We start from the raw sequence: 144,179 nt of genomic DNA, 5'->3' as shown, positions 1-144,179 counted from the left end.
ACAGCTACTGGCTGTATAAACCTGCAATACAGCCAGTAAAAACATTTACATAAGAAAATATGGAATTTCTGACCATTATTCCGCAATACTCTGCTGCTCATCATAAAACAAACAAACAAACAAACAAACCAGAACCAGAAATTTCCTGAACTGTGTCTTGGTAGCAGCAGCACACCTTCCATCACAAAGTACTAGAAAATCAAAGTTTAGTCAACGTGCTTCCAAAACTCAAGCTTATATAGTACTGTTCACCATATTAAATCCTCTGATGTCCAATTAAACAAATAGTCTATAAATAAGAGGTCATCAAGCACAAAGGGATTACAAGTAAAACACCAATCTACAAATAATTGGTAGCTAACCCTGAAGTCAGCATCAAACATTAATTCCACATGCCCCATGGCATACCTCTTTTGGAACTGACACTTCAAAAGCAATCTCTGATATGATCTCTGTGTGTGTGTGTGTGGCTGGGATTAAGAGTGGGGCAGTAGAGCCTGAAATCCCACCAAGTATGTTCACATCCATGGTCACAAATATATTACATGGTCAGCACAAGAGGAAGAATTTGCAAGTTTCAAGGGCACTTAACTTATAAAGGGCAGTCAGAATCCAAATTATTGCAAAGGCAACCTCTTTCAGACTATGGCTATTAGGAAGAGTGACAGCCTTGAAAACCAGGTGGAGGCATGAAAGGAATCTCCCTCAGTCCCTTGCACAACAGCTGACTTCAATCAGGGGGATCACTGAACCCTCAATTGGAGCATTTGGGGAGGGGATATGGGGGGAGCTGCCACAGGGAGAAGAGGGCAGGGAAGTCAGCTTCCATCCTGTTACATCCTGTGCCGTTTCACATGCTTAACTTCAGATCCAGCCAATATGTTGACACATTTTTCCAAATATGGGAATCTTTTAAAACATGTAACAATAATTACAAAGCATTATAAACTCTACACAGATGTCCTTGAGAAAGTAAAGTGGCAAGTTAGCAGATGTGGCATCATATTAGAGTATCTCTTACCTCTGGTATAGGAATGACCTATGTGTGAATACAGATTACATTTTTACCAGATGGAAACATGCCAAAGGGTGATGAGAATATGACCATGCCCAAGCTACTCATCTGAAATGTAATGCAGGAGGGAAAGGAACACATAGAATGCTCCTCAAAGATGCTATAGAGACAGGTCTTCACATGGTTGAATACTATTTACTCAATGAATATAAGCAATTACATTGCCACCATAACATCTAGGCACCTCCCTGCAATGAGAAAAGGGTGAGACATAAGTCCTATTCATGCATTACACATATGAGGGCTGTGCACGGACCCCCCAATCTACTCTGGATCCTGATCCACAACTTTCAGATCGGGTCCGCTCCACTTTGGGACGGTCCGCCTCCAGTCCGCTCCACTCCGCAGTGGATCCGGAACTCCGCCTTTCCCCCCATAGACTTGCATTGAAAATGAAAAATGCCTATAACATTTTTAGTGTTCAAGTTAGAAACATGAAAATGGCCACCAGGATAGCTTATAAATATATACTTATTCGTGCCAATTTTGAAGGAAATCGGATCATGCCCTGACTTTTGGTGAATTTTTAAAAGATTTTCCCCATTACAGAAATGTATGTATCTCCATCATTTTTCCAGATACACACATCTAACTGCCCACCAGGATAGCTTATAAATACATCCTTATTCATACCAATATTGAAGGAAGTTGGATCATGCCCTGATTTTTGGTGAATTTTCAAAGTTAAACCTAAATCGGAATCTTCCTCTCAGGTAACCATGTCAAAAATGAACACAGGGAACTTCAAGATAGAAAATAATTAAACTGGGTGAGCATACAGCACATAGCTGTTCATGGGATAAACAACTCAGACTTTGCGTTGCCACGCTTGGGTCACAATACTTCTAAAAACTTAATTTCTTTAAGTTTAATTTCTTTCATGCCATCCACTTATTTCAAAGTGCTCTAACGTGTTGGTTTTTCAAGATGCACCCACCCACACCTCCATCACAGTTCACACACTCCAGGGTATGCCCAGCCAATAATTTTAATAACAATAACAATACTAATACTAATCACAACAACAAGAAGAATTCGAACAAAAACACTGTCTGACTTTATTACCAGTAAGGGGAAAGTGGACGTGCCCAGTGGAACAGTGGACTGTGCCACCAGCCACTTGGCCGGTCCTGTCTAGGTACCTGCCTTTGAGAAGCCACAACACACATCATCTCGTGCAAAGCATTGGCTTCCTTCCACAGTTTCCCCTTTGGAGGGTTCTGATGACCCTCAAGGGCACTGGGCACATCCACATGGCGTACAGGACATCATCCATTTGCACCACTGTATTCCAGTTGTTCACCAAGGTGATGGTGGGTACCTTGCAGTGCTGTGTTGCCTATCTGTTATTTTACTTTGTATATTATTTAAGGTTGTGTGTGTGAGTTTGCTGGGGCTAATGCTTCACCAACCCACTACAAACTGAAAAAAGTCTGAGCCAAAGACAAAAAAAGAGAAAAGTATCCCGTTTTGCTTATTCCCCCTCCCCAACATTGGAATTGGAGGATGCTTCACATAGGCTGATCACTTAGCACGATTGGGAGATGATCCTGTCAATCAATGTTAAAAAAATAGGTTCCCCCCTCCCGCTTTACCTATTCAATAAAAATTAATTGCAAGCAAACCACACAATGAAAAATTCTGAAAATCAAAACAAATGACCCGCAATCATCAATGTCTAACCACAGTAATTTTCAGGGTTCCAGCTTTAAAAACAAAGAAGTTATAGGCAATTTTTCACCCAATGCAATCCTAATGGGGGGAAATCCAAAATGATGGGCGGAGCCCTGAAAACACACAGAGCGCTCCGCAAATGAAAGAACCGCTCAGCATCGCTCTGCTGGCCCCCAACCCACTTCGCTCCCTCTTCTACAACCCAAAATGGGGCTGAGCAAAGCCCTAACACATATCCTATATAGCAGTGGTCCCCAACCTTTTTGGCACCAGGGACCGGTTTCGTGGAAGACAATTTTTCCACGGTCCGGGTGTGTGTGTTGAGGGGTTAGGGAGGCGCCAAGGGGTTAGGGAGGTGCCAAGGGGTGGGCCGCCCCTTTCCTTGCCAGCTGCAGCCACCCTCCCTCCCTCTTCCTCCCACCAAGCATTAGCCCAAGCTGCAACCTGCTCCGCGTTCGGAGTGCCGACGGCGCCGTGTGCAAGGCCTGCTCCTGCCTGCAAGTGGTGGCCAGGGTCGCACCCGCCTGGTCCCCAAGAGGGAGGAGCGGAGCTGTGGCAGCCTCCCCACCCCTGCTGCCGTGCCTGGAAGCTGCTCTCCCACAGTGGCTCTGAGAGATGCTGGAGTAGGGGGTGCGGGCTTGGCTTTGCTTCAGCTGGGTGGGCGCCCAGCTGAAGCGAAGCCAGGACACTGGCACGGGCAAGCAGCTTCGGAATGGCGCACCTGGAAGTCGCTCTCCCAGAGCGGCTTCCGGCTGGGCGCGCTGTTCCGAAGCCACCCACCCCCACCCCAGCATCCTAGCTTCACTTTGGCTGGGCAGGTGAGATAGTGCTCCGCATCCAGGTACGCTGGGATGGTGGTGGGTGGTGGATGGGTGAAAGCAGCTCCCGGGACTCAGCGTACAGTGAGTCTGTGGACTGGGGGTTGGGGACCCCTGCCATATAGGGTACTCACATATTGAAAAAGTAGAGGGGGTTATGCTGTTGGTCGTGCCCTGACCCAATGACTCTGCTTTGCGTGTTGACACTTGAGCTCATCATGCATAGATCTTCCTCTTTGGACATCCGTGCTCAATGTGAAGATGCCAGGGAGTTGGCCTAGCCTGGTCAAATGAAGTTGGGGTAGGGCCAGTAGCACAGACATGCTCCTTCTTTGTGTGGGTGCCCTAATATGCATGTAACACATGACTAGGTCTACAGTCACAAGTCAAAGATAGTGCAGTGGGAATTTGCTGCTCCACTGAAAGCAAATTCAGAAATAATGGGCCCTTCACTAAGGAATTGGAGGTGAATTTGCCCTTTCAACATCAATTCCTATAATAAAAATTCTAACCCAGCAGATAAGCAGGATGGCCCAACATTGAGCCAGTGTTCTATAGTGGCTAAGGTGTTGGACTGGGAGTCAGGAGATCCAGCTTCTAGTCCCCACTCGGCCATGGAAACCCACTGGGCACTTTGGGCCAGTCACATACTCTCAGCCCAACCTACCTCATAGTGTTGTTGTTGTGAGGATAACATGGAGAGAGGGAGGATTATGTACGCCACCTTGGGTTGCTTGGAGGAAAAAAGGTGGGATATAAATAAATAAATAAATAAATAAATAAATAAATATTGAAACTATGTTCAATAAGTATTATGCTATTAAGAAAAAGATTTCACAAAAGAAAAGAAATACTAACATGGAAATGTAGCCCCACCCTTTTTAAATGACTTCATTTTAGGATTATTTTTAAAAAGATTTTTTGAAATAGAATTCCTATATCTATCATCCACTCATTCACTGCTCTCTCTCCCTCTCCATGTGTGTGTGTATAATTTGTATAGGCATAAGGAAAAAATGTAAGCAATATACAATGTTCTTGCTCAAGTATTCTAAATAAGAGAGACTATGTGGTAGATAGCCATCCCCAATCTGGTGCCCTCCAGATGTTTTGACCTACAACTCTCATTATCTCCTGACAGCAATGGTCAGGGATGATGTAAATTGTGTCTAAAACATCTGGGAACTACCAGTTTGGGAAGGCTGGGCTAGATCCTTGTTATCAGCAGGGAGCTGGGAAAAGGCCTTTATGACTTAGAATAGCCTTCCCTAACTTGATGTCCTCCAGATGTACACTGTACGCTGAGTTAGCTGTGTTAGTCTATTGCAGCAAAAACATCAAAGAGTCTTGTGACACCTTAAAAACAAACACAATTATTATGGCATAAGTTTTCATGGCCTACAGCTCACTACATCATAGCCACCGAGGGCCTTCTCGGCGGCTGTTCCAGTGCTCTGGAACTCTCTTTCCAGGGAAGCTAGCCTGGCTCCCTTCTGGATGTGCTTTCGGAGGCAGGCAAAACCTTTTTGTTCCGGCAGGCCTTTGGTGATTAATCTGGGCCTCCATCTGTGCTAAGGTCTTTTAAAATTGTCATGTATTTTAAATGTTTTAACGTTTTAATATCGAAATATAATTTAAACTTCTGTATATTTCTATTCATAGGTTTTAAAATGTATATGTTTTAATTTTGTAAGGCTGCCTTGAGGCCCAGTATTGGGAAAAGGTAGGATACAAATAAATATAATAATAAATAATAATTAAGTATTATCATGTAACTTACAATCATATATACACATGATCGGAAGTAGGGGAGAATCTCATTGTTTCCAATGGGGAAAGGATGGAGCCATTTAAAGGATAGACCTTCTCCCAGATATTTTGCCACTGTCAAGATGGTTCTACTAATAATTGGATCATATGACTACCTAGTTTTACTGCTACTTTATCTTCATCTCTAGACCCTGCTTATTTCTGTGGTAATTGGAAGAACATTCCCCATTTTAGAACCATGTGTAAGATATTTTCTTCTGTAGCACTCAGTTGTTACTAAATAAATGCCGAGTAGTTCTTATTGTAGCAGTAGTAGCAGAAGCAGTGTGATGCACCTATTCATAATCAAGTAATAGTTTCAATTTCCCATTGAGTTATGGAATTCCATCCCATTATACACCTTGTTTTGTCTTTTTATTGTATGATAAAAAAGAAAACCTTCAAATAGCCTACAACGGCAGCAGAAGCATCTTCTTGCATTGAAAAGGAAAAACTGGTATAGTAGATTATTCTGCTAATGAATATAAGATATACAGCCAACCCCTCTGGTAATTAGTGTAATATGGTGCCAGATTTAGGAACAAGTCAAGCCATGGCTTAGGGCCTCATATTATGAGGGATCTCTAAATATGTTGGAGATAACGAAGATGTATGATGTTGGAAAGTCTAGTATGACTTACAGAAGAGTTTATTTATTTATTTTGCATTTATATCTCACCTTTGTTTTCCTCCAAGGAACCCAAGGCAGTGTACATAATTCTCCTTCTCTCCATTTTATCCTTACAACAACAACAACCCTGTGTGGTAGGTTGGGCTGAGAGTCTGTGACTTGCCCAAAGTCACCCCGTGGGCTTCCATGACCAAGTGGGGACTAGAACGTGGATCTCCCGACTCCCAGTCCAACACTTTAGTTACTACACCACACTGCCTTTATAGAGCTTTACAGAGCGAAAAGGTGTGGCAATGCAGCATTTAGTATTGGAGGCATTAATTTCAAACTAGAGCCAGTGTAAAAGAAGTTCAAATCAAATTACTTTATTAGTGCTTTTATACACATCTTCAGAGAAGTCTTTTTAACATTCTTTAACTACAAGCACCCCCTAACGCTGGGTGGTATCCTTTCTATTATAACGTAATACAATTTCTTCTCTTTACAAAAGCCTCTGAATTTTGAAATGGTTTAGAGCCTCAGCATTCTTAGGGCTCATCTACACCAAGCAGGATATTCTATGAAAGTGGTATGAAAGCGGTATATAAAAGGCAGGAGCCACACTACTGCTTTATAGCTGTATTGAAGTGCATTGCAGGATCTACACCACTGCTTTATAGTGGTACTGAAGTGCACTGGACAGCTGTTGGGGCCCATGACACATCTACACCAAGCAGGATATAACACTATGAAAGTCATATGAAAGCAGTATACGGTATGTGTCATGGGCCCCAACAGTTGTCAGTGCACTTCAGTACTGCTATAAAGCAGTAATGTGGCTCCAGCCTTTTATATACCACTTTCATACCACTTTCATAATGGAATATCCAGCTTGGTGTAGATGAGCCCTTAATCCAGCCCTGGTGTAATACACTCATGGTGTTATACTTGGTAGAATAATTTGTATTGGTTAGTCTCCAGATATCACTTAAAAACCCATTCTTCAACTGGATAAACTTTTAATTTGACATACCACAATAAAAAGGAATCCTACAGTATTTGTTTCAGCATACTGTTCTCCTTTCGGTATCAATGAAATTAGTGTCCCTGCCCAGATAGACAATAAAAAATAGGCACATTGTGACTGAAACCAGATTCACTTTGGTCATAGCTGAAAGAACTTGCAGCTCTGAGAAATTTGACTATTTGCAAATGATAGGTGAGTTAGACTGAACTGAAAATATCACAGACATACAGTTGCACAAAGTGGAAAGATTTTCTGTGTGAGCTTCAAATAATTCACTATTACAAATGGAGCAAGAGTGATATGCTACCCATTAAAGAGATGCCTAATCTATTGTGTTATCGTAACAAAGATTTCTTCATATTCAGTTTCTATAGATGAAAGTGAGAAACATATTATTGAAAGGAACATATGGGATTTTTGAGCAGTCAAACTAGACAGCACTGGAGTGATACCATTCTATCCATCTACTGATGGAGCAAGTGACAGCAAGTTACGGCAAGTGAATTGCCTCCACAATCTCAAATGTCCAGAGGCACTTTTTTTTAGGAAAGATTTTGCTACATAACGGTCAGATCTAGATGGTGCTTAATAATAAGTTTTGTGTATGCACAAAGAATAAGTGGCTGGCTGCAACTACTTGAAAGTGACACCAACAAAATTCTAAATGCAATAAGGCCAAATCTATGGTTTTCATTACAAAATTCATAAAGATGAAAAGTTAATTTTGGGGGGGGGGGTGATAGTGATGTAAAATTTACATCTGCTTTGTTCAAATATGAATGTCACACTTACATAAAGCTAGTGACACTGTGCTGTGCTACCACGAGTATACACTATGTTTGTGAGCTGCTTTCAGCTGTTATAGTCCTGCGTATGGTAGACCAGTCCTTCATTCAAAGCTGAAAGTAGGGCTGTTGTATACAGTACAAAGGGGGTGAGCAGAAGATAAATCTGGATCTACTAGTAAGATGGTTAAAATGCAGAGAGAACATGGTTTGAACACATGTGGATGAAGTCTCATGCTGAGTTTGACTGAACGCAGATTAGAACTCATTATTGAACCTACTCTGTAGCAGTGAGGGTGGCAAATAAGGAGTTCTTATCCACCAGCATTGCATCTTTTCAGTGTTGTCCAGCAGAGCTTTTCCAGTGGTTCACAACCTTTTGCAATTTGGGTGAGGGAAAGAGATGGTGGAAACCTCTGTAGTATGCAGTGATGAATTTCTGTGACATTTTGAAGGTAAAGCTACTCGCATTCATTATGACTTGAACACCACAGTTAATGTAGTTCCATTAGTAGTGAGACCAGTTACATTCATACTGTGTGACAATAGAACTGTCCACAGCACCATCTGGTTTGGTTTTATTGGATGAGTTTCAGTTATTGAGGCTTGAGGATGTGAGCAAGGTGCATGGCCAAGCCTGGTCAACCCCCTGTGTGCTTGACCCTAGTCCTTCATGGATTATTACATCTAATAGGGAGGTTATGACCACATACATCCAGGAGATTGTCAACTCCTCAAGAGAGAGTGTGCTGCTGGCTGCTTTGAAGGAGGCAATGATTAGGCCACTCTTGAAAAAGCCTAACATGGATCTGGAAGATATTAACAACTATAGGCCAGTTGCTAATATCTCCTCTCTGGGCAAGGTGCTTGAGCGGGTGATCGCTGGCCAATTCCAGATACTCTTGAATGAAACTGATTATCTAGATCCATTTCAATAAAGTTTCAAGCCTGATTTTGGAATGAAAACTGCCCTGGTCAAAATGTGAGATGACCTTTGGCAAGACAGAAATGGGAGGACTGAGACCCAGTTGATTTTCTTGGACCTCTCAGCAGTCATAAAATCATAAAATAGTAGAGTTGGATACCATAAGCTATGGTATCCTTCTACATAGGCTATCTGACCTGGGAGTTGGAGGCATTTCACCTCAGTGGCTCCTACTTGGACAGCCAATTCCAGAAGCTGGTTCTTAGGGATCATTGCTCTGTCCCTTGGCAGTTATGCCATGGGGTGCCATAGGACTCTATTTTAAGCCCATGCTGTTCATGAAACCACTGGGAGAAGTTATCTGGAGATATAGACTGAGGTGTCCCCAAAAAGCAGATGACACTAAACTCTTATCTTTATTCTCCTTTTCATCCAATCCAGGTGAGGCAGTGGGTAAATCAGTGCCTGGGTGCAGTGATAGACTGGATGAAGGCCAAAAAACTGACTCACTCCAGATCAGATGGAGATACTGTTAGTGGGTGGTTCTTCTGCTCAGATGAGTCACATTCAACTTGTTCTTGAGGGGATTGCACTCCTAAACTTTAGGGCCTTGTGGCATGGAACACCATTTATCAGTGCCACCAGGTTTGGTGGCATGGAACACCATTTATCAGTGGGGGAGAGTAATCCTATGGCCCCTAGACAGCATTGGGGGTGGGCTATAGGATTTTTTGGATTCCTGGATCTGAGGCCAGAGACACTGCACCAACTTCAGACCCAGGAGTGTGAGCTCCCCGCCCCCTTGCATCCAGTGCAAAAGAATTGCACTGTCTGCCTCTACAAGTTTGCAAACACAAGCTCAGAGAAGAGGGAAAGGAGGTGTGCTGGTGGGTAGGGAGGAGAGGTCTTATGCTGTGTCCCCAGCCTGCTTCCATCTCCTTCTCCAACACCTCAGCTAGATGGGACAAAATGCCCATCTAGCTAAATAGCTCTGAGTTTGGAGGTTTATGAGTATCAAATATAGATCCAACAATGACCCTATTTAGACAGAGATAGCCTAGCTACAGTTATCCACATTGTGGTAACCCTTTGTTTGGATTATTGCAATATGTTGTATATGGGGCTGCCTTTGAAAATGGTCCAGAAACTCCAGCAGGTCCAAAATAAGGCAGTAAGATTGTTAATGAGGCCTGGTCATGATCATATCATGCCAGTGCTTTACAATCTGCACTGGCTGCCAGTCCAATTCTGGCCCAAATTCAAAGTGCTGGTGTTTACTTGCACAGCCCTAAAAAGCTTTGGACCATGTTACTTGAAGGATCATCTCCTTCCATAAACACCTCAGAGGCTTGTCTCTGGATACCCTTATCAAATGAGGTGAGGCAGTTGACTACTAAGGAGAGGGCCTTTTTTGTGTGGTGGCACCCTGGTTGTGGAATGACCTTTCCTAGAGAGGTTCACCTGCTGTCAACATTGTGGTCTTTTCAGTGCCAGGTGAACACCTTTTTATTTTTTCAGGCTTTTTAACTCTTCAGTTTTAAAAATTGTGTCCTTTAGATCTTTGTACTGCTGGCTTTTACCATGGCTGCTTCTTTGGTTCTATTCTCTTTTAAACTTATGGTTTTATATTATGATTGATGTTACTGTATTTTGTGTTGTTGTTGTGTGTTTTTTTTTAAAAATAAAACCTTCCAAACTGCCCTGATTGCTTTGGATAATGGGTGGTATAGAAATATAATAGATTGATCAAGCTGTGGATAATTCATAGTGATTGGCAAGGACTTCTGCCCCCATTGTTTAACAATAGCAGCAACAAAATCACTCCCCTCCTACCCTAAATTATATCACTGAAATGAAGAAAGCTTGGAGTAGCTTGGGCTCAGAATTCTTTAATCAGAAGTGTAGGATCTTTGGTGTCAGGCTCCAGTTGGTGGATTTCAGGGTTCTAATGGGGGGGGGGGGGAAGTAGATCTCACACACCTGATGTCTGCCCATCCTCACACAACATGGGGTCAGCCCCATGCTCCAATTACAGATGGAGGAAACAGAGGAAGCCCAGACCACTTTCCTTTTTCAATAGCCTGTTAGCTGCTGTTTTCTGAAAGCTATGGGGTCATTATTTGGGTAAAACTAGAGGAAGTCAGGAAGTGGGCCTTGTAGGTTTCATTAAGGGCCCCTACTTTCCCCTGCTAATTCAAGAACTGGGTCAGCATGCCTATTAGATAGCATTGCCAGGGCACTTGGCCTGGAAGAGCCAATGTCCTACCCACTGTCAGTCTTTCTGATGACACTGCCCCCTGTACTCTTTTGCCAACTTTGTTTCCACTTCTAGCTGATTCTTTTAGCACTAGTTTTACAGAGGAGGGAAGAAGCACAATGTTGTTCCTAGACAGCTCATTGAGATCACTCTTCCAAACCCCTCACAAATCTCTCCAGCATGTGGATAAATGGACAACCAAAGGGTAAATTAAATCAGAATTCTATTATGGGGCAACCAATCAGCAATGATATCGAGGAAGAGGCTGAAGGATAAAGCAGGGATGCCAAATGCTTGGTGATCAAAATAAACCATAGATAAGGGGCTGAGAAGTATGTATTCATTTTGCACTATTGGGAACAGTATTTTGTCCCCTGAATATCAACTTTCATTTATGGTTCTGAATGGAACAACTCCATTTGAATATTGGTGATCCACAGCATGTGAATCCTTCTATTGTACTCAGCAATGGGTTATTGTCTGACCCAGTTCTTCCCTCTGCTCCCTTAGGAGAAATGTTCAGATGATTCAGTCTGCTCAATCATGACAAGAGCTATTGCAGAACTCCAACCCAATTCTGCTTCCTCTGCCTGTGCTCACACTTCAAAATTACGCCTCATCAAAATTACACTGCACAGCATCAAGGAATATTTATCACTTTGTAAACAAAAGGTTCTAAAAATGATAACTGAAATAGTTTAGTAGGTGACCACAGCTCTCAGTGTTGTTCAGGCATGCTGCTGAAACACAAGCCAACTTCAAGTGTATTATTATTTTTTTCTCAACAGAAGAATTACCAGTATGCCATGCTTACACTGCTACTACTACTGGTCTTCTGCCTCTAAATGTCATGGCTCTTGGGAAAATGCTCTGTTTGACTTGTAAACTGTGTGTTTCTTTTTATATAAGTCTGAATTTATTTGGCACTTCATATACATGGCTAAAGGGCCAAATTATCTGGCTTCAGAAATTGCATCTTTGTTTTGTGTTGATGTTATTGTAGTTGTTATGAGATGCAAATATTATCACAGCAATGTTCCTAAAATGGTTTTCTTTTCATGTTTTAATCTTAAAGAATACAAGAACTGGTCCTTGCACCATTCTTAAATGATCCATGCTCTCCCCTGCTGAATTCCAAAATGCCCCACCTTTTTTCCATGGCATACCCTGCAACAGAGAAAATGCCTTGCACAAAACCAGTTCTTCAGAATTGGAGGGCCTACCACACATTATGTCAAAACCTGCAGGACATGATGAGTCAACTTTGCAGCCACCAGTGATGGAAATTGCAACCCTATCAAACCAGATAATCCAGGCAAAATGTCTTGTTTGTTCCATGATGTGTCTCATTACATATACATTTATGACTAATCTAGCTTGTATGTGTACATTAGTGGCCTATAATAATAGATGAGCCTAACAAAGCAGTCGGGTATTTCTTGGGCCCTATACTGTTTAACACTTTTATAAATGACTTGGAGGAGAAGGGATGCTTATCAAATTTGCAGATGACACAAAATTGGGTGGGGTAGCTAATACCTTAGAAGACAAGGGGGAAATTCAAATGACTTTGATATGTTAGAAAGAGCAAGCAGAGAATAACAGAATGAAATTTAACTAAGACAAGTACAAAGTTCTTCATTTTAGAAAAAGAAATCAAATGCACAGGGATAAGATTGGGGATAGTGGCTTCACAGTAGTACATATGAAATGGATCTTGGATTTGTAATCAATCATAAACTGACTAGTAGCCAGCAGTGTTTTGTGGCTGCAGAACAAGGCAAACCCAATTTTAGGTTGCAACAATAGAAGTATCGTTTTTAAATCACAGGAAGTATTAGTTCCACTCTACTCTGCACTGGTCAGATCTCACCTTGAATATGATGTCCAATTCTGGGCACAACAGTTTAAGAAGAATTCAGATTAATTGGAATAAGTTCAGAAAAGGGCAACAAAGATGATCAGGGGGCAGAAATAAAATTCTATGAAGAAAGAGAAAGAACTGGGTATGTTTAATCTTGAGAAGAGAAGTCTGAGGGGGGATAAGATAATACTTTTCAAGTAACTAAAGGGTTCTCACACAGAAGAGAGCCGCAACCTGCTCACACAAGACCTGCTCATATGAAATAATGGACTTAAGTTTCAAGAATGCAGAACCAACTTCCTAAGGAGGTGGCGGGCTCTCTTTCACTGGAGGTATTCAAGCAAAGACTGCACAACTATTTGTCAGGGATGTTTTAAACTGGATTACTGTAAGGAGCAGGAGGTTGGACTCAACTTTATGCTCTATGTTTCTATGACTGAATACTTCTTCTGAAGAGTTATCATATTTGAGGGAGCACCTTCTCCCTTACCACCCTGGCAGGTCACTGAGGTCATCAGATGAGGCACTCCTGATGCTTCTAAATGGACTTACGTGGAGTCCACTTGGAGCAGAGACTTTTATGTAGGGGTTCCCTTTCTCCAGAAATCCTTGCCTATTGATGTCAGGCAACCACCAACATTGTTTTGTTTTCAATACCTGCTGAAGATATTTCTTATTTAAAGAAGACTTCCCTTACTAACCAGCCATGGTTTTATCTGTACAAATTGATTTTAAAGGTTTTAATTTATCATCATCATCATCATCATCATCATCATCATCATCTCCCCTTTTTATTGTTCACTACTCAGATATTTTATTGAATGTAGAGTGGTATATAAATTTTGTAAATAATGATCAAAGCCTGGGAATTCTGACAATATAAATGTCAAAAATGTTGTAAAAATACCTTTCTGTGTTGATGAAGAAAATTGCTCTTCAGGGTAAAATTTTGTTTTATATGTTGTCCCAGTGCCTGAGTGCATAGTTATCTACTGTTGGTTAAAGCTACTGTACTGATAGTGAAGTTCTGTACTCTTGGATAGAACATTAGACACAGACTTCAAAATCCAACTTCAAATGTTTACTCGGCCCTGAAACTCTTAGGCTTGTTGTGAGGATAAAACAGAACTGAGGAGATGTTGTTCTGAGCTCCTTGGAGAAGGGTGGGATACAAATATAATTAACTAAATTAACTTCCCTTTCACATAATATAATTCATCTTGGATATTAAGTTAAGTTATTTATAACACCCTGTGATCCAGGAAGGGAGATCTGTATGCCCAGCCAATCCAGATGCAAATGCACATCTGGATGTGCATCCGCATATGCTGCAGTGGAGGTATATTTTTATATGCTGTGGAACAAATGGGATGAAGATGGAACAAATGGACAGTTGGAGGTGATTAGGTGCATTAACTGTTACAGTTCCTGCTATTTGTTGTTAGTTTCTCTCTCAGTAAAAGAAAGCACTGTTTGGTCTCTGGAGAAATGATCAAGAGAGTTACACATAGCTCATCTGGGCTTTATTAAATTCCCTGGAAGGATCTTTTGATGCAGATGGAGACACACGTCCCTATCTGGAGCTCCTAGCTATTGCATATGACTGACTGTATAGACCCATGATATTTACAGATGAGCAGAAAGAGGAGGAGGAAAAAAGAGATGTTCAGGACTGTTCATATTTGTGATAAGAAAATATATTTTAAAAGAACTAAATATGCTTTTTAAGGGAGCATAAATATATTCCATTTGCATCTTATACTCTAAAGCTGATATCTCTATGTCAGCAACATTTTGACAAGCAGAGATCTTGAGAAGGAGGAATACATTTGGGAGTCATTTCTGCTTCCCAAATAAAACCATATAGAGTTGCATGCCAACAAGAAAAAGTGGCTGCAAGCTCCCTTCTTCCACGTACAGCTCAAAGCCAAAGAAGGTGTCTTTTATGAGGACATGCTGCTGCTAGAATATGGGACAGAGAGCGGAGACCTTCTGAGACCCAGCATTGATCTTAAGGAGGCTTGGAACAAATAGCCACATAGGCAGAGAAGCACCATTCCAGATATTAATTGTGGTCACTGAGTTGTACCCAATACAACTTAATGTTGGTCCAAACATTGAATGAATGGGACATAAGTTAGACTAATATTGGATACAATCCACTCTCTGCACATTTTAAAGTCATGGGGGTAGAGACTCCCATTTTAAATTTTGCATGGATATTAGATTGAGACCTTAGCTAGACCTAAGGTTTATCCTGGGATCGCCCCAGGGTCATCCCTGTTCATGTAAATGACACACAGGGGATCCCGGGAGCAGGCAGAGATGACTCCGGGATGATCCCAGGATAAACCTTAGGTCTAGCTAAGGCCTGAATAAGACATTCCACCTAACGGTCACTCAGATTATTTTAAATCCTGAATATACATATACAGAAAGTCCAGTTGCATCGTGAGAAACAGAAGAGTGATCAGCAGTAATTTCCTTGTGCTTCAATACACTAGAAATCAAGCTTTAGTTCTGCTTTGAGAGCTTGTGGTAGTTAGTGGTGGTGATCATTCAACTAACACACAATATTGAATACATACAAAAGAGAACTGCACTTCAGCCTGATAGCCGCAGCCCAGTGTCATGGATTTGAGAGGCAACTGGCTAAAAGATCCTGAAATTTCTAACACAGACTCATAATGACTTTAACAGTATATGTACTATTGTTAACACCTTTAAGTGGGGAAATCTGCAACAAGTTTCAGATAAATGGATTTATGTGCTTATTTGCTTTTTCATTATGTGGGAAGAGACTTTAACATTATTTCCCCATCAAAACGAAGTATGTTCTGCTCTACATTTCTTTTTAATAATATGACTCTCTGCTGTCATCATTCTGTGTTTTACTACCTCTCTCACTAGATGTTCACATTGTGAACGTTCATGTATTAATGTTTTAAACCTGTGGAAAACAACTCTCTCAACCATCTCATGAGACACTAGAGCACGCAAGACTAAGGCCACATTCACCCCTCCCTCTACACAGCACCTCTTTAAGCAGGAAAAAAATGTGGTGTGGGATAACCCAGCAGTAATACCACTCCAAAGAGTATACGGACTGCACCCGTGGTTATTCTGGGTCTCCTATTTAGAGCCCGCTAGTTGTTTTGCATCAGGAGGCAGCCAATACACTTCCCTTGGGGATCCATGCTGGTAAAGACACTCCCCCAAAGTACTTTGCCTATTTCATGAAACTGGCACAAGGTCAACCCAATATAGGGTTTTCCCAAGGCCAATTTCAGATTGTGTAAATTTAGAAGATAAGGTGCCAGATGGCAATTGACTGGTGGCTAATGGCCTGAATCACAAAAGAATGAGTATTTGGATACAGGCCACTTTAATCTTCCACCTTAAGTGGTTCATGAATCATGTCCCCAGATTACCTCAGATTTTAAAGAGGCAATTGAGTTGCCCATCTACTATTTGATGGGCCACTGAATTCACAGATCAAGAAATGGGTCCCCTGAATTACATGGTTAAGACAACATATATCAGTTTCTAGAAACAGTTAACTGCTTTCTCAGTTTTGTGTGGAGTCCTGAGACATCATGAAAACATGATTGCTCTAGATATGCTGTAGTCTTTCAGAGTAGATGAGATTTGAACTTTAAAAGTAAAACCAAACTATAGATCCTTTTTGCTCACATTTGTTCCAAGATGCCTATAGGCCTAGATAGAGAAGCAAATGAGCAAACACACAAGGTATCAAGTGCAACTTTCTATGCAAATCACCTTAAAGATGATAATGTACCTTACAAAAGTTTAAAGAGTCTGAAGCTTTTAGGGGGAATAAAAGTTACATTATTTGTGATCAGGTTTTCATGCTATTACTTGACATTGTTATTGCTAAAGCATACTTTGTCTGTCATGACTGGGTAAGAGGGATAAGTTTTCAGTGAACTGCAGATGTTTCTGTTAACCTAAATGGGGAAAAAACCCTGATAGGTTTAGAGTCTTGTAAATCATTCCTACTGCTTCTGATTCTAACTATTTCCAGTCATACCTCTCATGGTCTTCTTGAGATCAGGAGATAGGAGATATGCAACAGACAGTAATCCTTTGCAAGAGGTAGTGACTACTGACTATAAAGCCTTTTCACAAGTGAGACTTATGGCACAATCCTATTCATGTTTAGTAAAAAGAAAAAAAAGTCCTGAAACTCTGAATGTTCAGAGTTGTAGGACTTATTTCTGTCTAAGCATGCACAGGATTGCACCCAAAACTGACAATCAGCTCCTAATGGAAATGCCATTTTTATTCCAAATTCTCCCCTGAATTAATTAATAACATTCATACACGACACAGAAACCACTATTTGTTAGCTGCCCTTGGAGGCTTTTAAAAACTTAAATGCAGCAAATGTATCTAAATAAATGAATAAAAATAAATAAGATGAGGTAAAATGCTCTTTTTAGTGTAATGTATGAAAATGTCCAACAGGTTAGTCTGTCACAGCAAAAACATAAGAACTGTCTGATGGCACCTTAAAGACTAACAGATTAAGCCATGGCAAGACTAACAATAATACGACTAACAGCTTATGCCACAATAAATCTGTTAATCTTTAACATGTTGTAAGATTTCTTGGAGAGGATCTCAGTGTGGGTGCTTTCTCAATTAACTCAGGTACTACCAACCTCCATCAGAAACAACCAGCACACACCAGTTAAAATTTACTTCAGCGAACAAGTCAACTTAAGAGTCAAAAGCCTGTCTAAATAAAAATGTCTTTTCCTGCCATCTTTGCTGTTATACTTGGTTCACGTGAAGTCATCCTGTGGAGCTGGGACAGCTGTACCATTAGGCAGAGTGAAGCAGCAACCTCAGGAAGAAGATTTGGGTTGTTGTAAAAGGGCAGCGAATGGTTAGTTGTTTGATTTTTGATTTTTTTACTGCTAGGGAGAGCTGCTTGTGTGATTTTCTGCCTTCTGTGCCAACATATCTTGACTGGTTCTGGATACTATACTTGACTTGGAGGGGAGAGTTATTTGCTTTACCATAGGTAGCAAAATGTCTTGGCCAGTGCTATGTATGAGATCGCTTAATGATCTTTAATTTGCTGGCTTTCAGTGTGATCTTTATATCTTGTTGGTTTAACTATATTTATTGTATTATATTTTATTATCTTTTACTATTAGAATTTGTCCTGAGGCCATTATACAGCAAGAGATTTTTATTTTATTAAATACATGCATACATACATACAGTAAGTTAAAAGAAAACTTCAATGGACACCAAATGTAGCCAGCAAGTGTCAATTGAAACTAACAAGAGCAGACTTTACATCATTCTAATTGTCATTTAGCCAAAAAGAAAACTTTTTGTGGTGTTTGTGGTTCACATTTGTTAAATAGTACAATGCCTGTGACTGTCCATTGTTACAAAAATGAAGAGACCTGTGAGGCCTTAAAGACCTATACATTCATTATGGTTCATATTTAAAAGCCTATATTTCATCAGATCCTTACCTTGGTTGTAAAAATATAAGAGCCAGGATCAGACCAGCCTATCTAGTCCTACACTCTATTCCCATAGTAGCCTACAGGAAGCCCACAAGCAGGACATGTGCACAATTGCAACCTCCTGGTTCTGTTCCCAGCATCTGGCATACAGCCTCTGACACTGGAGGAAACATAGGCCTTAGCTAGACCTAAGGTTTATCCCGGGATCATCCCTGTTCATGTAAATGACACACAGGATATCCCCGAAGCAGGCAGGGATGACCCCGGGACAATCCCGGGATAAACCTTAGGTCTAGCTAAGGCCATATAGTCATCATTACTAGTAGCCTTAAACTCCATGAATTGTTTAATCTAGGGTGACCATATGAAAAGGAGGACAGGGCTCCTGTATCTTTAACAGTTGTATTGAAAAGTAAATTTCAGCAGGTATCACTTGTATATATGGGGAACCGGGTGAAATTTCCTCTTCATTGCAACAGTTAAAGCTGCAGGTGCCCTGCCCTCTTTTAAATCTGGCCACTCTAGTATAGCTCCTGCGCCTTTAACTGCTGTGATGAAGACAGAATTTCATCAGGTTCTCCAATGCTGCAATCTTTCCAGCACCAGGTTAAAACTTTCCTCTTTGCCCAGGCATATGGCAGCACATCTTAATCACCCACACGTTTAGTTTTTTAACGGTTTTTAATGCTTTATGTGTGTATGTTCTGTGTTTTTAATTTTTTAATTTTGTATACTTGTTTTTATCTCAATTTTAGAATTTCTGTAAACCACCCAGAGAGCTCTGGCTATGGGGGTGGTATACAAGTGAAATAAACAAACAAACAAACAAACAAATGACACCTGCTGAAATTCCCTTTTCTATGCAACTGTTAAAGATATAGGAGCCCTGTCCTCCCTTTCATATGGTCACCCTATTTAATCCCCTTTTAAAGTCATCCAAGTTGGTAGCCACCACTACATCTTGTGGAAACAAATTCCATGATTTAACTTTTGTACTTTCCTTTGTCTTCCTTGAATCTTGTCCTCCATTGTGCAGACACATGTAACATTGCCTCTTCTATCTTTCTATAACACATTTGTATCACTGCTTGAAATAGCCACATTTCTGCCTCAGCTACTTTGCTTGACCCCAGAATAAGTGGAATATGCCCGTTTGTGACTACTACACAACTTCTGGAGATATACTCTACACAGGCATTGTCATGCTGTCTTGCAGGGTGCTTTTGGTAATGTGTCTTCGGATTGCCTACAAAGTGCAATATATCTTCCTCCTTCCCTGGATCTAGTAAAATGATCCCAATAAGCTGAGGATTGGTTGCAGCAGGCAGTACCACAACTGGAAGTGGAAGGAGTAGGGGTACCTAGCAACTGGTTCAGCACCCCTTATGAGTTCACAGAATAGATAAATGATTTGGCTGTCTGCCTGTGAAGAGAGTTGGAAAAGAATTTTCTGTGACTGCTTACTATCATATTAATCAAAAAGGGATCAAGAAAATAATCGGCAAACCTATTAAATCAGAGTAAGTAATTCAATTTATACTAAGGCTGCAGTTGCCCAAACTGGTCAAGGTGGTGTATAGAACTGAAGCTAGTTCAATGGCCAAAGCTCAGTGGTAGAAGGTCCAAGGTTCAATCCCTGCCATCTTCTGGTAGGGTTGGAAAAAAACAAACTCCTGCCTGAAACCCAGGACAGCTGCTGCCAGTCAATGTTGACAATACTAAGCTAGATGAACCAAGAGTTTCACTCAATATAAGTCTGCTTTTTTTTTTGTTCGTTTCTTCCCAGTTCTGTCACACAACCTTCGACACAGTAGACTAGCTGAACTCTGCCATTCCCAGACTGAAGTAAGCTTTAGTCTGGGAATGGCAGAGTACAAGCCAATTTATAAAACCTCAGATGATTATAGAGAATCAATACCTGGGCTATTAATGTATTGGGGGAGGTTGGGAGCCAGGGGGCCCATAGGGACACCACAAGTCATCACAATTTTTACCTGTTTGAATAAGGATATCACTTATTATAACAAACTAAACAAATTTACTGATTTCAAAAGAAAGCGTATTCCAAGTAAATGTGCTTATGTGCTACAATGTTATCATGTTCAGAGATGTTGCTCTTGTAGTTATTAATATATGTCTCGTGCATCAAATCATAGGATCAGTCCAGTAATCCACCAAAAGTTATGCCTTCTGCATACCTGGTAGGTGGAGAGCAAAGTAAATGTGAAATAAAAAGCAGATTTAAACAGATTCTGAAGTGAACAGATTACTTTTAAAATAACTATTTCACGTGCAAACAAGAAGAGGGGAAAATGTTGTACTGATATAAAAATTCCTCTGCAGACCATGCAACATGCCCATGTTGTTTCAGGGCTATACACACAGGAGCAGGGATGCAGTCAGTGACAGGAGCCTTCTCTGCATGTTCACCTTCCTTTAAAAAAAAGAAGAAGTCTTTGGCTAGTTTACTTACAGGAAATTAAGTAAATGTATGAGTAGTATTTTACTCAGTTGCTATTACAAGTAAAGTTGTCTTCAGTTTTCAGGATTCTAGCCAATAAGTGTAAAAGTACTTGGATGATTCAGAAGCACTTGGCACTTACTGCTAATTCTGTAAAATTAAAAGTCATGAATATATGATATTAAACATATTAGACAATGTGTGCTTAAGTTTTTACTGTTCCACCTTGACTTATAATGCCTCCTTCCCAGTGTACCCTTAGGTTTCCCCTACTATAAAATGCCTGGATATGGGCCAGTGTTGCTTTATAGAAGCCTCCCCCAACCGGGTGCCCTTCAGCTCTGAGCATCCCTGGCAAGTAGCCATACTGGCTAAGGCTGATAGGAATTGTACCTGAAACATCTGGAGGGCACCAGGTTGGGAAAGACTGATATATACAGTACATATATACAGTACATGGTTTGAGACTAGGGATATGTGTCAGATTTTAACACAGTCCAAATCCCAAGCAGAATTGGGTCTCTTAGGTCTCAAGGCAAAGTGGGCTTCCTTCTGAAGCCAACAGAACTGAAGTCGCTCCAGAACTTCATTACCAACTCATATTTCAAGTATGACACACAGCCACAGACTTCATGACTCCAAATAGTGTCTTTTGAATTAGTTTCTCTAAACACTGCTGGGGGAGGGTGGTTTTTGAGACTGACAGCTCAATAAATGGTAACAAAGGGGCTAAGGTTCCTCTGGCGCTCCACTTTCCTGTGATATCACATCAGATTAGCCCTTCACTGCCACAGGCTTCACCACCACCACCACCACCACCACATCCCTCAGCACATTACTATACAGACCTGTGCAATCGCTAAGGTCATATGAGGAGGCCATGCTGGTTGTTCTGTAACTTGCAGATTACCATCTGCAGCAAACCAGAAGGGGATTTTCTATATGTTGGTACCTACCTAATGGAACGCCCTCCCCCCTCCCCCGGTATTTGGGAAGCACCAACTATGGTGCATGTCAGATAAATGATAAAGATCCATCTCTTTACTCAGGCCTTCCCTAATTGCTTGTACTGCTCAGTTTGTTTGTTAGTTGTTGCATTTTTAGTTTTTGGTTTTAAAAGATAAGTCTTTATATTTATTGTGATTATATGTTTTAATGTATGGTTTTGTAAACCACTTTGAAATATTTTTTAAAAATATGACAAGTAGTATATACATCAAATAAATAAATAAATAAATAAGAAAGATTTCTGGTTGGTTGTATATAGATTAGCAACTTATTTAGCACTTATTTCAGTGGATAAGCTGGTTCCAATTTTACTTACCATACATGCTAGAAAACGGCACACACATGTGCATAAGAACACACGCAAAATCCTGTGTGTCCAAGAATTAAGCCAGTAAATTATACATGGAGAGAAAGTACAGTTAAATTATCTATTGCAGTGGACTGAATTATCTATAGCTTTAGTGGACTGGGTGTATCATTTGGGAATGAGATGATACTAACTGAAAGCAAAAGCCCACCCACCCCCAACCTATCTCCCTAACCATGTGATTGGTTGTGCACTCTCTTAGTTGCTGGAAGCTTAAGGACTGATGAAAAGGGGGAAAGGGACATCTTTTGTGAAAGCTCTTTTTGCCATTCATCTTCAGAGAACTTGGAAATGCATGGCTGGGGAAACTAGTGTTATGTTGGGAAGAAAAGAAGGCAAAGGGAGTTCAGTTACTCACTTTAAATCTCCAAAAGGCATTTTATGAAAGTTCAGATCAAAGGGGACAGCATTCCCAACAGATGTATAATTGCAGGATTTTGAAGCTTAATAAGTCTTAAGAAATTGGCCATAAGTCTGGACCTTCTGCCCATCTTAAAATCTGGGGTAATGGTATATATTTACTGACATGCTCCAAGCCATTCTTGGAGGCCAGAGAGGGAGATTTGGAGATGTGGTAGCTACAAAAATAACCCAGGCCTCCTGTGACAAAAAGAATTAAAAATAGACTCGCTTAGCCGGCGGTTTCCAACTCTGGAGCACTCACAGGCCTGATGGTAAGAACTCTGGTCATTAGACAGTGAATGGCCTTGCCTGTAAGCAGAGAATATGCAAGAAGGGAAGGTCTTTGGTGACTTTAGGAACATTGCCTTTCCTGAAGGAGCAATTCCTTTTGTTGTTAATGAACTGGAAGGTTAAACATAAAGAGGGCTTTTAAGCAGGAAAAGAAAAGGCTCCAGGTCAAGTGCACATATTTTTCTGATGTCAGAAGGTGTGGCAGTGGGAAAGCTGCAAGTTGCTGACTCTGTGTATGTGTGTGTGGGGTGTGTGTGTGTGTTTCCATTCCTAAAGTAATAGCCCTGAGTACTAAGGCAGCAATCAGCACTGTCTGGTTTTGTGTGTGTGGTGGGAAACAGGTCAGTGTCCCTCCAAATAGCTGCCTCACACCAAATACATTACAATGGACAATTAACCCCCTACAAATTCTGCTGACAGTTTATGTTGCAATTCACCTAGCCTGGAACAACTGCCTAATTTGAGTGCAATACTTTAGAGTAAATGTTTTGCAAAAAGAGGACATACTGTATTCCCTTTTTTCTCCTCTTTATTCAGAAGTAAGCTCTACTGAGTCCAATTAAGTGACAGCTACTCCAGTTTAGCCACACTTTTATCCCATGGAGTAAAAGGCATGATGGGCCTTTACTGTTTATCTTATTTAAGGATGCAAACTTACTTTTATTGCTTGGCTATGTTTATATCCCACTTTTCTTCTAAGGAGCTCAAAATGGCATTCCCATTCCCATTCCATTTTATCCTCACAACAACCTAATGAAGTAGGCTAAGAGTGGCCTTCAACTGGTGGTTCATGACCCAAAAGTAAGTCATGAAACCAGTTCAGATGGGTCATGGCAAAGCTGTTGCTGCCATGTTGGGCAATTGTGAAAGTGGTTCCCATGTTGCAGGTTAGGAGTCTGAGGTGGGTCTCGGGTCTGGACCAGTTGAAGAACACTGGGTTAAGAGATAGTGCCAAGTCCAAGGTTTACCCAGTGAGCTGATAGGAGATTTGAACCTGGGTCTCCCCTGTTCTAGTCCAGCAGTCTAACCTCTATACCACACTAAGCATACATTAGGAAGTAAGTTCCACTGTGGGACTACTCTCTAATAAATGTACTAAGGATTGCAGCCTTTAAAGGGGGTAGAAGCACAGCATGCACTGTATTCTGTGAGTAAAACTATGGCTAAACTGGAATAATTAATTGCCACTGAATCGAATGCAATCATGGTTTGTGCCATTTAATTGTTGTCAGAAGAAAACTGACTGTTAGCATACACTTTATGGCAGCTCTCTGAGACTCCTCCCCCTCCCCTCCCTCTCCCCCTCTGATGGTATATAGAAATATGGCATCCAGGTTCCAACCACAAGGTAAGTAAAGATTACATTGCTAAATTGTATAGTTTACCCAGGAGTGGGCAGAAAGTAGATCTTCAGATATTTTTTGGCTTGAACTCCCAGTATTCCTGACTATTGGCTATGCTAGCAAGGGCTTCTGGGAATTGAAGTCCAAAGCATCTGGAGATGTACCTTCTGCTCACTGCCAGATTAATCTACCCAAAGAAATTGTTAGAGGTGCTGGTGGATCTGCATAACTGGCTCCCTCTCCATCTGGTACAACTGTGGATTACTCTGTGTTCTTGTTATGCAATATGTATATACACCATATAGCACACATATTACTTGCACTGCTTCCTCCCAAGCTACTGCGATCGCTTGAGACCTTCTGTAATTGGGGTTAAATGGCACATTCACATATTACTATAGACAGCACTTCACCAGAGAATTTCTGCTCTAAATCCTTTAAATTAGGAGTGGGCAACTTGTGCCCTCCCCATATGTTGTTAGGCTGCAAGTCCTATCAGGCCTAGCAGCATAGCCAATGATGAGGGATGATGGGAGCTGAAATCCAGCAACAACTGGTGTGCCACAATTTCCCCACCCTTGCTTTAAGTTAAAGAGACCAGCCCTATGACCAGTCTTAAATATCCAGTTCCATTATATTTGGGGGCTCAAAGGCCTTAGCTAGACCTAAGGTTTATCCCTGACTGCTCCCGGGATCCCCTGTGTGTCATTTACATGAACAGGGATGACCCAGGGACAATCCTGGGATAAACCTTAGGTCTAGCTAAGGCCAAAGTGAAACTGCACCATACCAAGTGGTGTATTGAATGGGTAGGTTGATAAATCCAAAAATAAGTTTTTCTGCTCTCTTAATTTAAAAGGAAACTCTTCTTTGGGTTGACTCTATATTGTGAAAAAAAATTCATGTCCACCACATACATACATTTCAACCAGATGGTGACATTCTTGAAATCGGTTTTCTGTGAAGGCCCTAAATTACTAACATGGGCTAGGAGAGTTCAATTTCATGTGCAAAATAAATTATGCAAACCAATGAATATATGTTCAGTTTATCTTTTATTCCTATCCTGCTATTTGAAATGATAGATAGATGCCCCCCACCACTGGAAAAAGAAAAAGAAAAAAGCATGTGGATAGGAAAAAATGGGAGCAGGAATTACTCCAGGCCGTACAGGAGGGAAGAGCAATCAGTCAGGACTCAGAAACTCCAGGCACTCTCTTTTCAGAGGTAAAGACATAAGCCATAGTTGAATAATTGCCTGGGGGTGGTGAGAGAATGATCTATGGTAGCAATTTTGTCTTCAAGTAATCAAGAAATAGCTAAAATTACCATTTAATAAGCATTAGGTACAGCTCTTCCAGGAGGGCTAGAAACTTGTCCTTTTGGAAAATAAAAGCGGGAGATTTCAGAACTACAAGTATGGGATTCCAAGGTGAACATCAAGGCAAACGGGCATTCACAAGCTGCCCTTCTTATATTTTAATCTCTGGCTGAGATTTTCTAGTTCAAAGAGGTAGAAATTATGATATCCTTTGGATTTAGCTTTAGAGGGAGGGAAGGAGGGAGGGAGGGAGAGAGAGAACACACCCTAGTTTTAAGCATGTACAGTTAAACCCCAAAGCCCCTATTCTAAAAGCGAGAATCAAAAATATATCCCATTGATTTCAGCGTGACTGCCTTCCTATTGCTAAAGATCTGGGCCTTCACCTTCATTTTGAGTTAAGGGCCTGTAACGGACGGACGGACACTACCAAAAAGCTCTCCTCCTTTCACTCTCCAATTTCCATTCCAACAATCCTGTCCTTAAAAGCATGTTAGCAGCCAAATCTGAGAATTGGAAAGGAGCCTATTTAAAGGTGCACGGCTGCAGCACTGGACAAGGCCAACCTGGCTGTTGGCCTTCTGTCGGAAACGCGCTCTGCTACTCAGCCCCCTCCCTACTCTAAGCCCACAAAGTGGCGGGGGAGATTCCTTCCCCCTTTCGCTGCCTTCGCAGGCTTGCAGGGCAGCCTGATCACGTGCGCTCGCTGTGTTTGTCTGGCCTTGGAGACTCTCGTCTACGCGTGGAGCCGGAGCTCGCTCTCCTATTTACATTCGGCCTGCCCTGGGCCTAAGCGAGAGGCCAGGCGGAGCTCGCTCGCTGCTTCTGTAACATTTGCGCTGCAGTTCCCCATCGGCTTCCTCCCCTCCCAGCTTTGCGAGACGTGGGAAGAAGGAGCGAGTGGAGGAGATAAAAGGGAGCTGCGTGCGGAACGAATGTGCTCGAGGGTGGCTTTCGGTGGCGGAGCAGAACCTTGTGAATGAGAGATTTCCGTTCACAAGACTCCGCTTGCACGGTTCCTGTCCTGCCCTTGAACTGCCCGGCGAAATCTCGGCGTCGTAACCAGAAAGTAAATCAAATCGAGCCAGTCTGCCTGCCTGCCTGGCTCCGGCAAAGTGCGGGCGAACAACGCTTGGCTCGGTTGCTAAGTGCTGAGAAGTGGAAGGTTTCTGCTTCCAGCCCCAGCCAAGCCGGTGGTCTGTTTGCCAGGCACTGTTTACTCGGCGCGCCTGCACAAATGCGCTCCCTGTTTACTAGGCAGAGCCTGGCCCGGAGGCTCTCGTTCCCACCAGCCTGCCCAGAAAATATTGGGGAGACCGCGAGGACTCTGCGCGGGGGGGGCGGGGGCGGGGGCGGTATGGGCGTGGTCCTTTAAAATCAATCCATCAATTAAGAACGGTTTCTATTCACCTCAAACCACTCAGAGGGTTTTGAATCGTGCACCACTGGTAAAAACAGGTTTTGATATAAAGTGGCCTGCGAAGCCTGGCGTGACCGCAAAAGTGGTGCTGAAGTCCAGGGTCTGCACCCCACACCCCACCCCAGCCTACACCTAGCGTCAGTGTCTAGCATGGGCATGGCTGGACCTACTGGGCCTGAGGCTGTTCACTGCAGCATCTTTTCTCTCTTATTTAAAAATAAGGTTTATTTTATTTAAATTTATAGTGGTGAGTGGGACTGGCAGGACGTATATATGGTTGCAGATGCTCATTTTATTCTGTTTGCCTTTAAAACATATTATCCTTTTCTACATCAAAATGGTGCTTATTCCCACAGAAACATGTTTAGCATCAAGGCAGCAGTAGCAAACTCCCATTTTATTCCACTAGTCATGTTGATGCTAAGGTTTAAGTGAGTTTAAAATGCAAAACTGCTCATGCTCAGAGTACAGTAGGGCAAACAGTCTTGTTTTGCTCTAAAATAACAGGAATGTAGAAGCAGTTGTAAAGCATGGAGTGGCAGGGCTCCTGCTCTGAAAGGCAGCCTAGAAATATTTAAAATAAATGAAATGAAATAAATTAAATGACAGTGAGGGTGAGAAGAGAAATGTTAGATGTGTGCTTCACAACTGAAGTAACACATCATGGGTATCTACCCCCACCCCAGCCCCATTCAATCCAGTGACCAAAATTACCTCACTGCACCACTGAAAAGAGGTTGTGAAACAATGTTTTCCTAAGTACAGGAGCTGGGGGGGCTCAGTCCAGCTTGAGAATCACTCCTTCTAGAAGTGTTTCTGCCCAATCACAGATATGCTTTGGGTGTGTGTTTGAAGGTGGGTGGGTGGAGTGGGGGTGGGGAGGTTTGTGATTTCTGCATGATGAAAGAAAGGCATTGCCAAGAACCACATTTCTTCAAAAAGCAGCAGAAGAGGGGGAAAAGCATGCTTTCCTTTAAGAAAGCAGAAGTGTCATTATTGTGCCCCACCTCCTCTACCATGAACATTCTCATTGTCCTATTATCATCTCCAGTCAAACAGGCTTTGCAGGTTTTTGAAGCAGGACTAAAACCTGAAAAACCTGGTTGAACTGATACAATAGTGGGGCAAGAGCAGGGCGGGTAAGAGGCAGTGCAGCTCAATTCTACTACTTCCAATTCTCAGGAGGAAGAGAACATCTGCCTCCAACTCACAAACACCAGATCTGAACCCTGACATTGAAAACACATACTGGTGTTTTTAAGTGGTGCCTCAAATTCAGTCCTGAAGGGATTTTAAGCATATTCCCTCTCCCATCTCAGTGATATTAATTGGCCTTGGGAAGGTGATTCCAAGCTTCTAGTTTACAGCTCTACCTCGTATTTATTTGACAATGCCCATCTGTTTACAGTCTTGCTGCAATGCGATCCATTACTCAGTTAAGTCAAAGTACTTTGACAGATTGTTGCTGAAGCACACAAGGAACCTATAGTGCTTTTATTTAGAAGTCAATTTCATTCATTTCAATAAAAAGCATTTCCCCCAAATACTGATGTTCCATGGACATAGATATAAATTACTTCTAAATATGTGTGTTTGTCTTCAGTCTTGAATCCCACGATTTTAGTACTTCTATCCAGCATTGTGGAAGGATCAGGCTTGTTCATAGCCCTTATTTTTTTGGGAAGCCAGCCTTGGTCCAGCTTCCACATAAATGTGTCTCGACTTCAAGGATGCCAGCAACTTAGTGCTGCAGTTCAGTTAGGTTGCAGTGGGAGCCCTTTAACCATTCTGGGTTAGGAAGTCAAAGCAAACACTGCTAGAGAAAGAAATTAACACCTTCAGCCAAACCACTGGCCCACATAGGCTGTTCTTTACATACTGAGGCCTTGGGGAACCCTCTGCACCCATTTTTTTAGAGGATCAAAACCAGTTTGCTTGCTCTCAACTCCGCCATCGGTCCCACAGTAATCGGATTAGCCCCACCGCATTTAAACAGGAAAGTGCCTGGTGCCTGCTTGCTTTTAGAAAAGCAGACAAAGGTCTAAAAGGCAAGGCCTCAGGGCCAACCGCAGGAGGCAGATGTTTGTTAATATTCAACCCGGAGCAAGATAACAGGTACAACAAGAAAGAAGCTTCTCTGCATTTCCGTTATCAAAACCAGCACCAAAGTTGGATGTGCGCCTCCGACTCATTACGGTTAGTACACACGCACACACAAGTAGGCCTCCTCCGGACAAGTAACAATCCTTCTTTACTTTCCCTTCCCCCAATTCCAGAGTTCATGCATAGAGGCCCCTTTGAAACCTCTTAGGAATCACCAAACTACTCCAAAACAAACAACAATAGGACATATGACCTCTCGTGCTCTGCCTTTCTTATCATCAAACAACGTGTTTCAGGATCACCTATATGTCTCTCTGTCTCTCCCCACCCCCTCTCTGGGCATGGACCGTAATAAACAGATTTGATTTGGAGGATCGCAGCCCAGGAGGCTTTTGGAAATAATTTCTTTCTAGACACCAGATTACTGGAGAGTTGCATTTGCATTCTGAGTCGGGTGATGGGATTCGACTAAGACGGTTCTCATTATGTGTGTCTGGGAGGTGAAAGAGCAACTGCGACCCGGGTGCCTTAGCAGCAGAAATCAATGGTCTTGAAAAGAACAACTGGAGAGCTTCTGAAAGACCCATAAGCACACATGGAAGACTTGCACCACTGCAAATGTTAACAGGAGAACCAACAACGTCACTCATGCGCCTCCTGAGTGCATTAGATCAGAGGTCAGAATTTTCCTGACCTAACCCGTCACAAACAACCCAATTGGACCCTTCACTGTGGTACTAGGCACAGGCACACTTCTCGGGGTGATAGCTCCACCACTTAACTGACAATCAGATGCAGAGGCAACAATAGGGAAATCAGCCTGCCTTTATAGACAAGAGAATGAATACCCGCTCGGAACAAAATCACATTACCAACTTGGATCCAAACCACATTACTTGGAAGTAAATCCCCCCTGAAATCAGAGCAAACAAACACCCAGTCCCAGTTAAGATAGAAATGATTGAATTCGCTGTGATTTATCGATTTCTGATTAGGGTATAATTCTGGGTGAAAGTCTGTCTAATTCTGTATTTTCTATCCCTACAGGGAAGTACCCACTCTCTCTTTTTTTAAAAAAGCAGATTGCTGCAAAGCCCTTGCAGGCAAGGCAAAGCTCTGGCAACATTGTAATTCACACACACACACACACACACACACACACCCTCTGTCCTCCAGCAGATTTACAATCTCGTGTATTGTGTTTATGCTTCAATATTGGGGAGGCGGACCTCCGTGGTGGTTTGTCCGCTTCTTATTTGCGGGTAAAGAGAGCCACCGAGGCCTTCTCATCTCTCTCTGCCAAAGCAGCAACGCCGTACCACGGCGTGCAATTAAGAGTCTCTAAAAGAGGCGACCACAATGCTGAATTTCATTGGCAAACTTCACAATAACAGCAGCAGCAGCATCTCATCATCACCAACACAATTCTTAGCACGTAGGGCAAATGTGACTGCGTGGTGTACACCAGGGCGTGGGGTTCCTGAAGCTACACTGGAAGGGGAGAATGGGCATTTGGAACGGAATCAAAGGGCTGCTGCTTTTATGACCAAATTTCCAGGCAAACTTCTCCGACGGCTGTGACATCTGCAGTGTGCCGTTCACGCAGCAGCTCCCTCCCTCCCTCCCTCCTTTCCTTCCTTCCTTCCTTCCCTCCCAACCCCCTCCCATCCATCGGTAAAAGGTGATGGGTGGGGAGGAAGTGAAAAACAACGTCAAACCACCAAAACGCGGGGGAGGGAGGAGAGGAGCGTGATCGAAAAAGCAGTCAGACGAACGACAGCCAGGGAAGCAGCGCCAGTTGGCCCCGACAACCTCGGATCCACAACTCTGCTAAGCCGAAGGATCTGGATTCAAATAGACCGGTTGAACAAAAGGCTTCGGTTCGAAGCTGAAATGTTATTGTGATAGGAATTATAATTCCATAATAAATCACCCTAATTCATAATTACCACAGAATTATCTTAATAGTGTGTGTGTACCCCAGCACGATCTATGTACCTGATTAAGGGGCCACTTTATCTAGGGACAATTTTCCAGAAGCAATTCGACTCATTTTGGATGCCGGAAGCCCAAATGCTCCGGCGTGATCGCGTTGTGGATCTGTCTGTGGCTGAAACTCGGCTAAACTCTCCGGCAAGGCTTCCTTCCTCCGCCCGGGGAGCCGCGCGCCTTCCCCGCCCCATTTTCGAGCTCTTTGGCCTTCCCGTCCCAGTGGCTCCTCCGGCGGAGGGAGGAAACGGAGTGTGGGGAGTGGAGTGGAGAGGGCGGCCGAGGCCGAACTTTTCATTTCGCCCCTCCCCCACCGCAAGCTGCCTGACATTTTAAAAAGGAGATAGAAAAAATAAGAAAGTTAACACGCCAGAGAGAGAGAGAGACGAATGGGAACCGTAGTGAGGGAGAGAAGGCAAAGAGACCCACCGAGCTAATAATGGTGTCCAGCTGCCAAAGGGGGAGCCTTTAAAACGGCCCGACAAAGCTGCTGAGGAGGAAGTGGAAGCCGAGAGGGAAGGGGGGAGGGGAGGCAGCGCCATCTTTTCGTGTCACACAGTCCCAGAGACTGAGTGCCGTACTCGGCAGCTGCCGCGGCGGTCGCCACTGGCTCGCTGGCTGGCTGGCTTTCGGCCATTGGAAAGCGCGCCTTTGGGCAGGCCGAGAGGCGGAGGCACCCGGCACGGCAGGCGACGTGCAGGGCAGGCAGTAGGGGCGACGCCAGCCTCCCGCACCGGTGTTTCTTCCGCTCCCAGTTGTCGCTGGCGCGGGGCTGCAATCAAACCAGCTCATGCGCGAGGCTCCTACGAGCGAGTTTCTCTCCTTACCTCTTGGGCGAACCCTTCTTTGCCTGGCGAGGCGACTCAGTGCTGCCGCAAAGAGGGGGAGGCCAGGCCAGGCCTAGGGGCGGCTCGGGCCCAATGTGCGATAGTAGGAAGGCACGCGGTGGGCCCTGGCTTTCTCGCTCCTCCGCCCTCTCCCCGAGCGCCATTTGGCCCCTTTCAATTCTCACCCGCAGGTGGTGGAGCCCCCTGGCCTCAGGAGAGAAGGCGCGAAAGGACAGCCAAGTGGCAGCTTCCCGCTTGGGAGACTCGTCTTCGCGCCCTTTTCGTCTTAGCCTTCTGTGACCGTCAACGAGGGTCTCCTAGCTACCCGGGGAGCCCCATTAAAGCCCCACCGGGCTATCGTCCGGGTGTTGTTTTCCTCTTCCTTCCCCGCCCCCAACCCTGGGCCCACAGCGAGCGGCTAGAGTTGCTGCCACCTGGCTTTGTTGCTAGCGCCTCTTCCCGCCCTCAGGGCAGGTTTCGCCGCACCGCGAGCTCTGGGGCCTGCGCCAAGGAAGACTCAACAGCAGTGCCGGTTTCCTCAGAAGAGAACAGCTTCCTTGCCCCGCCGCCCAGGACGTAGCCAAGTCGGTGTGTGTGTGTGTGTGTGTGTGTATATACCACAGCTCTCCTCCAACGGTTTTGCTTTGCTCTCCCACCCTCCCCAGTTGCTTTATTATCTTAGCACCGTTTAAGCAGGAAGGGAGGCTTTTCATTGTGTTCGGCAGAATCACCTGCCTCTTCTTGTGAGGTGCTGCTGCATGGCGCTTCTCGCGGCAAGTCTAGCGCGCTCGGGCTGTGTGTTCTCCTTTGGCACCGCGAAGCTTCCCTTGGGCCTCGCGCACGAGAGCGAGCGAGGGATAGGCAGGGAGCCCATTGGCATCCAAAGCATTGGCTCTCCCGGCGGCGCCCGGGGAAACCTAGCCTAGCTTGCTCTCGCTCGCTCAATCTGGCAGCTCTGGCTAACACACACAAGCAAACGCGCTGCCGCCTCTCAGACCTGCTGATGCGGGAGCGGGGGAAGGAGGGAGGGAGGAGAGCGAGAACGGAGCGGGAGCAGCGCCTGGTGAAGGGGGATTTGATGGGTGGTTGGCTGCGCTTCGGGAGGGGAGGGAGGTTGGCTGCGCCTGGTAATGAGGGATTTGACGGAGAGGGAAGGGCGTGCTGGTTGCGCCTGAGAAGGGGAGGGCCGCCTGCCTGCCATTAGCGATGGGACATCTGAGGCGGGGGTGGCTGCGCCTGAGGTGGTTGTTGTTGTGGGGGGGGGGGGGAGTAGGGGGACTCTTCATCCCGGAGAGGCAGGAGGCGTGCCTTCTGTTTCTAATAAAGGAAGCGACTTTTCTCGAAGGAAGGTGCTGCCGAGGGGGGTTGGTTAGGATGATGGAGGTGTTGGTTGCCTTGCTAGGGAGCGGGGTGTGTGTGTGTAGAGTCTTAGAAATGAAAAGACTGGCTACACCTATGGAGCGAGAGGGAGGGTTGGGGGAAGGGAAGAGGCTTTGAGTGCGTTGGAGGGGGGGATTTAAAGCGGTTGCCCCAGGGAAGGTGGGATTTGCAGCTGATTGTTGGCTGCCCCTTGTGGGAAAGGGATTAATAGTTTGCAGATTCGTGCTGGCGGCTGCTCGGAACAGGGGGGTTTCAAGGGAGACGTTGGCTGCCCCCGCCAGAAGGGGTGTGCGATGCGTTGTAACTACCTGCCCCCGGGAAAAGAGATTGGCGCGTGGAAGGGGGGCTTGTCTTTGTGTGTTGGTCGGGCTGCTGGCTGGCCCCGGGTGGAAGAAGGGCAGCCACCGGCGTCGGGAATGCTTGGCCGCGGCTTGCGGTGGGGTGGGGGTTGGTTGATGTGCGGGGCAGGCGGGGGAGGCGTCGGTTTGCGCTTCCCCAGTTGGGATTTGAGAGGGGCGGTAGGAGACACGTCTCCTGTTTCTAATAAAGGAATCGGCTTTTATTGAAAGATAAACGCAGGCAACCGAAGTCGTGTGGGCTGCAGCCGCCGAACTTCGTTAGCTACTAATCTGACTGCCAAGATGAAAACCTTTCGCGATCGTTTGAAAGACGGCAGGAGCCTGACACACACACGGCGGAGGCAGCAGCACATACCCTCCCCACCCCGCACCCTTTCTTGTCCTCTCTAACATCTAAGGGACTGGGCTGGCCATGGGGGAACAAGGAGGCGCAGCCCCTCCTAACAGTTCCGGCTTTGGGGAATTGCCAAGTTTTCTTTGACTTAGGGGAACTCTGGAGATGACTAATCGCGCGCCGGGCTGAGGTTTACAGGGGCTTTCTTTTCTCGTCACCAGCAGTTGCTGACCCCGCTCGCTCCAAGAAAGGAGCTGCCACAGGCGGCTTCTGAGAAGGCCGAACAGGAGCCCGAGTCTAGCTCACGGGAAATTCCCCTGTGAGCACCCGAAAGAAAGCAGCGCGGGGTGGGGGAGGCAGGCAGGCTTTCTTTCTCTCCCCACCCCCCACAGTGCAAGGTTGGTAAGACTAAAGCTACAAGCACACTTACTCAGGAGGAAGTCCCAAGTTAGTGGGGCTTATGTCTGAGTAGGCATACATAGGAAAAGCTGCTCTGTAGAGCTGCAACTGGACGCTCGGGGGTAAAGTCCCATTGTCCTTGAATATTCTCTCCTTGATACATTCATTTGAGAGTTGAAAGATTGCAGCCCTAGACCGAAGTTCTAGAATTTCTCTCTCTTTGAAAACTCAGTTCATTTTTAATACGGTTTGATTCGGGCTAGCGGCTTCTCTTTAGCCTCCTCTTGCTAAAGACGTGCATGCTTATGCATGTTTTTTGCAGAAGTAAATCTCATTGTGATCATTAGTAAGGGGCTTTAGGATTGCAACCCTAGACATGCAGATCCTTTTGACTTCATATATCTAGAACTATGTGCATTTATCTGCTCTACACGCACCTACTAGGAAGAGGGAGCTCAATGGAAACCAATGTCATTAGGCCTGTTTGAAACATCACTGTTGGTCATTGGGCAGTAAGATTGCACTATGATGCACACTTAACTTGGGTGAAAGTCTCATTTAATTCCGCAAGGATTTTTATTTATTTATTTATTTATTTTAGAATAAACATGCATCTGCTGGGCTGTATGTTTCATGAAACTTTCATAGACATTTAGTTTCAAGTTATAACACTTAGGAGCACCCTCCTACCTAGACCTCTTTTAACTGTTATTTAGTCCCATTTACATCTGTGGAATTATTTCCAAGTGAAGTTGTTAGGTTCAGAATGCCACAGGATGTATCTTGGCTCCTTTATTCCTCATTGGAGTTCATCACAAATCTTTTCCCATTGACTTCAATGGCTTCAGAATGCCTTCTCCTTGTATTTTCTACCTTAAGAAACACTGTGGAAATTGGTGTGGTTATATGGAATTTAGAAAACCTGTAGCATTCTGATATAATGACAACTGCTTTCAAGAAATCATCTCTATGAGTCTGACACCGTTTAAGTGCACAGGGTGCTGTACAATCATTATAACAACCCCGTTCCTGAGAGGAAGTCTACTTGTAGTAATGATGAAAACTTCCGAGCAATGACTGAACTAGCTCTGTAGGCAGATTTACTCAAGCTGTACATCACTGCTTCTGTTGATAAGCATTAACTTAGATGGGGCATCAGAAGATAGGAGAACATATGCTTAATCCATGATGGTGGTTTCACACCAATAAATATTTATTTGGTGTTCCAATGATGATTTTTCTACAACTACACACTGCATGTGTAAGGTCCACCTGAATGTGGCTGTCCATCCATCCTCCCCATAACACTACCAAGCTAAAGCAGACTAGTTTCCTACAGTCATGAGAACAAAAAACCAGTCTTATACTGAGTTCAGACCACTGGCCCTTCTAGCTCAATATTTTATATAAGAACATAAGATGACCCATGCTGGATCAGACCAAGGGTCCATCTAGTCCATCAGTCTGTTCACATAGTGGCCAACCAGATGTTGAAAAGGACCCCACAAGTAGGACATGAGTGCAGCAGCACCCTCCCACCCATGTTCCCCAGCAATGTGTACATATGTTTTCTGACTATGCTGCTGGAGGTAGCACATAGACATCAGGACTAGTAGCCATTGATAGCCTTCTCCAGGAATTTATCTAACCCCCCTTTAAAAACCATCTGAATTGGTGGCCATCACTACATCTTGTGATAGCAAATTCCTTAGTTTGACTAAGTGCTGTGTGAAGAAGTGCTTCCTTTTATCTGTCCTGAATTTCTCACCAATCAGCATCATGGAATGACCCCGGGTTCTAGTATTATAAGATAGGGAGAAAAATGTCTCCCTGTTTTCTGCACTGACTGACAGTGGATCTCCAGGGTTTCAGGCAGGAGGTATTCCAGCCTACCTGGAAATAGATGCCAGGGACTTGAACCTGGGTCTTTCCTGCATGCAAAGCACATGCTCTACCCACATTTGAAGCAAGTGAGTTTTGTTTCCTTTTGTTTGTGTTTCCTGGTCCACCATGTAGTTGCAATCAATCACCAGAGTGTAGAGTTGGAAAACCTTGAAGTAATACATTTAGGCTTGCCCTGCAAGTCAAGTCAAGTTGAAAAAGGAGTCGGCAGATGAGCACTTGGCTTGTTCCTGCTTTGTCCTGTCTTGGTCTGTTGTCCTTCTGCTGGGAATTTAGGCAGCCTCAGTCATAGAAACAGGTATGATTTGTTCTTCTGGTCTTTGATGGTGCAGCCCTTAAGTTGTGATGTTTGGGAAGAAAGCAGCCTGTCCCTGGCCTTAAAATCTCAGTTCAGGTGGTGAAAGAAGAAAACAAAGGGAGTGCTCTACTAGGCCCCTTGACCTACCAAAGGCACCTAGGTGCCTTAAGTGATGTTTCCTTAGAAAGAGTTCCCTTTCTAAAGGCAACAGAGGCTTTGGTCCTGTATAAACAGTCCTCACATGTTGCCTCTCTGATGGCAACTTCACCGGCCTATTTTCAACAAAATGATCAAACCACCACACCTCCCCTACTTTCTTCACAGCTGCTCTAGAAGGTTGGCTAATGTGCCTGTATCTCAGAGATCCAGAGCCTGGATTAACAAATCCTTGTTATTTCATTACTCTCTAACATAGGCAATTAGGACCTGCAAAAGACCAGGCAGAGAGGAAATTGGGACTGTTTGGCTTGGGTAGGATCAATCCAGATGCTATTTTTTGTGGTTTTGAACCTAGTGGTGACTGGAAAAAGTGAGAGCGTATGTATGCAGAAGTATTTTTTCCATCGTTGATCAGATTTACATTCAAGATTCACCACTCAGTGAAGCCGGGCACAACTGAGGTTGCACCCACGCAGGTCCATTGAATGTCATTGCGAATCCCCGTTCACTTATCTAGGTGTTGGGCTGCCTGTTTTTAGAATGGCAGGAAGTGAAAATTGTCATCTCATAACCAAGTCTTCTTAGGCTTCCGCCCATTTTTGTTTTGTTTTGTTTTAAAGCTTTACCTTAACTTTGCAGTGGCTCTCTAAACTGTTTCAGCTCTCAGGCCTGTATGTTTTTGGCTAGAATTCTCCTTCGCATTTAAATCTAACTCTCTCTCCCCCACTGCGCATCCTGAAATAATGGCATTCACAGGTGAGCCATTCTTCCTCGCTTAAAAAAATAAAATAAGGTTCAAGGGCATTTTGTGAATGAGCTTTGACTCTGGTGTAATCTCTCTAACTTCAAGAACAAAGAGGCCAGAGAATCTCTCCCTCCAAACGTTAAAAAAACCACACCAAACAGCCACTCTTAAAGCACTCACACACACCCTTTGTTTTGTTTAAAGAACGACTTTCCCCCCACTTCACGCCATTTCTCCAGCCCAGCTCTAGCAACCGGCCTTGTCATTTCCTTCGTGCTCAGGCAGGCCAGAAAACTCGCTGTTGCTGTGTGAGCTCCACAGCCTGAACGGAAAATCCAGCCGCTTAATACCAGCTCGGCCGCAAGGACTGTTCAGCGCTGCACGCTCTCGAGCTGATGTTCCGGCCTGGTCGTTTTTGCTGCCTTGAGTTTTCGACAAGGAGGAAGGAGCCCAAGGGGCCTCGAGGTTGCCGCCATGGTGGCTCCGAAGAATGAACTTGTGAGCCAGGGCAGCCCAGGAAAGAGAAGGTTTCCGCTCCCCCCTCTTTTTTTCGAGCAGAAGGTGGCAGAGAATGATTCATCGCTTGAATCCAATAATTAAACGTCGGGTGTCTGCGGAAAGAAACCCTCTGGAAGCTAATGGCGTTTTCCCTTCCCGGGAGTTAAAAGAGTGCAATTCGGTCGAAAGGAGGGCCGGCAGCTTAATGTTCATTGTGAGGTGAGAAACCCGTGTCTGACGGTGCCATCTCAGACTGCAGATGTGGGCCTCTTATCATGGTTGAATGCTCACCCGCAATTTTAAAAAAACAATCCCTTCATCCAGAACACTAACACTTCAGGGAGAAAGCTTCTACCTAGCCTTCTTCTGGACAGGCTAGTTTTCTATGTTCAGGCTTATATGTACGGGGGGGACATTAAATCAGGGGCCTCCACACCCCTTTACCTCCTTAGTAAGGACTAGGCCCCAGTCTTGGGTGGGTCTGTTGCTCTGGCTCCTATATGCTTCCTGCACTTTTGCAGGCTTGGCTGGGGTTGCCAGATTAGCCTCTCCTCATTTCTAAGGGAATTTATAACCAATGCTTCTAATAACCTCTGACTAGGAAGCCTTTTAACCCTAACCTGGTTAAATTAGGGACTGGTTGTGGTTGCCCTGCCAGCCCCCTGCCCCCCAGGAGAAAGAAAAAAACACTCTGCACATGTGCTGTGTCACACCATGACCTCATATTACATGACTGCACCAGAGGTTGCACAGACATGGTCCAGATGAGATGGGTTTACTGTGCTGGGTGATGCGCCTGTCTTCCTTGAGGCTTCTCCAGCACGCAAGTGATATTTGATCCAGCACAGTTTTGGATCCTCCTGAATCTGTGCTGATTCAAATGAGCCTGGCCTACTTTACATCGCCCAGTTTCATCGAGATCACTGTGAGGCGTTTGGCGCTGGAGGAGGAAAAGGAAAGAAAGACGGACAGATTGGGGATGGCCGTGTTTATGCTATGGGAAAAGAACATTCTGGAAGCAGTCAGAACCCCAGACGATTTGCTTCCCAGCAAAAGACGCATTCGCTTGACCTGAAAGTCTGGCTGAATTGAGCAGAACTTACTTCCATGTGAAGACGGTTAAAATGGGCCCGTAGCCTAAGGCTGCAGACGTAGTTAAATGTTCTGACGCAGCCAGTCGGGGATATGGACATGATTTACAGGTCTACTCAGAAGTAAGTCTCACGGCGTTTGACGGGGTTGACTGCCAATTAAGAGCGTCTAAGATTGCTGCCATAGCTTCTCTTCTTCGAAGGGATCCTGGTGTGCTGATTTGTTTAAACTGAAGGTTGGGGTTTTTTGTTGTCTGTTTCTGCCTATTGTCAGTGAGCCTTGGGCGGAGAGGTGAAGGTCAGGCGGATGGGATCGTTTTGCGCGCTCTTCGATTCTCTTGTCTTGCTCTCCCCTGCCCAGCTCTCCTCTCCCGTAGGGCCCAGCGTCGCAGCTGCCTCTTCCTGCGAGCAAGGAGAACTGGACGGGGTTGCAGACAGTAGTTCTTTCAGAGCCTGTCACCAGCGCTTCATGATTGGTTGTCAGAGGAACGGGAGGAGGCTAGTCCTCCCCCCCTCCCCGCAAGGCATGTCACTGGCTTCCCTTTCCCTGCTGCACCCCAGAAGTGACAGACAGGCGGAGGCCGAGGTGTGTGTGTGTGTGCGCGCGCGCGCGCGCGTGTGTGCTTGCGCTCTGCTGGAAAGAGATGCTCTTGGCGAGTCCCCTTGGAAACACTCCCAGGATTTCCAGCCCAGCATGCAAGCCATCAAAATGGCCGAGGTAGTAAACAGCCACAAGTGGCTGTCGTTCAATTCGCAATCTGGTGTGTGTGTGTGTGTGTGTGTGTGTGTGTGTATGTTTGAGCGCGGTGGCATAAAATTCCTCGTTCCAAGAGGAAGGTAAATTTTCCAGCGAGGGACCAGTTTCCACAATGCCAAGAATGTTTCCCCAGGAAGATCTGCCTGAAGAAAAGTTTGGTGAAGACTCGATTCAAATAAAACCTATCTTCCCCAGCATACCCCTTCCTGGAACAGACTGGTAGATAATACAGTCTTGAGTGCAAGCCACCTAATCAGGATGGTGAGATGGCCTGATATCTGCAGAGTGTCCATATTTAAATTGACTGACTGCAATCCTTGCGCATTTATTTGGAAGAAGTCTGTTAATGAGTGGGATTTCCTTCCCAGGGAGGAAAAAAAGCACAGAATCCCCTGCCCGTCCAGTTTTGTTGTTGCATCCCAGTCCTATGCACATTTACCTAAGTAAGTGTTCCTAGTATTGTAGCCTTAACTATCCATTTAACTAGTAACTGCTGCGGGTGTTGGTGTTGGAATCAACTATGGTGAGGGGAGCATAGAGGTGAATTTCTGGTGTGTGTGTGTGAGCTTTGTTTCAGGTATTAGATTTCTGAAAAATAAATACTCATATTTTACACAGCGATGCAGTTAGGTAATTTTAGACTCTGGACTTCATATCTCACCACTCTTCCCCCACTTTAGAGAGTAATGTGTATTACTTCACTTAACTAGTGAAGTTAAGTGAAGTAATACACTTAACTAGTAAGCTAGCCCTGTTGCATTTGTGGTCCTGGACTTCTGTCCCAAAGTCTTGCCCCAAATGCATCACTGATTTCACATTCAAGGCCCCATCATAAGCATATTTTCTCTAAGGTAAGTCCTGCTGACTTTGATGGAATTAAATGTCAACTTTGGGTTCCAGTTTGTGGATATATTATAATTTGTATGTAAAAAGTGTCTTTCCTTTAAGGAATTAAAGGGGGCCCAGAGATGGGGTAGGGATAAGGGTGAGCTATTGGGGAGGACTTGCCCATCCTCATCCATACAGCACAAGTCTATTACAAATAGTTTTTAAGAAAAATAAAGTGATAATAGTGTCATAGACATCTTCATCAGAACAGTTACACTGATGTGTGTGTGTTTAAAACTAATAATAATAATATCCCAATTGTTAATATACTTTAAATTATTTAAGAACTGAAGTGGAGTTCTCACAAATGCTAGATGAGGTGGCAAACTTGCATCAGAACTGTACCACTTCACACTGCAGGTGGGAACTCACATGCTTCAATGCTCCTCCATGAAAAACAAAAATGATCCCATACAGCAAAAAGGGGTGGCAAAGACAAGGGTTCTGTGTAGCCCCTTCCTCCAATATGCTAGTTATCTCTGAGAGGAATCTTGTGGGGAGAAGCATTCTTTCAAATGGGACTCCTTTTACTGTCCTAAGCGTTGAATTCAAGAAAAAGGATTGCTGCTTCTGCTGCTAAGAACTAGGCCTGAGAGAGATGGGAAAACGTGAGAGAAGGAGAAATACTCCACTCCACACACAGGGGAATTCCTTTGTTCATTAATGTCTTCTTGAGGTTGCTTTTGTCTCTAACAGAGAGAAGGACTACTCTTTTTTCTTTTCTTTTCTTTTCTTGCTAGGAACAGAGTTATGAGATAGCTTCACAATACTTGACTGAGTGGGCTCCAACTTAGGTGGAGAAAGCAACCATAGGAACATAGGAAGCTTCCTTCTACTGACTTAGACACACTTAGCCCAGTTTGGTTAACACTGAGTGGCAGCAACTTTCCATCCATACCTGGGGATTCCAAAATTTGAACCATTTGCAAATAAAAGATATGCTCTACCACTGAACTATGGCAAATACTCATAGACCTGTACATTTTGGCTTAGGGTACAATAGTTTCTCTTCAATAGTCCATATATAAAGACATTTGGCTCTTTTGCCTTTGTTCACTCAACCACAAACTAAGTGATTGTCACTCAGTAGAGGACCAGAGAGTGGTGGCTAATTTGAATTAATGAATCTGGATCTTGTTAAGGGCTCATCAAAAGAGAGAGAGAGAGAGAGAGAATGAATTATATTGGTGAATTCTACAAAATATATATGCATTTTGGACTGGGATATTAAACTGTGTGTATTATTAAACACATACATGGAACAAAGCAGAACTTTCTCTTTCTCACCTGCCCACCAGAGCTTCTTTTTATAAATGCACAAATGTTTTGGGGCTAGAAAAAGAGGCTTTGTGGGTTCTCTATCAGTCCCTGGTGTACTCTGTGTGTGTGTCGAATGCCTGACAAAATCTGAAACATGTTCTTTCCTGTCTAATGACTGCACCGGCGTTTTGTGTGCCAGGACAGACGCCAGCTGATGTTTCCACTAGAACTGCAACTAGTGAGCATTTAAACGCCATCATTCCCACTCCTAATTGCATCTACTCAGACGTAAGCCCCGTTGATTTCAGTGGAACTTGCTTCCAAGTAAGTTTGCTTAGGATTGCAGCCCAGGCAGTATGACTTTCCAAAATGGAACACGATCCCTGTTAAAATTTGGCTGTGTGGTTGGGTGGACTGTTTTCAGACACTAGTATTTGCAGTGCCAGAAAGGAGGTTTCTGACTGTGAGCACACATTTCGATCACTTCGTGCTGCAAAAACCACGCATTGCTCCACCATCCAAGAGAGAAGCATACACTCGCCCAGAAAATATACAGAATTCTAGCTTGATTTCCTTGTGCTATTGCTGCCAGGTGTGTGTGTGTGTGTTTTCTTCTTTTTTTTCTTTTTCTTTTTTTTTAAATATTATTTTTTAAAAAATCTTTATTTCTCCCAATGCCTTTTGTTTTCCTGATGGTGAAATCAGGCGTGCAAGAGTGGTCAGACCCTCAGTATAAGGCCAAGCCAAGGTGGCCTTGTTTTGTTATTCAGATTTCTACACTCCCATTAAACCAGGCTCCCAGGAAGAAACGGCAACGGCTTGATTTAAGGCACACTCAAGCAGGGCCATTCAGAGCTCAGGGTAGCATTGGGTTATTTATAGGCTTTTTCCTCGGCGCTGTGCGCCCTCGTATCAGAGCAGAGCGCTAATGAATTTAATCCTGGCGACACCCTTAGGAAGGAGAAAAGGACTGAGTCACGGACGGAGGTTGATCAGGCCCAGGGCCTCCAGCACGCCGAGGCTTTCTTGATTGATTACGTGCCTTGGTACGAGACCAGCCCGCTGCTTCGCGAGGCAGGAGGCATAGCTGCCTGGAAAAAAGGGGCCAGGCGGCAACCACGTGGAGATCGGAAAGAAGAGCCGGTGCCGTGTGAGTCCCTCGACTTGCCAGCTAGCAGGAGAGAGGGAAAGGCTTCAGCCGCAGCTTCCAGATCCCTCTGTTCCGTGTCGAGGCCTTCTGGCCCGTCCTTAAAAGCGGCGGTGTCTTCAGGAGGTTGTTAAACGCTCGGCGTCCCCGCAGCGATCCTTGGCGTGAATCTCCCCCCTTCGTGGCTTTTGATAAACATCGTCCAGCTACGGCTCGCTGGCTCCGCTCGCTCTCAAATCTTCTCTTCTCTGAGTGCAGCGCACAACGGCCTGACCTCCGGGTCATCTCCCCGAGGAGACGGGGGAGGAGGGGAGAGAAAGGGGCCTGGCGATTGCAGCTTCAATTCCTTGGGCGTAGGCTCTCCCTTGGCAATTCTACTTAGCAAAACACAGCCAGCAGGGCCAGGCAGGGGGTGAGGAAGAAAACACCCAACACCAGTGCCACCGCTGGTGCGCTCAGGAGGCGGTGGATTTGCAATCTCTGGGAATCTTGATGAAGGCGGGGGAGGAGGGAGAGAAGCGCACGCAGGGCGCATAAGATGAAGCAAAACATCTCCGCGTTTCTTTGGCTAAGAAATTGCTTGGAAAGGCGCTGCCCGCTGAAATGCTTCCCACGGATCCTTAGGGTTTGAAAAGTGTAGGCGCCTCGAATTTAGAAACCGGTTAAACAATGGCGTGAACGGAACAAAATCCGAGAACTTCGACTCTATCAACTGTCCTGTGCACCCCACTCTTTACTTCCACCCCTTTTAGTGAAGGCCCGAGGATACCCAGTACCCGAATCCGGATCATTTTAGGCCAGGGCCTCACACTGTAGATATCATTCAAGGGTGCCTTCAGGAAATTTGAAGAGGACAAAACTCGGAAGTTTTAAATACTTAATACACTTTACCAGCTACCTTTGCTTACTCCGAAAAGGAAGCCAAAACAAAAGCAGAACATTTTAACGAGGGCTCCCCCCCCACACTTTTTTTTTTTTTTAAAGGATTGATTAGAGGACAAAAGTCTATTCCAGGGGGCTTTTTTTCTCCAGCTGCGTGTCTGTACCTCACGTGTGCTCAGTCTAATAACTTTTAATGTCTAGCCCTAAAATGTCTTTATAAAAAATAGCTTTACAACGTAATAGGCCAGGTGCCCTCCTGCTCGTTACTGGAGATTGAAAAAACGTGTGGGATAGTTTTCAGATGCATACCTCATAAAGTGAGAACGATATACAGCCGCCTAGCCCCAATATCGGATTTGGAACTCCCTTTCCTTCCAGTCACCTCTGAGGAAAACCTTTCTAAAGCATTTCCAGTGCACACACCTCATTTGCAATGTACTCCCCCTCCCCTTAAGACTATTTACCCAACTGCTTGGAAAATAGGTGGGGTTTTGTCATTTGTATCAGCTGATTAAGAAGCTGAAAAGCGTTTGTGCCCAGGGTTTCGGGTTACAAACAGCAGGGCATCTTTCACTTCTGCTTTGAGAGAGTTTCCTCATAGGTGCCAGCCAAAAAAGAAAACTCAACAACAACAAATCAGCTTTCTGACCAGGGACATGTCTTAACACAATCAGAGATTATTCATATATAAACTTAAGTTTCAGGGAGTTCCTGCTTTCCACTGAACACAAGAGATTCGCATAATTAAAGAAGGAAACTTAGTTGTTCTGGCATATTGAGTAAGCAACGTTTTTAATCAAGGAAAATATTGCTAGGAACTGGGTTTAAACGTTTTCCCTTCTCTCCCACAGATTCCTGGACTTCACGATGAAAACCAGACTGACCATAGGTTTGCTGGAGTTCGTTCTGAGTTGAAATAACAAATCCTTGGCATCTCTTTTTCTCTGCATGTTTACCTAGGTGTAAACAGCTTATACACATAGGATGGAGCAAAAATTAAAAGCGAGGGCTTAATACAATCACCTGTGGTCAGTGATAATAAAATTCCATTCATTTCCACCGGGCTGGCTTATGCTCCCCTCCCCCACTTGCTTCTTTTGTAGCCACAACCTAGACACGTTTAATCGGAAGCAGCTCCCGCTGAATTCAACAGGACTTTCTGAGAAGCATGTTACAAGACTGGATCCTTATTAGATAAGCAGTGGTCGTTGCTCCTGTGAGTAAGTGAAGCAGGGATGGGAGACCTTTAGCACAATCCTATGCAGGCTTTTTCAGAAGCAAGTTGCTCTGTGTTCTATGGGGTTTACTTCCAGGTAAATATATATAGCATTGCAGTCATATTCAATGATGTTTGTGTTACACGGCGGTAAGTGGTTAATGAATGCACGTGCGCGCGCTTGCGTACGCCCACACACACACCGCTTCTCGAAGTATAGGGTTAATCCCGTAGCCTGTGTCTTGCTGTTAATACTAGCGATCGCTAGGAAAGCAATAAGGAATCAGGCGCTACGAGAGGAAGAAGCGAATAAACGAGTATCAGTCAAGATGGGCGTCGTGAACGCGACATTTACCAGCTGACCTGCCGAGTCAAAAGTAGCGCTACCCATGTAAGTAGATACGCAAGATAACGACCACGCCATCGATTGAGAGATCAAAAGGCAGGCAGAGAAAGCTCCAGCCAATGCGAGAATCGCAGTGAGGGGAACTCAGGTGTGAGCAGCGCAGCTCCCCGCACCCGCGATTCACACATCAGACGAAAACGTGTTTGGGAGTTTCAGAGGTGGTAACCACGCAGTACTTTTTAGAAATCATGAGAAGGGAAACAGTTTTGCCGGAAAGTAGCTGTTGAGAAACGAATGTGTTCCATTACAACAACAACGAGTCGGGGTGGGGGGGTGCGGAGAGAAAACCCCGCCATGGGGGAAAAATAGTGAGGGCGGGCAAAATGAAGGACCTGAATGGAGAGCTGTGGGTACACGGGTGATTTTGTTGTTGTTTTGTTTTTAAGAGAGTGGGGGCACTGGAGAAGAACGACGGTTTCTGTGCTTCTGGAAAGGAGAGATAAAGGGAAATTGCCCGTTCGGAGGGGAACTGAAATACAGGTTGGGATGAAGGCGGGACACCGCACCACACAGTTATCTGAAGGAGAAAAGAGGAGGCTTGCGAGGCATTTCCTCCAGGGAAGAGTGTTGGCCAGATAAGACGGGGAAGTGCAAAGGGAAGCTGAAGGAAAGAGGCATCCCACTTTGGCCAAGCTGTGCGTGACAATGCAAGGCGTTTGGAGATACGGGGGTGGGGAAGAAGGACAGAGGGAGGGGAACAAAGAACGAGTCCTTTTGGGGTTCTCAGGGAAATGCAAAGAGCCTGCGGGGGACGGGGGGGGGAGGAGAAAGAGTTGTGAATCCCCTCACCTGGGAAAACAAAAATTCGGGTGGGATATAAATACGTGTGGTCACCGTGTTCTCGCTTCAGAAAAGGCTACTACAAGAATGCCGTTTGTGGCGTAAGGGACCTTCCCCCTTTCTACTGAAAAGACTCCCAGTGAAGGCTGAGGAGAAGAAAAGGGCTTGCGAGTAACACCGGAAGGTGCTCTTGCGAGCAGATAATAATAATAATAATAATAATAATAATAATAATAATAATAACAACAATAATAATAACAACAATAATAATGAGCGGAAAAGAGCGGGGGAGGGGAAGAAAGAGAGGTAAACAATCCTGAGGTGAAGAAGAGCCCGCGCCGGGAAGGTGAAGGAGGGGCGCGCGGGCGGAGCAGAGCGCGTGCGAGCCATTCCGCTGTGGGCGAAAAGGGCAGGAAGCCCGGGTGGCTGGCGGTCGGTCGGTCGGTCGGTCGGGCGACCGAGGCGGTCTCGCGCCAGCGTCTGGCTGCACCCGCTGCTGCTGCTGAGGCTTTGACAGCTTGGCGAAGCGAAGGGAGAGGAGCTTTATGGTAATTGCGGCTCTCCACTGGCCTTCTGGGTAGCGAGCGAGCTGTGCGGAGCTGAGAGGGGAGTCTGGAAGGGGGCGGGAGACTTTCCTTTTCAACCTCGCCTGGTCAAAAGAGGAGAGCGAGAGCGAGAGGAGTCTCCTCAGGACGCCCTCAGGCAAGGCAGGGCACGGCACGGCAGAGCGGGGTATCTCTGTGTACGTTGGGACGAACTCGAGCTCTGTCAGCCGGGAAAGAGAGCCAGAAACACGGAAGAGGTGGAGAGGAGTGGTGGTGGGGAATCAATTAAGGAGAGAGAACGTAGAGCCGAGAGAGAAAAGAAAGGCAAGGCAAGGCAAGGCAAGGCAAGGCAGCCAGGGGAAAGAGAAGGTTCGCTGTTTGGGAGAGCGCAGTGGCGGCGGCAGCAGCAGCTCTGCTTCTGCCTCTGCCGGCGGCGGCTCCCTGAGTGCTGAGCCGTGGGGGTGGGGGGAGGGGAGAGAGAAGGGGCGGGGAAGAAGGAGGAGGCGAGGAGGGGGGCAGCGTGCGGCAGACGGAGCCCGGTCTCCCAGCGGCAAGGTGAGGAAGAGCGGCTTTCCCAGCGGATTAAATCCCCAGAGCCAGCCCAGCCCAGCCCAGCCACACACACGCACACGCACACTCGCCGCCGCCAGGACACGGGGCTCTCGCAAGGGGAGAAAAAGAGCATGTAGGCGTCTCTCCAGCCGCCGAGCCCAGCCTGGAGCAGCCACACAGCAGCAACATGGCGCTGCCAAAGCGGAGCCGGCGGGCAGCCGGAGGGAGCCCGGCGGGGTGTTGAACCCGGTCGAGGGAAGCGGCAGCGGGAGGCCGCCCTTGCCGCCCCCGCGAGGCCCCACCTGCTCCACGCGAGTTCCGCCAGTCGGTGGCCAAAGCGTCCGACGCGGGGCTCGGAGACCGGCAAACTTTTCTCACCCACGAGACTGACGCGACTCGCCTGGAAGAGGACTCGCTACAGCAGCGCCCGGCCGAGCGTCTGCGGCGACTTCTCCGGAGCGGAGACCGAGGTCAGTGGAGCTCTTCCCTTTGAACGCTTCTCTCGTGCTCGCTCTCTGCGCGGACGCCGCCGCGTCGGGCAACTCCCGAAAGGGGGCCACGGACGCGAGTCGTCCGACGTCTTTTACGAGGGTTCGACTTCTGGTGTGTGTGTGACTGGTGGTGGTGGTTGGGGGTGGGGGTGGGGGTGGGGAGCCGAGTCTGCGATGTTTCCTCTCCCCCCCTCCCCAGATCTGGCGGGGGTGCGCCTGTGCGTGTGTGCTTACGAGCGAGACAGCGGCAGCCTCGGTCGGAGCTTGCCTCTCCTCCGTTGGGATCGTTGCCAGAATGTATTTCAACCTGAAACGATCCGGACTCGGAGGAGGAGGGCGGAATGGAGGCGAGGGGAAGAGGTTAGCGAACGCAGCGGTCACCGCCTGGATGTGCTTTGGCTGAGAGAGCGGGGGTTGTGTGCGTGTGTGGGAGTGGGGGGAACTCCTAGGAGCGAGTGTGTCGTCGCGCGGACTGGCTGGAAGTTTGGAGGCAGTTGGGTTATGGGTGGCGGGGGGAGGGGGAGAAGACGACGAGGAAAGGGGAAGCTGCTGGTCGCGCTCCGTCTACTCCAGCAGGAAGGGAGGAGGGAAGAAGGGCTCCCGGCGTCTCGCTCCCTTTTATCTTTCCGATTTGGAAACGGGCTATAAACGCCCCACCTCTGGCAGCCGCCACTTCTCGGCTCCCAAGGGGAAAGGGGAGAGTGGGTGGAGGGGAAAGGAGGATGCTCAGGGTTGGATCGAGGAAGAAGGGCACCGGGAGCGTTGCTGGAACGCTTCTGGGCTCGCCCTGTTGACTCACCGGGCAGCGGAGTTAAAAGATGAGTCCCGGGAAGAGACAGGCAACGTGATTGAGGTAAAAGGCTTGGCCGTCTCAGCGTGGGGCGTATTTGTTGTTGTTTCTTTCAACGCGCTTTGGGAAAGGACTGCGGAGGCGACGGGAGGCTTTTCTCCCAGGTTGTTTTTGAGACCACTGGTGGATTGGAGTGGGGGGGGGTACGAGGGAGGGGAGAGAGGAACTGCGAACAGCGGAGGAGGATAAGAGATGGTTTAGAACTGGTGGTGGTTCCAGTTCAAAGACTTTTGTGTTGCTAGTGTGGGGTCCAGCCTGGCGGCCAGGAATTTCACGCGTCCTTTGCACCTTCCTTCTGGCTCCAGGGAGGTTGAGAACGTGCCTCTTTAAGACCGGATGGCGGAGGGACAGGCAACAAGACTGTTTGCTAAACACCCCCTTCTCTCCCCCCCCTCCCGCGCCGCCAACTCCAGGGTTTGCTGGCGCGCAGCATCTGAGGCACGTAGCTTGTTTGCTGCTCGCGAAGCGAGTCCGGGGGCGATCTGCGAAGCGTTCGCCTTCAGCTCCGGGCTCGACGGCTGCAACTGAGATCCACAAAAGCCAGGTCTGTGGGTGGGTTGGGGAGGAGGAAAGAGTGGAAAGGAAAACCCCCACAGACCTAGTAAAACTGAGACAAAATACGTGCTTGTGTTTTAATGGCAGTCGCCTCGGAGCAGGTTTCCGCATTAAATTCTCCGAACGGCTCCCTGCGTGGCTTTCCATCTGCTCGGAGGAAGCCTGCAGCTCTGCGTTTCTCTCTCTCTCTCTCTTTGAAAAGGGCACCGGGCAAAAGGGCGGTCTGCGCTCGGGTCTGGTCGCGCAGACTGGGATCTGTCAAGCTCCGCTAAACTTTTCCATGATCGCAGCGCCCTGAGAAGGAGGCCAGAGCCAAAGGGCTCCCTAGACAGGGCCCCACGAAGACGATCTGCCAACAAAGATAAGGAGCCGGGACTTCTCCCTTCCCCCACGCGGTGGGGTGAAGCGTAGTGCCCTTGGCAGAATCTTCCTGGGGCTCTGGAGCCCGGATGCCAAAATCAGTTGACCCCAGGGCTTTCCATTCAGCCTTGCCAAGTGGATCGCCTTTTTTCCTTCCGCGCCCAACATTTGCATGCAGTTAATCCTGGAGTCCCGCTTTAGTTTGCTCGCTCTTGCTCCCTCTCTCATAGTCCCCTCTCCGAAATATTGGCGCCGGCAGACTTGCCCTGCGGGATGCGGTGCTCTCAGGAGAGAGCCCAGCCAGTGCTTATAAAAATGAAAGCGCTTACCTGGTAGCAACTTAATTGAGGCCAGTGGGACTGCTCCGGAGTAAAGCAGGCCAGGAGGACTGTACTCGATTAATGATTTGTCGTTTTATCTCCCTTCTCCTTTATAAGCGGTGTATGTGTGTAGGGGTGGAGTGTTGTAGGTGTTCGATGGAAGCTGATGTGTTTCGTCTTTTTGCAAACAAGACCATCTTTGAAGAGGATTATAAAGCATTGCGTTACTGTTACCTCCCCGCTCCCGTCTTGAGTTTGGCTTTCCAGTTTAGCCATAGAAGAACTCTCTGAATTGGTGATTGGGAGTTAATTAGGAAGTATACTCCGGATCAATGAGTCGCGCAACCCATTAGCTATTCCCCAGCCCTTTGCAGAAATGGTCCTCCATCTCCTCTACCAGTAAATACTTTGTTTCGAGGTAGGATCAGTTCAATGCACAGCTTTGGGCCAAGGAAAGACCTGATCCATGAACCGTACCTACCCGGCGTCCAGTCTCTCCCCCATCTCTCCCAATCCTTTCTCCGAGGGAGTCCAGCCCTTCGCCCAGTGCAGCTGTGGAACATGAAACGTGTGGTGCGCCTTTGGAGTGCGCTAAAAAGGGCAGGGAAAATCCCATTTGTCAGGAAGCATGAAAGGTGGGCTGTCTCGTTGGGGGTGGGTGGGTTCGCTCTGTTCACTGGCGGCTGGTGCGGCGGGCAGTATTTCTTTATTCCCTTCCCTCCTCTTGAAGGTGAGGTAGGGCGGCCGAGGGAAAAGGGAAGGGGGCTTTTTCCTGGTATTGTTTCTCCCACTTGTGATAGATCGGTCTAGACAGCCGTTCAGGCTCCCTGCGAGCGAAAGAACCGGAGCCTGAAAGGGAGAATGGGGGAGACGCAGAGGAAAAGGTCACCGCGAGATTCGGTGCCTGTGTCTGTGTGTGGTTAACCCTTCACGGGTCGGAAACCTAGATAGTTTTTTGTGCTCGAGGGAGAAGGCTTCAGGCTAGCAGTGGCAGCGATCGCCTGGCTCCCGCAGGGGAGGGAGACCGAGGCGCGATCCCTTGGGCTGTTCCCCACGGCTGCCATCGCGGAGCGTCGCGGAGAGCAGTTTCCCACCATCAGGAACCTCCTTTTCTAGGCGAGTGCCAGATTCTTCCGTTCCCAGAAGTTTCCTCTTGTTTGGGAACTCCGCTGAGCGCGCTTAACCCCGTGTCCTGTTGGTACAGAGCCAGCCAAGCACAGAGAAGCACAAGGCGAGCCAGGCGTGGCGGAGGAGAGCGGTGGTGGTGGTGGTGGGAGGTTTCGAGCTGGAGAACTACAGATCGCTCTCTTCCCCAGTCTGAGAGAAGGGGCGGGGAGGGACGGCTCACAAGGACAAAGCCAGAGCGGAGGATTCGGAGCTGGTCCGGCCAAAGACCTCCGGGCAAACAACCTTCGGGGTGGAATCGAGCTCTCCCTTTCCTAGAAGCCTGAGGGTGGGGGCATGGGGAGAGGGGAAGAGCGTCCAACAGGGCTGACTTTGTTTTAGGCCACTGGGATGGGCGAGCCTCACCTGTATTTGTTTAATATACACAGAGAGAGCCAGGCAAACTTACCTACGGGTGCCTTGAGGCACATTAGACTTGACAGGAGCATCAGAGGGCAAACAGCGGCTCTGGCCGCGCCGCTCTTCAGGTTTGCCTTTCTACGATAAGGGGTGGGGGTGGGGAGGGGAGGGAAGGGAAGAGCAAGGAGGCTTTCTGTGCGGAATGGAAGCCCTCCTGCTGCCTTCAGAGCCGCCGCTGCCTCCCGGCCTAGCTGGGGTCGCAGGCCCCTGATCACCCCGGAGGAAAGCTGATTTGCTCGCAGCGCAGACCAGCTCTTTCCTCTTTGTCTGGAGCTCGAGGCTCGCGGCGCTCCAGCCCTCTCTGGAAAGGTTCCCGACGAGGAGTCCACGCAGAGCCAAGCAGGCAGCTCTTTGCACGTCACATCTAAATACATCGGTAATTAGATGGAAGCACCGCCGGAAATGATAGATTGGCTGCATAGCTAATAGGGACGAGGACAAATAAAGCCTACAGCGTCCCCCTCCCCCTCCTTCCCTCGGATAAGTGGGCCCCTGGAAATCAAGCCCAAGATCTGGAGCGAGAACTGAAATTACACGTCGTCCGTTTTAGGGCTGTAATCAACCACGCAGATGAGAGTCTCGGTTGCTCCCCTGCTGCAAGTCGTTCTTGAACGTGTTTGCTGCATGATTGTGGGAGGAGGGAACTCGGAGTCTTTTTAAAACCCTCTGGGTGTCTGCTGGCTAAATATATACACCTAGGAGAGAGCAGAGAGGGGGCGAGAGGGAATCCGATCATCTAATCAAGCCTCCGTACCTGCCGCTGCATTTGCCCAACTCGCACGCTAAAGCCGGTTAAGCGCCCATACCGTTTTTAATGGGCCTCGCTGCAGGCTTGCTATTTAAGTGCCTCCTGGATCGCAGGTGTCAAAGAAAGCCTTGCCTGAGTGTCATAAACCGTGGCACAACCACAGTGAGGAGTACCTCCATCCCAAACACAATAGGCAGGACAAACCAATATCTATCTCTGGTGTTGTGTGGAAGTTTGTTTGTCCCACCCCCACCCCTTTGAAATCAATGGGGCTTCCATGCTGCCCTTGTCTGTTCATGATAGAGGTACTGGCTGCTTATGGCTGCTCCAAGTTGCCCAATGTTGTGTTATTTAGTAGTACTTACTTTGGGAGTATCTCTGCTCTCCATTCCAGCCTTTGCTCCTCTAATGGGATAATTTCATTTCTGCATTTTGTACAGCCCTTGGCATGTTTCTGGCTGGAAATAAACATAGCAGAGCCAGAGACCATTGTAGTCAATGAGTAATGATCACTCTTATTGGCTTCATCGTAGATGTTATGGGCTAAGGCAGCCTTCCTAAACCTGGTGCTCTTCAGATTGTTGAACTACAATTTCCATCATCCCCATCACCATGGCCAATGGCACATCTGGAGGGCATCAGGATGGGAAAAGCTAGGCTAATCTTCCTTCATCTCTCCACCCACTATGTGCCCTTTTCAAAGTTCCTGTTACAATTGCTTCCTACAACATTTTAAACAGAAGTCAAAATGAAGCTCTATCAGAACATTGTGATGCTGGGTATTTATTTATTTTTGAAGGGGATGCCTAATTTCAGGAACAAGGGCCCCTTTTACGGCCAACCAATTTCTGTTTTCTCTTTTGGTGAATAAAACAAAACAAAAACTAGCTGCAAATGCAAGTAAAATAAGGCCCTTGTTTAATGTCACTTGTTACAAGCTAAAGGTGGCTTAGTGGCTGTATTACTCTCTAGTGTGGATGTATGACACTCAGATTCAACCCCTTAGCCATACTTGAGATGGCTTTGGGAAAGACACTCTGAGCCTAACATACCTTTGGGGAGAGAAGGTTGTCTGGGAGCTCATCTACACAAAGCAGGATATTCCACTATGGAAGTGGTATATAAAAGGCAGGAGCCACACTACTGCTTTATAGTGGTAGTGAAGTGCACTGACAACTATTCGGGCCCATTGACACATACCATATACTGCTTTCATACCACTACATCCTGCATGATGTAGATGTGTCATGGGGCCCAACAGTTGTCAGTGTACTTCAGTGCCGCTATAAGGCAGTAGTGTGGCTCCTGCCTTTTCTAAACAACTTTCATAATAGAATATCTTGCTTGGTGTAGGTGAGCCCTGTGATGAAGATAAAGTGGGAACAAGCCCATGTTCAGCCTGAGTCTTAAAGTACACAGTTAGTGGTGTAATGGAGGGGGAATGTGGGGAGCTCAGCTCTGGCTGTTGCTGTTTTTCAGAGCAGGAACTATGGGACCATCTTTCCCCAGGGTAATTTATGTACTATGGTGAAGAATGAAGTGAAAACAGGCCTCCAAGTTTTGCTATTGTGTGTAACTGGATAGGCTGGATATTGATGGGGTTCCTTCAGCAGTTTAAATGGCAAATTTCTTTGTGACATTGCTTGCCTTTCTAATTAAAAGCTAAATGTTGCATTTCAGCTGGATGAATATCTTTTATTAAAACACAATGTGTTTTACAAGTTGAGCCTTTACAGTCAGAAGTAAGCACCACTGAGTTCAGTGGAGCTTACTCCCAGGTAACTATAGTCATGTGATCCTAATTAAGTATTGTGCTATGTACCACTGCTCTCTCTCTCTCTCTCTTTGTATGTATGTGTACACACACTGCCATGCAGAGCTCCTGCACTTCAAAAAGTACCACTACACCACTGAGCACAATATACTTTATAAGACTTAACCTGTAAAGTCATTTTGAATGGTCAAAAAGTTTTCAGTACTTTCCCAGTATTCCTTAAAGCAACTCTAAAAGATAAGTCAGTATTATTTCGAAGTGGCTTGCCCTAGGTAATCCAGTGAGTTCCTGGGTCAGCTGAGAATTGAATGAGGGGTTCCACACACCCTTGTTTCTAAACTACACCAGCTCTCCTCTAATAATCATGGGCCCAGGCATTTTGTCTTGAGTGAGTTGAGGACCAGCCGAAAGTCACCATTTCTTCTCAAAACAGAGCCACATCTGATCAACAAAGCCTGTTTTTGCTGTCATCTAAAGGCATTAGCTGATGGCAGAAGTGGACTTAAAACATTTCTGCAGCCCTTTCTGGGCTGGATTTATATACAGCGATCTTGCAGCAGCTGCTGCTGCTTTCCAGTGGCTTAGCTGATGTGCCCCCATATCTTGCTACACACCATCTCACGTTGAGCCCTTCATTTCCAGGCAGGCCTCACAAACAGCAATGCACACGATCAGTCCAGGAGCCTCGGGCGCTTTCGCACGCTGAGCTTGATAGTTAAAAATAAGCAGGGGTGGGAAGGAGAAGGAGGAAAGAGAAGAAGAGTGGGGTTTTTTCCTCCTTAAATCCCCCCCACCCCCACGCTCAGCCCAGCAATCTAGCCACTTAAATAGATCAAGCAGATTCTTTCCGGAGAGCCAGACTAACCTCGTTTTACTACATCGGAAGGAGAGGAAGGAGGAGGGGGAGGGAGAGGGAGAGAGAGAACGCAAGAGCCCTCGCTGGCTCCGAGTGTGGAGCAGAGGCCTCATTTGCAGACAGGGGGAGTTCCCATATCCGTGAGCAGCGCTGGCTGCGTTTAATCCTTGTGTCCTTTCCCCAAGCAAGGCTGATAAGCGAGAATTACGCTGAATCGACCTCTCTTTTCCTCGGCCCTGTTCAGCTGTCGAGCCCTGAACCTTTAGCAAGCCGCTGGGGCGATCTTTCCAGGCAGAAGTTAATGAATGTTTCACAAGGGTTCCTCTGGCGTGTGCGGCGCCTCTCTTAATGGATGAGCTGACTTACGGGCAGAAAGCAAGGAGGCCACCACCAGCTCATTGGAGCTATTCTCTCTCTCTCTCTCTCTCTCGCTCTCTCTCTCTCTCTCCCCCCATCCCCACAGAAAATTATCTGCTACTCTTGGGGAATCTTCATTTTTTCTTATTTGCTGGGTAACCAAAGTACTTTCAGCTTGGGCTTCCTTTTTTTAAAACATTAAACACAATTCTCATCACTGGGAAAATTAGACATAAGGTTTCCCCCTTATGCTTGTGACTAATATATTAGAAATCCAGGGCAAAATAGTGATAGCTCTTTAAAAAAATTTTTTTGGGGGGGCCTCTTCTGTTTACATTTAAATTAATACATAAACACACCTTCTCCATTATATCTGGCATGGTGCTATGTGCAGAGACGTAGAAGGAAGCCTGCATGGAAGAGGATCCTTTGACGGCATGAAATATAATTTTGTGATCTGCAAGACAGTTTCCAGTATAATCTCATTACACACCACAGGCTCCCGGTGTTATTTTGTAGGAGGCGGACAATGATCAATTTACATTGACCTGGGGCTGGGCGAGCTTTTAGATGGTAATTGCCATATTGATTTGCATGCCCCCCCACTCTGAAAGGGAGGGAGACCTGCTAAAATTAAACACCGGAAGCTAAATTAAACTAGATTTAATGTCTAGGTACCAACGGAAAAGACCTGCTAAACTCTGGGCTGTGAGATGTCTATTTTTAGAACTGTGAAACTTGGAGGAGGAAGTAGAGGACTTTTGTCACTAAATGTTACCCTACACACTCCACACAGTGGGACTGGAAATCCTCAATGATTCTACTGTGGATCTGCAAGTCCTTTTAAAGAGTACCTGTCCTTCAGGGAATTGCAGTCCTATGTGCTCCTATATTAGGGGGGGAATTGGATTGAAAGCATTCTGTCTTCTTGAAGGCAAGGACAAGGTTTTAATTTGATAAGGCAATTAAAGAAGAAAGTTCAGAACCCAGCAACAGAAGCCGCTTCCCTGGAAACTGGCTGTATGGAGAGTTGAGTGTAGTCAGTGGACCGTTAGGAAAGGGGGAGGGTTACTGTTCCGCTCTGCGGCACATCTCCTTAGAGGAAGCATTCCATGCACTTTGTATCGCCTTAATTTAGTAGCAGCCGGAGAGTCCAGGAAAGAAACTCACTTCCATCCAAACTGTGCCCTAGGACACTGGTGCAAAAGAAACCCATGCGAGATTCTCGGGTCTTTCTGCTGGGGACCCTTCTGTTTGCCAATGTTTCCTGTTCAGCCTGATCCTATACAAGCCCCCTCCTTCCATCGGGGTTCCAAGTACGTCTGCACAGAATTGCAGAGTTTGTGTGTGTCAGTGAGATCTAAGGCTATAATTCTATGGAGACTTGTCTGGGAGTAAGCTCTGAGGATTGGCTCCTGTGTGCATAGGATGGCAGTGCCTTTGCTCTACTGGTTGCCAAAGCTATATTAGTAAAAAGTTGACCACTTTAACACCTAGATCATGAACTCATTGCTTGGAAATAATTCCCCATAGCACAAATGAGGCTTCTGTCCACGTGAAGGTTTAATGTATTAAAACCAAAGGGCCTCAATTTTTGTTTTACTGTTGTATAACTTGAAAATATTTTCCTATATGTCACTCTATGGTGCCACAGTTGTGCAGTGTAGTCAGCTGAGCTTTCTTCTATGTAAGTGTAGATAGAATTGCTGTTTTAGTTTAATTTTAAAATCTACAAATGTGAAGAGCTTCAGATTCCACCAAAGGAATACTTGGGTACTTTTTCAGAAGGGTTGGGTGTTTATACGTTCTACCTACAAGCACAGTTCAAACACTCAGGAATAAAATCAGTTTCTCAAATCTAAACAAAATCGCTGCTGAGCAGTGTCTGTCTCTACTACTGGAGCCTCTTGAAAGTGAATTGGAAGAGTTTGGTCTATATTTACTCTGTGCCTATTTTGGTAAGGGGGGGCTTAGAAATAAGTGGATGTTTTCTGTTTTAGTACTGCAAGGTTGTGCTTTCCATCAAGGAAGTGAATTGCAGCCTTAGATGAAGGCAATCTTGCTTACACTTTTCCAAAGGTTTTAGTGGTGTTATTAAATACAAGAGGGGGTGCAGGCTGGAGAAAAACTTCTTTCCCTGGAAGTAGGTCACATCTTCAATCCTATGCACACTTCCTTGAAAGTAAGTTCCTTTAAAATCCTATGGGCTTGCTTCCAAGCAAATGTGTTTAAGATGCATAGTAATCATCCAAGCATTTTTTTACATGATTGCTTTTGTTGATCACCTAAATAGGTAGCATCAGGTATAGTTAAACTATTCAAGGCTGTCAGGATGCAACACACATTCACAGACATTTTTATTTTTAACCCAAATTATTTATAGGTCAGTTAGAGCATTTCAGGAGACTTGTAGGGGTCTTCTTTGATGGGGCATTATAGTTTGGGCTGGCCTAGTATACTTCCTTATATCAGTATACAGATTAGAGCTTGCAAAACTTGTAAGGAGACATTAATAAGAGCATTGCTATACTAGACTTGGGGCCAATTTAGGCCCTTGGTCTATTTCAGACCACAGCCAGGCTGATGCCCCAGGAAAACCTACAAGTAGCACTTCAAGGCAACTATCCTCCCCTGCACCTGGCATTAAGAGGTATACTGCATGTCAATATGGGGATTCTATGCCAAATAGCCATGATATCCACCATACATTTGCTGAATCCTTGAAAATGCTGTCCAAACTAGTGGACACTGCCATGACTACATCCTATGGCAGTCAGTTCCACAAGTTTACTTATTTATTTATTACATTTATATCCCACCTGTTTTCCTCCCAAGAAACCCAAGGCGGCCCAAGGAACCCAATGTGTTTGGTGAAATGGTAGTTCCTTTGGTCAGTCCTAAACCAGCTATTGATCAATTTCACTGGGCAATCTTGAATTCTAGAATTATGAAATTGGGAGAAAACTGTCTTTCTTTCCATGTCATTTATAAATTTAGAAACCTCTTATCTTTCATGTTCTGATTTTAATGGATGTTTTAAGTGGTTTGCTACATTTTTATTTGATTGTGGGTTTTGTTTTCTGAACTTTTTTTTGTTGTAAAGCACCATGGTTGGCTTCAGAAACACTGCAATAAATAAATAAATAAATATTGAATTCATAATAAATAAATAAATTCTACTATCTTTCTGCCAAAACTAAAATGACACAAATGCTTTTTCTGGTAAAGAATTTGGTCTAATCTCTAATTATTTAATTGCTTATACTATAGTATAAAGAGGTAATATAATAGACTGCTTGGGTTTTCATCATCCTGACCGATTTGTTGTTATCTATATACACTACACTATTCACTCTGAACTAAGTTAAATAACAGAGGTACCAATGCAAATTCTTGGAGGACCCCACTGCTTTACTTCTCTCTAATATGGAAAAAATGGCCCTTTATGTACTTGTATTTTAAGGCACATGTCCCTCACAGCTGATTGGCTGTTTGCTGAGCCTGGAACTCATGGCAAACAGCAACAACCTCACAAAGGGGGGGATGGACACACTGCAAATGTTCTTCACAATGGAAGTGAGAGAGCCGGGAAAACTGTGACAAAAGCAGTCATGGAAATTCCAGCACAAGTGAGAGGTGGAGCCAGCTCACTGCAGGAACAGGTGAACATGTGGCCCATTAGTAACAACTACAATACAATCCTGCAATAAATGGGTGGTGTAGACCCTTTCTTGTGCTTCAGATTCTTTCTCCCCCTGAAAATGGTTCAGATTTGGGTACCTATTAAGCATCAATAGTGAAATCATTTAGCCACGCTACAATCTACCAGTCCACCTTCCATACATTTGTCCTCTAAGGCTGCAATCCTACGCATATTTACTTGGGAGTGCCTGTTTATCTCAGTGTAACTTCCCACTACACACTTGTAGATATTAGCTTGGTTCACATTGTAACAACAACCCAGGGGAAGAGTTGATGAATTGAATCATGGGTTGTTGTTGACTTGTGGATTGTCATGATGTGCAAGCTGTGTACTATGTTTTTAACTATGGATTGTTAACCATAAACAACTCTGGAAGAGAACTGACAATTTATTGTTGGTTTATGAACTCTTGGTTGTTGTTGGTTAACCACCCATAGATAAACCACAGTACAGGCTTCGCACATGACAATAACCCATGATTCAACAACCCATACTCGACCCACAATCTGGGTTGCCGTTACATCCAAACCAGGTCTGTAATTAGTTTAGGATAACTTTAGATTACCTCTTGGTTCCCTTGGAGGAAAGCAAGCCCAGACTAAGATGCGGTGGTTGCTCTGTAGTTCTATGGTAACTTGGTTATGCCTTTCCAGGCTAAGGCAGCAAGCTGATGTCCACTTACCTGGGAGTAAGCTCCATTGAACTCAGTGTGAATTATCGCTGAATAGACATATATAGGATTGCATCAGTGATGGGGTGTGCTTAATTTTTGAGTGCTTCCAGCCTTTTCGAAAGGACTGAGGTGGAGTGGAATGGAGTGGAGGAGAGGCCAAAAGAAAAGCTATTAAGCAAATGCTGGCTTTGTTAAATAAAAGTAAAATTAGAGGGGGGGGAGGGAATAGGTGCTACCATATATGGTTCATAGTGAATGATACTTAAAACAAAGCAGGTCAAAATAATCAATTTTAACAACAAGGAGTTGTCAGAAGCAGTAAGTTTTGAGAAGACTGCTAATGTTAGTCAGTAGCAAAGAGCAGCAGCAGCAACAGCAAAGAATCCAGTGGTACCTTAAAGGCTTCTGCATTGCTGGTAGATTTAGTGTAGTGCGGTCTTTTGTCTTAGGGTAAAGGAGAGTCCCTCTTTCATCAATGTGTTGAGTGTTTTCAAGGCTGAGGTTTGACTTGGACCATGGATTGTTTGTTTCAAGAACACTTAAAAAAATAAAACAAAAGACAGATGCTCTGAAAGAAGGAGAAAAAGAAAAAAGGAGACTGGCTGCAACATCCCCCTCCAGTTAAGAAACCCTCAGAGCAGGAAATGACTGATTCTCTTTTCTCCCCATTTAGTCTCGGTTCCTGTCATCTCGCTTTTCTCCAGCTGCTGCTTGGCCCGGTGGGTTGTGCAAACTGTGTTTGTTGTTGGTCTTACACAAGAACCTGCCGTTCCTCTTAGCTGGTTCCTAACCTTTTCTGGGAGACGAGGAAGGGAGGAAAGGGCGCGTAATCGTGGAGGCATGAACTGTGTGGCCTCCATGGGAACAACATGTTAAGACTAAAAGCTGTTTGGGGACGTTGCAGTCAGTCTATCATGCTGGCATCAACCAGCTAGCGGTGTCCAGAGTTTAAATCAAGTGCCAGGACATTGCACAGATCAAGTCTCGGCGAGACTAAAGCGAAACTGGACTAAAACCAAGTTCCGAATGGAGCAAACTGCAAATATTTCAAGTAGCTTTGTCACCAACAGGCGGATCCTGCAAAGAATTGGTCGCTTCCAGACCTATTCGGATTACTGGGCTGTGATGCTGCAGTGCTCTCAGCCTAATGGCCAGGAAGTCACTGCGTATGTCTACTTGGAGGTAGCTCCACTGAATTCACTGGGACTTATTCCTAGGGCAGTATAAGGTAGGACTGCAGCCTTAAGAGGCAGCGTTTCTTTGCAAATGAATTCCGAGTGCAGATGCGGGATGCGGAGTGCAGATGCGGGACGTGGCTTGTGTGCTTTGGGCAACTGCTTTGTCCCAGTAAGATGTTGGCATTGGAACCAAGGGGGAGGCGAGAGGAGCCGTTCCCCCGATGTAGCTGTTTTAAAGTTGTTGTTGTTTTCCTTTAGCAAGAAGGAAGAGCTGCAGACCTGGTCCTCGCTGGATCGCGTTTTCAATCAGATATATTGGGTCTTGTCTATATACAAATTGCTGGCATGAAGGGGAGGGAGGACCCAGCCCGCGGAGATGGAGGCAGGCATAAACTTGTGAGATCAGGTTTCCTGCTGAGCTCCCGAAGGAGAAGTCAGCATTTGATTGAAGCTACACTTGGTTCTTGGTTCCCAGGGGGACAGCAGCCCTGAAATACGAGAGCGCGCGCGCTCCCTCTGGCTCCTTCCACCCTCCCCGCCCGTCTTCCTCTAAAAGCCTTTGTGCTGAAAGAGGCTCGGTAGGCACGAATCGCTGCTCTCTCTCGCAAGAATGTGTTGCAGGCAGCCTTGGCTGAAATTATTTTGTTAGCCGTGGTTCTCCACCCCACCCCACCCCACCCCCACCCCTACTCCATAGCAGGCAGCCAGGCAAGCCAATTGCCAGCTCGGTTGAGGCCATGGTTATAACCGACCTGGGCAGGTTGCAAAAGCTCGAATGCCTGGAATCGCTTCCTTGGGAATTCGGCTCGAAAGCTGGGTGCAGGCGCAGCTGATCTCAGTCGGAGATACCGGAGCTGCCTGCGCGAAACCTTTTAACCTTTAGTCAGTGAGAGCTGGAAGGAAGGCGCTTGCATCGAGTCAGCGGTTCATGCTCCTGCTGTCCCAGCCTCCAGGGCAGCCCAAACCTATGCACGCTTCCTCGGAAGTAAGTTCCTTTGAACTTACCGGCTTGCTGCCCCGTAGGGGGAAGGAGTCCTGGCTCCCAAAAGGACGTGGCTAGGATTGCTGCCGGCTTTGAAGCCAGTCAGAAGTAAGTTCAGTGAGATTTACTCACAGTTAAGTATATGTAGGATTGCTGCCTGAGTTTGTTAGCTCATGCACACTTACGTAGAAATAAGTGCCACTAATTTCAATGTGGCTTCCCCTTGCGTAGTAATGTGGACTTCCAAATATTTCTGGCTACAAATCATATAATCTCCGACCATTGGCTAGGCTGGGTGATGAGGCTGGGAGTCCAATAACATCTGGAAGGCCACATTGTCTCAGCCCTAACCTATCCGATCAGGCTATTCGTTTCTAACTGCTGAAGGACTCTTAGGCTGTGATCCGATCCACCTATAGGACAGAGTCCAATGGAAAGCAATAGACTTCTGGGTAGACATGTGAATGATTACACTGCCATTATTATTTGTAGTATCCCAGCCTGTTTTTCTTGATTTAAAAATAAAATAAAACCTAACAAACTAAAGAGGAAAACAGGAAATTAAATAATGAGAGGTTATGTATTTTACAGGCAAGCAGCTCACTGTAGCTTACTGTAGGGGTTTACAGATATAAAAATGGGAGAGGTAACTCCATCTTATAGAAACTACATTTGCACAGGCAGTCTTCTTGACTTCAGCAGGGATGGCTGCCATGAAAATGTGTTTAGGGTCAGGAGTTAATTTTTCGCGGCTGTTGGTGCCTTCAAAAGCTGCCCTCTCTGAGACCACAGCTGAGACTCGGACTTCACAGTGCTAGCCACCTGGTCTCCCCTCTAATCGAGATGAATTGCCATAAGCTGAAAGGCTGTTACTCCAGAAGAAAACTGCCACAGGAGCAGGAGTCCTTTTCCAAGTAAAAAGCCAATGCTGGGGAGTGCCTGCATTTGAGGAAGTGGCCTCAGTTCAAAAGGGGAGACCGAGGCATTACCATCTATTTGGCTCAAAGAGCAAAGCCCCTATCCAGCTGTTCCTTGGATGCATCAAGCCTTTCACAAACATAGTCACTTTCCCCCACTAGAACAGCATTTCTACGGGTAGGGAAACAGGCCCCTTGGAAGTCCCCAGTGCCTGGGACATGCAAAACACTTTGGATTTGATTTCGCTCCCTCGGGCATCACCACAGGGCAGACTTTCCAGCCTGGTGCCCTCCAAGAGTTTTGGACTTGAACTCCCAACAGCCTGATCCAGCATGGCCAGGAGTCAAGCACACTGGGAATTGTAGTTCAAAGAATCTGGAGGATACCAAGCTGGGCAAAGCTGCCCTAGGGCACAAGTTTCCCTTCCTGTTGCCCCTGGCATGGCCAAATGCATGTTCTGCAGTAATCAAAGGTCCCGCTCACAGGGCAGCCCTATGCACCCTTATCTGAGAGTAAGCCCCGTTGAATACAAAGGGATTTACCTCTGAACAAACATGCACAGGACTGCACCCACTAAATATGTGTAGGCCCTGGATATAAGAGGAGAGAGAGGCCTGTTGAGCCCCACTCTTATTTTAACTGGCACAACAATGTGTCCTTGGGTACAGATTACTGGCTACCTTTTGATTTACATTTATAATCACTGGCCAAGCCTAAAAACCAGTAGGTGGCTATTAAGAAGAGGGAAAGTCCATCTTTTCTAAAGCATCAGAATAAAAACACATGTTCTTTCTGCTGGCCAGTTCTTGAACCAGATATTTATTTTATGTTACGTATTTTATCATGCTTTTTCCTCCAAGGAGCCTAAGAATTCTACTCCTCCTCCTCCTCTCCATTTTATCCTCATAACAACCCCGTGAGGTAGAAATTAGTCAGAGAGTCAGTGATCAGCACAAAGTCACCCAGTGAACACACAAACAGTGACTGGAATTCGGGTCTCCCTAATCCCACTCCAACATTCTAACCACTTTAGGCTTGCTTTGGGAACCAGTTCAGATGAAAGAATGGTCTTGAGGTGTGGGGCCTTGAAAAAAGAGACACCCCCGCCCCCGGGCCTCTTCGTGTCACTCAGTGCAAGGTGACGATGGAGGGCGTAGCCTGTTCGAGACCTTCCACTGCTGCGGCGCTTGTAAAAAGCCCGGAGGAGCCTCAGCTCCGTTTAACGACACGGCCAAGCGGGGTGTAGGTATGTCTTGAGGACCAGTAACGGCGACCAGGAGGGAAATAAAGGCAACAGCCCTCCCTCTTCTCTCCATCCCTCGTTGCAAATGCGGCCAGCTGAGGAATTTCTCCTGCGGAACGAGAGGCATTAAAGCTTCTAAGAGCTACAATGAGCGAGACCCTGGCAGCGGCACGGGCGGGGGCTGGGCCGGGCCCCGGAGGGGTTAAGTTCCTGCAGCTGGACTCGAGCGTAGCCGAACAGAACCGGGGGGGGGGAAGTAAACCACGTAGTGAGAAAATGAGGGAGAGAGAGTCAGCGTCGTGTGCATGTGAGGGGGCAGCCTTACTTTTTCAAAGCCCCTTTATTGCGGAGGGGAGTTCGCGCGAGGGAAGGCTCGGCTGATACAAATCGTTCCCTGGCCTGCGGGGAGGCGGGGAGAGGGAGCTCCTTGTTTCGAGTAAGCCAGCTGCAGCAGGAGTGATGCTCGGGCAACGAAGGCAGACACAATGCTGCTGTTGTTGGTTTGATCTCTAACTGTGGATTGTTAGTCTGGATTTAACTATGTGGTGTGGGGAGGCGGGAGAAAGAAGCGGGGGGGCGGGGCGGCGAAGGCTGTTTACAGCTAGTGCAAATAATGTGACAGCTGTTGGAGCGCGAGCAGCCAGCGCCTCTTCGGCTTTGACACAAAGCTCTCACTATGGCGAGAGGGAGGGAGAGCTAAATGCGGGCCGCGGGGTCTTGGGGGCGGCGGCGGAGGACAACGGCTTCGCTCCGGCTCTCGCAAGGAAAGCTGCAAGCACACTCGACAAAGGCCTGGTTCGGACGACACGCTACTCAACTGGGGGAAGGGGGGTGTAATAGGAACAAAATGGAAAACAACCGTTGATTAACGTGGCCTCGAACTCAGCCAATGACTGCGCTCTCCGTTCATAGGGCGATCGCGGCTTCGATGACTTCCTGGGATGGGTTTTTGAGACCCACCTGTCTCCCCTTCCACACACACTCCACGTTTGAATAACTTGCAAGGCCCTCCAAAGCATGCTTATTCAAAAGTAAGTCCTGCAGGATTCAGGGAGCCTTATTCCCTAGTCACGTGCCCTTAGGGCTGAAGGAAGCCTTAAACTAGTATGTAGGGACGGTTCTCCCAATCAGGACAAACACAACAGGACTAAACCTACTACCTTACAGAGGCCATTGCTTTCCTGCACTAGTTAAAGGGAAGTGTCACTTGCAACATTTATTTAGGGTGAATCCACACTGCATGTGAATCCTCTAGAAGTAGGGAAATGTGTGTATGTGTGTGCCAGAGAGCCCTTTTAGTACTTGGGATGTCTGAAGCAGCTTAACCTAGGGACTGATGCACACCTGTGTGTACATCTCTGCCTATCTCATCCTTCAGGGGAAAGTCACCCAGTGTGTGAACTGGCTCCATCAAAAATTTTTTGTGAAGCCCAGCTTATGATGCTGTCGCCACCTGATGTTACATTTGTTTACAAATGTAAACAAATGCCCTTGTGAATTAACTGAAAGTTGTTATTGTTTGTTTGTTGTTTTTAAAATGTTTTACTGACCTAGATCAGGCTAGGTAATTGTACAATAAGTGCCAAGGGTCCTGCAGTAGTTCCCTGAAATCAGGAAGGAGTACTGCTCTTTAGAACTGAGTTGAGGTTGCCTGCTCCAGGCCGCCCTTAATTTTGTCTTTTCTCGCCCAGCTACTCTGAGCACAACCAGGCCACTGGGTCTAGCCACACATTTAATTTGCCACAATAACCACAACCTAGTGTTCTGCAGCATTATGAGGGGGATTTAAAAGCTGCTCCTTAAGAGCCAGATTAGCCCCCTTCCCAGCTCAGAGGAATAAACCTCCCCACCCCCAAGAGGTCACTTTACCCAGGAACCCCTCAAATATGTAAGGCAGAGCAAGGCAGCTGATTCCCCAAGAGCAGTGAACTGGTTAATTTTTTAATATTATATTTTTACAGCAATTTCGGGGAGAGGCACTTGTGAGATACCTCCCATGTGCCAAAAAAACTTGCCTATCCTTATAACTTGGGGAGGGGTGTAATTTGCTGCCCTGCCTTAGACAGCATAATGTCTTGGGCCAGCCCCAGGCCCTTGAAAGTAGGGCAAAATCTTGCAGGTGTTTTCAAGATTATAACTTCAATTAAATTTGTACACATGGTAATTATGGTCAACAGTTGCTTACTCAAGGATGGTCTTATTGATGCCCACTTGGCCATTCCCAACGTAGTCAGGAATAGCTGGTTTTGGGATTGCAAATTTTATGATTTCATCCTTATTTTTATGTTGGCTCATCTTGTTCCCATATTTTAAAAACAGACACAAAATCATTCATAATAAATCAGACAAGTTTAACAAAATCTATGCTTGTTCTGTAGAGCCATTTTGGTTGAACTGTTTAGACTGACTTGGAGAAACTTTTGCAAAAACATTTTAAAGAATGTTCATCTGCACTGGAAGTTGGCATGTTTTACATAAAACACTGCAACAAATCACATATAATAAAACAAAAATCCATAGTTAAAAGGGTGTGGGGAGTTAGAGGCAATAAAAATGCACCATTTAAAAGCACCCATGTTGGATGCAGTTTGAAGAGAGAGGTCTGTTACTTCAAGCAAGGCCTGGTTTGAGGACAGAACCAGAGAGTGGCTTGGATATATAAATCCCAATGCTCCCACATGTCCCCAATGGATAAATGGAAGACTGCCAATACTCAAAGTGTGCTGTAGCCAATCTCTCTGATCTGAAAGCCCTGCCCTCTCATTCCAGATGCACTCTATTTATGCTCACTGCTCTCTCTAGCTAGCTTGCAGGTGCAGGGGGGAAATAGTTCTAGCCAGATTCTGGCTCCAGGACTCTGGAAGTGGTTTCTGAGGTTGAACTTCACAACACTAGGTTCTTATATAGAGGGCCCTGTCTGAAAATTAAGCATGGAAGCTGCTTAGTTTTCTAGTTCACCCCATCCCACCAATGGCAACCACTCTATTCCAATAAATCTTTTTGGAATAAGAGCTGGCACTGGCAGGCCTGGGTCATTGTCCTCCTTTAGCAGGGTACAGCTAGCTGCATTAATTCAATTCCTGTGCAGCAGCACTGAAAAGAACTTCCAAACTCAAACTAAGCCTTGCTCATCACACACATGAGCAAAACCAGTATAAACTGCACCATTTTAGGCAAACAATGTCTTCACATTTGACCCTACTAAATGGGTTTATTAAGAGGAGAATTAAATTGTGGGAGGCAAACAGAGGTACATTTTCTCATTCTTTCTGGATTTAAGAGCGCTTCAGCATAGCACAAGAGCCCTTTGTAGACCAGCTCCAATATGCAATTGCACTCTTAGTTAAATGGGAATGGTTTTGCTTGAAATTTGAACATACAAAACCTTCACAAAGCAAGGCAGCTTCACAAAGTGCTTGAGGTTTAGGGCTGTGATCCTAAGCACACTTCCTTAAGGTGTAAGTTCTACACTGAACTTGTTGGGCTATGATTGCTCTGAAATCAGTGTGGCAGTATAAGGTTATTTTGAAATTCAAGATAGGCATGACTTTTGCACATATTGGGATAAAACCTCCTAATAAAGACTGAATCAAAAGCTGTGTGGGTGAGAGGGGGGGTTAGGGGAGAGGAGAGCAGGGACTATGCACAATGTGTTTGTGTTCTCACTTTCATGAGAATTCAAAACAGAATTGGATTACTTTATAATAGTGAGGACATTTCGGCAGCATTTATCAAATCAATCTGTTCATCTTGCATTGTTTTTAACTATTATAAGATGAAGTTCTGAAACAAACTGAATTCACTCTAAGACAACATAGGCTGCTATTCCCACAATTGTTATGTGTTAGAAAATAATGGAAAAGAAACCCGTTCCAAAACAGAATGAATCTTTGTCTGTTACTTCACTTGCAGAGTTTCCCCCCAACTCTTGCACATATATTCACCCAATAGCCATTTCCAGTGATTTAGCAAGAGGAGAACAACACTTTGTGCGATTCTACTGTTGGTGTTCTGATTGAGGGCCTAGGTTAAAGCTGCAGTCCTAAGCACACTTAGGGAATAAGTCCCATTAAACGCAGTGGAACTTATTCCTGCATAACCATGGTTAGCACTGTGCTGCATGGAAATCCATTTGGGCCTCCTGTCTGGATGAATTGAGAAACCACTGATTTTTAAGCGAGATTGAACTACCAATTTTTTTTTACTCAAAGCTTGCATTTGGCTCTGGCTTCAGCTTTGGAACACCATTTTACCAAACAGGCAGGCTATTCTCAGTACCAGGGATGGGCAATTGTATGGGGGATATTTTCCAGCCCCTGTACTTCTCCTGGAGCCATATACCTGCCACAACAAAAGCAAAAACCTCAGGAGTTTGCCACTGAACACATGGTGGCAAACCATTACAGAGACTCAGAAAAGTCACATTTAGCTTGAAAACAAGCTAAATTTGGCTGTTCAGAGTTACCATAGTGGTTTGCACTGAATTTCAAGTGAGTGGGTACAAACCACCATTTTTATTTTTTGTTGCTGTACCACCAAATTTAAGCAGTGTGACTACTGTGGTTATATTTTGTTGTGTGTATAAAGTATGCTTCATGATATTTAAGTCCTCTAAAGGCTCAATCCTATGCATGTTTAGACAGAAAAATGCCCTATAATTCCCAGCATGCCTGGCTGGGGAATGCTGGGAGTTGTAGGACTTTCTTTTCTGTCTAAACATGCATAGGATTGTGGCCTAAGTGACCTATCCGGAATTCTGCTTTATTGTATGACATTGCCTTGGATCCTAGCCTTTGTGCTGGCTCAGCAGGAATGGAACCTTTTGTCCACAGTGACCTTTTGATCACATATGTTCAAGAAACTCTCTGCTCTGCCACAGCCTCAATGGCACCTGAGCAAGTTAGAGGAGTTTCATTCCTTCTCATGTATATATTTACAAATTAGGTCCCGTTTGGGAATCACTCTGTAACACAGATCAGTTCCTTGCTTATAAATAGTGGAAATAATTCTTGTGTGTAACAAACTCTATAATTATAGATAGTTGGTAGCTTATTCAATTATTTCACCTGGGAGAGTGCATGAGGGCATTAATGCAAGTGACCCAGGTTGCTTTGAGGGTGACATTACTATGAATCAGGGCTTTTCATGCTTCTGGTGTAATGGATGAACAGGAAGGCACATATCTCCTGAAATGCAAGAACTGTCTCCAAATTTGTTCCTTTTGCGGGTCACCCTGTGCAGTTTCAGATGTCTGTTTGTCTTGTTTCTCTGTAATGTCTGTAATAGCTCTCTGGGTGTGTTTTTAGCTTGTCTCGGGTTATTTCTGTGTACCCTTTAAGGAAATTCACCCCCTCCTCCAAAGTAACTTTGAGTGTGATAGGGAGAAGAAGAGAGTCATGTTTAACCAGAATATGCATTCTAGCTTGTTTAGGTTTTACATTTGAATTACAGATGTGGGAAATTGAAAAAAAGAAGAAGTGCCTGTTAATATCGTGTGGAAACAGTTTTTACACCCCTTAAGAGCTTCTAAAGAGTTTGGAAATGTGTCCCATTGATTTCAATGGAACGCACAGTAGGGCTGCAGTCCTCATCACAGCTACTAGGCAATACGCACAATTGAACTCTGTGGGACTTACTTCGGAGCAGTGCATAGGACTGGGCTGCAAGCAGCCTTTGGCTTGTGGAGCCAGTCTTTTAAAATTCAACAGATTCCTCCTGGGTTGTGAACTGAATCTCTTCTGGGGCAATGCCGATTTGTTTAAGGGCGACTGGCATATGTACATCGAGTTTTAGTCCACAGCTTTCTCATGCGGCAGCGTATCTGTCACTCTCCGGCTCCTATGCACAAAGCACTCTTGGTGGAAGATACCCCCAGCAGTCATTCATTAAGCGCCAGAGCTATAAATCGGGCTTTAACGTGACGTCTGCCATTTTCTGGAGGAATGTTGCTTGCGAAACTACTTTTGCCTTGGAGCAAAGGCGGAAAGATAAACACAACTGCCTCGCCAAAACACTGGCAAATCTTTTTTCCTGCTTCCACAAATCTCTTAAAGTCACCCGGCATTCTTTTTCCAGGATTAGGCTGCTGTCTCTGAGGTGGGGGGTGGGGCGGGAAGCGACTGTCGTTGGCTTTTTATTTTGGTCTTAAGGGGGGAAACAGCTAATGCAAATTAGAGGGAAATAATTTTCTTTCAGCGATATGCAATGTATTAGTCACTTGTTATCGTGCTTGGAGGCAGACCTCATTTGCGCGTCTGCCAACTCGCTCACATCTGCTCCGAGCTGTTCCGGGCATTTTAACCTTGGCGGTGTCGTGTCGTAGTCCCACGGATCAAGAGCCAGTAATTACGGCTCTAAGCAGCAGCAAAAATTCATAGCCGCCCATCTGCAGCGCAGTTGCTCCCGTGCTCAATCCCCTCCTCCTCTCCCTCACCCCACCCTGCTGGTTTCGGGGCTGACTTCAACACGGCAAGGCAGCAGGCGCTGCAGTGGTCCTGAGGACTGCTGCGGAAGATGCAGGAGGTACACTTTCCTAGCCAGAGAACACAGGCCCATAGCCAGCCTAGAAGTTCTTGTGTGTGTGTGTGTGTGTGCCAAAAAAGTAGGGTGCACTTTATCTGGTTTGCAGGCCTTTTAAAGACAAAACTGTAAACTGTTTGTAAAAACATTTAGGGGGCAGGCAGAAGGGTGGGGGCGGTCACCCCACCCCACAGACCTGTGAGGACACTGAGGTGCACCACTGTGAGGCCTACATGGTTCTCTGGCCCTGTGAGCCTTCGGAGATTAAACCAAAGTGCCTGTCTAGTTCCGGGGCTCTGCTGATTTCAATCATGGCAAAATAGGTATTGGTGAAGCGGAGGCCTCAGCCTTAGCATGCGCTGTGCCAGGCCCTGCGCCACCCAGAGATTAGAAGAGATTCCCATCCTGAGGATTTGCATGCTTGTGGCTAAATTCGGATTTGGTTTTTTTTATTTCCCACAAACATGCCTGCATAGCCATGGAGCTCAGGGAGTTGTGCCCCTGGTCCCGGCCCAATTGGCCTTCAGCGCCATCCCGTGCGTGTTTACGCAGAGGCAAGTGATAGGCTCACTCCCATCATGTAAGTGTCATAGGGCTGCAGCTTTAAGCAGCAATCCTATACTCACTTACCAGGGAGTAAGTCTCATTGAAATCAAGTGAGGCTGGCTTCTTTATAGACTTGCATAGGATTGCGCCAGAGAGACTAATGCGAAGATAAAGCAATGGGCAGCGTTTCCCACACGAACTGTGCTGGAAATGCTAATCTAGGGAAACTTGATGAAAGGAAGGGTTTTGTGGAAGAAACTGCTGGCATTTGATAGAATTGGGGCCATAGATGGTTGTCACATAACTCCTCTTATGACATTTAAGTGTGTATATATATATATATATATATATATATATATATATATATATATATATATAATATCAGACAGAGGATGGTGGTGGCTGATCTGATTTTCGCTTTTGGTGGTGGGTAGGTTGAGGGAAAGATTAAGGCTAAGGTTGCAGTGGAACGGGAAGTTCTCCTGCACAAGCAGGACTACCCTGGCACAATTAATTTCCATGGGACTTGTGCAGGAGACGTGCGCTCTGGATTTCGCCATAAGCTGCTTTGCTCTGGCGTCATTTCATTTCGTTGCTCCTTCGGAGTCAGTTCCTTTTGGGGGCTTGCCTTGCAACCTAGCACATGGGGCGTGTGTGGGGGGGGGATTCAAGTTAGCGAGCGCTTTCCAAGAAGCGACGGTCGCTTCTCTTCCCACCCCCGCCCTGAGAAAATCAGTCTCCATTCGCGAGTGCTTAACTCCCGAACCAATCTGGTGGCTGGCGAGGAGGAGGCGGAGGTGGTGGAGGCGAGGGGGCCGACGACGCAAGCAAAAGCAGGCAGACAGTCCTGCGGGGGGAGCAAGAGGATTTAAGGCTAGTTAAGCTCGGCAGAGCGTTCGACAGCGAAGCAACCAAGCTGAATCTTTCGCTGTCGGCGCGCCGGCCATTTGCTGAATAATGAGAAGCTGCTTCTTTCCCCCTCCCGAGGGAGTCGCCTTCACACAGGCTCCCTCTCGGAGGAGGAGGAGGTGGCGGCTGTGTGTGTGTGTGTATGTGTGTGTCTGCCGAGGGAGGGAGGCGCTGCGCTGCGCTCCCAATCAATCAGACCCTCGATGCTGTTGCTCCGTAAATGAGGAAACCACAGGCACTGTCAGCCACAATTAAGCAAAATCAACTCGTCCGTGATCAATATCTACTCGTTTCCCCGGTGAATACGGGGCCCGCCGCTGCCCTCCCTGGACATCCAGAGATCGACTGCCGGGCCGAATACGCCGCGAAAAGCAGCCGCAGCTCTCGCGAACTGGGGCAGCCAGTGAGAAAGAAAGGGCGAGGATCTCATTAATCATGAGGGTGTGTGTATGAAGAAACCGGCGTGAGTGTGTGTGTTGGTATTAGACGCTGGTGCTTATAAAAGCAAAGGGTGTGGACCCAGCGAGTCTACCATTTCATTCACGCTCGCCTCGAACAGGCTTTTGGTCTATTTATATACGTCTATGTGTCCCACATGTGTACGACTGCGCTGCATACGTCGCGTGTGTGGGCTTTCCCTTCCTAAATTGAACTTCCTTGCTAAAGAAGTCAGTGAAGTAGGAGGGTTTTTAAAAAATAAATAAATAAGGTAATTTCTCACTAAGGTACTTTAGATATACACACCGAAGTCCCCCTGAATGCTGGGATTTCGCCCGCTCAACATTTAATGAAAAGCCACTGAGGGCAGAATCCACAAAAGTTGAAACAAAGTGTTTGGATTGGGAGACCAAAGTAAATTTTTTTTTGGGGGGGGGGAATCTTTCTCATTTTCCCCATCCCCCAAAGGTCGACTATACCGCTCAGGGCAGAGAAACCGCCTCGGTTTCTGGAACTGAAAGAGGCCCACAAAGGGTTAATGGGCGTGTGGCCGCAGGCGTCGGAGGAAGCCAGCGAGGCCTCGCCTGCGTTTTCCCCAAGCTCTGACTTGGCTGACACAAAAGGAGGAGACGTTTGCTTAATTACCTGAAAGGCACGATTGTGCCAAGCAGGCTGGCTGTACGTCTCCCTGCTCTAGCTCGCCGCAGCTCCTCCTCCTCCGCCACCGTTCAGTCTCTGTCGCTGCTTGCCTGTTGTTTCGGAGTGCGGCAGCTGCGGCGGAAATCTCGCTGCTGTGCCTGTTTGCCTAAAATGGCGCGGCTGGTCCGGGAGCTGAAAGGCGGAAAGGGCCAGGAGGACGGGCTGAAAAAGACTGAAGGGGAGCGCGGAAGGCAATCTCAGGAGGTGGACAGCAAGGAGCGCTCGAGTCCAGGCGAGCAGCGCTCCTTTTGCCACGCTGTCGACCCCAGCCCTAAAAGGTTAAGCCTACCCAGAGGCGGCGTGTGCGTGTTCACGTATCGCGCATGTTGTTAAGAACGTTACAGCGGTAGGCTGTCGACGTTGTTAGCATTGGACTGTAATGGTGCCCACCCAGACGTTCTTGGGGAAGGGCAGGAGACTCAAAAGACACGAGGTCGCGATGTACTCGCTCCTTAGGCGGCAATTTTTCAAAGCTTTCCTTCTTCCTTTTTTTTGTTAAACAGTCCAATTCTACATACATCTCCTCAGAAAAAAGCCCCATTGAATTCAATGGGAGACACTTTCATTGCGTAGGATTGCAGCTTAAGCTTGGCCGCTTTCCTTTTTCTTTCCTGCCAATGTGGAATCTTTCCCAACTGACCAGACACCCCAAGCAAGTAAACACAACCAGCCCACATAGATTTCTCTCTTATGGGGCTCTCCCCCAAGGATGCGTTCTATTGGTTTGAACAAACGTGCCTCCGCAGCTTTTCACAGGTCTCGGGTTGACACTTGGAGGGGGGCCGCGGCGGCGAGGTTATTTGAAGGCTCGCCAGCCATTTTACCTTTCGCTTATTGGCGGCTTTCCCTCACTCTTTTCACCCCCCCACATCACTTATTCACAAGTTTTGCTTGCAAATGGCGGTAAAGGACAGAAATCGCGACTCTTTGCTTCGCGGTTTACGGCGAAAGGAAACTCGTGGGGAGGCGAAGCGAGGCGGTAGTTGTGTGGCTGTGTCCCGGAGCCCTGCGCGTGACAGAGAAAACGTCGGGGGAGGAGGGTGGGGGAGAGGGAATAATTTGACGCGCTGCCGGTCTGTCTCCTTCTCCCCCACGGCCTCCCGGAAACGAAGCAAAAGTATGAAGCCACATTCTCTCTTCAAAGTAGGGTAGCCGGGAGGGACTCCCTGACCATGCAAGGAGGGGCAGGAAAGCCCTTTGCATTCCCGGAGCTGCACGGAAGTTGGCTGCGTTCCCCCCTCCCCGCCTTGCGTCCTCCTCCTCAACAGCTCGTCCCTCCCCGCTCTTGTAACAGACACACGCACACCGCCGCCTCTGTTTCCAAGGAGTTCTGCTCCCTCTTCCCCTCAAAGCGAGCCTTCTTGGGGGACGAGCCGGAGACCGGCAAAGAGCGCCGCTTTCTCCCTCTCTGCGTCCCACCCATGGTATGACCTCTGTGTTTCTCAGGGCAGCAATCCTTCCCCGGATACCGCCGCTTGACCAGTTGATATACAGGAAAGCAGCTCTGGGCTCGACGCAGCGTTTTGTTTACGTGAGAGGAAAGTCCGGATCGCCTCGCCGCACGTGACGGTGCGAGAAACGTGCGCGTACGGAAGAGGAAGTTAAAAATGTCTAAAATAAGACACTCCGCCGGTTCCTGTCTTTCTGGGTGCGTCGTTCTGGCAAACTTCGGTCGTGTTGTGCACAACTCCAATATGTAGTTTAGATCGGGTTAAGACCTTGCAGGCAGGCGCATTGTACTTCGTTTTATGGTCAAACGAAATGCCACACGTCTCCGCTAAAGGTCGAGCCCTCCGCCCCCGCGCGAATCTGTGCGGCAGATACCTAGGTTGCTGTCTCCTACCTCGCCTCACAAATACGTTTCGAGTTTTGTGCGTAACGCGTTCCCTCCTATCCCCACCCCACATTCAAATTTATGCCACTGCATTTATTCGCCTTCCAATTAATGTTTAGTCGCTGCTCACAAACGAAACAAAATGCTGAAAACATTGCAAATTCCAATCATATTTTAAGCTACAGATTAGTATTACCTTGGAATAAGGCCCATTAAACACAATGGGGCTGGTTTTTGAGTAAACATCGGTAGGACTGCTCAACACCTCTTCTAAAACTTGTAAATATTTACATGAAAGAAATAGGGGCATAACCAAACTTGAGAGCCAGTTTTGGACTACCAACTCCCAGCATGCTGCCTCGGTTGATGGGAGTTGAAGTCCAGAACAGCTGGAGGGCATCCATTGGGGAAGAATGTGTAGTGGCTACAGTACAGGAGTGGGGAACCTGTTGTTGGACTATAATCCCCATCATTAGTTACCATTGGCCGTGCTGATGGGCGTTTGAGTGGAACTATATCTGGAGAGCCACAGGTCCCCCAGCAATGGGCTTAGTGTCGAAGTAGGAATGGGAAGAGGTTGGGCCATTGTAACTACCTCACAAGATTGTTGTACAGCTAAAATAGGCAAAGGGTGAACCATGTACGCTCCCTGAGCTCGCCGGAGAAAAGGCATTTCTAGTACTTTAGCGAACAGAAAAGTTCAGGTTGAATGCATGTGCAGCTCCTCGCGAGAAGACGGGGTCAGCTAAGCGTACAAGGCACCACTGAAATGCACGAGAAGGCGCCCCCCCCACCTTTGATTCCTCGCGTTCTGAGGGACAGTTACAGTTCTAGCCGTGACCCTTCACTGTATTTGGGTTAGCGGAGACACAAGGCATCAGAGATGGGCAGACTTATCGCCTTGTTTTCATTTCCGCGGGCCTTATTTGCTCCGCGCGGTCAGTGCCTCTTGCGCGGCTCCAGCTCTGACCCGCCGACATTAAGCATACACGTAGTTTGCTAAAGCTGGAGCCGCCTGCAGTTCAGCTGACGACGAGTCTGTGGTTTGTGCAGTGGAAACTGGCGGGCTGCCAAAAGGAGCTGGAGGTGGAAAGAGTAAAGGCGCCAAAAGGGAACTTGTGCGCTCGCTGCACTCTCTCTCTCTCTCCTTCCTGGCTCGGCGGAGCTGCCTGAGCCCCGCTGCGGCTTCCTCTCCTGTTATTTTGCTTTCACCGTTTTAGTGCAGCACTCGCTAGCAATAAAACCGTCCTCTCACAATGGTGGATCGCGGGAAGCGGAGGGTGGTGGTGGAGAGGGAGACGAGAAACGAGGGCCGCTCTGCGTGGCTTCCCCTGACCCCTCCCCGCCCAGGAGGCAAGAGCGAGGCGCTGCTGCCTTCCCTCCGAGTCCTTCCCCTGGCCGCGGGCATCAGGTTTTTCTAGTTTGCAAAGGCAGGAACGTGCTAGCAAAACTTTGCTTCTGCGCCTGCCGCTGGCGTCAGCGCCTGCCAAAAGTCTGTTGCCGTTGCGAGGGAAATGCAAACGTTTCCCTTTTGGAAGGAAGGAAGAAAAAGGCGGCGGCGGCGGCGAAGCGGAGGATCAAACGGCCCAGTCGGCCCCTGTGTGTGTTTGTCCGCATCATAGTATCATGGAGCTGCTGCGGCGGCGGCGGCCAGGGGTGTCCGAAGAACTGGGTGTTCAGCCAGACACGACGCGCGCCGGGACTGCTTTTTTCAGTCTGCCCTGTAACCTGAGCGCGGCAGACTGGGTGGGGGAAGGGAGGCTCTGCTCGGCAACAGACACGGAGCAGGTTGCCGCTTGCACGCCCTTTTCCACGCCCGTCGTTGTCTTCCCTTTGCAGCGAAACCAACTCTCGAGCAGCCCGAAGGCTTTGTCTGCCAGACACCTCCGGGAAGGAAATTCCGTGGCCTATTTGGCCGCTCGGAGCTTGGCTTTTGCTGCCTTCGGTCATATTCTCGCCAAGCGAGCGAACGAGCACGCCTAGTTCTTAAGGAGGTGTTGCGTGATTTCCACCCCTCCGGAGTGTGGTGATGGTGTGTATGATGATGATGATGATGGGGGCGGTTCAGCTCCGGCTGGTACGGACGGAAGCTGCTGCTACAGCAGCTCCTAAGAACTCTAGCCGCGTTGCTTAGCATGTGCGAGCTGCGTGTAATCGGCGGGGGGGTCTTCTCCAAGAAAGGATGGGACGGGGGAGGAAAGACGTCAGCAGAAAATTAAAAAATAAATAAAGGGTGACCACAAGACTATAGACAGTTCTTTATTCTCCTATCTCTCTTTCTGTCTGTTTCTTCACACACACACCCTCCAAATTATCTAAAGGACATCCCTATAGGCCAGTGATAGGTGTTACATAACAGGGCGATTTATGGCTGTAGAAGGAAGTGGGGTTATGGTCAGAGAAGTTCTGCCCTTGTGGCAGGAAAGGGGGTGCTTTCCATTTCAGGCCGAAGCCCATTAGGCTGCAAACTTTAACCTCATTTAGGAAACTGCCATTAGAAATTCATAAGCACTACTTAACATCCATTATTTTTGGGTGGGATGGACCGTCTTAAGCCTGAGGAACACTTAAAAAAAGCCCCCATAAAAAACCTAGTTCAGAAAAAAAAATAGCGAAGAGCCTTGAGGCACTTTAAAGCCTTAACTTTTATTTCCTGGCATTAAGTTTTCGTGAACTAGTTATTCAGAATAAAGCGATTGGGACCTCTAATTCTTATTTCAAAACAAATATTTCAGTGTGACTTCTATACTTATCTCTCTAATAAGTAAGTCTAGAATTGGGTTTCAGATATGTAAGGGTTTCTTTTGATTTCACTGGGATTTTTAAAGTATAGCAAATGGCGCTGGTCGATAAATCCGAATGCTCCTGCTTAGCTGCATTGTGGATCCTTTACTTAAACAATCCCATCCATCTTTGGACAGAGAAAGTCCTACAATTGCCAAGCACAATCCTATATATTTAGATAGAAAAAAAGCTCTACAACTCCCACTATTCCCCAGCCACCATGTAAGGGGAAAGACTTCCCTATCTGAGTGTATGACAAGCAACATTAATTTCCCCTCTCTCGGAAACCTTTTCCCCTTGATGGGCTCTACGAAGAAATGCTGAGTAAATGGAGTCTGAAGAGTTAAAGTCTGTTGCTTGTTGCAATGAAATTACGGCTGGCAGTGGCGCCGCTGTTTGTTCAACAGACCTCCACTTTTAAACAGTTCACAAAAAGTTCATCAGGGCGGCGGCGATTATAAATAACGTATGTATGCATCCCACTGTAACGAGCGACCCTGAAAATGAGCAGAAACAAGCAAACATCTCGCCCCACCCACCTCCTGAAAGGATCGCCCGCGAGTGCTCTGCTGTTATTTTACACAACCCCCGGGAACAGGCTGAGCCACTGCAAGACGCCCAGTGGCAATCTTCTCCGGGCCTCCAAAAAGGCTTTTCGCTCCCAGTCCGGTGACTCCGCCCTCTCTCCTTTATCAACGCGTTCGGCTCGTGTCACCGGAGTGCAGCAGCGATGCTCCAAGGGGTGGTGGTGGGAGGAATTTTGCAATCGCTTCTGACCGTTGCAAAAGTTTCGCGGCAGACCTGGTTATCCAAGTCTCGTGCAAGGGGCCCCTCTCTGCAAACACCTTCGCCTGAGGCAAGTTTCGCGGTGTGGAATAGCAAAGAGGGATGCTTGTCTTGCAGCAGACGGCTGCAACATAGCTTTCTTTTTCTCCTTGGCTTCTTTTTTCAACCCCCCCTCCCCATTTTATTGTTGCGCTTTGGGAGGTTGGCTGTGGTATCTGTGCCGATTGTTGTGCAATCTGCCTTTGACCTTTTGCTCTTTCCAGCTAGCAAACCTTTACATTCAGAGCGTAGCTTCACTTGCATAGCACGCTCCTAAACATACACGTTCTTGGAAGCAAGCTCCCCAATACAAATAGAACTTCAAAATGAGCGTGCTTTAGGATTGCACTCTTGCAGTATTTAATTTTTTGCAAAACGTGTACGTGAAAAGGCACACAAGCTGATGTCAGCGATACATTTCCAGCAAGGAAACCAAGAGCGTTAGCTCAGTTCCTCTAATAAGTAAGATTAGGTTCCTAGGCATGGTTTCTCTCTTTTTCTAAAAAAAAGTGTGTGGAGGGGGGAGAGAGAGGGAGAGGCGCTCTCCTCCCGACAACCCTATCTATTTGGACTTTGTGTCCACTCCATTCCTTACAGATGAGGCTGAGCGCTGGGCGGCTACTAACCGTATGTAAAACTCTAAATCACTCTCTCCAGGCTGTGGCTGCTCCATCTGAAAACATTACGAGCCGTGCATCTGGAAAACAGTAAATCTGTTCGGCAAAACCCGTCTTTCCAGTGGAATAACTCCTTTTGAATGATAGTGCAATATTTCCTCCTAGCCTCTATGGTGGCGGGGACGAGGGGGCTGGGTGGGTGGCGGGGAGGAGTATAAGGAGGAGACGGAAGGGTGAGAGTAGGGTGTAGTTTCCTTTCCTCGCAGCAATTTCGGCTGACTTCGTTATTAACGCAAGCTAGCTACTACTACGGAGGGCGGGCAATATGCCATTTCATTAAAACACATTTGCTCCGTGCGTGGGGTTCTACACAAAGGGCTTCTTCAAGGAATTGAGGGATGGTGGGAGGGAGAGAGAAGTCGATGACCGAGAGGCGCTCGAGAGAGGAGGACTTCCTTGACGCTTATTTCTGAGGGCCTCTGATCCTGTTCGACCGTGGCGTAAAAACACAATCTGGTTTTCCTCGCCTGCTCCCCTGTTAGTATGTCAGGAAGGGTTAATTTGCGTATTTTGGCGTCTGAACAAAGCACGTAAACTTAAAAAGCTTTTTAGTTGAGAAATACGTTTTTGGCGTTTCCCGATGGCCTTTTCTGTACGCTGGGACTGATCTCACGTCGTTGGTGCTACCGTTTACTCCCCGGTAGACCCGCTGAACTTGATTGAGCGAGTGAGCTCGAAGGACTGCCAACTTAGAGGCCGATCCTCACCTAACCAAGTACAGTCAGAATTTAAAAGCCAAGGAAATAATTGTGTACACGGTAGGATTGTAGGCTGCTCAGCGCGGTGTTTAAGATTGCGCTGTTCAGAGCGACCCCTGACCACATTTTAACTCAGAAGTAGATTCCGATGTGTTCAACGTGACTTCGACTGTAGTAAGTATATTTAGGATTGCAGGCCTAGCGTGCCATATATAAATTATTTATTGCATTTATATACCGCCCCATAGCCAAAGCTCTCTGGGCGGTTTACAAAAGTTAAAAACCGTGAGCATTAAAAAGTGCACGCTGGTCCTTCCTGTTAGTGAGGAGTTCTGTGTATGTGTGCACTTTTTTCTTTTCTTTTGGTGAGAGGAAGAGCTGAAGGAGTATCCTGTGCATTAAAGGCTCCCCCTACTTATTAACCCAGCATTTAACAGCGGGATGCAGGCTGAAGCTCAGTCAAAAGAAACGACTGAACCTCCAAAGAGCAATTAAAATCCGGCACTGGAATAAATCATGCGCCGCGATAATCGTGTTAATAAAACGCAGCTTGTCCTGACACTTCACTCATGCAGCAAACTAGAATTTAATGCGGGTGGAGATGGCTCGTTCGGGGAGGGGATAAAGGCAGGCGAGGCCCTTCTGTTGCTGGACGCGAAAATCCGGTTGCCTTTCACCTGCCTTCCCTGCTACACGCAGCGCCGATCCTTTCGGACTGCTAATGCTTCTCCAGTGAGCCCGCTAATGATTTCTTTCCCTGGAGTGAGCAGGCGTCATTGAATTACTGAAAGCACTCAAAGCAGCAGCACAGCAACAACAGCTCCAATGGTAAAAGCCACCAGGGTTTGGTTACTTAATCAAATCAAGGGGTGGGGAGCTTACCAACCTACTTACTATTTTTAACCCTTTTCAGGGCTGGGATGTGAACTTCTCCTCCAGGAAAATTAAGTTGTTGCCCTTTTAAAATTAGAACCTCTTTTTTGTCTGGTATTCCAATCCTTCAGGGCCCAGGGTATCCTCCTTCAACTTCCTCTTGGAGACAGGGACGTTAGAAACTTCCTTTAAAGTGGAAACAAGCATTCAGCTACTGGTTTATTCATTTATGACATTTTTAAACCACCCAATAACTGAAGCTCTTTGGGTGGTGTACCAATCGAAAACATAAAATACAAGGTAACAACAAAACAATAATAAAACAAGACAGATAAAAGCAAGTTAAAACCACCACCAGAGCTTAACAAAACCAAAAGTAAACAAGTTGCAGGGATAAAACACTGTGAACATCAAAAACAATCCCTATTATGCCTGGAAAAATAAAAGGCTGTTCACCTGGCACAGAAGTCTGTGATGTAGATGCCATGCAAACCTCTCTGGGGAGGGCTTGCCACACACGCTATAAAATGCTTTATAAAATGGCAGTGCTATAAAAATGCTTCTCTTGTAACTACCTGCCTTGCCTCATTTGCTGGGGGCACCTTGGGAAGGGTCTCAGATGATGGCCTTAGGGCCTATGTGGGCAACACATAGGCAGGGCTCCTGCCAAATTTGCCACCCTGACAGCAGCAAAATTGGACCTCCCCCTCCCCCTTTCCCCTAAAGCAGCAAACTTGGTAGCAATTTCCATGGTGGGTGGTGGTGGACACATATCCGAGTAGGTTCATGGAGGAGCAGAGTATCTCCCCAAGTCCTTGAAGTCGTCCCCACGCCACCCAGCCTTTGGGTCTGGGTAGATAAATCTGGGAGAAACACTTTTGAACCCAACCCATTTTTTAAAATGAATGAGTATTGTGTATCTCAAATCTTCAGTCTCACTCTGACCCATTCCAGTGTCTGCTGTGATTTCATAATTGCATTTCTCCTAATTGGAGTATCTGTTTAGACACAACCTAATTCTATGCACACTGTGTAAGATCCAGGTAGTGTTAAGCGCCACTGATCTAATCAGTTGAAACTTTTGGCTGGATTTTGACCATTATTTGGGTTTCAAACTTAACTGAAAATTGTGTTAAAGCCATGAAAACAAAAAGTAATGAAAACAAAAAGTAAATCCTGCACAGCTAGGGCATTTATTTCAATGGGACAGGAATGTCTAACCATAGCTGGATTGCACTCAATGTATTTAGGATGAGGCATATTGCTGCAGGAGCGGGGAGAGAAAACCCACTACTGTCAGTAACAGTGCAAATGATCTTTTTCTGTTTACCAAGACTTTAAAAGCTTCTAAAGGGGAATTATCCAAAGGTCCATCCTTTTACATCCTGTAAAAATTCTCCAGGTGCCTAAGACCCCCCCCATTGAAATCAATGGGATGTAAAAGTGGATGGATTTCTGCTTGTGCTGTTTCCTTAATACATTTTACGGCTTTACTGTTTTTTATGGTAAACTTCAATTATTTTTTGGATGCTACCTTGAACAATTTTAATTAGCAAGGTGGTAGATAGCTACTATAAATAATGTACCAATTACTATTTGTTGGATTTCTTTCTGTTTGAGGGTTTTCTTCCGAATAGTACAAAATTCTTACCTGCAGTGAATAGTGTCATCAGTATATACTATGACGTCAATCTATTGCAGAGTAAGGCATTGGATGAATTCCTAAGGTGTGCTTTGCTTGGGTATCTAAAGGAAATATTACTTGCTTGAGTGAAAGTCTGGTAAGTTTTGTTCATAGGGACAGAAAAGTATATCTAATGAAACTTATGGGGAGGGGGGAACCCAGTAATGTTAGATTTGTCAATAACATGGACTGAATCTTAATTTTCGGGAATCTTAATTTTGGGGAAAGAGATCTATCTCATTTGACCTATAAATGCCCTCAATTTGCTTCTTTTATTGCATCTATTTTAACTAGGCAGCTCACACCCTTTACCAATTCCATTGTGATGTTTCTACTCCTCCTAGGCCAATCTTCCTAGCTCCTTATTTTTTGCTTTTTTGTCTTTCATAGATAATAAATACGTGTGAAGAAAGGCCTCTATTCTAAGGTGACGTCATGCTTTCTGCAACTCCCCTGTATGGTAACGTTCATAGCTGGATGAGCAATGAGAGGGTCCGCATGTGTGGGATTAATGAAGACAGGTAAATATTTAAGTTTCAATGAAATTAAACTTCATGATATTTCTTCAGAGTTTCAGAGGTCATTTGCCTTCAAGCTGCTTTAGTAGACAGCTGCCTTCTTGCATGGAGATTGGTCCATGGAGAGGTCATTTATGAGGCAACAATGGGTGGAGATGAAAGACTTATATGTGATGGGTGCCAACTACCCCGATTTACTGTTTTAATAAGCAGTGATGGCTCATGAAACCGGAAAAGCCCTTTCACTCCCAAAGCCAGCTCTCTCTCTCACACATACACACTCACACAAATACATGTGTACATACACACAGATAACACTTGCAATCCTAAACGTATTTATTGGGAACCAAGTCTCACAGATTTTAAAGGAATGTATTTCCAAATGTGTGTTTAAGGTTGTTGCTGTGATTCATTATTTTATATTTGTGAAAAAGATTAAAATCAGGTGGGTCTGTTTACGGTGCTGGGTCGGCGCTGCCTCCCTCTCACTTTCCCTCCCTACACCAAGGAGGGAGCGCAAGGTTTCTGGGCAGCCATCTGGGGACTGGAGCCACCCTCACCCTCTTCCTAGTGGAAGGCACCAATTGCAGGTTGTCTTCCACCAGGCACCACCTGGCCACGCCTCTGCTGCAACTCCGGAGCAAGGCGAGGCGCTTTCTTGATGCCGTCTTGCACATCTTCGCTTCGCTCCATAGAAAAAAGTCAGGGTAAGTCCCTGACTCCCCCCCCCCCCCCAGCTTTGGTGGGAAGCCCCAGGGTGGGTGCGCAAATGCAGCGGTGTCATATAATCGACGCTGCACCACTGCACCCCCAGGCTTTCTGAGCATTTAGGCAGCCCCCTGGATTCATGTTTCTTTTGAATTGCGTGACACTCCACACAATATGGTCTGCAAAGTAAAAAAAAAACTGCCCAGCAATTGCATCCTTGGATAACTTTCTACTAGCATAAACTTGATAGTCTGGCCCCAGTCCAGAGAAAGTTTGTTGTGTTTAAGTTCATTTGAAATCAATGGGACAAGTTAATCAGGATAGTTTTGGATTGTGCTGTTAAGCACTATTAACTTTCTCTGGATTCGAGCCTTGGAAAAATAAGCTCATCAAACATAATTTTGTTAGATACTTGAAAAAGTACTTGGCAAGATTTTCAACCTTTAAATTTAAATTGCAACAGGTACAATACATGTGCCTGTGAATTTATGTTCAGTATTTTGGTCTTACTGAAAGTACTGTCAAGGGATGTAGGACCTCCTTTGGTCATTTCATAACTTTCTCTGCTGGATTATTTGGAAGCAGCACACAGAATGTAGTTTGTGTTGAGACACTCAGGGGGACTTCCATGGCATTGCATATTGTTATCAAGTGTTAAAGAAAGGAGATACACATGAGCCATATGCTCTCTTTCTGGTTTTGTCCAGCTGCATCCTGCTGCTATGCTTGTAGGTGTAGTTATAGCAATAATAAGTTCAAACAGGGAAAATGTGTGGGTGTTGCTTTTACCTTAAAAACTGATAGTGCCACTTTAAATATCCATAGGTTTAGAACTGGCCCTTCTGGGTAATGATGAAACTTTCTTTCTGCTGTATGTCAGCAATTGTGTCCCTGGGATTTGAAAGTTGGCACTAAGGTGCATTCTTTATCGCTGTTTTCTGTGATAAGTCCCTGAGCTGCAACACTGCTAAGGCACAGATGTGTGGCTCCCTCTTCAGCACCAAACAGCTGACATTTGTATGATATTAGAAGTGTGTGTTCATTTTCTCTCCCTGTATTGTGTGTGTGTGTATAAATGGTATATCAATATGGTATACTAAATAGGTTGTTTGTCTGTCCCTAAAGAAACAACAGTACTTATTATTAGCTCATGTTTCTATAGGGAAACTTTTTAAATGGAACTTGGGTATAATAACATAAAATATTTTAAACTTAAGGAACAAAGCCTTGTTGGAGAATAGATATGATGTTTATCTGTCCTTGTGTATTAATGTACTAATAAATTTAATACAAACACTGCAGGCAGATCAAGATATCAAAGCCTTAACATTTTATTTGTAAGTAATTTAATATATATGTATATATTTCTTATAAATAGGAAAATCCCAGTTAATGACGGAGATGCCTCGAAAAGCAGGCTGGAATTAAGGGAAGAAAATCACCTGAATCACAGTGTGGTAAGAATCTGATAGCTCAGTTTGACAACATGTTTTGTATTATGCTTTCATTTACAAATAATTATTAAAGAACCTTTAAGAACAATTGGGACTACTAAAACCCTTAATTATTGTTAACCAGAGGTAGCTTTCAAACATTAGGGGTCAGTACAATCTTAACATCCTCCTCTTGGTTCTGCTGATGGAAGCAGTTATGTTAGCAGAAAACAATTTATTGGATTCCACCCTTTCTCATGAATGCCCTAAATGATATTGCATGATATATTATAATCATCCTTCCCAAACTTATAAATTAGTGACTTATAGCTTAACTGATTTGTTTTGGACTAGGAAGTTGTTGTATACTGAGTCAGACCCTTGGTCCATCTAGCCCAGTATTGTCAACACTGACTGGCAGCAGCTCTCCAGGATTTCAGTTAGGAGTTTTTCCAGACCTAATTAGAGATGGCGGGAATCGAACTGGGGACCATGTGCATGCAAACCATGTGCTCTACTGCTGAGCTATGGCCCCTCCCTAAGTTGTGTCATTATTTTTGAATTGAGATTTTGTTTTTATTGTATTTTACTGTTGTTAGCCACCTTAAGGGCCATTTTTTGGCAGGGAGGTTGGATATCAATTAATTTAATACATAAGTGAATAAAAAGTCTTGGGTAGCTAGAGCTGAGGTGTGAGCCCCAGGCATATTACCAATATAAATACACCTGGGAACCATATGTATGTCCTTGGAAGAAGGGTGGGATACAAATATACAGTACAATGGGATGATGCTCTTGGACTTGGCTCCTATGGGCAGAGATGTAATAGCTGGCCTGAGGGACAAGGGAGAACTTGTAGGGCCTCTGGTTTGGGGCTGGCTGGGCGCTACTAAAGAAATTGGGTTTGGGCCCCAAGGCTGCTTTCCTAGTGATTGGTGGGACTTTGTCTGTTTGCACGATAGTGTGGTTTGTTTCTTCTCAGAAGTGGGCAGCCTACCTTCAGCTATGCAGAGGGCAAAATATAGAGCAGAGAGACCATAAGTGGTATTGTCTTCTCCTATAAACTCCTAGTTTCATATGGGGATGCTGGGGAAAGCTGCAGTTTAGACCCTGTGCGGAGATGCTGGCTTTTGAAGTTACTTACAGTGCAATCCTATATCTGTGTATAAGTTCAATGGGGCTTACTGCCACATGTGTATAGGACTGCTGCTTAAATATCACTATTTGGTTATCAGTCAAAAGGTACTCTGGCAATTATCTCTGATTTAAATTATTTTTAAAATATGGGTATGTAGTGTGTACAGCTATGCATCTGAAACGTATCCTATTATCCTAAGATCAAATCATAAAAGGACAAAAGTTGCAGAGGATATGGTTGTGGAAATCTATTGATTTTAATGGGAATATGAGTTGAGTAGCAAAGATTTTAGGAGATTATTGTTTGAAGGCAGAATCCATGTAGATGTTTGCGAAGTATGAAAGGATCTAAATGCCTATCAAGTTAATCTTATTTAACTTTTTTTTATCAAGCTTGGCAGATGACAGACAGGCTTTTAAAGCCAAGTGTGAAGCAGCCTATAATTTCTAAATGTTTGATTTCCTTTATTCCTCTGCATTTATCACTTTAATCACTCCACATTTGTTTTTAACAATGAAAAAAATGTATTTACTTCCTATTGTTTCCAGTCTTAAAAAAAAGTATATATAGCCTTGAGTAGTACTTTGACTAAATGCCAAAGTAACATCTTTCTTATTCTACAAAGGTGGATGCAACGGCAGTGCATCGCATTGACAGCCTAGCAGCTCTGAACATGGACCGGTCTGGACTTATGCGAGAAGGGCTTAGAGTCCCCAGTAGTATTGTCTATTCCAGTTTATGTGGACTTGGCTCAGACAAGCCCCGGGATGCTACAAGTGCTATTGCTGGCCTTGGATTTGCTCCTGAAAGAAATCCAGATATACAGTTCAAGTCTAATCCCACTGAAGCACTTGAAAATGCAGCTGGAAAACCCCCAAATGGCTTCAGTGCTATGTACAAAACACCACCTGGAATACAAAAGAGTTCTGTTCCAACTGGGGAGACCTTAGGCTTGGACAGAAGCTCAAGCGACAAACAAAGTTCTCTCAATGTCAATGGTGCTAGTTACCTAAGGCTACCCTGGGTAAATCCTTACATGGAGGGTGCTATTTATCCTTTTCTTGAATCACCAAATAAGTATTCATTGAACATGTATAAGGCCTTGCTACCTCAGCAGTCCAATTACAGCTTGCCGCAGCATCTGACCTACTCACCCGTATGTACAAATGGCGAACGTTTTTTATACTTGCCACCTTCTCATTATGTTGCTCCCCACATTCCATCATCATTAGCTTCACCGATGAGGATCCCGGCTGCATCAGCGTCTCCTGCAATTCCTCCTCTAGGACACTGCCCAGAGAAAAGCTTGTCTTGGAAGATGGGTGTCAGTCCTGGAAATCCTGTGGACTCTCATGCCTTTCCACATATTCAGAACAGCAAACCACCCAGAGTTCCACCTGCTAAGCCAGCTGCTAGTAATATGCCTACAGACCCTACTGTTTTGCTGTCCCATTCACCAAGACCGTCACCTAGAGTCCATCTCCCTACACAGGTTGGGGATGCTTACTCCGAGTTCCACAAACACTTTTCTAGAATTTCAACATCTCCTTCTGCAGTTGCACTCCCAAAGCCATACATGAATGTAAGCAATGAATTTCCTCCTTCAAGAGTCCCTAGTGGCAAAGCTCCCAAAACACATGACACAAGTGAAATTTCTCAGCAACCTACAGTACATGCAAGGAAAACAGGTCATGACAGGAAGGACAGCAGATCCCCTCCATTATTAGAAAAACAACAAACTATTACCAAAGATATTATAGACAAACCACTGGATTTGTCATCAAAAGTTGTTGATGTGGAGACAACCAAATCTGATCATGTTAAGAAAATGACTCCAACTGTGTTAGTTCATAGCAGGGCTGGAAGTGGGTTGGTTTTACCTGGAAGTGATCTTCCAAAAGAAACAATTTCTCCTGGAAATGGTTGTCCTGTCTATAGACCTGAAATAATTAGCACTGCACCTTCCTCCTGGGTTGTTCCTGGTCCAGGTCCCAATGAAGATAACAGTGGTAAAAACATGCAGTTGAAAAACAAGGCATTAGACTGGGTGACGCCACAACAGCGAAGTTCTTCTTGCCCTAGAATGGGAGGTACAGAAGCAGTTGTCAGTAATATTTCAGGGTCTGTATCAAGTGGAGGTCGCCCAGCATCTGCTTCTCCAGCTCCAAATGCCAACATAGATTGCCCTAAGACTAACAGCTCAGTAGAAACCACTGCATCTGTCATACAGCATATAGGACAACCTTTAGCAATGTCATCTTCAAAGCATAGTAATAAGGCAGCTAAATGCAATAGTCAAGAACCTATCTTCAAAGCTAATGAAAACACTATTGCACCAAGTTCCATATTTTTCCCTCCAAATGATGCATTCCGATCTCCTCCACTGCCCTATCCAAGAAGCTATCTCCCGTATCCAGTTCCAGAAGGTTTAGCTATAGGCCCTTTGTCTCTACATGGAAAAGGACCTGTGTATCCTCACCCAGTTCTGTTACCTAATGGCAGTCTCTTTCCTGGGCATCTGGCTCCCAAGCCAACCATTCCATACAGCCTGCCAACTGGTAGAGGTGAGTTTATGACCTATCAGGATGCATTAGGTATGGGAATGGTACATCCCATGTTGTTACCACATTCAACTTTGGAACTAAAAGATGAAAAATCAGAAAGGAGGTCTAGGTCACATGAAAGGCTCCGTTATGAGGACCCTGCTTTAAGGAACAGATTGCCAGAGATGTTAGAAACCAGCACAAAGCTACATTTTGAAGTACCTACTACAGACAGAAATGTGAAATCACACCAAAGTTCAAGTCATAGTAAAACTACTTCCAAAAGTGACAAACACATGTTTGCAGAACTGAGAGACGAGCCAGAGGTGAAAGGTGAATCAAACCTAGTAAAACCCACTTTTCCTCTTGAAAGTAGTAATCAAACAAATGACTCCACAAAGCACAAGATGGAACAAGCCTTTCAACACAGAGACTTTATTGTAATGAGAGAAGAGTGTGGGAGAAATAATTTCCATGAAGTTTACAACTTTAAGCAAGCCCAGAGCCCACATCCATCAGTGTTCAGCTTAAGAAAAGAGGATCTTGCAATAAGCCAAAATAGAGAGAGGTTAACGGTCCCCCCTTCCTCTGTGTACTTGGACACTACTCACGGGAATGATGGCCTGGCCATGTCTTTTTGCAAAATGCCAGAGGATGCGAAACAACTTTGCATGGGAAATGCACAGTCAAGCATTGATGTCCATCAGACATATGCCAAAGATGGGGCTGAGGGCACTGAATCTAATGATGGCAAACTGCTGAAGCCTAAGCCATCTAAACTGGCAAAGAGAATTGCAAACTCTGCTGGTTATGTAGGTGACCGATTCAAGTGTGTTACAACTGAACTGTATGCAGACTCTAGCCAACTGAGTCGAGAACAGCGGGCTCTGCAGGTGAGTCTCTGAGGTTTAACTACCCGAGCATTTTTTTAATTGTAAGGTCACAGTTGAGAATGAACTTTGATATGTTACAGAGGTTGGGGAATGTAGGTATATACTACAAATTTAAATCTTACCTTGACACAACTAGCAATGGTAAGCTTGCGTATATTTGGGTTCTACTATAAAGCCAGGGGTAGTTGAGCATTAATAGATAGGAATTATATGTAGTTAATTAGTATTCTAACTTATTTAATCTCATAAGCATAACATGTAGCAATGAAGGGGAGTTGAAGAATGCATGACATGTTAAAAAAGAAAAGGTAGTCTGCTATGGCTTGCCTCTATTTGGGCAGCACTAGAAAATAATGAAGTAATAGCAGAGGTTCTGATTAATATACCATACATGGCTTTTGATAAAGAGGAGTAGCAACCATATTTTAGCAAGTTTAATGAAGCTTCTTTACCAAGTAAAATGTACCATAGAGTAAAAGCTGTAGTGAATTTGATGTTGAATGATGGCAAGCATTGTAGGTTACTTTTGCGTTATATGAAAAGATGAGTTAAGCCAAATTGTTTTTGCGTTGTTAAGAAAAGAATTAGTTGATGCTTATAAAAATGGATGAAATTATCTAAATGATCCATTGAGTGCCCATTTTAATTACATAGATGGAAGGATTACAAGAGGACAGTATTTTATGTCTACCTGCTGCTTACTGTGAGGTCAGTTCTTCAAATTTTTATTACTAGAATCTTGCATAAACCTTTGAGTTAAAATTTCATTTCCAAGTACACAAAGGGAAGTTGTGGGCCATGATCTTCTTTATTCATTGTGCAGTTTTTGTTTTGTTTTGTTATACCTCCCAAAAGACAATGCTTTTTAATATGTATATATATGTACATATATATGTAATATTGTATGCAATTTACATTTATATATGGAAGAACTGTGTATATATTTTGTGTATAGATACTACATGCCATGCATATTGAATGTCTGAGATTTTAAAATTTTATATATAATTGTTTGCATCTTAAACCTTGGTTTTGAACAGATCTTTTCATTTGGAAATACTTTCATATAAGGTAAGGTAAATGAAGTAGCTCTTATTGTGAGATTTTTTTTTTCATATCAATTCTCTTTCTAGCGTGCAATGATGCGCTTCTCAGAGTTGGAGATGAAAGAGAGAGAAGGCCACATAGCAACCAAAGACCCGGAGGTCTGCCGATTCAACCAAGCAGACTGGGAAAACTTGAAAGGAAATAATGAAAAGAAGCCCAAGTCTGTCACTTTGGAAGATGCCATTGCTGGGCAAAATGACAATGACAGATGTAAGCAAATTTTTAGATGCCTTTTTGAAGTGTCTGTGTGCCTCCTATAGATGTTTGAGGCAAAACTATGCCATAACATAGTTTTTAAAGCATTTAAATCTAAAAGGCTAGTGCATAGTGTTAGCAATGCATGCAGAGCTTTCCTTGACAGCAAGGATTTTTTTTGGCATAAACTTTATTTTACATCTGCAGCTCAAAAGTTGTTTGTGGTGTCTCTGAGAAAGCTACAGGCTATTGCCAGAGGGTGGCAAAAAAAGGAAGATCAGTCTTGGATGGTTGAATTACTAGCCCATTTAATCATGAAGCATTCCATTTAATTCTCTGAAGTGTGTGAATGTTAACATGATTGTTGCTGGTGGTGTTCCTAGAGAGCCACTGATTTGTGTGAGGTACAGTCAGATTCAGTAAAAGACCCCTCTTTTTTCATGGAGGATAAGGCTATCAATGGCTACTAGTCATGAAGAAGACAGTGTGCATGTCAATACCACTTGCTGGGAACATGAGTTGGAAGCTGCTCTTGAACTTGTGAGTTCCCATCAGCATCTGGTTAGCCATTGGGCTAGATAGGCCTTTGGTTTGATCCAGCAGGGCTCTTCTTCACCCCTCTCAGTAATCTGATACAAGCCTCTAGTTTGATAGACACTGCATAAATTTCCATTCATAATATGGAATTCCATGGGACCAGTATGGAATAAAGGATAGAATCCAACCAAAGCCCTACTTAGTGTAAAACTATTGAAATAAATGGGACAAGTTAGTGATGACTAACTTAATCTAATTCATATCAATGGGTCTACTCTAAGTAGGACTTTGGTTGGGGTCTATCCAAACTATGCCATAGATTTAAGGCTAGGTAAGGCTTGTATTTTGGCTGTATTTTATTATTATTATTATTTATTTATATAGCACCATCAATGTACATGGTGCTGTACAGAGTAAAACAGTAAATAGCAAGACTCTGCCAATTATTAGTATGGGGATGCTTCCAACTAATCACCAGTGCTTTCAGCAAGGCTGCTGTAAGCTAAAGAATTTGAGACTTCCAGACTAAATGTACCCAATCCCCACTCAGATGGTACAACAAATTGCCTCCTCTACTCCAGAAACATGCTGATGGGATAATGGGTGCTTTTAGAGTGTGTGTGTGTGTGCGCACGCGTGTGTGCACATATGTGTGTGTTTGGGGTTATCTTTTGGTGGCATGGGGCTGTCTTCAGAGTTATGGCAGATGAATTGAGACAATAGGCAATTTTAATTACAAGCTATTATTGTACTAACTTTTGGATGTGTTGGTCACAAATTCATATATTCACCTACCAAATTCAACTGTATTTGACAGAACTGTTAATGTTGCACAAAAAGGGTGCGGCGGGCCCTTGACTAGGTAAGGACGATGTATTTCCTCATGGAAAGAGAATTTTCTCAAAGGTGCTAAGCAGGGTTCAGGTTGTGGAGGAGCAAAGTCCTATGTTTTCTTCTGAAATTAGAGGCCTGATGCTCTGATTCTTGTTTGCTGCTCATTTTCTGCTTCCTTTATTTTCATAATTGTTTGCGCATACTCCTCATGAGCCTTGAACACTCAAAAGTGCTGTTAAGTTAAAAGAAAAGTCGTTACTGTTCCTGGGCATCTTACACGGCCTTAGCTAGCAACAAGGTGAAGGGAAGAGCTGGCTTTTGTCAAAGGGAGCTGGAGCAAAGATAGTAAATGTGGGAAGAGTGAATGACTAATCAGAGCTGGAATAAAAGGAGATGAAGGCAAAGGTCTCTTTTTAGGTGTTTATAATGTATGAAGGTTGATTGGGATGTAATGTATGTTTGCTCAAGGAGTAACATTTTCAATCCTGTGGCTGGGTGCATGTAAGAGGATACATTTTTGTTGAAACATATCAATTTTATGGGATAGCTCTAGGAACAGGATAATTATTCCATTGCCGCTTTTTCCTTGTGCTTTTGGGTTTGTTTCACAAAAGTCAGCATGCGAGCATCAAAGCTTCATGTCAAGATTGACCCAGGATTTGACACCTTCCATTACCCAGAAACAATTACTTATGTCTGCCCCACAAGCCACCAAGTATTCCTTGTCACCAGTCCTTGTTCTTCAAAGCTCCATTGGGGTAAAAAGGCATTTAACTAATTGAGATGTATGGAGACTGATTAGAAATGAAAGTAGGCATTGTATCTTGACTGTGTTCCTCATATGCTTTTTTCAAGAGTGCAATCCAGACTTTTGCAGTCCAGATGAATCGGTGACATCTGGACTGCACTCTTAGGCCTAATCTACAGCCAGCAAGATATAGCACTATAAAAGCGGTATATAAAAGGCAGGAGCCACACTACTACTTTTTAGTGGTATTGAAGTGCATTGACAACTGTTTGGGCTCATTGACACATACCAGATAGCAGTTTCATAGTGCTATAGCCTGCTTAGTGTGGCTCCTGCCTTTTATGTACCACTGTCATACTGCTTTCACAGTGCAGTATTCTGCTTAGTGTAGTTTAGGCCTTAGTTAGCTGTGAATTAACAGGAAGTTCTATCAATTTGCTAAATTGCAGATCTTTAAAATCTAGGCTTTTTTGAGGACACATCTACACAAGAAACAGTAATGTGGTAAGAGGGATTTAAGGTGTGTCTAAAAGCTAGATCACATATTATGGTTGCCTGGAGATTGGCAACCTGTGGCAAGCTTTCCATTTCCTCAAGCTGTAACATTTAGCAGTATCCCTATGTGAAATAGTGCCCTCATATTAATTACCCTGTGTTTGCTCCATGGAATTGGTGACCTGATGGAAGTGGGGCAGGAAAACTTACTAGAGTAGGGTTTCCAACGTGGTGCCTGTGGGTGCTCTGCCAGGCTGTCTTTTTTTAATTTAAAAAAAATGACTGGGAGGCTGACATGCTGTAAAGCAAAGTGCTGACCTCTAGCACTGCCTATTTCAGAGAATGAATCTGGGCCCCACATGGGCCCCTGAGGCATTCTTAAAAATTAAAAATGGTGGTGCCTGCAGTTCAGTGCTTTGTTTTGAAGCATGCCTAGCCAGCAAAAGGTCTCTCTCTCTCTCTCTCTCTCTCTCTCTCTCTCTCTCTCTCTCTCTGTGTGTGTGTGTGTGTGTGTGTGTGTGTGAATGTCCCCTGGGAACTTAGGGGGCAGACAGCATCCTGGGGGGTGGGGAGTTGAAGGGATGCTGGAAAGCAAGGGAGAGTTTTGCTTGTTTTTCCTGTGTGTTTTAGCCAGTTTGTTTTGGTGTGATGTGTTCTGCTTGGGGTTTGTGTGTCAGGTGTGTGTTTTGCCTGGGTGATTACCTTCATGCAATACCAAATGTTATGTCTGCAGGGAGACAAAGGTGCCATAGGGTTGCTGATGTAATTTATAGTGAAGCTCTTAGCTTCCATGTAATATGGGTTGGGGTGAGTTACTTTGACGTTGCTTTGCATAATGATTATTTTTTTCTGTTTGTGGACTGACAACATGTTTACAACACAAACGGGTTGTGCATATTGCAGGGTTTATCTTTGCAAAAAAGTTGAAAATAAGAGGCTGCGATCCTATCAATTCTTTTAAGGAATAGTTGTACTAATTTCAAAAAGAATGCTGTGAGATCACTTTGGACTATAGCCTTTCTGACAGTAGTGGTTGAAGGCTGTTTTCAAAAACACTTTCTAGGCTAATTAACTTCTTAACACTACTATTGTAGACATGGGGCCAGTTCGCACAATCACTGCAGCTTGTTTGAGATGTAGCATGTGGCTTGTTTAAGCTGTGGCATGTGCCTAATTACCTGCCTGGGCATGACTTGTGTCAGCCCAGGCTTGTTTGAGGATTAAATATCTGTCAAGTAACCTGACAGCAGGCCTTGCTGCGCTGGGTTTAGACAACATGAAAAGCCGCACTTGGGTGGGTAGTTAGGCTAATGGTGCCCGGCACTTGTCATGGCTTAAACAAGTTACCATGGCTTGTTTAAGTCATGGTGATCATGCAAACCCGATCATTATGTTAAAAAGAGCCTTTTTCTTCCATGTTGCAGTCTCTACAGTGACTATGTCTAGAGCACTGCTATAAAAGCTTTGCCATCTCCATCCACCTTCTTGCTCTGTGCGATAGCACGAATAAATGGAGCTGAGCAGAATGTTCTTAGCATTGTGTTTTGTTTGGGGTGGGAGTGGGGGTTCTTCAGGGCATCTTGAACTTTGGGGCAATGACACAGACCGTGCCAGTACACCTAAGTATCTGATGTAGTTAAAACATTTCCAGGTTCAGCTTTTGTGTGAACCTGAGAAAGAGTGGTTTTTATTCTTCTCTTCAATGACTTATACCTAATATAGATTCATTTCTTAGGTCAATCTTGAATCTTACAATTGGATAAAACTTTGACATTTAAAATGTGGAGTTCAGAGTATTTCTATTCAGAGTTCCTCCCATGCCACCTTTTATTCTCCTTGGCTCTGATTTTCTGTGTCCCCCCAAAAAAACAAAAACAAAAAAACCTTTGCATTCTGTAACCATGTGCAGTCTTCTTTGGACTATTTTTGCAGGTTGGGATTGTTCCCTCAAGTTTTTTTACTAAAGATTTTTGTATTTCTGCAAACTTTCGGGTTTCCCCCAGCTTGTTGATACTCAGCTCTTATGCATGGATGGTGAATTGGCTACATAAGGATGAGAACTCGGTGAATGAGTTCACTATTAGTATATAGAATACGACTTCGAGGTTGGATATACATATGCATCAGAATAAAGTATTAGAATGGGGTGAACCACTTCAGGTTATTGATGAAAGGGTGTCATTTATGAAGGCCTCCCTATGGTAGGGTGACCATATGAAAAGGAGGACAGGGCTCCTGTATCTTTAAGAGTTGCATAGAAAAGGGAATTTCAGCAGATCATTTGTATATATGGAAAACCAGATGAAATTCCCTCTTCATCACAACAGTTAAAGCTGCAGGAGCTATACTAGAGTGACCAGATTTAAAAGAGGGCAGGGCACCTGCAGCTTTAACTGCTGTGATGAAGAGGAAATTTCACCAGGTTCCCCATACATACAAATGACACCTGCTGAACTTCCCTTTTCTATGCAACTCTTAAAAGAAACAGGAGCCCTGTCCTCCTTTTCATATGGTCACCCTACCCTATGGCAGCATACCCCCCTCCCTATGGCAGCATACCCCCCACCACCACTTCAAACTCCCTGCAAATAGAAAATAAACACAGCAGAAAACAGCTATCTAGAGCCTTTCTCCCTACTATCCTAGTTTTCTCCTGGCAGGGAACATTTTACATGAGGGAGCATTTAAAAATGGCATTCTTGCCTGTAATTTGAAGAGGTATAGACTACTTTTACAACCTAATGTTATTTGTGTAGGCTAGGCCTGAGCTATCAGTTGCCTTCTGGTCTAGCAGATTTCTATTTGGATTATTAATCTGAAATTAAAATTACCTTATGAAAACTTACTCTTACGTTGGGCTTAATACACTGACTGGATTTGCATGATCACAACAGGGTAAGTAAGCCATGCTGGCTTATTTCCCCTGCCTCCTGTACTGGTTGCATATCAATGAAATTTGCATTATTACCCTCACTAGTGTGGATTGTCATGTCATGTGAACCTGGGCAGCATGCCTTGTTGGGAGTTGGTAGTAACCCTCAAATAAGCCATGGTCTATTTTTGGATTCCTGCCCACTACCAACAAGCCATGCCATCCCAATTCACATGACACGACAAGCTATGGTAAGCCAGATGCCATGCAAAGATACTCTCAGATGCCCAGCACAATGCAACAGCCCCCATGGCTAAATTAAGCTATGGTGGGGTGTTGCGTCATGTGAACCAGTTATGATCACGCTTTGACTAGGTTTGCATGTGAAGTAAAAAATAACTGGTAAAAGATATTGGACTGGTCTACATGATCAAAGAAGCCACTAGGGCTTAAATAAGCCATGGTGGCTTGATGAAATTTACCAAAAAGAAAAGGGAGTTGCCCTCACGTAGAGAAGGTAAGAAAGAGGACCTAAGAAATATGGTTCAATTTCCTATATGGACATTAACAAGGAGTACCCAAAAACTGTTGTTCAATATTGTGTGTTTACACATTAATCAGTGAAATCTGTGACACATGCCATGGGTTATTTGAAGGTTGTTTTTCCTTCAAACCATGCCACCTGGATTCAGACAAGATAACAAGCTGAGCCTGGGTGGGTAATTAGGTTAATAGTGTCTGGCATGCATCACCAATTTAAGCAAGCCACCATGGCTTACATGAGCCCCAGTGGCTTGTTTCGATTGTGAGAATTGGGTCACTGTCTTTCCTCCCACCTGTTTCCCCAATATCAACAAGACAAAAGAAAGACAGATGTAATAGTGAAAGAGTGCCAGTTTTCATCCTCATCTTTGATCTAGGGACAGGCAGGTCAATGGAAAAGGCACAAAGCCTAAGGAAAAATGAAGATGTCCCATTGATCCTCAGTGGTGCTAACCAGCTCCCTTGTTGTAGTTGGGGGGGGGGTATGTTGCCTTAGTTAAAATGCACCTGAACCCCTTGGGGAGCCTCTTGCAACTTGGATTACACAGTTGTGCTCGAAGCCACCCATATGGTTCACTGCATACAGGAAGCAGATCTTATGAGGATGAGGAGAGAAGTCTATGTTTGACCTTCCATTCCTTGCACTGAGTAGGTGGACTACTGTAAATTTATAGGAGTGGAAGAATAAATTTTGTTCTTGGTCCTGTGGTGTGCAGATGGGACTGTTGCACTTGGGTAGAGTCTCACTGAAGCAAGCAAAATGTTGTACAGATACAGCAGTCTGCCTGCTTGCTCTAGTGCTCTCTAAAACATGCCTGATACTACAAGAGAGGCTGTAATGCCTACTGGCAGTTTCAGCCGTGTTTATGTAACACCTGATTCTTTAATCTGGTGCAAAGGTGAAATGGGCTGAATAAGAGCTATGATTGTCATAAATTCAGCCAATGGATTAGCCAAAGTATTTGTCTCTTTCTTTTTGGTTGCATCTTTCATAACCAGTTAAAATAAGGTAGTTGGGATGTGGTGTTTTAACTGATGTTCCAGTGCAGTGGCATAAACATATTAAGGCACAAGCAGTTTGTTGCTTGCAGATGCATCAGTGCAATTTTTATTTTATTTTATTAGAATGGCATAAAGTAGGCTACCTCCTAACTGAAAATTCAAAACCAGGAATAGGAGGCAAACATATTTATTCTTTTCCAGGGAATTTCAAAATCAGTAGCGATGGTGAGAGCCATAGTATAGCTGGGTTTTTTTGTTGCCAAGGTGGCTTATAAATGTTGCTATGGAGAACTTCTGTGCCACACATGTGATAAATTATGGGATGTATTTGTTGTAAGTCCATTCAGCAGTGATGTTGAACTGGTACACAGATCCATTTAAACAAGGTCTGGTGGCTCAATGTTGGTAAAAAGAATCAGAATTGTTTCTTGGAGAAATATTACATTTTTCTTAAAACACATATCACATGTGTTTTAAGAAATGTTAAATGTGTAAATGGGCTTTTCAAATACTGCAAGAGGGATTGTTGAGATACCTTCAGGCATCCCATACTTTTTGAATGGCTTTAGCTGCTGCAACACGACTAGTATTTTCCATCACAAAAGCTACAATGGGAAGACTAGCATAGGGTTGTATTAATGCCTGGGTGACAACAAGACCCTACTACCTACAGCCAGTGTAGTACTAGTAGTGAGATCCAGAAACCGGATCTTATTTGTTTTAGGAAATACAGTTTCTACTGTGTCTTCCTAATCAGTTTCTCCTGCTTAGCAGGTAATCGTCAAGCGCTCCCAGTGCAGAAATGCAGCAACATTACCTGTGCTTAGCAGAGTGCCCCTTGCATCTGTACATGAGTAACTTCTCTAGGCTGGTGTTCCAAACAGGAAACATGCCCAGATCCATGGCCATGATGAGAGAAAGAGATGAAGTAATTCTTACTCCTACATACTCTACTACAGGAAAGAGTTTTCCAGGTGGAAGAGTGAAGTGTGACTTGAATTTTAATTCAGGAAGTAAGTGTATCGCTGCTATCAGAATTTAGGGGAATGCTAGATTAAATGGTTATAAACTACTATATAATGCAAGTTATCTTGTTTAAGCTAAATTTATGAGAGTTAGGGATCATATACAACCAACAAAAGGGAAATGGTTATATTTGCTAAGCTGTTAGGAATGATGTTGAGAATGAATCTGCAGCATTTTTGCAGTTGTCTAGGCTCCTTGACCCATACTTTATTTTTAAAGAAGCCCTTTTTGCAGGTGATGGTATGGGATGGTGTTGGCCATTCTGCCCTTAGAATCATAGAATAGTAGAGTTGGAAGGGGCCTATAAGGCCATTGAGTCCAACCCCCTGCTCAATGCATGAATCTTGATATTTCCTGTTTCATTCTACATACGTTATACTTACCTGGGCAGATTTTTTTCACTGATGTCTGTCTTTCTACTGCCTATTAAATTAGGGTGACCATATGAAAAGGAGGACAGGGCTCCTGTGTCTTTAACAGTTGTATTGAAAAGGGAATTTCAGCAGGTGTCATTTGTATATATGAGGAACCTGGGGAAAATCCCTCTTCATCACAACAGTTAAAGCTGCAGGTGCTCTGCCCTCTTTTAAATCTGGTCATTCTAGTATAGCTCCTGCAGCTTCAACTGTTGTGATGAAGAGGGAATTTCACCAGGTTCTACATATATGCAAATGACACCTGCTGAAATTCCCTTTTCTATACAACTGTTAAAGATACAGGAGCCCTGTCCTCCTTTTCATATGGTCATCCAAATTAAATTCTTGTGTCAATGACACACACAAGTTTCTTATGCTTTTGGGAAGACCAGTAAAATTCAGTGCTCCAAACTTATGTTCCCTCTATCTCTCAAGCAGGTATTTCTTTTTGTGTTCCATTTTTGGGAAATCTTGCTTTTCAATACTAAGCAATAAAAACTCAAAATGGCAAATATTTATATTTTTCATTACTTTTATGTCTTCTAATGATGCACACAGATGCGTACACACATGATTTGCTAAGTAGGCAGAAATAAACAAGGGTAGAAAAGTCCTGTACGTGTGTGAAATTGGAAAACTGGAATTCTGCTTCCAAAAATTAAAGCTATTGCACTATTTATTTCCAATAGGTTGGATCCAGACTTAGTCATGCTTTGAGTATACCCACTGAAATAATGCTAACTTGTCCCATTAAGTTCTGTGGGACTACTCTAATCATGACTAATTCTGGATTCAATCCACTGGAAGTAAAATGCATTTGAAATGCTGTTTAGCCCAACATTATGCATGCTCAGTCAGATGTAGGAAAGGAAAGGAACCTCTCGTGCAAGCACTGAGTCATTACTGACTCTTGGAGGGACGCCAGCTTTCGCTGACGTTTTCTTGGCAGACCTTATAGTGGGGTGGTTTGCCGTTGCCTTCCCCGGCCATGATTACCTTTCCCCCAGCTAGCTGGGTACTCATTTTACTGACACCGGAAGGATAGAAGGCTGAGTCGATCCGAGCCGGCTGCCTGAAACGAGCTTCCGCTGGGATCGAACTCGGGCCGTGGGGAGAGTTTCAGCTGCAGAAACTGCTGCTTTACCGCTGTGCGCCACACGAGGCTCATCAGTCGGATGTAAGTCCCCTGTTGTTGTTGTTATTATTATTATTATTATTATTATTTGCATTTTTTTACCGCCCAATAGCTGAAGCTCCCTGGGCGGTTCACAAAAACTAAAACAATTCAAAGTGTAAAACAAACAGTATAAAAACATGATATAAAATACACATAAAAACGAATTAAAACATACCATACGTGATTAAAACACTGGATAGGCCTGTCGGAATAGATCAGTCTTTATTGCATTTTTAAATTCTAAAAGACTGTCAAGTTGACAAATCTCCTCCGGCAGGTCATTCCACAGTCTGGGAACAACGGAAGAAAAGGTCCTCTGGGTAACAGTTGTTAATCTAGTTTTTGCTAGCTGAAGTGGATTCTTCCCAGAGGACCTGAGTGTGCGGGATGGATTGTATGGGAGAAGGCGATCCCGCAGGTTGAACTCAACCAGCTTGTATAGGATTGCTGTCTAGGTTTTATTGATCTCAGTTGGGCTCAGTTGTAACTAACAGGTTGTATTGTTCCCATTGTGTTATACTTTTTGGATGATAGTTATTAGGTAATTTTAGTGTTCAGATGGCTCACTAACATTTCCTAAAGAAGATCTCAGGATAAGAAAAAGTATACTGAAGAGATGGAAAGTCGCTTCTATTTTCACATCTGCAGAATATAATGGCCTTCAGTATAGAAATGAAGGTATTTGTTTCTTGTTCACAAATAGGCAAAGTTAAAACTTAAGTGTATCTCCAAGTGTGATCAGTGTACTGTGGGCAACAAACAGTACTTGTAGGAGACTCTATTTTTGTTCCTTCCGTGGAATGCAAGGTCGTGTTTAGTTTCTGTGTTACCATGGTCGGGCTGAAGCTGGAAGATGCAGACAAGAATTTGCAGTGTTAGAGTTGGAAGTGCTAATACAAGTAAACCCAGAAATAATCTTATTCAAAGTGGCTGTGATTAAATGAAAAGCTTGTACAAAACTCTCACATGTAGGCGACTGATTGATGCTTGATTGTGCAATATTTGGGAAGCCAAGGTTTTTTCTCTCTCTCTTGATTCTTTGGTGTTTTTTCTCTCTCTCTTGATTCTTTGGTGTAGGGAATTCCCAAACTGTTACGGCAGGGAAATATTCTTCTTTCATGCTGGCATTCCTATCAAGTTGGTTCCTGGTAGTAAAATGATAAGAGAATTCAGAGCAGTCATTTCTCCCTAGCACTTGTGATGGAGCAGAAGAAACTTTTTCCATATTTGACATAATTAGCACTTAGAATTATAATGCATTAATGCCTGATGCCTGGCTTATGCATGGCTTCCTGATATTTGGCTGTGTGTGCATGAAAATCCCTCTGCTTCTCCCCGCCACCCCGAGTATTTATCAGGTGTTTGACCTAGCTCTAGTTCCGGTTCAGACAGGAGAAGGTTCTAGTTCAAGGCCCACTTCAAATGAAGGTTATGTGGGAGCTGTGCATGATGAATGTGTGTTTTAATGTTTTATTTAAATGGTCAGTCTATTGGTATGAGTCCAGTAGGTCAAAACATCTTCTGTAGTCATGGATTCATAGGCTTAATTAATACATTCTTCAAGCTTTACTTATCATTAAAGTACAAACTTTTATCTCCAACAATAACATCCCAATTCTCTAAATACTTGCAAGAAGGTTATTAGTATTTTTAAAGAATAACCTTAACACAAAACGAGAATGAACACTTTCTCCCTGCAGCCAATGTGGAGCATCTAATAAATGAAGGATGTAAAATACCCATCTAGACCTTTATCTCAGAGGAAAATAAGCTGTAGCATTTTTGCCTTTTTCCAAATTGGTGACACCAGATGCTTTGCAGATTTAATCCAGACCTGTATGCTTATATAAAAACCTAGAATTTGTCTTCATTGTCTTTATTACACCTAACAGTTAATATTTTTCAGCAAAAGTGCTTATTGTAAAAAAGCTTCATATTGTTTATAATCTTAGGATATATTCAGTCCCACATCCTTTTCTTAAATACGTCAGTCTTAAAAACCACCTTGCTCTGATTCAAAACCCCTCTTAAGTCTGTTTTTCCAACTAGCAGGTATAAGGCAAACATTTTAAGAAATGGGTTGCTGATGATAAGGCATGTGACAAAATAGAAAGAGTAAGTTAAGTGATAAGATTGAGGAGGAATGTGCTGGGGACAAAGAAAAGAAGACAAGAGGCAGATATATATAAGAAGAGAGAGATCAACTGCATTATTTTAAAAACACACACAGAAAACTGAAAGGAGAAAGAGAATATCTGAAAGGCATAGAAGCTTAAGCAATTCTCATAGGAAAATGTTTGTTTTTAAATAAAAGAAAGTGTATGGAACTCCAGGTTTAAGGTGGGGCTTCTTCTTATGCATTGCTCATATAGATCTTGGATTCATGTTCAGAAATATGTCTGTTGAAGACCTTAAGACACCTAAGTGGATTTTGTTATATTGTATATATTCTCGGCTAAGCTTACAGTTAAGAATAACCTTGAGGATACATAATGTCACCCAGGTTTTCAAAGCCTGCAAATGAGTTCCACAGCTATGAAAAATAAAGTAAGCTATAGCACTTCGAAAGAGGAGTGGAAGTGCAATATGGATATGTACAACACTTTTAAAACACTTTTCTTACCCAGAGAGTGCACATTTATTGGGATGTTACCCTAAGCTGGGGTGGAGAAAGTTGGGGGTGGACAGGATAGTCTCCAAATAGAGAACACCTTCAACCTGAGGACTGTCCTCTTGACAATTCTCCAAAATATAGGACTATCCTCTGTAAGGACACCTGCCCACCCTATGATCAGGCTCTATAGCATACATTCATTAGGTGTGCTTTGAACAGAAATAATTAATCCGAGATTACAAAATAACTGATGGCTATAATATATGTGGGGGAAAAATGACTAGGATGATACCCCCTTTTCCTAGTGATATACTGGTTTAATGAAATGCTAGCAATATTTGTGTCTGTTTGGTTTTCCTATTGGTTCTTGGTACATCTGTTTTAATATTCATCCTAATCCCACCCTCTGTATTTTACAGATTTGACTTACATACTTTGGAAATAAAAGTTTTCTTTAAAAATGTATGGTGGCACTAGATTTGCTCTTAGCAATTAAATAATTCTTGCACAAGAGAGTCCTTCAGTTTATAATGTGGTGACTTTTTTTTAAGGTGATTTTCATAATTCAGAGAGCACCCAAGTTCACAATTTTGCAACTTCTGAGAACAAAGGTCCTCCACCAGACAGTTATTTGGAGAGACTTGCTGTATATGAAAAGACAACTGACCAGACAGCAGAAGATGTCAACCAGGCCCTGTGCCCACATCTGGACAGAAAGCGTAAACATTCTGGTGAGAAAATGCAGAATGATGGAAGCCTTAAAGAAAACTTTGTAGAGGAACTGGATGAGGAATTTGCATCAAAAGCAAAAAAGAGGAAGAATTCCAAAGGTAACCAAGACCAGTTGGTAACTTTTAAGGCATGGCTTGTGAAATGAACACTTTTTGAATTAACGTATGTCCATTTATGACCTTGATTGTGCCAATCCCAAGTACTCACCTGAATGATGTTCGAGTACCTAAAGGGTAAAAGACTAGTCATTGTACAATGTAATCATTGGACAATGCAAATGGCTGTAGTGCATGCAAACCCCTACCTGAGCTAATCTTTTAAAAATGCATAGTGTGGTGGTGAAGCTGAAACAATCTGCCCCACAAGTGAACTATAGCTTTTGTTTCAAGTTGAGGGCCTTTTGATTAATTTTTAGTTATTTTTCCATTAGATGACTGGCCTGAGAGGGAAATGACAAACAATTCCTCTAACCACTTAGAAGAGCCCAATTGTAATGAGGTGACCAACCTGAAGGTGTGCATTGAATTAACAGGGCTCCATCCCAAAAAGCAGCGTCACCTGCAGCATCTTAGGGAACTATGGGAGCAGCAGGTGTCACCAGAGAGATCCCCACCCGGCAAGTTGGGCCGGCAAAGCAGGAAAGATTTAGCTGAGGCTGTTCAGCCAGAGGCCACTGCAAAGGTCAAAGACTGCACAGAAGAAAGGCACACCAAGAAAAGGTCAGAGGTCAAAAGCAATAGAAGTTGGTCTGAAGAGTCCCTCAAAACAAGTGACAATGAACAAGGTATGCAGAGATTACTAGGGAAATCTAGCATTACTTAGTGACGCATGCTGCCACCAGTGCTAAGAGGTTGTCAGTAGTTTTTGGATAAAAGTTTTATATTATAATACATATAATATAAATTATTTATTATTATATAAAGGACTTAAAATGCCACTATTAAACTTCACTCATGCTTGTTTTGCAAAATTTGTTTGTGTGTGGTGTGAATTATGTTTTAAAGCCACATTCTAGGGGAATGTGTGTGTCTTTTAAAAACAAACCTAAAATATTTTTGTCTGTATTTTATTATTTTTTTGGCATTCTTATTATTTAGGAATGGTTTTAACTTTCATAACAATTTTTAACACATGTGTATGTAAAATGGGTTATTAAGGTTGAGTAGATTAAACAAAGTATGAAGAGGTTTAAGTCTTTAATCACTCATGGGAATAGGCTGCTCCATTAGGTTTTGAACTTCTGAGCTAATTTTTCATGTTCTGGGGAGCTGGGAGGGAGGAAGGAAAGAAGCATGCTTGTATTCCATTTTTTTTAATGTCAGGACAGGTGACAGATGTCTGTTCCCAATTTCTTTCCTTCAGTGGTCGAAGGCGGAATAGCTGGATTGTTCTACTCAACCCCCATGTTTTGCTGCTACTTTCTTCACTTTCCTATTTAGTCATAGTCAGTTTATTTATATGCTGCATTTTCCAGAGATACATTGTGCTCAAAGCAGTTCACAGAAAATAAAGTGACAATTTAAATACAATATTAGCACAATAGCCATAGTACTTAATACAAGTTAGTAGTATGACATAAATTGAAATATGTTCTTTCATTTCCATCTGGGTGCATGTCTTTGGGAAAGCGGTTTTGGGGTCATACTACAGGTTAGGTTAAATATGTGATCTCATCCAATGCACCTGTCTTTACATAGCACCAGAAGGTGTGGGAAGGAATAGGATGGGCACCATGGCACATGGAAAAGCAGAGGAATTAACCCCTTTTCCTGACTTTGGAGGAAAATCATTCTCCAGAGCTGGAATCATTCCTCAGACTGGTATAGGTATCAATAGCATGACAAATAGCAGCCAGGGGGAGGGAAAAACTTTAATCAGGACCATGGTGCAGAGGGAAAGGATTCACCCCCTCTATTTGGTGCCCCATTTCCTGGTTAGGATGGTGGCTTGTTTGGCTGTTTCAGCAGGCAGAAAAACAGTGTGGCCTGCACCTAACAGTCAAGTTGCTTAGGCTGAGGTGCCAGGCCAGAGTAAGCCATTTTATAAAGCCAGATTGGGACTCTGTTGACTAATTTCCCCTGACCCTTACTGGGCTGGAAGCTTTATTATGTGCACTGGTGCTGCTGCTACGCAACTGAGATTGGGCCAACAGTTCCTTCCACTTACAAACTGCCACCGTTGCACAGGGAGTAAGGTGCCTGGGCCTCACTGCTGGGTAAGCCTGCTCCAGCACAATGGGGAGGCTGAGGTTAGTGGCTTCAGTAGTGCTCTTGCTGCTGGGTGGCTCACCCAGCAGTGAGCACTGGGTGGGGCAGTTGGAGCTGCAAATATAGGCCGATTGTGCTGTGTTCGTCCTGTCTGTCTTGGAGAATCAGGGCAATGGCTCTAATGATTCTTTCCCACTCGTTCACCCAATTTAACCTAGACTTTTGCATCCCAGGACAGTATATCTGCTGTGATCACTGATGTGCTTCATTTCCCTAGGCTTATGACTATAGGCTCTAGTTAGTGAAACAGAATTGAGTCTTAGGCCTAGTTTGCAGACCACTGAGGAGATAAACCTGTGTATTGGTTTTACTATTTCAGATTGTGATGAGTTTTTTCCATAAAAGCAAACGGAAAATATATCAACCCTCACCTCCGTGCTGTCTGAAATCATATAGCCCAGGCACAAGTGTACCATCCCAGTGAGAACTAGGCCTTATTCCTTAGCTGTTAGAACAACTTGAGACTTTACCAACTATTCAAAGGAGCTTCTGAATTTTTGTGAGGAAGAAAAGGGAGCTCTTTCTTAGGTATACAGACCAAGTTCTGTATACAGGTATACAGATTCAGTCCGTTCCATTTCCTGGCTTCCTGGCTTCTGTTCCATTTCTCCATTACTTGATCTTGCAGAAGTAGAACTTAAGAAACCTGGATTTGATATAACATGCATTTCAGTGCTACAAAATGTTCTTACTTTTTAGTCATTTGTTCAGTTCAGTGGATTAATGGGTCCTTCTAGATTCAGAAGAAGTTCAATTTTGTTTTATTTTTCTCTTGAAAATGGCACGTAAACAAATGGAGCTAGAACATCTTTACTTTCTTCTCGTCACATTTCTTTCATGTCTTGGGAAATCATTTTCTCTCTTCAGGCATGGCTAGTAGAATATTACATGAACCTAGACTATGTATTTTGCTGTTTTGGGGAAGCTAAAATGGTCACACAGGGTCAATATATTCTGGTTCAATTAGATTAAATACATGGCATTTTTGCAAGACAATTAACTTTCTCCTGAAAGTTAGATACTTGCAAAGCACTGAACACAAAAGGCAGCTACTTATTGGTAGGGAGCTGTACTTCACTGAGAAATTGTTATCTGGATCTATGAACCCATTTCAGAATGCTGCAAGAAATGGACTCCAATGCTTTCTTCATTTTTGGTTCACAAATGGAGACTTTTCAAAGGCAGAAATGGGAATTGGGCACTTAAATACAATCTCTGCTTTTGAAAATCATTTCTGTGTCCTTTAGAATTTTTCACTTACCACTGCTCTACAAAAAATAGCAAAAACTGGCTTCCCAAGGTGAAAAGGCTCAGCAGTTCTATACCTGAAAGAGCAGTATATTCCCATTTTGGTAGCATGAACTTACAGGTAAGGAAGCCCCCTTCTCTCATTTGCATTCATAGGAAGTAGTATATTGAGAGGGTGGCCTGATCACCATCTACATTGTCAGTGTCTAGATGGTGCAGTGCCTTGATATGTGTCTGTGTACTATCCTTAGTACTAGGCACATCAGAGAACTTCCTTTAGAGCATATATCAGCCCATTACAATTCCTTTTCATTTTGTGGGTTAGCACTTGTAGTTCAAATGCAGAATTGCTTACAATATTAATGCAATGCAAATGTAAAAGTACTCTGTTTTTAAACAATGGAAGAGCTTTGTGTTAAGTGTTAGCAGTGTGTGTGTGTGTGTGCACTCCGTTTCAACCCACCATGCAATGTGCAATGCCTTTCCTCCCATTTAGGTATCCCTCTTTTCCCAGCGTCTCCGCATATGAAGAACCTTTCATCCACCAATATAAACAGCAAAAAGCAAAGCCAGCCAAGCTGTACTCCAACTTCAAGGTTGGCTGCCAAGCAGCAGAAAATTAAAGAAAACTGGAAGACAGATGTGCTGTGCACGGACGAAGAAGAGGATTTCAAAGCTGCATCCCTGCTGCAGAAACACAACGAGTGTGAGAAGCCACCAGGGAAACGTCAGTGTAAAACAAAACATTTGGCACTGCAGGAGAGGAGGAGGAGGTCATCCCTGACTGGAGATGACATTACAGATATTGAAAGCACTGAGGAGAAGGTATCTTTATCTCAACTTAATTGTCCACTAATATTACTGTAGGTTTAGTAAAGTTAAACAAAAGTCAGCAAATTTAAATTCGTAACCTGTTGTCTTACATAGCCAGTGATTCTTTCAAAGTCTTCCTATTTACTTTAAAATGTGTTCTACTGTTGTGCAATGCTCAATCCACATTGCTCCAGGACAAATTCTCTGACTTCCTGGGACTGCTGTATAGTCCATTCTTTGAGGATTTTGGGCTTAAATTTTTAGATGGTATAAATCCAGAAGGTGATACTACCACGCCCTTTTTTCTTTTTTCTTTAATGAGAGAAAAAGAGATTTTCAGTGAATTATTAAGGGTGGATGAGGTGGGGTGTGGAATCCAGTAATGATTTTGACAGCTCATAGTTAATGAGGAGAATCTGGATGCGACCAGAGGCTCCTTCAGACTGTGACTCTTCGCCAGTCGAATCACATGAGCAGGCATTGTACGATCGCCTGCAGCAGCAGACTTCCTCATTATTGCCTGTCTCTTCAGCCCTCACAGCTGCAGATTGCAAGTACCCCTCAGGAGACTACCCCAAGTCGTCCCATGCCGCCAGAAGCCCGAAGGCTTATTGTCAATAAGAATGCTGGAGAAACTCTTCTGCAAAGGGCAGCCCGACTGGGATACGAGGCAAGCATTGTTTCTGAAGTTCACCACTCTGAATTAGAATATGGGAGATGCTTGGTGTCACATATGATTCTAATTGTGCACATGGTTAGAGTCTGTCTTTGTGCTCCTCCTCGACATGGTGAAATATCTTGAGGCTCTCTGTTCTGTTTCCTCATTGAAGCATGCAATTAGTATATTTTGTGAGTTGGGGTAAGAGAGAAACCATTTAAACTCCTGTAATTTAATAACCTTCAACCTGAATAGGTGCCTGTCATTGCCAATAAGAATTCAGAGCATGATGTGCTTTGCAGGATTGGAATCCAGAGTGGAGGGAAGTGGGGGTGGGGATATGTACATGGTTTCATAGGCAAAGTGAACATATATGCTAGATTTAAGGATGGTTGATGACTTGCGTAGCGTAGCATTGGCAGTGTGAGTGAATGGACATGCTTCAATTTAGGGTTGCTTTTAAACATTGCATTTTCAAAATATGAATGCATTTTTGGAGTCAATCCCATGTTTGGAAACTATAGAGTGCAACTTAGTGCCAGTAAATCTAGCAGCCACAGACTTCAATGGGATGTGGATTATACACATATGGTGAATATATATATATATATATATATATATATATATATATATATATATGACCTATTAGCAAAGTACCTTTGCAATCCTAGGTTTTGGATGAGATATGACTTTGTGTTTAGTTATTTACCTTATTACATATCTCTGAGGCATTGCTTGTGAAAATGCTGCCATGTGTTTAAAGTGCAATATGTATAGAGGTCCTGATATATCCTTTCACTCAACAAAGATCTGTATTAAAGGGAAGGTTTTGATTTTCCTCTGCCCATAACAAAACACATGAGATATACAGCTCAGTCAAAAACAAGATGGCTAGAACTTAAAAAAACAAACAAAACCCCACCTTCCTTAACTGATTTGCACGAAGATTTTAATCAAGAGACAGCTGACTTAACTGTACCCTTTTTCTTTGATGAAAAAAGAAAGTGAAGACAATAGAAATAAAAACCATTTCAGTATGTTGAATCCTATGTTGAATGACTAGCTAATGTAGCAAGCTGAGATCCAAGTGGTTAAGATATATATGGTGCATCTAGCTTCTTGTGTGGTAGGGCAATGTGACACCTTATAGATGCAAAAGCCCAGTGAAGAATGTGCCCCAGGCTGCAGATTTAATTGGCTTTGGACAGCATCTTACTCCTTTTCCTTAGCCACTTAATTGGATTTTTTTTTATTTGCTGCATTTTATCAGAAGGCGAAAAGCAGAAGACTAAAGAAACTAAGAAAAAACTAAGTATTTGTTACATGGAAACAAATATTGCTTCAGAATGTGGATATAGTAGTAGTTTCGCTATAGCCCGATAAGGCATCAGTTCAAAATCTCTCAATTAAATAAAATCATTAGGATGCTGCCTGTCTAGGTCAGATCAAGCAGAGCTGTCTACTAGTTTAAAGAGACTTACTGACTCTTCCCAGTCCCACTGTTGCTTAGCTCTCAAGGAGCCAGTTCTATAGGCAATGGGGGCTGGAGGGCATTTGTTTTCAAGTTCACTGATGAGGGAGGTAGCTGGGATGACAGAATGAAGATTAGACCCAGCTTTACTTCCAATGACTCATGCACATACTCCTTTGCTTCCCTTTCTCTCCCCTAGTCCTTAGCAGTAATGGTAGCAGTGGTTTACCTAGGCAGGGTTGGCACAGAGGGCATGAGAGGGAGCAAGAAAGACAGACTCTTCTTTTCCTCAACAAAAGTCAATCTAACTAAACCATCCTGTATACTAAAAGCAAATTCATTCTCTGAGTGCTGATCCTTACTTAGAGGAAACACCAGTATCCATGCATAAGTGGGAGGTGTTACTAGGCTTAGAAGTTTGGAACAAAAACTTTAGGAAAAAAACTAAGGGGAGAGACACCCAAAAGCAGCTCAGTGAGGGTTGAGCATGCTCAATGGCCGCAGTATACTGAGGGCATGGCTAGATGAGGGGTGGGTGGGTGGAGGGGGATGTTCTCACGATATAATGATCGTGAGATCCTCCCCCTCAGTCTACACGTGGTGCACGATGTCCCAGGAGGAAGAGGATGTTGCGTCCACCACTTTGGATTGTTTTATTAAAGGAAAATGAAAAGTTTTTAAAAAAAACTTGTGCTCCCCCCCCCCCCAATGGGCACAGAGCTCCTGAGGAGCTCCGTGCCCCGTTCCTAGCGTTTACTTTCAAGCAGCCGGGACAAAACCGCGACAGAGACTGGAAAAATCAGAATTGAAGGGTAGGGCGATATCCCGGGGCAAGGGAAGGATCATCCTTCTCTGCTCCCGGGATGCCCTGTGCGGTATGTGGACGCACAGGGATGATCCCCGGGATATCGCCCAGTCTAGACATGCCCTGAGTGTCTGTTGAGGGAAAAATGGAAAACTCTGGGCAGGGCAAAATTGAACGGAGAATCCTAGAAAAGGGCATACAGTAACTGTTGAATGGAACACTGAACAGGAGCATCCCGCTCTCGACATTTGTTACAGGTTTCACTTGTCTCTATGGAATCTGTAAGTATTAGCCACTTGGGGATGGGGGGCAATTCTGAACCTTTGTCCCCTGGCAACACTGGGCGTTGGTGGTTGGACTTTCAGCATGATCAAACAATAAGAGCTTAACACCACCTTATTTATAAATGCAATAACATTTTACATGCCCTCCCCCGCTTTGAACTTTTGTGTTTTAGCTTTTAGTGCACATCTGCCATATCTAGAGAGAATGCTGCCTACAACCTCCATAGGGTGCTGCATAGGTTAATTAATTAAAACTCCATATTTGGGCAATACATTTATTAGGCCAACTAAAGGTCATAAAATAGTGAGCAAGCTTCCGAGTTCTCCAGAGCTCTTAATCAAGCAAGATGGTAAACAAAGCCAAAAAAATAAAAAAGCAGGTGGAGGAAGTGGCTGATATTCAAGCCGTGGAGTGTGCATCATGTTACAGTCTTAAGATGGAACGTGGGAGGAGGCTGCAGACATTCAAATTAGGCTTTCTCGGGTGCTGAGATGGTTTCAGTTTGCACTTAGGAGATTCTATCCCACTAACACTCTTCCATCTTAAGAGTGTAACTAGATTCAAGCTCTATGGCTTGAACATCAGCCACTTTTTACTAGTTGTTAAGGTGCCACAGCACTCTTTGTTTCCACTGTTTTTTTGCTTACCTTCTTGCCTGGTGAAGAGTTCTGGACGACTCGAAAGCTTGCACATTCTTTTGTGATCTTTAGTTAACCTAATAAAGTTATGGCCCAAATAATGGGTTTTGACATTTTTCTTACAGTCAGCACAACTGCTTTTGTTTTTAAATTCAATCTGTATTCCACAAGGCTTCAATGAAAACAAATAAAGTTGAAGGCCCTTCCCAGAGAATGCAGTGTCAAACACCAAATTAAAATTTCTTCTGAAATAGCTGTACTGAATGCACAATCTGAGGGAATGTGAGATGTATATGAAGTGGGTAGCTTGTGGTACTAAGTAGGGTGGCCATATGGAAAGGAGGTCAGGGCTCCTATATCTTTAACAGTTGTATAGAAAAGGAAATTTCAGCAGGAGTCATTTGTATTCATGCAGCACCTGGTGAAATTCCCTCTTCATCACAACAGTTAAAGCTGCAGGAGTCCTGCCGTCTTTTGTATCTGGTGACTGGCAGGGCTCCTGCAGCTTTAACCGGTTGAGATGAAGAGGGAATTTCACCAGGGGCTGCACCCATTCAAATGACACCTGCTGAAATTCCCTTTTCTATGCAGCTGTTAAAGATACAGTATAGGAGCCCTGTCCTTCTTTCCATATGGTCACCCTAGTACTAAGTTTGTGTACACTTTTTGTCTTGACTTACATGCAGCTAGGTACACTTCTCCTTTCCTTTCACTGTGGCGGCTCAGTACAGTCCTGCATGTTTTGGTGGCTGTCCTGCATATTTAAACATGGAACTTCTCCAATTCAGTAGAAAGGGGTCGAGGCCCCAATTTTGACAGCAAAAGGGGAATATTAGATGGGTGTTGAATCCATTGTACACTTAATGCTTACCTCCACAGACCTTTTCTCCAAGAACTTTTCACTCAGGGTGGGGTTGAGTATCAGAACTCAACTGTGGAGAGAAAGTACTGTTAGATAACACATTGCCTTTGTTGTTAAAATTGTACACAGAGACCTCTTTTTGTGTGATTTGGGGAATTATGTGTTTTAAACACACACAACTGCTGCTGTCTGGTCTAGTTTGGTGCCCTTCTGTATGTCAGGCATAACATAAGAAAATGACGTATTCAGCTAAAAGGGACCAAAATAACCATTACTTTGAATCTGTATCTAGCTGCTGCCTTTTGTTTTTTCATTTTTACAGTAGCATAGGTGCAGAGGGTCTGATCCAGCATTGGGCAAAAGGTGGGATACAAATAAATAAATAACAACAACAACAACAACAACAATCCCCCTAACCTCCCATCACTTTACGGGGGCCCTATGCCTACTCTAAAGTAACATTAGAAAAACACATCACTGCTTCATGCAAAGTAATATCTGTTTTGACCTTAAGACAACCAGAACAGCACTCCAGATCACAATACAACAAAGTTTTGAGATTTGAAAACAAACTCTCATTTTCTTAATTCTTGAGTATAATTTTAGAGAGACTATTTTATCTTAAGGGGCTTAAAAATAATTTGGAATTCTGTGCTAAGTTTTGTATGAGCTTTCTAATTTAAAAAAACTATGTCCTTACCTGTGTGTGTTCTCAGTGTTCCCCTCCATATAATACAGGAATATGGTAGAATAGGCAGTGAATTTGTGAGTGAGGGGGATTGTGAATAGGGTTGTAGACAGGAAATCTGAGGTTTCCTTCATGGTTTCCCCAGAGGAATGGGGTTTGCCTTGTAGAATGCATTACAGGCCTCGGCCCAGCCGAGTTTGTAGGCCGCCATGATAGTTTGGCCGCAAATGCCCCTCTTAGCTTTCTGAAGACCGTTTTAGAAGAACTCCCCCTGGAACATTCCTTTTCTCTATCTCTCCCCGCCCCCTTGCTTTCCCCAATTTTAAAGGGAAATATTTCCAGGATGAAATGTGTCCCTCCCTCCTGTTTTCTTTAAGTGACAGCCTCTGATGTTAAAGGTATCTCCATAGCAACAAACAGTTTCTTCTCCCCACCCTTCCCGTCTTTCTCTCCAGGAAGTGGTTCGGTATTGTTTGGAAAACAAGGTCTGTGATGTAAATCACTGTGACAGGGCTGGCTCTTGCATTGTAAAGAGACTTTAGGCGCATTATTCTTTCAGTGTTTTTCCCCCCCCTTTGCTGGCTTGGATAGAGGATGATACGCAGAATGCTCTGTGGATCCATACTCATGGAATATGGATCTGCAGGGGCTGCCTGCCACACGTACTAAAGCAGCAAATGAACTCCCCCACCCACTGCCCGCTTGCCTCTCTCTCTCTCTCTCTCTCTCTCTCACACACACACACACACACACACATATGAAAATGAAAAATTTAAACTGGCATAATCCCCCCACATACACACACATACCCACACATTTGCACTTTTACATGAAACATTGAAAATAGCTTTGGTTGGTGGAAATTCACATGATTTTTATGGCAATACTATAAACTATGCAGGAGTGCATGAAAATGGCAAATGAGCGAGATAGACCAATAGGCTCAATAGTGAATATAATCTTCACTCTATATGTTCACACACACACACACCTTTGTGTGTTTGGTTACAGCACAAATATAGACTACATCTATACATTTTTAGTGTTCTGTACAAGCTTTTGCCATTCCCTCCCACTCCAAGATCTCTACTTTCGTAGTCAAAGTAGTCATGTGCTGTCAGCCACATATTCTGAAATTCAACAGAGAGGGCTGAAAATTCTATGAATTGAATAAATCATGTTTAAAGAGTTAATGAGGCATTTAATTAATTAACCATAAAACTGTACATTGTTACATTTCGTGGTTAATGACATTGGATAAAATCCACTGGGAACTTCTCCAGTTCTGTGGTAAGCTGTATGCAGAATGGGTGCAGTCCATCAGGGACTTCTGTGCAAATTACATGAATGGGAGTTAAGCCAGAGCTTGTACCAGAGGGAGAAAACTCTGGCCATTTCTCATTTACACATTCAGTCACTTAAATATAGGCAAATGTTATATTGCCCATTAATTAATACTGAGTTTAGTACTGAGGCTTTTTTTTTTATAGTCCCAATGCCAAAACTCTGGGAGGGTCCATAGCTCAGTGACACTACACATGTTTTGTGGAGAGAGGAGACTCAGTTTCAGTCCCTGACTTTTCTGGATGATGGATCTTAAGTAGAAAGTCCTACCTGAAAGCCTTGGAGAGTCTCTGCCATTCAAGATACACCGCCCTGAGATCTTAATGATATAGGGCGGGATACAAATGTTTTAAATAAATAAATAATAAGATAGACCAATGTGGATTCCTCCAGATGTTTTGGCCTCTACAAATCCATCAGTCCCAACCAGAATGGCTAATGGTCACCAGTGATGGAATTATATATTGGGGTAGGGTGTGGAGGAGGCTCTAGGTTGGGGTAGATAGTGCATGCCAGATGGATGAATGGACTGGTTCAGTATAGCTTCATATGTTCAAAACCCCTTTTTCGATCAATTTAAAATTAGCCTGGAATGACTGTGTGTCCTACTTTACAGAAGACCATCTAAAGGACTGTTACAGGACAGTCTGATTTAAAGATAAAATGGAAAGCAGGGACCTTGAGGCTGCCCATTAAAATTAGCAACTGGTCAGCAGAAAGAGAAGGCACACAGATCACCATCTTCCACACTACATCCATGATATTCGTGGTGGGGAACTGGATGGCACTAACAAGACCTGCAACCTGTGGCAGCATCTGATTTAGCACTGTACCTCTAAACTAGAAAAGGGAAAAGAGGTACGAAGCAACAGAAGTGTTTTTTCATAGGTGTCTCTTTTGGACTGTGTTGCTCACCTTATTTCTGTTGACTGCTGTTTGTAGGTGAACAGACAACAGCATGGGTGTTACTTGCAAAACTCTGGAAGAGCCTTTAACTTTTCAAATTTTGAAGTTTAAGTCTTGCCCATTTTGAAAAGGCAAACCTTATGCATAGTATAGCTGATGCACTTAATCCCAAAGTCATATGACTGGACTTCTTTCCTTAGCTTGGTCAGCCAGTTCATTAATTTACTGCTCTCCACTTTAACCTGGTTAGTAAAGGCCTGCTAAACGAACAGTTTCATGCTGTATCCTAGCTACCAACTCTTTAGGTCAGGTATGTGAAGACTGCAGATTATTGTGAGCTTTCCAGCAGATTTGGAATAGCAAGGATAAATCTGCTGTACTTGGAAAAAGTACTTCATGCATTTGACAAGAGTGGGCTCAAGTCCATGAAAGCTTAAAGTGTCACATGACTCTCTCTTCTCATCTTCCTCTCTGATTTTAGTTGAGAAAGGAAATGGCAATCTGATGTTATGCAGAAAAACAGACAGCTTTTGCATTACAATTCTTTCACTGCACCTTTTCCACCATTCAGGGCAAATTGAGTCGAGATGTACTATCCCATACCTTTGAGCTGGGTGATAGAATAGTCATAGCTGCCAATAATTGCAGTGATGAGGACTTGTAAGTGGCATATTTGCCTGCAGGCTTGATTGTGGTTGAAGGTACTCACTACTGCCAAAACAGTATAAACATTTCCAGTCCATTATCTTGGTCTACGAGACATGTTGATGAGACTGGTCTGCATGTTAATTTATTTGTGGCAAGCTGTTTCCCCATGGTGAATTTCCACCTTGCACTGGAATATTCCCTGTGCAATGCAGCATCATGATGTCGTTCCTGCCAGTGGTCTCCATTGACATGGAGCAAAGGCAGGGAAACTCCCAACATGACTCGTGGTCAGTGTTTGTACACATGACTGTGCAAGGGTGAAATTTGACTCCAGGAAGCAGCTGAGGCACAAATAAGTTAAAGTATGGATCAGTAACTGTGTATTCTCCAGGAGAACTTGTGATTTCAGTACCTAATATGCAAGATACCAGAAACAGGTACAGTTGAACAGAAGTGGAAATTAAAGTGTATTCTTAAGGATCTGAAAGGGTGGGGTGGGGGTTATAATGTATAGTTTTAGGGACTAATGACAGACTTTTGTCACAGAGCAAATCTAAGGTCATAGTGGCAGCAAAAATGTAAGCATCCACATTGTTTCCTTCTGTTTGTTGTAAGTAGATTTTGTACATAGCAGCCTAAGTGTGTTTATTTGTCTGTTAGCTTAGTCAAAATCTGTGAGACTTGACTTATAAACAACGAAGACTTTCATGGCACCTTAAAGACTAACAAACGCATTAATTTATAAATAAATGTAGTGAGAGTCAGTGCTGTTTTGGATAACCCAGTCTTCCTTCCGGGCTAATAGCTGGTTTTGTTTTTCAAAGTTTTGACTTCTTCAACTGAGATGAGAGCTCTATAGTGGCTTCCTTCTTTCCTTTGTAACTTGCTAATAGCCCAATCTGAGGGGTATTCCCAGCATGTTAAAAGTAAAGGTATGCATGTCTCCACAGCAACAAACAACTTGGTCTGTTTTCTTCTTCTTCTCTTTTCCAGGAAGTGGTTCTGTATTGTTTGGAAAACAAAGTCTGTGATGTAAATCATCGTGACAATGCTGGTTATTGTGCCCTGCATGAGGCCTGTGCCAGAGGCTGGCTGAGCATTGTGCGACATCTCCTAGAATATGGAGCCGACGTTAACTGCAGCGCTCAGGATGGAACTAGGTTAGCAACACTCTGGTTACTATGTCTAAATCGCCTCTGCTTTTGTACAACATCAATAAGTGGCTGGGTTAATGTCACCAATGGGTTTGAAATCATGATTAAAGAAATAGCATCTCAAACGTTAGCGTTGTAAATTTTGGAGCTTGCAAATTGCTGTATACTGTGTAAACAATTTTTTTTTCAAATAATGCAGTGTTGAACTACAATTCCAAGCATCCCTGTTGGTTGGGGGATACTGGTAGTTGTAATCTAACGTATTTGCAATGCGCCAAGTTGGGGAAGCCTGCATGCTTTTGTGGAAACAAGCATAGGTCCATGTGGTTCATCTCTTAGGGTGCAATCCTACGCATGTTTAGATTAAGAAAGATCCTACGATTCCCAGCATGCCCCAACCAGTAATGCTTCCCAGAGGAATGCTGGTAGTTATAGGGCCTTTTTATGTCTAAATGTGCGTAGGATTGCACTTTTAATTCTTGTTCTGATGTTAGAGAAACTCTTCACAACCCCTCATGACAACTGCTTTATATTGATTTGGACACTAACCATTTTGTACGTTTTAAATCTGGTTGCTAGACACCTCCCTTTAAAACACACACACACACACACACACACACACACACACACACACACACACACACACGAAAGAGTTAGGTACATTCTTATAGGCCCTCATGCTGTTTTATCGAACAGTTGAAAGAGATGATGCATGCCTTTAGTCTTTTTTATACATTTGTAAATACCTTATTTTTGTTCAACAAGCACAAGAAAAGGCCCCCATGTAATTTAATACTAAATCCAAAGTCGGGCAATTAAAACCAACCAAAATTGTCACAAAAGGGTGTGCAAACTTTTGAGTTCTCTAGAACTCTTCATCAAGCTAGGTGTTATAAAAAGAAGGGGATAGAGGGGCAAAAACCAAAATAAAATTAGGCCAGATGTTGTAGCAATGTGGTACCTTTCATGTAATTTAAGAGAGTGTATTGGAATATTTAATTTCAGTCTTTGACTGTCTATTTGCTTGCATATCACTAACAAATATCCTGCTGCCTATAACTGTACTTAATCACCTTCTTCTAACCTTTTAACCTTCTATCATGTCCTCTACCAACAATATATTTTTTCTAAACTGTGAAGAGTCTTATGGCATCTTAAAAGACTAACACATTTGTTATGGCATAAGCTTATACCACACAAGAACCTTTGTTGCTTTTGTCGCAGCAACCTCTGGAAATCTTTTTCTAATTACTTGATCCTTTGTCTTACAATACTATTCACTAAACTTTTCTTAGCTTAATTGTTGTTATATACAAAGACAGTTTAGTTCTTCTTATTTGTCTATTTACTTTTTTAATTGCTGTACTAAGCTGTTGAGTCTTCCTGCACCTCCTCCTCTTGAACATCTTATCACTTATTACTAAACCTGTCAGCCCAAGGACATAATATTAGCATGCCTGGAAGCCTTTCAGTTCTTGGCCTTTGCATATCAACTTGAAATAATCAAAAAGATTTCAAGAAAAAACAAAGCCTGATAGAAACTCCTGAACAGCCTGTCCTTATCGCCTCATCAGTTCTATGGAAGGGTTGCAGTGTGGGTTCCTTCCCTCTATCTAACTAAATAGAAAAGTTTGAGGAGGGGCACTCCCACTGTGTAGTGTTTTTTTTTTTTTTAACTGAGCAGTCAACTCACCCAGGCCTTCCTTTTAAAGGATCACTTTACACAATAAGGCAATGAAGTGTTAGCAGCATGTGGCGCAGACACAAAAACAGTGGGCCCAAAAGCAGAGAGTGTCCTCATTAGTTGAAAACGTATGCAGACTGTGCTGTGGAAATGATACAGTCACCTCTATTCTGTAATGCGCAGAGCTGCCATAAGATTTTCTTTTACCTGAAAACTCTTAATGTTAACTTCATGGGAATCTCTTGCATGGTTAGAAGTTAGCATGCCCCTTTTCACTTACCAAGCAGCAGATTCTATCATTGGCTAATGCTACAGTGTGCTCTTCTCCTGCCCTCCCATAATCCAGCAACCAGTGGATCTATACACGCAGCACCCTCTTTGTGCGGCTACATGGCACTATCTCTTCTACCCTTCACTATTGCATGCTGTGCCACGTCTCCCTTTCATGCTGGAATGGAGAACAGTGGAAATTGTGGCCTAATCCATAGTGCTATATCATCCATATTCTCCTTCCCCTTGGATTTGACCATGAGTTCCACTACTTCCTGTTCCAACATGAAAGGACACCAGGGAACAGCTGAGAGGAAATGCACATGCAGCCATTGCAACCCTGCTGTGCTAGGACTCCCATTCTATGACCACAAGGAAAGGACGTACAAATGAGGGGTGATGATGTGTTTGACTGGGATTACACCAGGCACAGAGTACAAAACAGGATGAGAAAGGGCTCTGTGAGACTTCGCTGTGACTTGGTAGGAGCCATGCAATGGGACCACTCCGTGAAAACCACATTCTATATTTTACTCTCACTGGCCAGGCTATAGCAAGCAACCCTGACATCCGCCAGTGTTTTTTCTCATGATTATTTCTTCCAGCACTATCTCTGGCAACTGCCAGATCGAAAGAATGAGCATTAGTTATAGTGAGTGAGGATGGTTTCTCTCTGCTCCGAACCAGCACCACTGCTCACATTGTGTGTGTAGCAGTCTTTTGCACAGAAACTCTTAGCATTAACATTCAAACAGCTGTTAGCAGTACTGTTAGCTTACTCTTTAAGCCACACAAGCAAAGTTCTTTAGGTCTGTGTGATGTTTGAAGGGCTGTGATGAAGGTGACATATCTTGACCTACATGGGCCCAGCACGCTCAGAGAGGCACTTCTGTCCTTTTCGTTCCTTCCTCTGAGAACTGCTAGGACAGCCGTCCCCCGAACTGGTGCCCTCCAGATGTTTTAGACTACAACTCCCATCATGCTTGGCCATGCTGAGTGGGACTGATAGCGGTTGTAGTCCAAAACATCCGGAGAGTACCAGGCCCGGGAAGACACGGCTCAAAAGTTCAAAAATTCCCAATTTCTTTTCCTTTTGTGTTGTGTCTTTCAGACTGTAAAGCTGAGGGTAGGGACTGTTCTATTATGAATCTGTGTAAGCTGCTCTAGGAGCCTTTTTGGGCTGAAGAGCAAGGTTAAAATGCTGCAAATAAATAAAAATACGATTGGTGAAGGAGCATATCTCTGCTAAGGTTATGACAATGTGGAATTATTTTCCTTCAGAACCACACTCCAGTCTTTCCCTGCAGCCTTTTTAGAAGGGCTGTAGAGACCTTTCAATCTGGGCATTAGCTGCTCTGAATTTTAAAGAAGTAGGGTACAAGTCTTAGATCCCAACAACTTATTTGTCACTGTCCCAAAAGCATGCTGAAGCAGTGGTGGCCTCCCATGCTCCAGACAGGATATGCCTTGTAGTCTGGAAAAGCTCCAGATTGATTTGTGTGTGTACAGGATTTATCCCAAAGTTGCTGGGAGAAAGTTAGTTGTTTTCTTCTATTCCAGCTGATCTGTAACTTGATCTGCCCATGTTCACTTCTGTGAGTGTTCTTAAGAGTTGTGAGAGTTCTCACCTGATCTCTCTCTACTTAGTTGTAATCTTGAGCATTTGATGCAGTTACTTGACTAAGAATAGCAGAACGACCTAAAGCTTCTGGCATTTTACTCCCAACTCTCACTATTTCTCCTCCCTCTGCCCCGCTACTTTAAAACTTGCTGCAGAGATGCATTTGTTTTTTATGGAATTCTGAAATCACCATGTAAAAACAAATGTTAAAAAGAGCTGCCACTTCACTCAGATCCACACGTTTGTGGTAACACATGCTGCATGTTTATCTAAATGGAAAGCCATGAGTCATCATCTCTGACTAGCCATGTCTTTGACCATTGGTTAGTCCCACTTCCCTTTCCCATTTCTTCAATGAAAGGACCTGTGACAAGTGATATTATTGTAGAGAGCCTGACTATGATCTTGTGATGGGCAACTCTGTATGTTAAGTTTCAGGGAAATTAATATGACATCTTTTAAAGGACAATTTACAAGCATATTATTTATACTTGGTGGGGCGGGAAGGACAGGTCTCATGATAGTGCTGGGCATCATAAAAGTGCTTTGTTCTTGTTTTTTTAACCCGAGTGATTGGATTTATTTATAAGAAAGTTTACATATGCTACTTGTTTACAACATTGTATTATTGTTTTTAAAGAGAATTCTATCAGTGGGCTTAATAGGAAATTATTTTTCTATGCAGCTCTTCTGTATTTACTCCCTTCCCCCCAATCCAATCAAAACTTGCATTTTTGATTTCCAAATTTATTTTTAATGACAATAAATCCTTCTGCATTAAATACTGGAACCACCCCAAGCTATATTGTGAGTGGAATCTTCCGGAAATATTTAGTTCCATCTTAATAAGGAGTAGGGGCTAGCAGAGGCCATTGTGGAATCATTCCTATTTTATCATACCTGTTTTTCTGCCTCCTTGCTCCAATGCATAGTCTGTTTGTATCTCTTCTACTCCTGCTATACATGATTAGGGATGTAGAATCATAGGCCCCAATCAGACGACACCATTAACCATACTGGTTAAGGGTTTTTGGTTAAACAGCAGGGTTAACGGTGTCATCTAACATGCGTTTTCCATTAACCACATTGTGGTCAGCTTCACTAACCTTGTTCTGCAGCGGAGTTAGCGGCACTAACTTTAGTTTAAGGTGTTGTCTGACATGCACCTGTGGTTAAGGGGCTGAAATCATAGAGTTAGCAGTATAGAGTAAAATAACTTGTTTGTCCATAATAGAGTGGCCTAAATAGCCTAAATTGCACAACTGCCAGCTCTCTTAGTGCAAGGGCTGATGGGATACAGGGCAGAGCATTCAGAGGACTCAGGCACTCATCTAACTGCTCTGTGGTTAGCATGTGGTTTAGGAAACTGGGAACTGGACAGGTCATGTGCAAGCGTATGATTTGTGGTTAGTGCTAACGACAGATAATCATGGTTAAGCTAACTACAGAGCCCTCAGTGTCATCTAAATGGGCCCATAGAGTCGAAGGAATTTCCAGAAGAGTAGCCATGTTATTCTGTTTCAGCAAAACCAACAAAAAGTCATGTTACCTTAAAGGCTAACACATTTATTGTGGCATAAGCTTTTGTGGACTATAGCCTACAGCATGAAGTATTATCTCGAGTTACATGTATACATGCATATAGCGGTGGGGTGGGATTGTTCTAGTCCCCACTCGGCCATGAAAACCCACTGGGTGACTTTGGGCCAGTCACAGATTCCAGCCCAACCAATCTCACGTGGTTGTTGTGGTGAGGATAAAAATGGAGAAGAGGAGGATTATGTACCATATCCAAGCTCATACCTTTTTATACCTTGGATTCCTTGGAGGAAAAATAGTGGGATATAAATGAAATAATAAAAAATGATGATGTTAGCGAGAATGGGCATGGAGAAATTATGGACAAGCAAGTTATTTTACTAACAGTGGCCATTCAAGGTCTGTCCTTCCTGAGGAGAGATAGGACACCTATTGCCTCATTGCACTTCTCCACCCACCATTGCATCCCCCTTTACCTTTGCTGTGTTGGCTCTTCTGGATGCAGGGCTCTTGCAAGCGCTCCTCAGCTGCTTCTTTCAGCTGAAGGTGAAGGCTCACAACTGAAACAGAGGGTGGATGGCTGCCCCAGAGAGCCCCACAAGCCACTCCCTCATTGTGGCATGTGCCATGTGAGGAGACCAGCTGGTGGGGCTCTCCAGAGCATCCACTAGAGATGGTGGGGTGGCAGCAAGCCCTCATGGTGGGGGCAGGGGGGAGAGAGAAACACTGCCCTAACATATAACATTTAATAAAAAGGTTTTTATTAAAAATGTGTTTTTGAAGGGGACAGAGAGTAGATGCCCTCCCTCGAGAGGATTGGTTCCATTGTGGGACTGTTGTTCCCATTAAGAAGTTTCTCCTAATGTTCAACTGAACTATACATTCCTGTAACTTAACACTGTTAGATCTAGTCCTGTTCTCTGGGGCAACAGAGAAACAAGCCTTTGTCCTCTTCAATGTGACAGCTCTTTAGGTATTTAAAGGTATGACAGCAGCTTCTGTCAAGCACCATATCCAAGCTCATACCTTTTTATACTTTGTTAATTGGGAATAACTGGTTAATGACTGGTTGTGGGTTAGAATCCACATTCCAGCCATTAAAGTGAATGTGTATTGAAAGGATTGCAACCCCTTCTAGTTGTGAGTAGGACAGCATGCTTACAAGGCTGCTAAGGGATATCTAGTCTGCATTAAGTGATCTTAAAAATAATGTGTTTGCTTCTATATGCTGAGGTAGACAGTTCTGAGTTGGCTGCACAGAGGGTACAGCAGTACGACATGGAAGTACCCTTGAGCATTGTAGAAAATCCTACACATACTGTCCATTTTAGCTCCAATTCAAAATAGTAAGAGCTGTGTAAGCCAATTGAAATCAATGCTCTTAAGCAACCCCGGCTTTGTGTTGGATTGTACCCTTGTGATGTTTGTGTCATTATCACAGTTTGAATATTCTGCCCTTTTCACAATACTGCTTCCAGGCCTAATGAAATCGCTGGTAGAAAGGCAAAATGTCTCTACTAAGGCTAAAGTTACAGGGGGCCAGCCCCCTTGTTTTTAGTGATGACCCCCTTGGCTATTTTTTTTAGAAGGCTAGAGACATGGCTAAGATTTGGGTGGAGCTTTTATGGATTTCATTAAGGCCCCCTCTGCTTCCCCCACTCCGTAGTTAGAGCACTGCTCTCTACACTCAACCATGTCTGCTAAAGCATTTGGTGCTCCCTCTCTCTGCATAGATATTGTTTTGGCATATGGATTTAGCCCGTCTCTCTATAAGAGAGGAGCATGCCAAAATGTCTTCCTGCTCTTTTCTCTGTGTTGGGTCTGCTGCCGTTATGTATAGCTTTCAGTGTGTCTTGGCGAGACAATATCCTGTAACAGCGAATTTTTATGAGAGGCGTATCAGCTGGGGTGGCTTTTTGCCACTAGGTTACACCTAAAGTTCTGCAGGGGAAGCCTTGCACTGCAATATTAAAAGCAGCCAACTAACGCAAGAGGTCAGTTATGTCACATGAACTATCTTGTCTGGTAAATGGTCCAGGGCAATTATGCTGCTTGTGCTGGTGGTGTGTGTGTATGTATAGGGCTTCACGGGAAGGGCTCTGGGATATGTGTAGTCATAATAGATAATAAGGCATCTGGGTATGTGCAGAGTGCCTTTTCTTCACCACTGACTGACCACAATATTTCTCTGTATATTTGACTTATAGATAAAAAGTTACGGCTTTCTTACAGGCTTGAATTCTGGTTAACTTTAGAAATTAACCAGTTGTTGTGTGTAGGAACATCTATCTCTGTTAGTTTATTGAATTTTATCCTGCTTTTTTGCCAAAAATGGTGCTCAAGATGGCTAACAATAATAAAATACTGATTATTTTATCCATGTTTGGACATTTGATGTTTTACCTCTCTGCAGCCCTATGCTGAAGGCGGCCCTGCCCTGTCTGATACATAAATAGTTCTCATACTTTGGTAGCTGTTGTAAATTAAATGGAGCAAAAGTTGGTGGTGGCCATATAATTTCAACCATTTGGAAATCAAAATGAGTATGCAGAGCTATGTGTTCTGATGATGTGATCACCAGTACACACAGCTAGCTGTATATTTGCTTTAGGTTGTTTCTGATTTACCTACTGGCTACACAGTGTTTACTACCATAATCTTTGCCCACCTCCTCCTGTACTTCTAGTCTCTTTCCATCACTTCTTAGAATTTGAAGTTCACTTCCCCTTCTGCTTTTTCTTCATATCTTTCTTGCCCTCTGGCTCTCTTATGCCAAGATGAAGCCCATCAATGGGGTCAGGAAGCCCAAGCAACCTTGTTCGGCCACTGGTGTGTGTGTGTGTGTGTGTGTGTGTGTTTGTGTAGAAGAGATTGGGTCATGAGGCCTGAAGAGCAGCTGCTTCCTGTGCTGCCTGCCTGCAACAGCTGAGAGAGGAAGCAGTTCTTGTAGGTCGTGAGGCTGGTGGGAGGATGAATGAAGCTGCTGCCTACGAGAGGCAGCTGCTCTTGAAAGTGATGTGATCTCTATAGGCAAGGAGCTGAGGAGAGATGGGAGTAGAACTGACTCTCTGTGCCACAGCCTTAATGATGGCCCAGGCCAAGCCTTCCCCCAGAGGAATCAACATGAGCACAGCAGGGTCTTTCAGTGTCTCCTCTCTGTTTAGCCTGAGCAGGTGTGCGTGCCTTGTGGTACTGATGATATACACACATAACTCCTATATCTGTGTGCTCCTTTAAAATTGGCAGCACACATTAAGCTTGAGATGTGCAGATTTGTTGGATCAATGTTGCCCTTTCTGCATGTGGCATAAACTGGAACCCCCAACGCTTTCCCCAGTTTATAGGGACACCCACAATTTTTGCTATCCTCAGCCCTTTTTTGCTGGTCTGCAATCTAAATTGTGCAGGCAGCTTTCTCTTGTGTATGTCCCCCCACCCTCTGTGAATGATTATATGCACTTCTGGGCATATTTGCACCATTGCCCTGGGGTAGATGCTTTTTCAAGCTATTAAGGTTGTCTGCTTAATTCCCTGCATTATCCTGCATTCCTGCTTTTGACTACAGCAGATGTGTAGAAGACCGTTGTGAATACAGTGCTTGGAGCCTGCGCAATTTGAGATTCACGAAGCCAAATGCAAGCCCCCAACCATGTGTATGTCCTGCCAGGTTCTTTAATTTAAAATTCCCTTATTTTTACTCTCCCAGGCAAACAGCAAAAACAGGAAGTTTGTTGGGTCCCTAGTGGGCTGCTATCAAAAATAGTGCAGCTCTGATTATAGCACAAACCTCCTAACTCCCTTTTATGCGGACATTTTAACCTTAAGGCCCCAGTACTAAATACATGTTTGTATGAAAATCCTACAAATTATTGTGTGTAAGAGTTGTCATATTAAGTCCTCATATTCAAGAATGTTGTTCTCACAGAGCCAGCTACAGGTTTTTTAGGCAAAAGACTGTCAGTTGAGTCTTCCAGACCCTTTTGTCCATAGACAAATGGGGGTGGGTGGGGGGAGACAACATCCGGCCTCAATTCAAAATATTTAAGATTAGGAAAAGAGCACATGCCCAACCCCTCTTTCTGCTGACTTTGATCATGCAGCTCCAAGAGAAGCAACTGATGCCTTTTTCCTCTTTCTTTTAGCCCATCAAATATAATCTCTCTTAGAGCAACTGCCCACTTTGCCTTGGCCTAATTATAGAATCATAGAATAGTAGAGTTGGAAGAGGCCTATCAGGCCATTGAGTCCAACCCCCTGCTCAATGCAGGAATCCACTTTAAAGCATACCTGCAAGATGGCTGTCCAGCTGCCTCTTGAATGCCTCAAGTGTGGGAGAGCCCACAACCTCCCTAGGTAATTGGTTCCATTGGCTCCATTCAGAAGACACCTTAAACCACCTTAAACCATGGTGGTTAAGCCAGAAAGCCTTATTCACCGTGGTTAAAGCTATGGTTTAAGGTGTCTTTTGAACATAGCCTGGCTTTCTGGCTTAACCACCATGGTTAAAGCCGTGGTTTAAGGTGTCTTCTGAATGGGGCCACTGTCATACTGCTCTAACTGTCAGGATGTTTTTCCTAATTAATCAGTCTAGGCCAGCCTTGTTCAACGGGGTGCCCTCCAGATGTTTTGGACTTCAAATCCCATTAGTCCTGCCCAGCATTATCAGGAATGCTGGGGAGTTGTAGACCAAAATATGTGGAGGGAACCACATGGGGGAAGGGTGGTCTAGGTCCAAAAAAAAAACCCAGTTGCGGTTCAGTGCCTGTAACAGAGCTAGCCCCACCTAAGGCAAGTATTCCATTTGCCCAGTGGGTGAGCCAGCCCTTTATTCCATTTTGTTGAGGTGGTTTCTGACACCTGAATAACAAGGGTTGGAATCATTATGCCCTTTGACTTCAATGTTAGGATTTCAATTTCAATTGTCATTTAGATTAAGCAGTTTGACACTATTGTAACTGGGATAAATTTGCTTTCTGAATCATGCTCCTCTGTTTCTAACCACTGAAGAGCTGGTATTTATTTTTGTCCACAGTCATAAACATGCCTGCATGTATGATATTTATGTACATGCATATTCATTTACACAAATTCCACAATCTATTTTAGTTTCAGATATCATTATTTTACCATTACAGATAGAAGGTGCTTGTAAAGGTTTCAACTAATAATTGTTTTGTGCACCTGTGAGCTTCTCTTTTCCTTGAGTTGCAGATCAGAGGCCTATAATAATTTTTGCACATTCTTGAATGATTACTGTAGTGAAAGTTATAACTTTATGGCAGGTTATAAAATATTCAGACAGTAATTTGTGCAGTTTTTTTGAGGGGGAATAATTTTTTGCAAGTCAAATGCATATGTGAATACTGTGACATGAATGCACAAGCTATTGAGTTGTAGCCTATGTTAGTCCTACTTAGAGTAGACCCATTGAAATGAATGGTACTTAAGTTAGGCTAACATTAGATACACCCCACTGTTGCTTCCTTCCACCAAACATGCGAGCTCTACAAAATTTGATTATTGTTCAAAATTGTGTTTGATTAAACAGATGAAAGGAAGGGGGAAAGGGAAGATTTGGTTAAAATGGTGATTAATGGTTAATAAGTTGCATGTTGTTCAATGCAGGGATGAGCAAAAAGTAGATCTCCAAGTGTTTTGGATTTCAATTCCCAGTGTTCCTGACCATTGGCCATACTGGCAGGGGTGTCTGGGGTTGAAGTCCAAATCATCTGGAGATCTATCTTCTGCTCACCCCTGGTTTAATGTAGTATGTGTATACACATGTATATATTATGTAAGCCTAGTTTCAGTGCCTGCAGTGAACTTCTTATTTTAAAATGCTGAAAAATGCAGTTAATACAGTGGTCCCCCCATTATATCTTACAATAAACATATTTTTAATTCTGACTCTAAATGAAACCAAAATGTGTGTTGCTGAAATGTCTTGAGTTTGATACAAAGATGTTTCTCTCCCTGTCTTCCTTCCAGGCCTATCCATGATGCAGTGGAAAATGACCACCTAGAAATTGTCCGATTGCTACTTTCTTACGGCGCTGACCCAACACTTGCTACATACTCAGGTAGAACGATTGTGAAAATGACGCACAGTGAACTGATGGAAACATTTCTAACAGGTGTGTAACATTTTTGCTTTTATTTCTTTGCTGATGAAAAAGCTTCTATATTCGCAGCATCATTTTGTACCAAAGTGTGATTACACTTCAGATAACAATAGTGAAAACCAGGACTGTAACGTTTAAACTATTAATTGTTTAGCTTAAAACAGAAATACGATTGGATGTCAAAGCACAGGTACAAATATTGAATCACTGCAGTAATCAGCTATTAGGTTTTCAGTTGCAATCCTAAGTATATTCAGTAGAGAGTAAGACCTGCTGAACTCCTGGGACTTGCTTCCAATCGTAGTTGCATTATTAGGAGTTACAGTATTATAGCTTGGTCTTCCAGTCAGTCTGCAGTCTTTTCAACTACCTGGCATAAGTGGTGGTGGGTAATTTTGAGTGGGGCAGAGCGAAATGCAAAGTCAATGGCATTTACAGCAAGAAGGCAGATATTTACTGCAATCCATCTACTGCTTTTCTTCCTTGCTGTACCCCAATAGTTCTGGTGCAGCTGAAAATACTCAAGACATTTTCTCCAGAACAATCCTGTTTACTTTAATGGGCCGCCTTTTATTTATTTTTAAGATGTATAGCCTGCCTTTTTAACATGGGTTACAAGATGGCTAACAAAATATAAACAAAATAATACAGCGTAATAAAAAACAGCAATGAGCCATGTAAAATCAATGAAAAACAGGTTAGGAGCAATAAAACAAGATATAAACAAGGAGAGCAGATTTCTTAAGAGGTCAAATTAAATGCTATTACAAGCTCAGTAGAACAGGACTGACTTTGCCTGGTGCCTAAAATATTGTAATGAAGCTACCAGGTGCACATGCCTGGGCAAGACAAGGGGTGGATGAGTGTTTCCACAGTTTGGATGCCACCACTGAAAAGGCCTTATTTGTGGTAACCACCCACTTAACCTCAGACGGTCCCGACATCTGGAAAAGGACCTCTGATAGTGATCTCAACTGCTGCGCAGGTTCATATGAAGCTTATGTACTTATAGCATTTGCAGTATAATGTATGTCATCTGTATGTTCAGCTTCTGTTTTAGGAGTATGTGGAATGAGTTTGCTCAGGGTAGGAAAGGACATAAGAGACAATTAGATAGAAGTGAGAGAAGGATTTTGAAGATGAGAGAAACTGACCTGGTTCATGACAAGACAGGTTGAATTGTGGATTGTTGTGTTGTGTGAACCCAGCTGTGTTAACAAACAATGGTTTGTTAACCAGAAACAACCCAGAATTCACATCCCAACAACAAATCATGGGTTTTCTTCATAGGTGTTTGCAGTTAACAAACCATGGTTTGTAAGGCAGTGGTGTTCACACAACACAACTCACAATTCAACAACTACCCATGACTCAACCTGTATTGTGGCTTGACATGGTGTCTGAACCTAGCTGGTGTCTCATTTCGTGATACATAGTGGTCTGAGATCAGTATTATTGATGATATATTCTTTGAGAACTTTGAACCTAAAACTTCTTTGAGTATGAATTATGACACCTTATGACAGACTGTATGCAATATTTGTGCCAACTTTTTGTTTTGACTCAATATTTTTTGTTGTTGTTCCTTGCTAGAGTATTTAACTGACCTGCAAGGTCGAGGTGTCGACGACCCTGGCTTGTACTGGGACTTCTATGGTAGCTCTGTGTGTGGTAAGCAAACATTTCTTTTTTGTATTATGCATGGAATTTTCCGTGTGTGTGTGTGTGTGTGAGTGTGTGTGTGTTTGTGCAGGGGCTGGAGGTGGAAGGGGAAGAAAGCTGAGCAAGGTGTGCAATGTATGATTTATAGTGGTCTTCATTTCTTCTTTTTATCTTTTTTTTAAATAGAGCCAAAAGGTGAGTCAGGATTTGACATCCTGTCTAATCCACCTGGCCCAGGTGATGAGGATGAAGATGGCTTTAGTGATATCTTCGAGTTTGAATTCTCAGATGTGCCTCTCCTGCCATGTTATAATATTCAGGTCTCTCTTTCACAGGGGTAAGGTTCATCATAATTTGTATTGGGAAGAAAATAGACTTTAACTATAATACTTGTAGTATAAGAAACATTTTGGCTCATCGTTAGGTTTTGTGAATTCAATGTAGCCATTCCAAATTGACATATGTGAACAATAATATTTTCTTATCCCTTTGAGTTCGCTATAAATTCCTTTCTCTCTGTGTGGATGGATGGATGGGTTGTGTGCTAATTTAGTATTGCATGCGGAACAGGATCTTGTTTTTTAAAAACATATTAAATGTTCCCATTCCTGTCAGTGGGCTACTTAAGAGTTATGTTCATGGGTTTGCAAAGGCCAGATGAGATATATACAGTGTTGGCTGTCTAGCATCCCAAGGTGTGACTGTGCGTGTTTAGACTGGGTGATTTCTACTCCCTTTGCCTGAAGTAGATCCATTGCCACGAAAGTGACAAATGGAGTGTGACCATTATACAAAGTTATTATTGACATAATCATGATGACTGAAACCTTTGTGTCATCTCATCAGTAATTTGAACTGTTTTCTTTTCTTTTCTTTGTTCTATAGACCACGAAACTGGCTATTGCTCTCTGATCTAGCGAAGAGGCTGAAAATGTCACCCCGGATATTTCGCTGCAGTTTCCCAAGTGTGGAAGTTGTCAGCATCATGGAGGCCGAGTTTTTCAAACAGGTATCTCAAAGTCAGCTATTCTCTTGCCAAAAGGATCTCGAAGCTTTCAACCCGGAAGGCAAGGAACTGTTGGACTTGGTAGAATTTACAAGTGAGCTACAGACTTTGCTTGGCGCCTCACTTGAGTGGTTACATCCGGATGAGGATGCTGATATTCATTGGTGAACCTCCAGGCCACTTAATGTACAGTTCTCCGTAAAGTTATTTCTTCATGTATATGTGTTGATGCAGTTGTTTATGTAAAGAAAGGACACTGTTAAATAAGATAAGATATCTTTCCTTTATATACATATTATATATATATATATATAAAATTCCAGATGGATGGACTTTTGGAAGATTTTTTTTTTAGAGACTTCACTCAGTTTTTACAAATTGTTATATAATATTCCTTTAAATGCACACAAACTTTGGTATAGATTTGTTTTTACTTGGAACTTTTTTTTAAATAAAGAAAATGGCTTTGCTTCATACAAAGCACTGGTTATACAGGAGATACCTATTGTAGGTGATGTGATCAAAGTCATATGGGTGGTTTGGGAGACTGTATTAGGTAAGGCACTTCATGATATTTTTGTTTTTGTTTACAAAATTGCCTGCTTTGGCCAGGCAAACACTATTGAATATAATTCAATAGACTGTAATATAAATTAAAACCATATCCATGCGTATTGACTAATTGTGTGAACTTTTATATCTTAATTTAAAAGATGTGAAATTTAGTTTTCACACGGCAAACTGGATTGTTTATATATATATATATATGTTTAAACATTTGATGCCCTTTATTTAAAAGAAGACTTTGAACTATTTTTTCTGTACCTTGTAAAATATTGAAAACTAACCTATGTTGAAGTTGCTTAAAACTGTACAGAAGCTAAATCTTTTTTCTGAATTGTGTGTTTATGTTTGAGATCTGTGTTTTAACTTTGTAAGTAACTCTGCCTTTGTATTTATATTTTACAAAAAAAATTCTTAAAGGCAATAAAACTGTTGAGAAAACAATATTGAAATAATTCTGTTTTGTGCAAGACCCATAAGTGAACTAAGCCTCCATCCCACATGTGCAGACCTGTATGCACACTAGGAAAATCCCTTCTCGGTGCTGCCTTCATGTTTTGCCCTTCCATACTCAGAGGAATGCAAGTGTACAGACCTCTGTGAGCTCATTGCTACAAGCAGGCCTGAATTGATCCCTGTGTTCAGCCAAGCATGACATTTTGTCAGAAACCTTTGGACACCAACATAACTCTAGATTGTATCATGCAGGTGTTTTGATTTTTCTACCATAGATTATTAGCCTGCCAAAGTAATTTATTACTAAAATTGTAAGCATGTTTATTCTTCTAAAAAATATCTTGCCACTAAACTCCCATTTAAAACTGAACAGCACTAACCTGGTGAGGCAGTTGGCTAGGTAACACCACTAGTGGCCACAACATCAGGGGTGGGGGTGGGCATTTGGATGGAGGCGGACAGTGCTGCAGCTGGCAGCATGCAAACACATAGTTCCTGAGTGGAAGTTATTGCTCCAGCGCAGGTGCAACCTGCTGATGTCTTCTGAGGTGATCCCACACTCAGCAATTCTGTGCTTGCACAGTGCTGGCTGCACTCCCTGCCTCTACAGCTACTTCCCAAAAGGGAAGGACAGGAAGGCCTCTCCCACCCCCCACCCCCAACCTGTGCCTTCTATAGCTGTACCATGGCTGCCAGCAGTTTCTCTTTGCAAACTGCCTCACCACGGACTATGGAATAGAGTGGGCAGAAACATTAACAAATGATAAAGGACAGGCACAACTGAACTTCGCTTTGAATGAAGTCTAACACAGTTCAAACCACAGTACCGATTGAGTTAAAAGGAGGAGTGTTCCCTTATATGCTGTTGGAGCAGACCAAAGGCCTATCTAGTCCGGCATCCTATTTCCCGTACTGGCTATCAAGTGCCTCTTGGGAAGCCCACAAGTGAGACACAAGGGCAATGGCTTTGGAGTGCTGCCCTGCTCACTACTGACATATGACCCCTGATTGTCCAATTCCCTTTCAAAACAACCGAAGCAAGCGGCTGCCACACCATCTTGTGCCAATGAATGCCATGGCTCATACACTGTGCAAAGAAGAACTTCCTTTGGTCTGTCCTGCCAAGCAGCTCCACTGGATGACCAGAGTTCTAGTGTGATGAGAGAGGGAGAGTCATGTCTGTCTAGTCACTTGCTCTGCACTACGATTCATTTTATAAACCTTCTGTCATAGAGGTGGGGAGCCTTTTTCAGCCTGAAGACCGAATTAGTTCCTGGCAAGTGTGTCAGGGGTTGCGGGCCAGCAGGGAATCCCAAAGTAGGTGGGGGTCATACACACACTCCCCTACTGCAATCAGGCTTTTGAAAACTGCCATTAATGCCAATGGAAGCTTTTAAAAAACTAATAGTAGCAAGAGAAGAGCAATTTGGGGTGGAGGGAGGTCACAGCGTTTGGGGAGGAGAGGGTTAGCCCTTCCCTCCCCAGAAGTGAACCCCTCCCTGCTTCCCCTGCTTGCTGCAGTGGGACCTTGCAATGGCGCTAAAGACAGCAGGGAAGGGGTAATTTTGAAGGGAGACGTCAACAGTATTGGGCAGTGTAGGTCTCCCATCCCCAGCAGTGTTCACCTGAAAATGTCTGCAGTGCCCTCCATGCTGTAATTTTGGCACCAATGGAGGTGTTTGGTTTTTTTTTTAAAGCCTCACTTGCTGTGCGGGAGGGAGGGATTTCCCCTCCTCCCTCCCAAACTGCAAATGTGGCTTTTTTTCCCTTTCTTTTTTAAACACCCATTGGTGCTAAAATTACAGCATGGGGTCGCACTGGGGGAGGGTTGCTGTTGGGCCATTTTGGAGCCAATTGGAGACAAAGGGAGGGGCTGTATGCACACCACCTGCAGGCTGCATCCAGACCACAGGGCAGAGGTTCCCCATCACTGCTCTTTTTGTCTGTCCTAATTCACCCTTTTCTAAATTAAAAAACTCCCAAACATTGTCACCTTTCCTTGGGCTCCGTGCACTATCATTCTTCAAAGATGGCTTTGCCATTCCATGCTAAAGGTTGTCATACCAGTGAGATAGAAATTGATTGTAGGCAGCCAAGTTGATGCACTGCAGCCTTCCTAAATGGGACAAGATGTTTAGGATCCATACTCCCCATTTCATGAAGGGTTACGTTGCAGATTTAAAAAAAACCAATGGACTGTAGACGAGTCCTAGGCGAGTGCAGACTGTAGACAAGTGCAGATTGACCAACAGTGTTCTTTTTTTTTCCATAACTCCATACAAAAATTGAGAAATGTTGGATAGCTTTTGCTAAAAAGGTTGTCAAGTAGCAGTAATCAGGGGATATGACGGAATGACAAAAATGCCCAGGTCTTATGGCCAGAACCACCCACATCCCTGCATTGGGTAGGAGCCATGGTTTTGCCACTAAATAGATTTTCCTTTTGTTGTCACATTAATTTGCAACTCATTAATTGTGACAGAATTGAGGTGCTGCACTGATGCAGATTTGCATATTCATGAGTAACTTATTAAACAAATAAGATCTCCCTAGCCTTAGGAAGTGCCCAAAGTAACGCTGCACAGTACATTACACCAAGCTTGGATGTTTTATTCTCTCTTTATTATGTTAATAGATGCAGTTGATTTAAAGAATAAAGTAAATAACCTGCAATTTAAAAATGCAGAATCATTTAAACAATAATCTAGTTGGCTTCCCAAAATGTGCACACATTCCTAGCTGCCTTGGGAATTTATTTAAAGGGTGGCATATAAATTCCTTAAATTAATTAAGAATGCACATGGTAAAATAATTACATATGTGCTCTTCATTCAGAGTATATTCACATTGCATATGTCCTCTCCTTTATGTTATGCACATATTAAAACTACAGGATTTCCAGGTAGAAAAGTGGTCATATTAGGTGGTTGTTAGTGGAGTGAATGAGTGTCTGCTTCTCTCTTTCTTTCTTTTTTAGAAATAAACAGAAAAATTACATTTTAGAATTTTTATTGGTTTTATAGGGCATAGGGGAAGAGCAGCAGCAGAAGAACTTGGATATCGGATGGGGTCACTGACTGGGTACATCATGTGAAACATGGGCCTAATCCACACCTGCTATTTATCCTGGAGTGGTCGTCCCTGTGTGTCCAAATGACGCACAGCTGATCCTGGGGCGAACTGGGGATGAGCATTCAATTCCCCTGGGATAGCTGAGACTGCTTTCCCCCCGTTTTTTCCTGCTGTCTTGGGACCATCGCGAGCTCTGTGGGCACTGTGGCTCTTCCTCTCGAGTAGCAGGGCTCAGAAAACGGGCATGGAGCTGTTCGGGGGTGAGGGGGAGAGCATTTTGGCCATCTTTGGTATGGTGCTCAGCAAGTTCTAGCCCCGAGTTTGTTGGGTGTTTTTTTTAAAAAAAACAAACACAGCTCACCTTCACGCAGGATCGTGCCTGCACAATAGTGCAAATGGCTCTCTCTTTTTAAAAATGTCATCTTGGACCATCCCTCTTTACTTCAGAGGGCTCATCTACACCTAGCAGGATATTCCACTACGAAAGTGGTATATAAAAGGCAGGAGCCACACTACTGCTTTATAGTGGTATTGAAGTGCACTGACAACTGTTGGGGCCCATTGACACATACCTTATACTGTTTTCATACCACTTTCATAGTGTTATATCCTGCTTGGTTTAGATGTGTCACGGACTCCAACAGTTGTCCAGTGCACTTCAATACCGCTATAAAGCAGTAGTGTGGCTACCGCCTTTTATATACCACTTTCATAGTGGAATATCCTGCTAGGTGCAGATGAGCCCAGGGACAACTCACTGGCATGTGGCCCCTGAGGGACGATCCCAGAAGTGGAGAACTCCTCCCCCCTCCTCAAAGGGCTGCAGGTGTATATGAGCCCATGGTTTATTTAACCTATGTTTTTTGGCCCTAACCAGGGTTCTCTGGCAGATGTTTGAACAAACCATGGTTTGTTTTCTCAATCCCTGGATTATTTGTTTTCTTTCTCCTTGGCCCACTCCCTCAGTGCATCCCACATACTTTTGTGGCGCTGTAGTACTGGCATGTAGAGTGACTGTTTTTTGTTTGATTTGAACCTTTGATGTCCACCACTCTGTAGCTTGGCAGAACAACCCATGAACAACCTACAGTTCTGGGTTTGCATGTAACAACAACCGATGGTTTAACAATCCAGAGTTCACAACCATTGGTTCTCTTTCTGGGTTGTTTACAGATAACAGCACAGCTGTTAGCACAGCTGTGTTCACACATCACAACAATCCAGAATTCAACAACACCATGGGTTAGCATTATGTGCCAACTAGGCCATTATTTGAAAAGATAGAAAATATGCATATCTTGCCATACACATGTGTGAAGGTATTAGGGTTGTCTCCTTGATGATAAAATCCTAAGTCAGGCAATTCTTTTATTAGAACCAATCAAAATGTCAACACATAGAAACATTCCCCAGGACTCTTCATCCTTGCAGCAAAGATTCAGTATGTCAGTAACTCAAGGAAGGAACACTGGGACTTCCAATACTGAAAGATGATCCCTTTGAACACCCAAACAGCTCTTTGAAGCCAAAGTACCTAAACAAGTATATAGCCTATGATTACAGTGTTAAAAGTGCAGTGAAGAAGACAACGTAAAGTCAGTCATTGATCCCACAGTCTGCCCACATTGCATGGGCAATATCTTCAAAGCCACTCTAATCGGTATCTTTAGAGCCAAGTCTGAGCTAGTTTCATTTAGCAGGAGAGCACCAAGTTGGGGAAGGACGGTCTAGCCCATAATTCCATAAGAATCAAAACCCAAAGGAGTACCCACTGCACACTAGGCCATCTTGGCAGTTTTAATTGTAGGTCTTTATGTTTGAGGATACTTCCAATGGATGGAACCCAACATTTCCCATAGTGGCCACAGCTGTTGAGCCACTTTCCAAGGGAGTCACCCATTCAGGGTTTTTTTTTAAAAGTTTTATTCAAAAGCCAGGAAACAGAATGGCTAAATGATTTTGATATATGTTAAGAAAGAAAATTGATCTTGAAGGATCATTTAGCACCACTTCAGCTTTTCAAGTGATTTCTTTCATATGAATATGGGTGCTTACTTTGAGCTAAAATTCCAAAATGTTGTTGTTGTTGTTATTATTATTATTATTATTATTATTATTATTATTATTTATTTATTTATTTATATAGCACCATCAATGTACATGGTGCTGTACAGAGTAAAACAGTAAATAGCAAGACTCTGCCGCATAGGCTTACAATCTAATAAAATCCTAGTAAAACAATAAGGAGGGGAAGAGAATGCAAACAGGCACAGGGTAGGGTAAGCAGGCACAGGGTAGGGTAAAACTAACAGTATAAAGTCTGCACAACATCAAGTTTTAAAAGCTTTAGGAAAAAGAAAAGTTTTTAGTTGAGCTTTAAAAGCTGCGATTGAACTTGTAGTTCTCAAATGTTCTGGAAGAGCGTTCCAGGCGTAAGGGGCAGCAGAAGAAAATGGACGGAGTCGAGCAAGGGAAGTAGAGGCCCTTGGGCAGGCGAGAAACATGGCATCAGAGGAGCGAAGAGCACGAGCGGGGCAATAGTGTGAGATGAGAGAGGAGAGATAGGAAGGAGCTAGACCGTGAAAAGCTTTGAAGGTTAACAGGAGAAGTTTATATTGGATTCTGAAGTGAATTGGAAGCCAATGAAGAGATTTCAGAAGCGGAGTAACATGGTCAGAGCGGCGAGCCAAGAAGATGATCTTTGCGGCGGAGTGGTGAACAGAAACCAACTGACTGATGTGAGAAGAAGGAAGGCCAGAGAGAAGAAGGTTGCAGTAGTCCAACCGTGAAATAACCAGTGCATGAACAAGCGTCTTGGCGGAAGAGACAGACAAAAATGATCGAATCCTGGCAATATTATACAGGAAAAATCGACAAGATTTAGCTACTGCCTCAATATGAGGAATAAAGGAGAGCGAGGAGTCAAATATAAAGCCAAGGCTACGAGCTTCCTTGACCGGAGTAAGCGTAACATCATTGACAGTAAGAGAGAATGAGAGACGAGGAGAAGGTTTTGGGGATCACCTTGATTTGAGAGGACCTTGGTGTATACCACCTTGGTGTTGTGAAGGTGGAGCTTGCAGGATTGTGTTGGTTCACCAGTCAACAAAGGCTTTCAATTCTAGGACCTAGAGTTTTACTGTGAGGGTCAAGCTAGAGAAGATGGGGGAGATCTAGGATCTGATCTCTGAAGCATTTTGTTATACTTAAAGCAGTCATGGTACCGGGGAGGAGCAACCTAACATTTGCGTTTGCACCCCTTTCCTAATTGAAACTAACTGCTCATCCCCACTCACCCCTGAAGCTAACATCAGCTACCGAAGGGGGAAAAGGTTTCCCGATTCATGGCTAATAGTGGCTTGGAAGGATTAAAACTGGGAAGTTCTGGAACTTCCTGCAGAATCTTCAGAAGACATTGCTGTGGTTTCTTGAGCCTCCTGATGTAGGGGAAAGAGTCCACCAGTGTTTTGGCCCCTAATTCGAGCAGAGACTGATGGTGTAGTGGAGCCAGGGCTGGCAGGATTGAAGTGTTGGGGCTTTCTGAATTGCAGGGATGCTGATGACATCTGCCACCTTCCAAAGATTTCTTTGTTCCCTCTGTGCTTGGCTGCAACTGCAATATTCACACTGGCAACTACAAATAGTATGGAAACAGCCTTCGTCGCTCTGTATGATGACCTATGTTGGGAGAAAGTCAGGCAAATGGAGGGGTTGTCCCTGCCTGCTCCCAGTATCTCCTGTGTGTCAGGGATGATCCCGGGACGATCCCGAGATATAGGCCTGGTCTAGCCATGGCCTCAGGGGAGTATGACTCTGTTGATTCTCCTTGATCTCTCAGCAGTTTTCGATACCATCGACCATGGTATCCTTCTGGAACAGCTGGCTGAGTTGGGAGTGGGAGGTACTGCATTGCAGCAGTTCTGCTCCTACTTGGCTGGTCGGCTCCAGAAGGTAGTGCTTGGGGAACACTGCTCAGCTCTGTGGATTCTCTAGTATGGGGTTCCGCAGGGGTCAGTCTTGTCCTCTATGCTGTTTAATATTTACATGAAACTATTGGGTGTGGTCATCCGGAGTTTTGGAGCGTGTTGTCATCAGTATGCTGATGACATGCAATTCTCCTTCTCCTTCTCATCTTCGTCAGGTGAGGCTGTGGATGTGCTGAACCAGTGCTTGGCTGTGACAATGGACTGGATGAGAGCTAATAAACTGAAACTCAATCCAGACAAGACTGAGATACTGTTAGTGGGTGGTTCTGCTGACCGGATTGAGGGTGTTCAACCGGTTCTGGATGGGGTTGCGCTCCCCCTGAAGGAACAGGTTTGTAGCTTGGGGATTTTCCTAGAACTGTCTCTGTCACTTGAGGCCCAGGTGGCCTTGGTGGCACAGAGTGCCTTTTACCAGCTTCTGTTGGTGGCCCAGCTACGCCCCTATCTGGAAAGGGATAACCTGGCTTTAGTTGTCTACATGTGGTAACCTCCAAATTAGATTACTGCGATGCACTCTACATTGGGCTGCTTTTGAAGACAGTTCGGAAGCTGCAGCTTGTGCAAAATGCAGTGGCCAGAATGATAACTGGGACCAGAAGGTTTGAGCATATAAGACCCACTCTGGCCCACTTGCATTGGCTGCTTGTATGTTTCCAAGCCCAATTCAAGGTGCTGGTTTTAACCTATAAAGCCTTACATGGCTTGGGACCACAATACCTGATGGAACACCTTTTCCGACATGAACCTACCTGAACACTATGTTCAACATCTAAGGTCCTCCTCCGGGTGCTTACTTCGAGGGAAGCATGGAGGATGGCAACAAGAGAGAGGGCCTTCTCTGTGGTGGCCTCCCAACTGTGGAACAATCTCCCTGACAAGGCCCGCCCGGCACCGATATTGTCATCTTTTCGGCTCCAGGTCAAGACTTTTCTCTTCTCCCAGGCATTTAGCAATATGTCTGAGTCTGTTTTTTGGCTCATCATTTGTAAAATTGTTCTAATGGTTTTAAATGTATGTGCATTTTGCATGTTTTTGTGGGGTTTTTACATATTTTTAAGTGTTTTTCTTATGTGAACCGCCCAGAGAGCTTTGGCTATGGGTTGGTATACAAATGCAAATAATAATAATAATAATAATAATAATAATAATAATAATAATAATAATAATAATAATAATATCCTCCCAGCAACAATGCATTGTTGTGAGTTATCCCTGTTGTAATGCAAAGTATTTTAGTCTGGCTTGGTCTTGAATGGGCAATTAAGACCCATTTGCTCTAGAATGGACTTGCTCCTGGGGGAGTTTAAAAGAATAAATAAATGCTAGAACTGGTTGGTTGAGTTTGAGATCAAATGTTTCTCCCTGGTGCTGGAAAAAGAAATGTTTGGAAATTCTTGAGCTGATGATCTTATGCTTTTTGGGACATGTTGTGTCCCTATCTTTCCACTTCTCATGCAATCTCAGGTCTCTCTAGTTCAAGTCCAACTGAGGACCACTGATATTGGAGATGATTATTTGCAAATCATTTCTGTCGATATCTCCTCAAATTGCCTTGGAGCCTCCTGCTCAGAAAGGCAGCCTACAAATATTTTAAATAAAAAGAAATGAAATGAAAAGCGACTGATATTGTTCTTTGTTTGCATCTAAGATCTAGCAGGAGGGGGCATGCTAGCTACTCCTTTGATCTTTTCCAGCCCACATAAGGCAGCTTGCAAGGTTTCTTGCCCATCATTCTCTTTGGTCTGAAGAATGATACAAGATCATCCCTTTGGAATGAATTTCCGGTATAGGACCTCACATCATCACGTTCCCCCCTTTTTCTTTTTAATTATCAGGGCCTATTTTTAGAGTCTCCCTAATGAACGTGCACACTTTTTCTATTTTAGACTGTCAGAGCCTACAGCCTTGGAAGTGACTGCATCTGGATCAGCACTCCAAGGTGATGCTGCTGACAGCTGTACAAGGGCAGCCACCAAAAGCAGGAATGGCACAATGATGAAGAGTGTTCCAGAATGGGCCTGCAACATCTGGCAGTGAGCTGGTATAACAAGGCAAAGAAAGGAAGAGAGAACCACAAGTCGGGCTTGATGAAACCAATACAGGAATCAGATCCCTCAACTCAGTTTCATGGCATTTGCAAGCAACCATAGCAAACAGCAAGCAGTAATACTTAGGATGCACTTGGAGCTTTAGAATGTGCAAAACAGCTCCCTTACATTACTCCAGTATTCCTCACAGTCCTCCTGAAAGCAGGAGTGGGCAGAAAGTGATCTGGATCTACTGGTAGATCTCTGGGTGATTTGCAGTAGATCACCAAGGATTTTTGACTCCCAACAGTTCCACAATGTTAGCAACAAAAAATGACCCTCCCTGCCCCCCAGCCCCTCATGTCCTGAATTATATATCTGACGTGAAGGAAGCGTGGGGGGAATCATGAATTGATTTTTGTATGGAAGGACTGTGAGCACCACTCAGTTCTTGCACTTCAAACAAATTCCAGGGTGGATGGATCTTGGGGTTCTAGAAAAAAAACTAAGGGGACCCTGCAAATTTTTCATCAGTCCACCTTTGCTGTAAGGAGATCAGTATTATTTCCCCCTATTGCAGATGGGGTTGGGCTGAGGGATAGTGGCTTGTTGAACACCATCCTCTATGCCAAGGGCCAAACTTGACCCTCCTGGGGTCCCAATCCAGCCCTCCAGGGTTATACAAATGGCCATGTCCCTTCCCCTGGCCACACTCCCATTCACCCAATCACTGAGCATTTGGTCATATCTCAGCTTTTGTGAAGTCCCATCCTCCCCCATTTAAAAGGTCCAAGTATCTCTTCTAAAGCTCAGTTACTGGCAGTAAGAGTTTTATTTTTATATTGTTGCCCCTGCCCCTTTTGCCTTTGGTTCCACCCACCACTCAGATGCAGCACCCTTCCCCTGCCAGCTTCTCCAAAACTCAATTTGATCCTGAAAGTGATTCATCACCCCTGGTCTATGTTAACGGCTGAGATGAGGCTTAAACCGAAAGCATCCCAGCTCACAGCCACTACAGTACACCAGACCTTGTCACTCTTTCGCCTAACACTTACTCAGGATTGTGATTGTGGCTCTGACAAACTCCGGTATTCTGATGTAGCTCAACAGTGCCTCCTAGACTGTCTGGTACATTGGTACCCTGCTGGGCAGCCTAAATAGGCACATCTAATTTCTTTCTTTCCCAATATACACCCCAAACCTTAAGCTCTTTTTTTTTTTTTTTAAATGGACTAACTGATTCAAACTGACTACTTCTGCCTGGTCCTGCGAACCAGGTCTTTGTTCCCTGTTATAATTCAAAGTATTTGGGGATGGCTGGGTCTCAAATGCGTAATTAAAACCCATTAGCTTTACAAAAGACCTGATCCTGATGGATAAACTGCTAGAACTGGTTTGTTGCTATGTTATGGATCCACACCTTTTTGGACTCTGCTTGGGGGCAGGGCTATGGGGACTATCATAATGAGCACTTACACTTCAAAACTGACCGCTGACTACACTACTGGGTTGGACTTGGTTTAAGGCAGCTTCCTATGAGATTAAAAATATATATCCCTGACAGAGGCAAGGGGCAAGAGAGAGAAGAATTATTCTCTCCAAAGAAAGTTACTGGTTCTGAAAAACTCATTTAGTCAATGATTAGCTGTATAGCTCCTCCCTTTCCCAATTACACATGTATTGGGCTGAAGATTCCCAGCAGCCAGTCCTTCGCAGGCATAGACCCCCCCCCTTTTTTTTTTTTTTTTTTTTAAAAAGCACATTTAATCACTTTGCTTGCTGCTTTCTTCATAATCTTATTTCCTCTCAATATGAGAGATATTAAAGGGAGACTGGACTCGCCCAATGGATTTGCATGGAGAAATTTACAGATAATAAATAAATAAATCACATTTTTGGAATTTTATTAGGAAGATCAGAATAGTCCCAGCTTTCATCTGGAAACAATGGTGATAGGCAAAGCAATACTAACCCCAGCCAAAGACCAGCTGAGGGAGGTGTTGATGTTGGGATGGAGTGGGATATGTGTGGAAGTACAACCCTGCTGGCAGAGAGAAGTTCTGCTGGGGGGTGGGGGGGAGTTCATCTACTCCAGGCTCCCCCCCTTCAGTAATGCCCATGGAAAGCTCTGCAGGCATCAATGTACTGGTAGTGGTTGGGCCCAAATGGGATACTGCAGGGGCATAGTGTGTGTGTGTGTGTGTGTGTGTGTGTGTGTGCGTGCACGCGTGTGCCATGGGCAACCTTGGATCGCCTAGATCCAACTCCTCCTGCTCCCCAAACAGACCCT

The 144,179-nt window shown here is 44.1% G+C and overlaps 1 protein-coding gene across 1 annotated transcript; it reads left to right on the top strand.

Moving 5' to 3' along the window:
* Nucleotides 1–47,566: 47,566 nt before the first annotated feature.
* BCOR (BCL6 corepressor) lies at nucleotides 47,567–132,784 on the top strand. The gene is made up of 15 exons (XM_063126523.1): nucleotides 47,567–47,954; nucleotides 82,953–83,083; nucleotides 85,167–85,245; nucleotides 86,985–89,795; nucleotides 90,450–90,503; nucleotides 90,929–91,112; nucleotides 103,913–104,191; nucleotides 104,524–104,877; nucleotides 108,105–108,433; nucleotides 108,954–109,091; nucleotides 117,720–117,886; nucleotides 128,983–129,128; nucleotides 130,710–130,787; nucleotides 130,965–131,115; nucleotides 131,664–132,784. Exons 2-15 carry the CDS (start codon nucleotides 82,998–83,000, stop codon nucleotides 131,950–131,952), a joined length of 5,145 nt encoding a protein of 1,714 aa, XP_062982593.1. The 5' UTR covers nucleotides 47,567–47,954; nucleotides 82,953–82,997; the 3' UTR covers nucleotides 131,953–132,784.
* Nucleotides 132,785–144,179: the final 11,395 nt, after the last annotated feature.

Source organism: Elgaria multicarinata, chromosome 5 (genome assembly GCF_023053635.1).
Source record: "Elgaria multicarinata webbii isolate HBS135686 ecotype San Diego chromosome 5, rElgMul1.1.pri, whole genome shotgun sequence".
NCBI classification, from domain to species: Eukaryota; Metazoa; Chordata; class Lepidosauria; order Squamata; family Anguidae; genus Elgaria; species Elgaria multicarinata.
The sequence above is the reverse complement of the archived record's forward strand: the minus strand, read 5'-3'. Positions and strand labels throughout refer to the sequence as shown.

Bases quoted from the DNA above. Each gene is read 5' to 3' on its own strand.
- BCOR (XM_063126523.1), top strand. From the start codon at position 82,998: ATGCTTTCTGCAACTCCCCTGTATGGTAACGTTCATAGCTGGATGAGC. The intron at 83,084-85,166 runs GTAAATATTTAA...TCTTATAAATAG, and splicing joins TGTGGGATTAATGAAGACAG to GAAAATCCCAGTTAATGACG. The intron at 109,092-117,719 runs GCAAGCATTGTT...TCTCTTTTCCAG, and splicing joins CAGCCCGACTGGGATACGAG to GAAGTGGTTCTGTATTGTTT.